At 39.5% G+C, this 144,179-nt stretch overlaps 2 protein-coding genes across 3 annotated transcripts; both read left to right on the plus strand.

The window, feature by feature from the left end:
* The first annotated feature begins 1,922 nt into the window (after positions 1-1,922).
* Positions 1,923-79,612, plus strand: TMEFF1 (transmembrane protein with EGF like and two follistatin like domains 1). 2 transcript variants are annotated; one of them, XM_054689622.1, is made up of 11 exons: positions 2,303-2,526; positions 27,622-27,731; positions 36,946-37,075; positions 41,214-41,240; positions 42,951-43,047; positions 57,322-57,470; positions 59,223-59,288; positions 66,800-66,923; positions 74,369-74,527; positions 78,497-78,611; positions 78,776-79,612. In XM_054689622.1, the coding sequence occupies exons 1-10, from the start codon at positions 2,337-2,339 to the stop codon at positions 78,579-78,581; spliced, it is 1,137 nt and encodes a 378-aa protein (XP_054545597.1). In that variant the 5' UTR covers positions 2,303-2,336; the 3' UTR covers positions 78,582-78,611; positions 78,776-79,612. The 2 variants fall into 2 exon arrangements, with proteins under 2 accessions (XP_037350770.1, XP_054545597.1); XM_037494873.2 differs by having other exon boundaries at positions 1,923-2,526; positions 78,497-79,612.
* A 508-nt stretch (positions 79,613-80,120) lies between these two features.
* On the plus strand, positions 80,121-89,254 carry CAVIN4 (caveolae associated protein 4). Its single transcript, XM_037494874.2, has 2 exons — positions 80,121-80,528; positions 87,548-89,254. The coding sequence occupies exons 1-2, from the start codon at positions 80,121-80,123 to the stop codon at positions 88,250-88,252; spliced, it is 1,113 nt and encodes a 370-aa protein (XP_037350771.1). The 3' UTR covers positions 88,253-89,254.
* The last annotated feature ends 54,925 nt before the right edge of the window (positions 89,255-144,179 follow it).

A 144,179-nucleotide genomic window follows, 5' to 3' on the forward strand; every position in this document is an offset into this window, starting at 1 on the left:
TAACTGTGCCTGTCAGAGATAATCACTATTAATATATTCCTGTATATTCTTCTTCACCTTTTTCTATGGATCTCTCACACATATGTCTTAGAAAAACAGGATTTTCTTTTAATAATTAAAAAATAGGATTTTCTTCTACGTACTCATTAATATCCTGACTTTTTCCAGTTAGTAAACACTAATGTAATCATCATCGTTAAAGCTGTGTAATACTCCATTGTACAACTGTATTACTAATTCCTATAGATGGACACTTAAGTTACATTTTACTCATACAAAGTTATAATGAACATTTCTGTGTGTTTGTTCTTTTTTTATTTTTTAAGATTTATTTATTTATGCATACAAGAGCTGGGGTACAGGCCAGAAATGTCAGGGGTGAGAGGACTCACCAGAAACAGAGTGGGGAACAAAACAGGCAGACTGACTGAAATGCATTCTGAGGGGAGCAGCGGGCGAGGCAGGGTAGGTCTGCTGTGCCATTTGGGTAGCTCCCTGGCCGGCTAGGGATCGAACTCGTGCTGCAGAGGCTTCAGATTGCTTCATAGTGCTGTGCTTAACCCCTTGCGCCATCAGGGAGTCCCTCTGTGTGTTTGTTCCTTAGGATAAATTCCAGTAAGTAGACTTGTTAAAGAGTAAGCACATTTTAAAAGTTTTTGATACTTATTCAAATTGCCTTTCCAAAATGCCTAAATTAATAGTGCTAGGTTTTGTCAATCTTCTAATACTTGTTCATGATCCAAAGGAAATAAAATCTTCTGGTTTTAATCTGTCATTACTAGTGGGCTTCAATCTTTTCAATTATTTATTTTAAGTATTTTATGTAACTAAGACATTAGCTTCCTATTTTTCTATTATGTCAACAACTTTTTCTTCTCTATTTGTATTGCTTCTTTATATTAAATAAAGAGGTATATTGTCTGTTACACACATTAAAGATATTTCCCCAAATGTGGCTTTGCTTGTGGTGACTCACACAGTTTTAAATTTTCATGAGTCAAATTGATCAGTTTTTCAATGAGACTTAAAAATTCCCTTTGAGGTGAGAGGCAGCATAATAAAAAGCAGAGGATTTTCAAACAGCCCCTAATCTGATTGCTGGCTGGGTCTCACCTAGCGTCTTGTGTAGCAAGAGCAGTGGGGTGAGAACTGGCACACGTAGGGCGGGGGGGGGGGGGGGGGATAGATCACTTCACCTTTCTGGGTCCCAACTTTCTCATCTGGAGAATGGGGAAGAGAATGAAAGCTCCTTCGCAGGGATGCCAAGAAGAATTGGAGAGAACGCACGTACAGACTCTCGCCCGGGTCTTTTGTGTAGCAAATCCTCCTGAAAGCTCAGCTACTATTAGTGGGGGAGCGCACTATACACATTTTAAAATAGTATTTTAAATTCAGCTGGTGTCTGTGGCTATGTGGCAGTGGGTGACAGCGAGGATCCTAGCAATGTAGCCATTCACCCTCATCTCCAAACACAGCACAGCTCTAGTCAGAACTTGGGTTTCAATTCTGGTCCCACTCATCTCTTGGCATATGACCTTGGACAAGTCACCTTCACCTCTCAGCGGCTCCGTTTGTTCACCTAGGGCAGACACATAATAGACCACCTGCTCTTTTCCCAGCCGGATTGTCAGGCGAAGGAAAAGCTTCCAAACGCTTACAAAGGGCGGCAAACACATCCGCTCGGGTGACGCCTCGGCTCTCCCCGGGCGCCCGCCGGTCCAGCGCGGCGGGACAGAGGGGTGGCCGCGACCCCCGCCCCCCGCCCCCGCCCCGCTGCAGGAACAATAGCTCCCCTGGAGGCGGCGCCGGCCGCGGGCGGGGGCGGAGCCGGCGGCGCGGGCGCTGGGGGTGTGCGCGGGGCGGGGTCGCCGCCACCCCTCCTGCCGGCGACTCTGTCACGCGCCCCTCACCGGGCGGGCCGGGGTCTTTGTGACGCGGTGGCGACGGCCGAGGACACAAAGGGAAGGCGAGGCGGCGAGTGAGGGGCCGGGCCTGCCCCCGCCCCGCGACCTCCGCCCGCGGCGCGCGCGCGCGCGCCCCCCGCCTCGGTCTCCCCCACGCGGGCTCGCCCCCTCGCGCGCCCCCTCGCGCGCCCCCTCGCGCGCCCGCGACCCTCGCACGCGCCCGGACCCTCCGCCTCCGTCCCGAGCGCGACTGGCCGGGGCCTGGCGGGCGCTGCCGGCGGGGCGGGGATGCTGAGGGGCTGCGCCCCGGCGCGGCGGCGCGGCTGCTAGGGAGGAGGAGGCGCCGAGGCCGCGGCGGGGCTCCCGGCGCGCGCGGCTGGATGCCCCAGGCCTGCGGCTCCCTGCTCTTCCCGCCGTCCAGGGGCGCTAGCGATGGGCGCCGCGGCCGCTGAGGCGCCGCTCAGGCTGCCTGCCGCGCCCCCGCTCGCCTTCTGCTGCTACACGTCGGTGCTTCTGCTCTTCGCCTTCTCGCTGCCCGGGAGCCGCGCGTCCAACCAGCCTCCGGGCGGCGGCGGCGGCGGGGACTGTCCCGGCGGCAAAGGCAAGAGCATCAACTGCTCAGGTAGGACCGGCCGGAGCCCGCCCCTGCGGCTCCTCCCTCCGCCGCCCCTGGCTCCCAGCCCCGCGGCGGGGTGGGGAAAGGCCCCGCGCGGGGGTCCGGGCTGCGCGGCCCGAGGGGGCGCGCGGGCGGAGGACGGGGCGCCGGCGTTGGGCTTGGGGAGTGGCCGAGCTCGCGCCGTGTGTGGCCGGTGGCCGGGCGCGAGCCGCCGGGCGCCGTGGGGGTGCCGAGGCCGGACCGGTGGGGTCGTGGGTGTGCACGCGGGAGCGCGTGTTTGTGTTGTGGAGGTTCGGGGGGCAGAGGGCAGTCACAGGCAGAGACACTCTCTCACTCCTTACCCTTCCCCCCGTCCCTCTCTGTCTCCCACTGTCTCTCCCTGTGGCTGGAGGTGGGGGCGACAAGGCTGAGGGCCCGCGACTGACCATGTGCTAGGGAGGTTCTTGGGGCGCTGGAGTCCAAGGGTCGTGTGGGCAAAGGGAACGGGTGGCCCGGAGGACGCACATCGGCCATGTGGAGTGGCTGGCTTGGGTGTGTGCAGATGCACGTATAGATCCTTTGGGTTCAGAGGTGGGCGCTGGGGCCTCGGAGTGACCCGGGGATCTGTGGATATGAATAGGGAAAATTGTGGGGGTCCAGGAAGTGACCTTACGTTTTTGTGTGTTGAGCGTGGGTGAAACCTGGGGCTCCGGGAGACACCTTAGGGTCTGCATTGACGGGAAAGGATCTGAAGATATTGGAGTGAGCCCCATCGTATCGACTCAGAGGGAGGGAGTTAGATAAGCATCCCTAGGTAGGGTTTGGGGGATCCAAAGGTAATGAGGTGTCAGGGAGTGCCTCGGTGTGGCCAGGTGTAACCCTGGCGTTGTTAAGGTGGTGCGGAAGAGGGAACTGGCTCCCGGGAATGATCCAGGGGGGTGTGTTTGTATGTTTTTCCTGAGGGCCTGGAGATTGGCAGCTTTGGGATCTAGGGAGTGACCTCTCCCCTCTCTCCAAGGCCGCGGGCGGCCACCCCCCCACCCCCCACATTGGAAACAAAGAGCTTGCTGGGCTGTAATGGATGAGACTGGGGAGGAGGGTATCTGGGCAGTCAAGTTCCCTCTTCCTTTCAGAAGGGGTCCCCGAGGAGCCCTGGGGCAAGGAGAGGCATCTAGGTCTCATTTAGGGGTTGGTGGGTCCTTCTGGAGCCAGCCTAGCAGATGCTAGTAATAAAAGCCACAGCCTTGCTAACTTGTCCTTTCATCAATTCTCAATTCTCCACTTGTCTTCTTTAAACCACGGGGGTGGAGAAGAGGAATGGGGGTGGGGGGAGAGACGAGGGGTCCAAGTACTTCAAGGCCACTGGGAATCCACTGGTTTTCTTGCTAGACAACCTTTGTATCTCGGGCCTTTTTCTGGGGAAGTGAGGAGAGAGCATGAGAGCCGCAGCCTACACTCTTACACTGCCTTGAATGAAGAAAACGCATTAGCCTGCTGTTTAGATTTGAAGGCCTAAATCTTTTAATAATTTCACAATGGTATATTTTATGATGGGGGGGGGTTGGGGTTGAGCACAGAGAACTGTGGCATATTCCCTAAAAGCTTTTCCATTTATGGAATAACTTTCACTTCCCCCCCCCCAAAGTTAAGTGGAATATGGGCTCATGCTTTAATAAATAATCACACTTAAGAAAAGACTGTACATTAGAATGTCTTTTTGTAACAAGCATTGGCTATCAAACTTGTATGTGACCATACCATGTCAAAGCATGTTATATGGGCTATTTTTGACATTCTTATTAAATTCATTCGTCTTCAGCAAAATATAGGGTGTGTTGATGGGTGTTTTGGTATATTACCAACCTGAAAATTCTGGGGTCAATTAAAAAGGTAAAGCATGTTAATTTGTTATCAAAAAATTGCAGTTCAGGGGCTACAGACTTAGATTCCAAAAGTGCCCCAAGGAGGGACTAAATAGGAGTTTTTTTCCTGGGAGGAAGTGAAAGATGAGTTGAGTAGTTAAAGAATAAATAAATAAATAAATCTTGAAAAAAAAGTGTTGAAAGTTTAAACTATTCTTTGTTATCCTCAGTTGGGTCCTGATATGTCCTCAATCATAGCCCACAGTAGCCCACAATCAGCAGTCCTGGTATCAGGGTGCTGTTCTCCTGTTGATTTCTCAAAACTGTGACTGAAACAACTTTGTCCAAAGGTCTTTGGCTTAGTTCAAACAAGATAGTAACCGTAAAGTGGCTTTTCTTCTAGGACATCACAGGCACCATTTAAATGACTCCTTTATGTCAGCTTTTCACAATATGCCTCTAAAGAACTCTTAAATGTATAATACAAGTTTTAAGAAAGGACAGAGAGACTGGTGCATGGTGTGGGAAGAGGTGTCTATTTTGGGGCTTATGGCCCTTGCTAAGCAGCTGTATAATTTGGAGCAAGTTACTTAATTTTTGTTAAAATTGGGATTATATAGCATATATTATACATACAAGAGCTGGCGTAAAGACCAGAGATATAGGGGGGTGAGAGAATTCACCAGAGACAGAGTGGGTAGCAGAACAGGCAGACTGACTGAAACACACTGTTGAGGGGAGCAGTAGGTAAGGCAGGAGAGGTCTGCTGCACCATGTGGGCAGCTCCCTGGCTGGGGATTGAACTCGTGCTGCAGTGGCTGTGGATAGCTTCATAGGTTATACAAGAACCAGGGTACAGGCCAGATGTATGGGAGGGTGAGAAGATTCAACAGAGTTGGAGTGGGGAACAGAACAGGCAGACTGACTGAATTACACTGCTGAGGGGAGCAGCAGGCGAGCCAGGAGAGGTCTGCTGCACCATGTGGGTTGCTCCGCGGCCAGCGGGGATCGAACTGGCACTGCAGAGGCTGTGGACAGCTTCACAGCGTGCTCAACCGCCTGTACCACCAGGGAGGCCCTTGTCTTAACTCCTTGTGCCACCAGGGAGGCCCGCAAGTCTTTTTTTAAATTATCCTCTTGTCTCAGCTCTCCAGTTACTTGGAACTTTATGCTTATTGCTTTGATTTTTTTTTTAAAGATTTATTTATTTATACAAGCCCTGGGGTTCAGGCCAGAGGCACGGGAGGGTGAGAGAATTCACCAGAAACAGAGCGGGGAGCAGAACAGGCAGAAGGACCGAAAACACTGCTGAGGGGAGCTGTGGTCAAGACAGAAGAGGTCTGCCTTGCCATGTGGGTAGCTCCCTGGCCAGCTACCGGCACTGCAGAGGCTGCAGACAACTTCACAGCACTGCGGACAACTTCACAGCGCTGCGCCCAACCTGCTGTGCCACCGGGAAGGACCTGCTTTGCTTTTTTTAAAAAAGATTTTATTTATGCATATAAGAGCTGGGGTACAGGCCAGAGATGCGGGGTGGGGGCGTGGGAGGAGAGAGGATTCATCAGAGACAGAGTGGGGAACAGAACAGGCAGACTGACTGAAATACACCGCTGAGGGCAGCAGCCGGTGAGACAGGAGAGGTCTGCTGTGCCTTGTGGGTTGCTCCCTGGCTGGCCGAGATCGAACTCGTGCTGCAGAGGCTGTGGATTGCTTCACAGTGCGGTCCTTAACCCCTTGCGCCACCAGGGAGGCCCATTATTGCTTTGATTTTATGTATTTTTTTAAATTTATTTTTCATTTATTTATGCAAGTGCTGGGTACAGTCAGAAGCACGGGAGGGTGAGAGAATTCACCAGAGCCAGAGTGGGGAGCAGAACAGGCAGACCGACAAACACACTGCTGAGGGGAGCAGCAGGCGTGGCAGGAGAGGTCTGCGAGCCATGTGGGACCCTCGCCCTGCGGACGGGTATCGGGTATCGAACCGGCGAACCAGCGCTGTAGAGGCTGCGGGCAGCTTCACAACCCAGCGCTCAAACGCTGTGCCGCAGGGGAGGCCCTGATTTTATGTATTTTTATTTGTACTTATTCTTTTAAAAATATTACCAGGAAAAGTTTGGGGGAAAAGTTTGGAAATACATGATTTATGTGAAGAAAGATAAACTTTGTACCCAGGAGAATTATCTTATTTGCAACACAAAGAATGTTAATGGGCCTTTATGGTTCTATACTGTTAGAGAAGAACAAATGAGGTTCAATATGTGAGTCATTTCTGTCTTAGGAAATGTGGTTAAAAAGGTAGAAAAATATACTGAGAGACCAATAAGTCACATTTAGTGATAGACTTATGGTGGAGAATTTCGTCTAGTTTTAAAAAATGTCATAATAGTTAGAAGTGGGTGTCCTCTGGATTGTGATGATGGTGATAAGGGTGGTATAAATAGATGATAAAACTTCAGATTAAGAAATGTGCCTTGTTAGTGGCAATTCACAATTCCTGGAGGATAGTTTTTCTAATTAGTATAGAATTTTGGTTGTGATACTTTTAGATCTCTTGTATGTAATTTGTGGATATTAATTGGTAAACTTTGGGTACCTGCTTAGTATAATCTAATTTAATAGATATTAAGAAAATGTAGATGAGAGGCCATCCTGCCTTTGGTGTCCTTATGTTCTAGCAAAAATGGTTTAACTTTTTCTTAAACAACACTGGGAATTTTTTTGAAGGTGTGTAATTAACTGCTTTTTATATTATTTATTTATTTATTTTTTAAATTTTTTATTTATATTCACATCATTGTGTATCAGTATCATCACTCTCCCAATTCCAGAGCATTTTTATCCCCAAAGGAAACCCCATGCTTATTAATAGATATTCTATTTTCCTTTCACTCCCCTAGCTCCTGGCACACCTACTAATTTGCTTTCTGTCTCTATGGATTTACCTATTTTGATAATTGCATGTAAAGTGGAATCATCTAATATGTTATCTTTTGTGATTGGCTTTTAATTAGCACAATGTTTTCAAGGTTCCTTGGAATTCATTCCTTTTTATGGCTGTGTAATATCCCATCCTGGATATACCACATTTTGTTTATCCATTGTTACCTAATGGACATTTGGCTAGTTTCCTCTTTTTGCCTGTTTTGACTGGTATGATTATTGCTGTTGTGAACTTTCCTGTGCATAATATGTGTGTGGACACATTTTCATTTTCTTACATTTATACTTTAGAGTTTGAATTTCTGGGTCATATGGTCACTCTATGTTTAACATTTTGAGGAACTGTCAAAATGGTTTCCAAATCAGCTGCATCATTTTACATTTTCACCAGCAATGTCTGAGGGCTCAATTTCTCCACATCCTGGCCAACACTTGTTACTGTCTTTTTATTATTATTATTATTATTATTATTATTATTATTACTATAACCAGTCATCATTTAAATTCACATTTTATCCCTCATTTCCCCTATATATGTGGTTTGTTTAATAGAATTTAATTTTTGATTCCTTTTAAGCTGGATTGGGAGATAATATCAAACCATTTACTCCTTTCCTCCTCCCCCCTTTTTTTCATTGTCAGAAACATTGCTTTAGCAGAACTATTTTCATTATTCCTACTATCATTTCATTATTAATGTCTCTCCTGGGAGTATAAAGCATTTACGAATTGGCATACTTCTCATGCACTTTGAAATTCTATGTTTAAATCTTTTTTTATTTTAATTTTTTTTAAAGGAGAGGATTCTCTTGTATGTGCCTTATGTATTTATTTATTTTTAAAGATTTATTTATATATTTATTTATTTATACAAGCACTGGGTACAGTCAGAAGTGCGGGAGGGTGAGAGAATTCACCAGAGCCAGAGCAGGGAGCAGAACAGGCAGACCGATGAAATAAACTGCTGAGGGGAGCAGCGGGTGTGGCAGGAGAGGTCTGTCACGCCATATGGGACCCTCGCGGGCAGCCGGGGATAGAACCGGCGCTGCAGAGCCTGAGGGCAGCTTCGCAGCCCAGTGCTCAACCACTGCGCCACCAGGGGAGGCCCTTTCTATGTTTAAATCTTAAAATTCCCTCCGTTTTTAGTTTATTAGATGATTTATTGTAGTCTTTTGATACTCTGAATCTATTTCTTTTTTACAAGTGTCATTAATTTTTCATGGCTCAGTTGTTTCACCATTTTTGAAAAGTCATTTCAGGTTCTGAAGTTCCTAACATATTCTTCTATCTTCAAAAACTTTGGCAGGTATTATGTTTTTAGTCATAGCTCCATTTCTCTTATTTTTGTGCAAATATTCTGAATTTTTTCCATGGTTTAAAAAAAGTCTCTTTTCTTTGTTATAAAAGCATTATTTCATGTACAATATTTGAGAATGTGGAAAAATATAAAGGAATCTATGATGAGTGCCACTCTCCTCTGTACTATCTTAATATTTATGCTGAAATTTTTGATTTTATACCTGTAAAATTTCGAACCTTTTCTTGATATTAGCGTTTGCTTTGACATTTTCTGTTTAACCTGGAGCCACTAAAGCTCACAGGGTAGACCTCCTTTTGGGATTTTCAAGTTCAGTTTATTTTGCATTGTTAGTAGCCTTCATCTGATATTTTTTTTCAAATGAATCTAAGTTGATATTTCTATATCAGTTCTGTTGTTTGCAGCCTAATTGATATAGATTCTCTATTACTCACAAGTCAACTCAGTCTTTCTTTGTGTGGTGTCCTGTATTCATTTTTCCTGTATCCCCCTTTATATGGTTTGAGATATTTTTTAGGTGGTGCAATTATGTTTACCATTACTGTTTTCTTTTTCAAGTTCAGACCATGAGTACTTTCTAATTACCATTAATTAAACCCAATTTTTATTTTTAATTAACTATTTTGCAACAATTTGATGTCTTTTGAATGTTTTGATTTTGGTGGGTTTCAACCAAAGAGAAGTATCCTTTATAGTTTCCAGTGCTCTTTTGTAAAGATTTCATTTATTCTTTGTAATTCTTTGAGGGATTATTATACCCATTTTTATTTCAGGAAACTGGAGTTTCTCAGATTTAGTGCTCTATTGATATCATGTGATTAGAACACCATGTTTAGACATTACTAGATTTTTGTGGCCTCCTTTTAAATTTCTTTTAAGATAGTTAATATCAGATTCTCCAGTGCCATCTTACAGGTTGTTTTGTAGATTTTTGTCTTTATGAGTGACTTTCCTGGGTTCTGGCTGCTTCCTACTCCAATTAGTGTGGAGGAATAGTGGTTAGAAAGAACCAGAAGAGTTATTCTCTTGTTTAGATTTACTGAATTTTAAAAGTTTTGTTAGAGGAAGTGTGTTGAACATACTTGTGAAAATCTGAGAATACATTGTAAACATATTGCAAAATATAATTTAGATTATAACAGTATAGTTTTATAATTTTTTTACTTTACAGTGACTCTTGGTCTTTCTATTATTAATATATATATTTCTACCACATTCTTCAATGGCTACATACTATTTCATTAATTATTTAATTCCCAACAGATGAACACTTATCTTCCATTTTGTTGTTATGATAAATGCTGATGTTAACAATTTTGTGCATTCATTTTTTGTGCCTACATTATCCTATCCTAATTTCTTAGAAATAGAATTGTCGGGTTAGAGGATAAAGACCATTATCATTTCCACATATTCTGTGTCATCATCCTGTGAGAACCTGTGTCAATTTTATTCTCACAGTTGGCTTCAGTGTTCATTTTCCACATCTTCTTCAGAATTGTTAATAAAAGATGGCTGACACTTTTCATGGCATTTATGATGTGTCATGCACTGTTCTGAGTGCTTTCCATATCTTTATTTAATCCTCCATCAACATTATGAGGTAGGTACTGTTATTGTCCCCTTTACAGATGAGGGAACAGAGTCACAGAGTGGTAAATTACTAAGCTCACATAGCTGATAAGTGACAGAGTCAGAATACTAATACATGCTGACTGGTTCTGTGATCTGCCTTTTAAACACCAAATCATAATGCTTGTTCTTTGTTTTTAGTTTCAATTAAAAAAATTGACATGCTTGTTTTATCTGATTTCTAAAATTGTTTTTATATTTATTGAAGTATAATTCATATAACAAAATTCATTTTAAAATATACATGTCATTGGTTTTTAATACATTCACTATGCTTTGCAACAATGACCATTATCTAATATCTAATTACAGAACATTTCCATCACTCCTAAAAGAATGTCCATCCCAGTTAACAGTCAACCCCATCACTCCTCTGTCTGTCATTCTCAACTAACCACATAGAGACCTCATGTCTCTATGGATTTATCTATTCTGGACATTTTATATAAATGAAATCATATCACGTGACCTTTTGAGGGTGGCTTCTTTCACTTAACATAATATTTTCAAAATTCTTACATGCTATAGCATGTGATTATCTGATTTTAAAAGTAATACAGGGCCTCTCTGGTGGCACAAGGGGTTAAGACACAACCTATGAAGCTGTCCACATCCACTGCAGCATGAGTTCGATCCCCCGGCCGGCCAGGGAGCTAACCACATGGCGCGGCAGACCTCTCCTGACTCACCCGCTGCTCCCCTCAGCAGTGTACTTCTGTCAGTTTGCCTGTTCTGTTCCCCACTCTGTCTCTGGTGAATCCTCTCACCCTCCACACCTCTGGCCTATACCCCAGCTCTTGTATGCATAAATAAATAAATCTTAAAAAAAAAAAAGTAATACAAGTTCATTGTTAATTCAGAAAAATACAGACTATGGAAGAAAGTTTAGATTTCACTAAGACAACAGTGATTCATATTTTGTTGTATAAACTTCACAGATTTTTAAATATGCATTAAAAATAGTTTGTGTTATATAGTTTTAAAAATCTGCCTTTTATGTATCATGTCAGAAAATGTGAAAATGTTTCATCATTATTTTTACAAACCATATTATAACAGATTCAGTCTAAGGATTTGTGAGAGGTAGATGCAGGTTTGCCAAGCTAGTTAGAAACAGCAGGAAAGGAGAGCCCATTTGCAGCTGGAGATCTGCAGTTAGGGCCAGGGCTAGAAAGACCCCAGGTTTCTGTAATACCCAGTGCAGGATAGGTCTTTTTTTCCTTTCTGCACCTGCAGTAGATTGTCCTTCCCATCACCTTGCCTGTAGCATCCTGACACACAGGCATTTAGAATTGAAGTAGGCAGCAGGGAATGATTGTAGGTATGGGGGTGGAGGATTGACAGGATCAAAGTGGTGTTTAACAAAGGGAAGTTTGGCAGTAGTATGCAGAATGGGATGAAAAATGTTGGAGTCAGATAATTGTGTGGCATATGTGAAATTTCTTTCGTTAAATATAGCTTAGAGAAGTTTTAGTCATCTGATGTTCATGCTATTTAATATTAATGTTAACTGCTTTTGGTTTTGTATCATGAAATATTTGAGTATGTATTTCCCTTCTACCTTTAGAGTGAAGATAATTAATGTAACATGGTTAATCAAACACGGCAATTTCTGATTCACCTCAATTGCTAGTACTGCAGATAACAGTTAAAAAATCTATTATTTGGTTTTAACCTGAGGTGTATTTTTAGTGATTTGTGTCCTTAAAAGGTATCCCTCAGTTTGGTTTGGGTAAAGAAAGGAAAGCAAATGTTTGTTGTATACCTACTTGTATATGCTGACTGCTTTGTTTCTCTATATTCCATATATAAGTAGAACCAATGGGTTATTTTCTTTCTCCTTCAGACTTAGCTCAACATTATCCTCTCCAGTTCCATCCATGTTGTTGCAAATGGCAAGAGTTCACTCTTTTCTTTTTAAATAGCTGAGTAGTATTCCGTTGTGTGCATATACCTACATTTTCCTGATGAGTACTCTTCTGTCCTTGAACTCTTAGGTTGTTTCCATAACTTGGCTTGTAAATAGGGCTGCAGTGATCAAAGAAGTGCATATATCCCTTCAAATTAGTGTTTTTGCATTCCTCAGGTCTATACCTAGGAGTGGAATTGTTGGATCCTATGGTAGATCTATTTTTAATATTTTGAGAAACCTTCATACTGTTTTTTGTAGGGGCTGGACCAGTATACAGTGCCACCAGCAGTATATTGAGGGTTCCTTTTTTTCTGCCAAAACAGGCTGCTTCTGGTCTTTTTGATATGGGCCATTGTAGGGGCAGGAATGACACAGGGCAGGTATTCTGATCCAGCAGACCGGGTAAAGGAGGAGTTCTCGAGCCCTCAGTGGCTTTTGCAGGCTTTTATTGGAATTTACTGGGTACATGGCAGCTAGGGGTGCTGGGAGGCTGACAGGCCTCCCAGGCCCCAGCAAATCTTCACTCTTTCTGGGCTCTCCAGCATTCTCTCTCCCTCTCTCTCTCGGCTTCTCTGCTTCTGCTGGCGTCCCCATGACGCCATCCTTAAAAGCCCAGTCTTAGCCCAGGTGAATCCCATCTACCTATGCCCACGCCCTACTCCAGGTGCCCGCCATCAGGAATGCATTCAGGACTGTAGGGTTCCATCATCTATTCTGATGGCAGGAGGGCAGAAAAGCCTGATATTTTTTTCCTTACCCTACAATCCACCCCAAGGTTTTCTGCCATACAGTCTATATGTTTCTCTTAGTCTTATGAACACTGCAGCCATGGCCCACAAAAGCAAATGAAATACATTACAATAAAACAATATAACAAAATACAACAGAACAAAATAAGTCCATGCAGGCACCAACCTAGTGGCAAAAGACAATTATTGGCACCAGCAGATGAGCCACCAAATCTGCTGCCGAAGGCATGCTCATGCGAGGGAGGGGAACCACTCACGGCATCTACTGTCAGACACCAGGAGCCGTCAGGCTTCCTGGCCTTCTCTGGCTGTGGCCTCAGCCACAAGCCACACACCACATCCAGGATGCACTCACTCTGGGACTGGCAATTCTATACTGTTGGGGGTAATCACCAGCCCTCAGGGTTTCTGTCTGCGGTCACTCCAACACTGGGCTTTCATAGCCACCAATGCGACATGCAGACTCCTGCATTCAGGCCAACCCACTGCACAAGCACATGGGTCGGGAAACTCCACAAGCGGCCTCTCTTGGGTCCCCTCTTCAGCTGTGGGCTCCACCCTAAACCATGTTCTCCACGCGTCCCCCAAGGACAGTTTCCTCAGATCCTCACCCTTACTCGACAACAAGCAGGGCATCACCCACGGGTGATTTTATGAGACTCACTGGCCTTCCTCAGCTTACTTAGTGCTTAACAGCCACTCAGGGCTTCCCAAACTTAGCACCAGTACTAGCTTTTGCCTTCTCAGTTGGCTCTTCTCCCTGCCTAGCTGCTGGGCATACACAGGCTGCTTTTGGCCATCAAGGCCCACTGGCCACCCCCAGATTCCCATCTCCTGGGGTGTACAAACAATAGCATCCTCCCCCAGGGTCCCAAAAACTTAACATGCCAAGGTTCCTCTGCCTTCTGGTGGGATTGTCAGTCTAAGTTCACCAGTCCAAGTCCATTAGGCCTCTCCCTGCATCAGCACTGGTGAGCTCCAAATAATGGTCTTATCTTCCCTGGTGATTCTTGCTGCCTCAGGGGTCTTTGGCTGGTCCTCTTGGGCATCTCCTCCTCCAGCTGAGGTCTCATCCCGCAGCTCCTGGACCTTGTCCATATCCTGTGCCGCCGTGATACATCCAGTGTTATCACAGGCAAACACAGTCTGCTACTGCTTAGTCCCTCCAGGTCTTCGGAGGGCTCCATACCCGTCTGCATGGATCATCTTGCCGACTTACGCCAATTGTAAGGGTCAGGAATGGCCACTGAGCAGGTTTTCTATGATCCCATGCAGACGAGGTAAAGGGGGAAAGAGTCCTCCAGCCTTCAGTGGCTTTTGCAGGCTTTTATTGGGATTTACCGGTACATGGCAGCTAGGGGTGCTGGGGGGCCCGGAGGCTGGCAGACCTCCTAGCCCCCAGCAAGTCTTCACTCTTTCTGGGCTCTCTGGCATCCTCTCTCCCTCTCTCTCTCAGCTTCTCTGCTTCTGCTGGTGTCCCCCTGACGCCATCCTTAAGAGCCCAGTCGAATCCCATCTACCTATGCCCACACCCTACTCCAGGTGCCCGCCATCAGGCATGCATTCAGGCCCGCAAGAATCCATCATCTATCCTGATGGTGAGAGGGCAGAAAAGCCTGATACTTTTACTTTACCCTACAGCCATTCTTCTAGGCATGTGATGGTATCTCACTGTAGACACAATATTTTCAATAGCTGCACAATATTCCAAGAATATACCACACCATTTCCTGCTGTGGGATATTTTAAATGTTTCCCCTGTTTTCAGTGTGGAGATAATGGAACTGTTGTTACAGACAGTTAATACACGGTCTGAAACTAGCTGGACTTGTTGGAAGTGAAAACAGGGGTCCTGCCATTGCAGTGCCTGTATTATTAACACGGCAGTTTTTCCCAAATACTTTTAACATTTAGAGAACGAATATAACCCTATCGAAAGTTTCTTCTAAGAACAAGGTAGAAAGTTTGAACATGTCCTGTGGTGAATCAGTAAAGAACCAAGTAGATTTCCACATGTTGAGAAGTACTTAGAGAGGCTTAATTTATAGGACTTTACGTAGTAGTGCTGTGAAGACGGGACACAGCGCTGACAAAACAGAATAGTTGACTTTATAAGGTTGGGAATACCAGGTTTGAATACTTAAGGTGGGGAGTGAGTGAGAAAGCTGAGAAGAAACAAGATGTGATGGCAAAATGGAATGGCTGAAGGGGCAACTTTTACATATGGTAGCAGTCCCCTTGGTGCCTTAAAGATTTTAGCAGTTAATCAAGAAAGTGTCTTGAAGTGAGACATCACAAAATGATTCTAACTTAAAAAATATATTTATTAAACAATAATTGAAAGGGGGCCCAGGATTTTCCTTTGAGAATAGTTGTAGTTTTCCTTTTCTTGAATGAACCATATCCATAATGTATGCGTTAATTACAAATTGCAGTTTCAATCTCTTTAAAAAGGAACTGGAAGACTTGTGGATGTAGCATATATAAAAAGGAACTGGAAGACTCGTGGATGTAACTTGTGGATGTAGAATTCTAAATTTTTATCTTGCTTGTACCTAATCCACAGCAGTTTTTAAAAGCAACTCACCTTAAGTCTTTTTGTAGCAGTTAATTTTTTTTTTCATAGAAACAATTTATTTTCACTTTTAGGAAATGTTGAGACCACATAATTGCAGTTAACAAATACAGTTGGCATACACTGGATAACATAAATAACTAACTCTGGAAGCACAAAAGCAACGCCCCTGATTGGAGCTAAAGTATCTGTGAGTGTTCTAGAGAGTGATCTGGGAACCCTGAGGAGTCATTATTCAGGGACACTGGTTGGTGTGTTTTAGAGAATAACACATTTTGGTTAATCTGGAGAGTTCAGTTCATGAAATGTTCTAAAAGTGCTGTGAACATGAACCAGGCAGTTGGAGAAGGAAAAAAGAATGAGTAAATAAAATGTGCTTAGAATGTTGGGTGGGGAATAATCAAGATTATTAATTTGGAAGGGAGGTCAGGAGGAATAGCTGCTGTAGAAAGGTCAAGAAAAGAATTGGAAGACTAAGAAAAAATATATGGACTCTTTATAATAATAAGTTGTGTTTACCTTGAAGAAAAGAGTTTTGATCACAAAAGGAAGAAAGCCAGGCTTTCTGTATAATTAAAAGAGGGGCCCCCACTCTGAGTCAGGACTTGACATAAGCTTGGAGGCAATGTTTTTAGGTCCCTAGATTGAAATGAAAAGTAGTTTGGTAATGCGCAGAGATCTTGGAAATTGATGGTTATTTGACTCATTTTCTTTTTCGGGATTGTTAGAGAATTAAACGCAAAACTTTTAGTTTCATCTTTTATAGTGGTTCTCCACTGGGGGTAATTTTACTCCCTGGGGCACATTTGGTGATCTCTGCAGACTTTGTTTTGGTTGTTAGAGCTTGGATGGTGCTACCAGCATCTACTGGGGTAGAGACCAGGGATGTGGCTAAATATCCTCCAGTGACTAGGATTGCCCCCCAGCAACAGAGCATGATCTCACTGAGAATGTCAGTTAATGCTGTTGTAACATTTGCAAAGTTTGTTTACCTTTGGCTCTTTATAAAGTGAGTTAGTGAATGCTTAAGGTCCCCCGACTGCCTTCTGTTTAATGGAAGGGCGATAGAAGTGTCATATCATTTTGGAGGCCAGTGGATATCAGTTTGAACTGTAGCCTCAATCTAGTTAGTGCTGCCGAAATTTGAGGTTTTGGCTGCTCAGGTTCATAGGTAAGTAGGGTTCCTTCCTGTAGAGTGTATAGTTTCCCTTCTTTGAAATGTTAATGAAAATGAGATAAGTTTTGGGCCTCCCTGGTGGCGCAGCGGTTGAGCGCTGGGTTGCGAAGCTGCCCGCAGCCTCTGCAGCGCCGGTTCGATCCCCGGCTGCTCCCCGGCCACCGGAGGAGGGTCCCGCATGGCGCGCAGACCTCTCCTGCCGCCCGCTGCTCCCCTCAGCAGTGTCCTTCGGTCCTTCTGCCTGCTCTGCTCCCCGCTCTGGCTCTGGTGAATTCTCTCACCCTCCCGCGCTTCTGACTGTACCCAGTGCTTGTATGAATAAATAAATAAATAAATCTTTAAAAAAAAAAAAAAAAAAAAGAAAATGAGATAAGTTTTACATTTAGAGATGGTGTATTTGCAACCAAAGCAAAACATTTTTGTTTTGAGCTACTCTTCTGAGTGCTTTTTTGAGTAAAATATTTCTTTTTGGAGAATTGATTTTTGAGGGCCTAGTAATGGCTCTTCCATTTTGCTGAATTTCATTTTGGGCTGAGGAAGGCAGGTGTGCAATCATCATCATCATTGACAGGTAGTAGAGTGCCCTCTTGATGCTGGGTACTGTACAGAATATTTGAAAAGAAATAGCATCCAGAAGGTAATCCAGAAATAGAATTCCTTCTGTACTGAATTTGAACTTGCAGTAGTCATTATTTGTAATGAGTTATTTGTAAATAATTACTTGTAATTATTTGTAAGGAGTCAGAACATCAGGAAGTCATGATGCTTTCGATAAACTAATTTTATACTGTGGACTACAATGTAGCATGATGTTATTTAAGACTAAAAAAAGACTTTTGCTTAGCAACCTTTATCTTTATTTTTTAATTTTATTTTTTAACCCCCTACCCCAGATATATTTGTTTTAATTTAAGTTATTTGCAATCATTATATCAGGATTGTGTCTAGCTACATGTATCAGTTACCTGACCAATAGTGGTTTAAATGAATGATAGGACTTGATGTATTTATTTCTCATAAGAGTAGGTCTTTAGGGATGAAATTAGCGTAGGTGTGGTGATTCCAAGGTTGTTGTCTCCTTCTGTATTCTTGCTCCCATCTTTCTGGTCTGTCATTTTCAGCTTGTGTGTTTTATCTTCATGCATGTAAGGTGGTTGCTTTCCATGCAGGAGAAGGAATGGGAGGATGAGGAGGAAACAGTGCTTATATTTGAACTATGGCACACAAACAAAGGAGACTGGGAAATGCAGATTATTTACCTGAGTACTTTGTGTCCCTGAACAAAATTGGGGCTCTGTTACTAAATAAGAAAGGGAAGAGAAATGCAAGGTAGGCAAGTAGCAGTGATTGCCGAAATAATAAAACCATTTAAAATGTACATACATGGGGGCTCCCCGGTGGCGCAGCGGTTGAGTGCTGGGTTGTGAAGCTGCCCGCAGCCTCTGCAGCGCCGGTTTGGTCCCGGCAGTGTACTTCAGTCCTTCTGCCTCCTCTGGCCCCCCCCCCCCCCCCCCCCCCCCCCCCCTCTGACTCTGGTGAATTCTCTCACCCTCCTGCGCTTCTGACTGTACAGAGTGCTTGTATAAATAAATAAATAAATAAATAAATAAATCTTTAAAAAAAATTTAAAATGTGTATACATGAACTTGTGACATTCATGAGCTTTTATTCTCATACAATATTGTTGGAATTTTTCTGTTCATGTGCTTATTTGTTGGGCGTTACTTTTGTTGATATACAGTAAGGAAGTAATCTCAGATTATTTACTAGGTTTAAGAAATATGAGTGAAGAAAATCCTTAAAATGAAAAAATTCTTGCCATTGACTTTTTTTCCCCTTGCAAGTGAGAAAATCAAATTCTTTACTTGATTTTAATGATGGTACATTGTAGTCTAAGACATCAGTATTCATAAGGAACACGACTTGGAAACCTCTGATAATAATATTTATGTGCTATTAAATTACTTGGTGTCTCAATATATTGGTTTCTGAGATGAAAATCTTTTAATATTATATGCCATGACCAATTAAAACATTATTTTAAAATGTCTTTTCTGTATTCTCTATGATCATATTGTTTTATTGTCAGAAAAAAAGTCTTACTAATTTTCAAAGTTCATGCAAGTTTTGCCTTCTTTGAAATTGTATTCAATGCTTCAAATCCATTTTTATCTCCTACTTCTTGAAACTCCTAGTTATCTGTACAACATAGTCTATAAAACACACATTTTCTTAATGATAGACTATATTGGATTCCTTATTCATTGTTCCATATGTTAGCAAGGTCATAAGCTCCCAATTATGTTTTTTCCTGTGTATCCTAAAGTCTTAGCATAGTATTAAGTACATAGTAGGTACTTCCTGATCAACTAAGCACATGTAACACATATGAAAATAGCATATATTTGATAGCAAAATAGGCATATAATAAAATATGACTAATAACCAGTGATTTCAGAATTTCATGACTTTTACCTATTAAATGTACAACCTATTACTTCCCCATAATGCCTTCCCCCATGCTTATTCTCAGAGTCTCCACAGGTTTTCATGTGGGTTCATTAAAGCATTCTGACCATTGCCACCTGGTATGTTTTTTTCTTCTTGCTGTGTGTACTGATCTTGACTTACAAAGTAAAAACTTTATTTTCAAAAATGATTTGTTTTGGAACCCTGTGTGAACTTTAAGGCTACAAATAAAAGAGAAATGCACTAAATGTTATTTCTCCAATTGTGCAGTTTTTTAAAAATTTCATTCCATTAGAATGTATATCTTTTTGCTAACTTGGTTAGGCCCATAGATGATCAATTAGGCCCATAGATATGCATTCTAATCCTCTTTTCCATAGCAATTTATTAATATTTCTTTGTATTCCTTGGGTTTTAGGACATATATTAAACAGTAATTGGAACTTCCTTGGCCAAGTTCCCAGTAGGAATGTAGGCATATAAGGAAAACCAAGACCAAACCAAATTCCACACTTAAAATTGAGCCTCACCAGCCCATGCAAAATGGTCAAGGGAGAAAAGAAAGAATGAGCCAATATTGGGAGATAAGAATCAAGAACATATCTGTTTCCCCACTCTGTCTCTGGTGAAGCCTCTCACCTTCCCTCGCATCTGGCCTGTACTCTGGTTCTTGCATAAATAAATAAATAAATAAATCTTAAAAAAAAATCAAGAACATAAAGCTTCCATATTGATGGCGATAGGAATTAAAAGATGGTGATCGGAGGGGGCGGAGCAACATGGCGGCGAGGAGACGCTGCGAGTAAGATCTCCCATTAAAAAAAGTGAATAGGGAGGAAAAGCGGCAGGTCCCAGTGAGAACTGGGACACGGAAGATAAACGGGTGACGCCAGCGAACTGCCCGAAGAAGAAACTGGCCATAAAAGAGGACTAGAAGGGAGGGAAGCGCAGAACCCTGCTCCCCTCCCCCGCCCACAGAGGCGGCACTCTCCGACCGGCAGAGAGGAGGAAACAACAAACCAAAACGGCCCACAAGAACAAACGACGCAGCAAGCGGGACCGTGAGTGGAAAGGAACTATTGCAGCCACCACACCCCGTGAACAGGAGCTGAGGCGAACCCTGCAGGATTCGCCGCGGCGGCGAGCGAACGGCTCCGGGCGCCATTAGAGAAGAACAAAGACCCCGGGAGACGCGCACACAGCCCGGGCTGCCAGTAAGCTTGCGCGGAGAGCAGTGCGCTTGGCGCGCTTGAAAAGCAAGTGCAGACCTGGATCGCGGCTGCCCAGGTCCCCGCGCCTGCGACCTAGGCTTGCGGGGAGACGACCTAGGCTTGCGGGGAGACGCGCGGAGGTCCTCACTGAGGTGAAGGTCCCTCCCTGAGTGAGCAGGAACCAGGCGCCCAGGCAGGGAGCGGGTGCAAAAGGCGCCATTCCCGCGCCACTGAACTGGGCTACAGCCCACATCCTGGAACTGAGGGCTTTGAACTGAGACCCGGGGCACGAAAATTTGGGGCGTGGTTTCTCCACGACGGTGGGGCACAAGGCAGACACAGCACCCAAAGCTGTTGAGGTGTACCCTACCATTCCCGCTCTGTTCTCTGTCCCACGGGGTGGGGGAGGCGAAAAACAGCCCCCCAAGGACAATAGGAGAGATCTCTGGCGCCACCTAGCGACCAGGAAAAAAAAGTCACTAACACCCTATAAAACAGGACATTTCTTAAGACTGCTTGAAAAGGGCAGAAGGTTTCTGGAGGACCCAGTGGCCAGCCGGGAAGTTATTCCACGCCAGGCCCCTTCCGACCAGCAGTCTGAGCCCACAGAGGGAGCAGGCACCCACGTCCGGGGCAGACCGGGTGCGCAGAAGAGTGTGCCTGAAACGGAGGCGCAGGGACTGCATCCCGCTTCGCCATTTGAGAACAGGGACATTTCTTCAGTAAAAACTGCCTAAAACCAGCAGAAAGCTCCCCCAGAAGACAGAGATGGCTCCTGGAAGAGCCAGAGGGGAGCGGAGAAGTTCACCCAAGATGTCAGTCAGTCCGAGCAACACAGTGTCCCAACGCATACGACAAATTAGAAAACAGACAGTAGGGAGTAGAAGAACCACACGCAACCTAAAAACTCCTCAGGAAAGAAGCACACCACAAAAAGAAAACCACTCCCCAGATTGCAACGACAGCAACTTGGAAGAACTTCTGAGCCTTCCAGAAAGAGAATTTAAAATTGCCATGATTAAAAAAGTGATAGATCAGAAGAAGGAAATTGAGTCCCTAAAGAGGGAAGTAAGAGAAATGCAGGAGATCAAAGAATTAATGGAGGAACTAAAGAACTCTGGGAAAAGCAATGAAAGCAGAATAGATGAAATGGAAGAACGAATAAGTAATCTTGAAGACACAGAAATAAAAAGAACCAAAACAGAAAAGGAAAGAGAAGTACGAAGGAAAAAGAATGAAGAAAGACTTCGGGAACTATCTGACTCCATGAGGAAAGGAAATATAAGAGTTATAGGAATTCCAGAAGGAGAGGAGAGAGATGTAGGAACAGAGAAAATATTCATGGATATAATTGAAGAGAACTTCCCAAATGAGAAGAAGGAGCTGAAAATTGATATACAAGAAGCAAGAAGAACACCAAACTTCCACGACGAAAGGAAAACACAGCAAGACACATAATAGTAAAGCTCCCAAGAATCCAGGAAAAGGAAAAAATAATGAAGCTGACAAGAGGGAAGAAACAGATAACATTCAAAGGAAAACCAATCAGGCTGACATCAGACTTCTCTGAAGAAACATTACGGGCAAGGAGAGAGTGGAGGGACATAGTCAACAGACTCCAAGAAAACAGATGCCAACCAAGAATACTCTATCCCGCAAAGCTCTCTTTCCTCCATGAAGAAAGAATATGGACCTTCCCAGACAAAGAGAAACTCCGGAATTTCATTGCGACTAAACCCCCACTCCAAAAATACTACAAGGAATCCTAAAGCCAGAACCTCAGAGGGACGAATAACAACGAAAGAAGACCAAAAAAAAAAAGTTATTAAAAGAATAAATAAATAAAATCAAAGAAAGACAAACATAATGGCAAATACAGATGCTAACATATCAATATTAACTCTAAATGTAAATGGACTAAACTCTTCAATAAAAAGACACAGAGTTGCAGCCTGGATTAAGAAACAAAACCCAACCTTTTGCTGTCTCCAGGAAACACATTTAGCTACAAAAGATAAAAATAGGCTCAAAGTCAAAGGATGGAAAACAATCCTACAAGCAAATGGGCCAAAAAAGAAAGCAGGAACAGCTATACTTATATCAGATAAAACAGACTTCAAACTCAAAAAAATAAAAAGAGACCCCAATGGTCACTACATTATGATTAAGGGACAATACTTCAAGAAGAAATAACACTCATTAACATATACTCACCAAACGAAAGAGCACCAAAATATATCAGACAACTGTTGTCCTCTCTGAAAACAGACATCAGAGAAAACACATATGTAGTGGGAGACTTCAACACACCACTATCAACAATGGATAGATCAACAAGACAAAAAATAAGTAAAGAAACTAAAGCTCTAAATAAGGACCTAGAGCATTTGGCTTAACAGACATCTATAGAACACTAAACCCAAAAAAAACGGAGTACACATTTTTCTCAAGCGCACACGGATCATTCTCCAGGATCGATCACATACTGGGGCACAAGACAAACATCAACAGATACACCAAGATTGAAATCATACCAACCATCTTTTCTGACCACGAAGGCATCAAACTAGAAATAAATCATAAAAAGAAGGCAAGGAACTATCCTACCTCATGGAGATTAAAAGCCACATTACTGGAAGACCACTGGACTAACGAGGAGATCAAAGAAGAAATTAAAAAATTCTTTGAATTGAATGACAAGGAGGACACCAATATCCTAAATGTATGGGATGCAGCAAAAGCAGTAATAAGAGGAAAATATATAGCAATAGAAGCTCACATCAAAAAACAAGAAAGAACTCAAAGAAACAACCTAATCTCGAAGCTCAAAGATCTAGAAAAAGAACAACAAAAAACCCCAGAACCAGTAGAAGAAAAGAAATAATAAAAACCAAAGCAGAAATAAATGAAATTGAAACTAAAAAAACAATCCAAAAGATCAATGAAACCAAGAGCTGGTTCTTTGAAAAAATAAATAAAATAGACAAACCCCTAGCCAGGCTCACAAAGGAAAAAAGGGAGAAAGCACAAATACACAGAATCATAAATGAAAGAGGAGAAATCACAACGGACACAGCAGAAATCAAAAGAATAATCAGTAACTACTATGAACAGTTATATGGAAACAAGTTCAACAATCTAGAGGAGATGGACAAATTCCTACAACTCTACAATCACCCAAAGCTAGATAAAGAAGAAATAGAACACCTAAACAGACCAATTACAAGCAGCGAAATTGAAATGGTAATTAAAAACCTCCCCAAAAACAAAAGCCCAGGACCTGATGGATTTACAAATGAATTCTACCAAACATTCAGAGATGAATTAGTGCCTATCCTTCACAAACTCTTCCAAAAATTGAGAAGGAAGGGACAATACCAAACACGTTCTATGAAGCCAATATTACACTAATACCAAAACCGAATAAGGACAACACAAAAAAGGAAAACTATAGGCCAATCTCCCTAATGAACACTGATGCAAAAATCCTCAATAAAATTTTAGCTATCAGAATCCAACAATGTATCCATAAGATAATTCACCACGACCAAGTTGGATTCATTCCAGGGGCACAAGGATGGTTTAACATCCGAAAATCAATCAACGTTATCCAACACATCAACAAAAAGAAATATAAAAACCATATGATAATATCAATAGATGCTGAGAAAGCTTTCGACAAAGTGCAACACCCATTCATGATAAAAGCCCTTGAAATTCTTGGGATACAAGGAACATACCTCAACATCATAAAGGCCATCTATGACAAGCCAACAGCCAGTATCATTCTCAATGGTGAAAAGCTGAAAGCAATTCCATTAAGATCTGGAACAAGACAAGGATGTCCACTCTCACCACTGCTTTTCAATATAATACTGGAAGTCCTAGCCAGAGCAATAAGACAAGAGAAAGACATCCAAGGAATCCAAATAGGAAAAGAAGAAGTCAAACTATCACTATTTGCAGATGATATGATAATATACATAGAGAACCCCAAAATCTCCACAGAAAAACTAATTCAACTCATCAATCAATTCAGTAAAGTGGCAGGATACAAAATCAACACGCAAAAGTCAGTAGCCTTCCTATACACAAACAATAAATCTGAAGAAGAAGAAATCAAAAAAACCACCCTTTTATTATCGAAACAAAAAAAATCAAATATTTGGGAATAAATCTAACAAAAGAGGTAAAGGACCTATACAAAGAAAAACTATAAAACACTGTTAAAAGAAATAGAAGAAGACACAAAGAAATGGAAAGACATCCCCTGCTCATGGATTGGAAGAATAAACATTATTAAAATGGCCATCCTACCAAAAGCAATATACAGATTCAATGCTATTCCAATCAAAATCTCAATGGCATTCTTCAAAGAAATAGAACAATTATTGATGAAATTCATATGGAATCACCAAAAACCCCGAATAGCCAAAGCTCTACTGAAAAAAAAAGAAGGAAATGGAGGCATCACACTCCCAGACTTCAAACTATACTACAAAGCCATAATCATCAAAACTGCATGGTATTGGAACAAGAACAGACATACAGACCAATGGAATCGAATAGAAAATCCAGAAATAAACCCACAGATTTATGGTCAACTAATCTTTGACAAAGGAGCAAAGACTATGCATTGGAGCAAAGAAAGTTTGTTCAATAAATGGTGCTGGGAAAACTGGGTCGCTACATGCAAAAGAATGAAGCTTGACCACTACCTCACACCATACACAAAAATCAACTCAAAATGGATTAAAGAACTAGACATAAGACCTGAAACCATAAAATACATAGAAGGAAATATAGGCGAAACACTACGGGATTTGCACATCAAAGACATCTTTACAGACACATCACCCAAAGCAGTGATAGTGAAGAGAAAGATAAACAGCTGGGACTACATCAAATTAAAGAGCTTCTGCACAGCAAAAGAGACAATAACAAAAACAAAGAGAAACCCACCAACTGGGAGAACATTTTTGCACCCAACACTAATGATAAAGGACTGATCACAAAAATCTGCAAAGAGCTGATGAGACTCAGCAACAACAAAGAAAATAATGCAGTCAAAAAATGGGCAGAAGAGCTAAAAAGAAACTTCTCTGAAGAGGAAATGCAAATGGCCAACAGACATATGAAAATATGTTCAACATCACTTGTCATCAGGGAAATGCAAATCAAAACTACCATGAGATACCATCTCACACCAGTGAGAATGGCACATATTAAAAAACTAGCAACAACAAATGTTGGCGAGGATGTGGAGAAAAAGGAACTCTTTTGCACTGTTGGTGGGAGTGCAAACTGGTCCAACCACTATGGAGAGCTGTGTGGAGATTTCTGGACCTACTAAACATAGAGCTTCCATATGATCCAGCAATTCCACTCCTAGGTATTTACCCAAAGGACACAGAAACATTAATTCAAAAGGCACCTGCACCCCTATGTTTATAGCAGCACTGTTTACAATAGCTAAGCTTTGGAAACAGCCCAAATGCCCAAAAATAGATGACTGGATCAAGAAGATGTGGTACATATATACCATGGAATATTACTCAGCATTCAAAAAAGATAAACACATGCAATTTGCAGCAACATGGATGGCACTGGAAGGGATCATGCTCAGCGAAATAAGCCAAAAAGAAAAAGAAAAATACCGGATGGTCTCACTCATAGCAGGAATCTAGAAAACTTAAATAAGGACCAGGAAAATGAATATAAGAAAGTGAAAATCAAAATCAACAAAAAACTATGAACCAGAGACACTTTTTGGGGGGGGGGCGGGAGGGGAAGGATTGAGGTCAGAATGGGGCGTTTGCAATTGTATGGGGGAATATAAAAATAAAATTTAATATTTAAAAAAAAAAAAAAAAAGATGGTGATCTGTGCATTGAGTGAGAACAGCAAGCAGTGAGAACTGCTGTTATATTAGTTTTTAAATTTCTGCTCATGTCTTTTTCTTATATGTGTGCTTAAAATTTAGGGTAATACCATTCTGTGCACTTGAGATCCATTTAAGGAAAAGAAAAAAATATTTTTGTAATCTATAAGTTATAAAAAACCCATGTTTACCCTAGTGCAGTGCTAGGTTCAGAGTGGTGACTGAAAATTACTGGGTATTTATGTGCGTGAATGTCAGCTGCTTGGATTGTCAGCTAAAGAGGAGACCCGAGACACAGTGTAGAGCAGTGAGAACAAATGGGGCAGAGTGAGGCAATGAAATGCCACCAGGACAGATGTCACTGATGTAGAACCTCCTGGACTCAATCTACTGAGTCTTACTTTGAAATCTAGAAATAGAAAGCACCCAGTGATGAAGGATTGCTGAAAAAGTGCTCCCTGAGGTACATTTCCCAGATCTCATCTTGCTCTCGAGCTGCAGGAGACCTTGCAGCTTCCAGACTCACGTGTTCACCACTCTGCAGGGTTGGTTTTTAAACAATCATTTGTTTTATTGTTTGTATAAGAGCATTTGTTGATCTCTCATTCCCAATAGAGAGGATATGAAAATTGCTTTGTAGTGATTTTTCACCCAATTCCATGTGATTGGCAGATTTACTTAGCACTAAACTTGAAGTAATTTATTAGATTTCTTAGAAAGCTTAATTTGATGTATATAGACCAATACTGACGGTCTTGGCGGGAACAAAATGACCACAGAATGCTAGTATTGTTGATTCACTCTAGTAGTTAATTCTAGTAGAAACTGAATCTCTTTAATTCTGTGCACATAAATGTTCCATATGTATCTATTGTATGAAATTCAAGTTCACTTTATAATTCTTTTGTAATTAAAATAATTTGTCTAGAGTGAATAATGATCACCTGAAATTCTGGATACCAAAAGAATTAAGATCCTTTTAGTTATTCATGTTATCCCCAAAAGTAACTTAATCACCAGAAAAATAATTTAAAATATTAAATAAGACCGAGATAAGACGATTATCTTAAACTCTTGGCAGGCCAAAATAGAAAAAAATCTCTGGATTTACCTTTGGGAATTAATGTGAGACCCTGAAATTTTGAGTTTTATTTTGGTTTGGGTTACTTTTAGGCATGTTATTATGCAACATTCTCTCTTGGGACTCATTAATATTTTGTGTCCTATAGAACTTTTTGTATATTACATCTTATTATATTTATGAATGAGGTGCTCAACAGATTTTAAAGATATTTTTCCTTTTATTTATATATACATGCATACAATGTTCATATTATGTTATGTACATTTGGGTGAACAAAGGCAAATAAATGAACCAACTTTTCCTTTTTTACAGAATTAAATGTGAGGGAGTCTGATGTAAGAGTTTGTGATGAATCATCATGTAAATATGGAGGCATCTGCAAAGAAGATGGAGATGGTTTGAAATGTGCATGTCAATTTCAGGTGAGGAAACCAAATCTACTGAAAAATGTGTACATTTTTCACATTTTATAATTCTACATTCTTTAAATTTAAAAGCTTAAATTACTTTCAACCCCACAGGGAAGTTGGGTTCACAGCCCACTAATTAATGCCTTTTCTTTTTTTTAAAGGCTGGTTTACTATAGAAAGGGAAAGGAAAGGACACTTGCACAGATATAAGTGGGCAGAAAGAGCTGCCCTATTGCCTTTTGATGAAACAATATTATTTGTGACTTCCATGCTTCTTCCCTTGATATAAGAGGACAGATTGGCAATAATAGATGCGAAATACTTGGAAAAAACGTGAAAGTCTATTTAAATGTGAGGTCTAATTGTCAGGTATAGGTACAGGTTGTAGTTGAGTCTTACTTAAAATGTTTGTATTCCTTCCCCCAACCCCTTTCCTTCTCTTTCTAGTCCATCTCCTTCCATTCCATTTTTCATTTGCTGTTGTTTGAGCTTTTTGAAAGAACATGACTGACTCGGTGCATCAGGGTAGGTTGGGGTTAGAGACAGACCAGATAGGAGGTGTGATTATCTTTGCTTTTCAAATGCTGTTTTAGTTGTGATTCTGTTGTCTAAAATTAAAAGAAAGGAAGTGAAATGTATTATATTAAATTCTTCCTTTTTCTTTTCTGTGTTTAAAATGTAATCTGACTTCAGAATATTTCTCACAATGAAGATCCCTGATCCAGAATTTGAGGTGAGACAAGAAAGAACCAGAACCTTTTGATTCATGATCTTGTTCTAATTGTACCCGCCATTTGGATTTTAAGGAGAGGAAAGGGTACAGAGATCAGGGATTAAAGCATGAGAGTCAATATTTCTAGTAATCCTAAAACTTCGGGTAAGTTTCTGTACGATCCACCTGAAAAGAAAAGGTGTATTTTCTACACTTTTCATGGTTTTTGTAATAGGAATCAAAATCAAAGAAAGCTTATATTAGAAACCTCTGGGAAAGCTATTACCTATTATAGCTTATTTATTTTCATGAAAAGAGTGGAGAGTTAAGTGTAAAAGAGGAAGAGTGTTGGTATTGTCCAGCTGCAGGGGTTCTTTATGTCCAGAAGTGACTTTATAGTTCACTATTAGTCACAATAGTCACCGTTGATGTAGCTTAGCCAACCTTATGCCCACTGCTACATTTACTTATGCAATAGTCTGGCCATGATGTTATTTCTGGCAGCCCTGCCCCCTCCATCTTAAACCATCTTAAAAACCATCTTTAAAGGAGTAGCAACTAAACTGGACTTCTTTCCTTAAAAGAAAGTGTTGGCGCATATAGTGTATACTAAGCCCCTCATAAATTTTTACTTTTTTAAAAAGATATTTTATTTATTTACGCATACAAGAGCTGGGGTGTAGGCCAGAGGTGCAGGGGATGAGAGGATTCACCAGAGACAGCGTGGGAAGCAGAACAGGTGGATCTACTGAAATACACTGTTAAGGGGAGCAGGGGGTGAGACAGGAGAGGTCTGCTGTGCCATGTGGGTCAGCTCCCTGGCCAGGACCGAACTCATGCTGCAGTGGCTGCTGATAGCTTCATATTGCTGAGACTTAGTAATCCCTTGTGCCACCCGGGAGGCCCTGATTCTCTTTTTATTAATTAAAAAGTATTTCTCTTTGGGGCCTCCAGGTGGCACAAGGGGCTAAACACCACACTATGAAGCAATCCACAGCCTCTGCTGTATGAGTTTGATCCTCCCGGCCAGGGAGCAACCCACATGGCACAGCAGACCTCTCCTGACTCGACCTCTGCTCCCCTCAGCAGTGTACTTCAGTTAGTCTGCCTGTTCTGTTCCCCATTCTGTCTCTGGTGAATCCTCTTACCCCCCGCATCTCTGGCCTGTACCCCAGCTCTTGCATTCATAAATAATCTTTAAAAGAAAAGTATTTCCCTTTGACTTCAAAAGATGCTAAAGAAATATCCCTTTTGACTTTTTTTAAACATACTATAACAGCTAGAATATCCTCTCATGATCTGCCTGAATCCCTTGCATTCTTAACTTGTGGCAAAGCAGGAAAGGAAAAATAAAGCTAGGAGTTGAGATCAGTAGACATTTATCCAGTGTTTGCTTTGTGCTAGGTGCTAGTCTAGAAGCTGAGGATATAAAGATGTTTAAAGACAAGTTTCTTGCCTTGTAGGAGCAAAGTGCCTCAGGGCTGACAGCATGATTTGATCCTGCTGCTGAGCAACCCTTCCTTTGACGACTCTGCCTTCTTATAAGCTTATAAATGTGTTCAGCTTAGACTTAGGTTCTTGCCAGTTGAGGAACAATGACCTCTTGTCCATTAAACCCTTCTCTGCTGGATGTTTTAGCAGTATCTTTCATTTAAGAAAACTTGCTTATGATTCAGCATGCTTTCATTGCTAATGTATGCTTTCTGGGACATAATTTAAACACGTTTTAACTGACAATATAGGATTTTAAATAAAGTCGAGTGTTTTTTTCAGTCTGTTAAAAAGAGCTTTTGTGTCTTTGCCACATCAACAAAGCTTTTATTAATTTTGTGCAAAGAAGAATGATCAATTTTGCATGTTTCCTTTAAAACTTACATTATATAAAGAGTCATGCCTTTAATCTTTATCCTGTTTTCTTCTCTTTGTTGTTCTTTCTGGAGTACTCTGGACTATGTGTCTTTCTTCCTCAATTTATCAATATCTGCTATCAAGAGGTCCCATAGCCTCTTATCAGTCCTTTATTAGATTAGGTTCTCCTGAAAAGCATAACCACTAGGATGCGGCGGTGGGGTGGGAGGGGTTGAGAGAGAGGAGAGAAAGATTATAAGGAATTGGCTGCTAAGTCCCATCATCTGTAGTCTTCAGACTAAAGGCCCAGAAAGCTGGTGGTGGTGTTGCAGTTCAAGTCTGGAGACCTGAGAATCAGGGGAGCTGATAGTGTATATCGTAGGCCAAGTCCAAAGGCCTGAGAGTCAGGAGAAGGCCCATGTCCCAGGACAACAGAGCAAATTCTCTCCATCTCTACCTTTTCTATTCAGACCCCTGATTCAAATGGTCATCTCGTGGAAATACCTTCACAGAAATAATGTTTAATCTGGCACCCTAGGGTGCAGTCAAGTTGACACATGAAATTGACCATCTTGTTACTATTTTCTTATTTACTGTATTCAGCAAGTTCACGACACACAGTAGGTATATAAGGGATGCAACTCCAGAGTTGTATACTACTGCACCTTTCTGAATACTTCAAGATATACTCTTCCAGCTGAAGGGGAAGAACAGGGGAGAGTTCTTTTCCCCAGCAAGGGTGACATTATAGAGGCGGCAGCCCTTAGGTTAAGAGTCAGTACCTAAGCCTGAAGCTACATGTTGTTAAAATTGCACACATTCCCTATAAGCCTCTCATTAGGGCTCGTAAGAGAGACCCCTGGAAGCAAACTGACCAAGGGATAGACTGCAGGCTTACTTCTCCTTTCTTAGGCTCACTCATTTATTTATTTTAAATATTTATTTATACAAGAACCGGGGTATAGGCCAGATGCGCGGGAGGGTGAGAAGAATCACCAGAGACAGAGCGGGGAAAAGAACAGGCAGACGGACAAAATACACTGCTGAGGGAAGCAGCAGGTGAGACAGGAGAGGTCTGCCACGCCATGTGGGACCCTTGCTGGCCGGCCGGGATCGAACCCGCGCTGCAGAGGCTGCAGATAGCTTCACAGTGTGGCACTCAGCTGCCTGCGCCACAAGGGAGGCCCCTGTTCAGTTGAATTTTAGTGATACTGTCCACACAGTATTTTAGTGATACTGTCCATACCTCTGGCTGTACCCCAGTTCTTGTATACATAAATAAATAAATAAATAAACAATAGCAACAATAGCTAGTGTTTAAGAATTTACCATGACCAGATAAAAAAAGGTAAAAGTGGGTTTTCTGTTTAATCCTCATTATAGTTTTAAGTAAGTACTATTAGAATTATCACTTTACAGGTGTGGACAGTAGCACCATGGACAGTTGACCTAGGCTTAAGCATTTGATTTCACAGCTCTAGCCCTAAGCACCAAACCATGCATGTGACAGGATTTTTATTTTTGAGTTAGACAGGACATAAAGTCGTAGGTCAGTGTTTACTAGATAGAAACTCTACAGTAAATGTTGGCTATTAGAGATTTTTAGCCCTATCAGACTTAATGCTCCTTTTTATAACTGATAATTTGCATTGTTTCTTTGCTATTCTTAAATGAAATTCATACATAATGTAACCTACATACGCACATAATTAAAGAAATCAATATAATGCATAATTGCAGTGTAAAGGAGAAATAAACAATTTATAGTAAAATAGTGTTTCTAAATGTAAATGTGCATGATTACACTAGAAGACAATACAGTAGTCAAATGCTTATCTCCTCTTAAAATGAATGTTGCTTTTAATAAAAGATTGGTAATTTCATACCAGAAGTACTTGAAACAAAAATGTATAGAATAATGGTGAATGCTAAAATAAAAACCATTTTTAAGATACATTATAACCAAGCAGGCTTATTTCTATATGGTAAGTCTTTTTATTTAAGATTTATTTTTCTTTGTTTATGCATACAAGAACTGGCGGATAGGCTAGAGGTGTAAGGGGGTGAGAGGATTCACCAGAGACAGAGTGGGGAGCCAATCTGTTGAACAGGCAAATCTACTGAAATACACTGCTGAAGGGAGCAGTGGGCAATACAGGAGAGGTCTGCTGCGCCATGTGGGTAGCTCCCTGGCCAGGAATTGAACTCTTGCCGCAGTGGTTAGTGATAGCTTGATAGTGCTGAGATATTAGCCCCTGTGCCACCAGGGAGGCCCCAGTATATAGTAAATCTTAATCACAGTTCCTAGATGAATGGATGAAGATACATCCAGGAATTATGTGGTATGTATAAGTGCGTGTTGTGTGGAATTGCCCTTTCTGTTGCTGTACATCTTGCATCCTTGGACTGTATCTGCTAAATAACTGTAATGTCGTCTGTCATTGAGATGATAAAAAATGCCTCCTTAGGGGCACCTACTGATAGTGGGCAGTATTGGCACCTTGAGAGTATGCATTAGAAAGTCATTAGGCATTTGTTGAGTGAAGAGTTGGGTTGAAAACTCATAGATTTAGTACTTGACATTTCAGAACTGTGGTGTTTGCTAATTATGCACTGTATAATTACAGACTAGTGCAGATATCACACGTCATTGTATACATTTTAAGGGAATGAGAATAAAGGAATGTAGTCTGTGAAAAATTTGAATGTAGAAAAAGACTTCCTAAAGTAAAAGTTTTACTTTAATTAAAGGTAATGTAAGAGTCTGCTGATAATTTATAGCAAAATTATAAAATATTTTATTAGAAATTGTTTCTGCCAGTCTTGACCTGGTATGGTAGCATGCCATACTTTTGCTTCATAGAGTAAATAGACCACCTTCAGTAAGTATAAATAATAAAAGTAAATCATATTCATTGCAGAAAAAAATTGAGAAATATAGCAGATTATAAACTTGGAAATAAAAACCTATAAAGACCAATAATAAGAAAAATTTATTGATGTTTTCTTCCAGGATTTACTGAATGAATATTTAATTTTTCTAAATAATGAGGTCTACATGTAATTAACTTTCTTACTGTATTTATTTTATATTATTTTAATATATGCATTCAGTTTTGTGGACTAGACAGTGCATTTAAAAATGATACAAAATTCTTAGGACTTACATATTTAGTATTAATCTCCTGCTTTTCACCTAACATTATCTTTTCCAGTATTATTTTAAAAGGTAATTCTCAATGCATTATTAATTCCTTGAACAGATATAACATACTTTAATTAAACCTTACCCTGTTGAGAAAGAAGGTGCAAATTGGAGGTACCATGTTACCTTACTTCAAACTTTACTATAAAGCAGCAGTACTAAAAACAATATGTTATTGGCAGAGAAATAAATAAACAGATTAATGGAATAGAATTGAAAGCTCAGAAATAAATCCACATCCACACACAGTTCCTAATCTATGATAAAGCAGCTATGACCGTACAATGGGGAAAAGGACAATCTCTTTAATAAATGATGCTAGAAAAATTGGAAAGCCACACATAAAAGAATGGCGTTGGATTATTCACTTACCCCGTACACAAAAACCCCAAATAGATTAAAGATTGAGACATAAGACCTAGAACAACAAAATATATGGAAGAAACATTGGTGATGTGTTCTGTGATGTCAGTGATAAAGATATTGGTGACTCAACCCCTATGGCAAGGTAGTTAAAAACAAAAATAAACAATTGGTATTTCCCCAGGTTAAAAAGCTTTCTCTACAGAGAAAGAAAATATAAACTATATAATATGTAAATGATAAGGGATTAATATCTAAGATATATAATAAAAACTCATACAATTCAACAATAAAGCAACTAAATAAGTGGGCAGTGGTATGAACAGACAGGTCATCAAAGAGGATATCCAGAAGGCCAAAAAAAATATGAAAAAATGTTCATTGTCACTTCTAATAAGAGAGATGCAGGTTAAAATGAGATACTATACCATTATATGCCTGTGAGAATGGCACATTAAAAAGACCTCCAACAACAAATGTTGGAGAGGATTTGGAAAAAAAGAAACCCTGTTACACTCTTGGTGGGAATACAAACTGGGGCACCCATTATGGAAGGCAATCTGGATTTAGCTTACAAAACTAAAAATGGAAATATTGCATGAACTGGTAATCCCATTCTTGGGCATTTACCCAAAGCATCTGGAACTACCAATACAAAATTCCTATGTCCCACAGTTCATAGAGGCATTGTATGTAGTAACTAGGACATGATGCAGCCTAAATGTCTATCGATGCATGATTAGGTCAAGAAGATGTGATGTATCCACACCATGGAAAATTACATAGCTGTAAGGAAGAATGAAATGCACCATTTTCAACAAGGTGGAGAGAATTTGATAGAATTATGTGTAGCAGAGTAAGTCAATGTTAAAATAAAATACTGCATTTACATAGACAGTTTGGTAACATAAAACACTTAAAAAAAAACAAACCAGTGAACTTTAATTAACATCCTGAGGTCTTTTGAGTTTGGAGAGACAAGGGGATATAAGGGATGCTGTTGGGAAAAAAATCATTGTAAAACTATGTATAAACCAAATAAGCCCTTGGATTGTAAAAAACAAAGAAAAAAAGTTTAAAAAAGTTCACCAAGAGTAAATTTGCTAGCATAACTCATCTGGGAGAGAAAAAAAAGAATTGATGCTGAGCTCTTTTGTTAGGGGGAAAGGATGTCCTGTGCAAACACCATACAGGCTTTGTGGATGCCACCCCCACTCCATCAAGACACTGGGAATTACAAATCCCATGATCCCCAAAGGGAGGTTGAGAGGACCTAAGGGCAGAGTTAAGCAGCCATTTTCTGGCACTTGTGTTTATAACCAGCCATGTTAGTGGGTTTCTCGCTCTCGGGGCTCGTGCTCTTGGCCAGGCAGGTTTGGTCTCGGAGGGTCATTTGGGATTCCAGGTCGGTGGAATGGGTAGAATGCATTTAAGAATTTATCTCCCTCTATTTCTCCCTGAGTTGTACATTTCCTCATTTCCCCTTCCCTTGTAAATAAACCTTTTGTTAACCTTTTGTGTGTGCCTGAAGTTTAAGTCTCCTTTAAGCATGTGGGTGAGGACCCACAGTGAGGCAACCCCTTTTATATCGGGGTTGCCCTGTAGCACTTTCATTTTAGCAATAGATACTAATTACTTCATGGAAATGTGAATTAATTGAAGAAGGAAAATCACATCCACCTCTTTTTTTTTTTAAAGATTTATTTATTTATTTATTTATTATTTATTTATTTTATTTTATTTATACAAGCACTGGGTACAGTCAGAAGCGCAGGAGGGTGAGAGAATTCACCAGAGCCAGACCAGGGAGCAGAGCAGGCAGAAGGACCGAAGCACACTGCTGAGGGGAGCAGCGGGCGGCAGGAGAGGTCACCATGTGGGACCCTCCTCCCATGGCCAGGGAGCAGCCGGGGATCAAACCGGTGCTGCAGAGGCTGCAGGCAGCTTCGCAACCCAGCACTCAACCGCTGCGCCTCTGGGGAGGCCCACATCCACCTCTTTTAATAAAGTTTCCTTTTCTACCTTGTTGAGTATTTGAATTATCCTTATGTTTTGGACACACATTATTTGTTTGAAATGACTGTAATAAATTTTTGCTACAGTAGTTCCCTTCAGCTCAATTCCTAAATGTATGATTCTGGATCAAAAGCTGCACTCCTCTTTTAGATCTCTTGAAATACATTGTTGAATTATGTTCTCAAAAGGTTGAATCAGTTTAGATTATCACAACAGGCAGAGTGGTATGTCCACCAAAGGAACTTTTTACTAGTTTGTTTAATAACCAGTTTTATAGGTTGAAAATAACATCTCATTTTAGCACACACCTGATCACTAGTGAAGTTCAGTATTTTTTAGAGATGAATTAGACATTGCAATTTTTCTGTAAATTTGTCTTTCATTCAATTTTCTATTCATTTGTATTATCTTTTTTTTAGTAACGATAACATCTTGTATCATTTTGTTAGAATATTTTCCTTCACATTTAAAACTTTATTTCTTTGTGGTATTTTTGACATATTGGAAGTTTAAAGTTTTTTAAACATACAAGTCCAATGTCATTTTTCAAATATATATCACATTTTTCCTTTATTTTTCAAGTTCAGTTCATATTTTACTTTTCCTAGAAGGCTTTTCTTGAATTCTCCAGTTTATACTAATGGGTATTAGGTATTAAACTTTTCTGTACTATTGACTGAGTATATGATTTAACTTTACTATATGTTATATCTGACTCTACATACAGAACAATTTATTTTGATAATAATAAAATGACATTGTGTCATGAAGGCTTTTTATACACAGAATTTCCTTTATATTACCTCAGTGGGTCCTAATAGCAAGCAAATGAAGTAGATAGGATAGGGATTTTCATTCTGGTTTTTATTGATAGTTATTGGATAGTTGATAGTTATTTTCATTATGAATGTGAAAAAAAGGATAAGAAAGTAGCATAATTCTTTTTTTAAAATCTAAATACAAGAGCAAACTGTTGTGTAGTAGAAGTATGTCATAATACTATGGCATGGCATTCATGAATATGAAATAAACTATTGATATTCATGGCTTGTTCTGAGAATTTATTTTTGTTTCTTTTGCAGTGCCATACAAATTACATTCCTGTCTGTGGATCAAATGGGGACACTTATCAAAATGAATGCTTTCTCAGAAGGGCTGCTTGTAAGCACCAGAAAGAGATAACAGTAGTAGCAAGAGGACCATGCTACTCTGGTAATGCACTATATTCTTCTGAATAAATGTTAGAAATGTACCTGTCATGTCTTCTAAAAGGAAGGTTCCTGTGAGAGGTGTATCTCCCAAACTGCTGCTTTGGTGGTGATTATACAGGGAGTGGGGAGCACTTTTTTGCCCTCATATTGTTGCTTTTTAACCCCTTGTGTCGCTATGGCACTCCTCATTTTTTTCTTTTTTTTAATATTTCATTTTATATAATTCTTTCATCATTTTTCATTTTTGCACAATGTAGGCATTTTCATTTTGGTGGCACTCCTCATTTTTAACATGTGATGCTTTTTTTGGTGGATGCTTTTTTTGATGTCTTTTGCCTTAATGTTTGGAATTATTAGATAGAATAAGATTTGGGATGGGAAATTGTATGGGTCCATTTTTTTTTTTTATGGGTGGAATTTGGGGGGAACAGGTAGGGAATATCCATAGAAACCTATTAATGGCATTCTAGTATGCGTCTCTTTTCAAACTCTTCTGTTTTTATATCTTTCTGTCAACACTGTCACCTACCTTCCCCAGTTGTTTATGTTTACTTCCTTCTCTTTTTTTTTTTTTAAGATTTATTTATTTTTATTTATACAAGCACTGGGTACAGTCAGAAGTGCGGGAGGGTGAGAGAATTCACCAGAGCCAGAGCTGGGAGCAGAGCAGGCAGAAGGACCGAAGTACACTGCTGAGGGGAGCAGTGGGTGGCAGGAGAGGTCTGCTGCACCACGTGGGTTGCTTCCTGGCTGGCCAGGCATTGAACTCATGCTGCAGTGGCTGTGGATAGCTTCATAGGTTGCGTCTTAACCCCTTGCGCCACTAGGGAGGCCCTCATTGTTCATTTTTGTACAATGTTTGCTTTCTCCTCTCAGGTTTGGTCCCCATGGAATTTCCACCACCTGTTCATCTGTGCATCACTACCGTAGTTCCTTGTGTTCTTCACGCCCTTGTTTTGATCTTTCTCCCTCCCCCTCCCCTGCAGAATGTTTCCGATTTATAGTTGCCTGTTCCTTCTCTTTCTTTCTGAATTGATAGTGATTGTGTTACTTAAAAATGTGGTTGGGGGCAGGGATGCAGGAGAGTTATTGTAATTAGAATAATTGTATGAAGGTTACTGGTAAAAGTGGAGACTTACACGCTCTGCTCTACTTCCTTTCTTTCTCTATTACGGTGCTTAAAATTTCTTGCTTTTACTAAAAGTGAAGATGTTAGGACCAAATACAAAGTTAGAGGGCACAGTTCCAAAAACTACTCTCACTCTCATACCAACTGTAAGTTTGGGAGATTTCCCAAGCCACTGTCAACTTTAATAATTCACTAAGATGACTAACAAAACTCCCTGAAAGCTAATATACCCATGGTTATGATTTATTGCAAGGGAAGGACACATATTAAAGTCAGCCATAGGAAGAGATGAATTGGAAGGAGCCTGGGAGGAGCCCAAATATGGAACTTATCTTTATTTTCGCCCTGTGGAGATGTGGACAGTGTTAACTCCTCCTGGCCAGCATGTGACAGCACACATGGAGCACTGCCAACCAGGGTGCTTGCCTGAGCTGGAGTCTTTCTTGCACCCCCACTTCATAAATATGATTGATTGGTTCATTGTCCACTTGATTGGTCTCAAATTCCAGATGCTCTACTGCTATTCAAAGCCTTCACTCTAATGACACGGGGTTCCTGGTGTGACTGCCCTCTATCATAAGACTGCTGAGTATGGCTGGACTCACCCTAAGATCTGATGTGGTTGGCACCCTCTCTAAATAGAGCACTTCTGTGAAGTATGACATTGATTAGTCCCAGAAGCTGAGGGCAAAGGTCAGACCTCTCTTTGGACAAGACAAAATCATTTTCCACGTAATAAATAATTAGATGGCTGATGAAATTATTTCTTAGGCAAATACACTGTCATTTGATGATGTTTCTGTATACATCTCTAAGTACACAGGCATGATTCAGAAACTAAAAAGGAATATGAAGTTCTTTACAATCCTACATTAATTTTGCATTATTTATGAGTAGTCTGTGTTTAAGACGTCAGCTGTTTTGAATAGGCAGTGAATGTGAAATATTAGGAGGCAGAATGGTGGATTAGAAAGGCCACTGCACTAGGATTAAAACACCTGGCTTTATAAAGTATTTATTTCCTATACGACCTTGAACAAGTCACTTAGCCTCTCTGAGCTTCAATTTCCTAAATTGTTAAATGTAAATCATCTCTAGGGGTTGTTAAATGAGGATTGAGTGAACTAAGCTATATTGATTTTTTTTTTTTGCATGTCATTTGATCTCATTTCCTTTTCTAGAAATATTCTCTTTTGCTTACCCGAAAACTCCTTTCTTAATGCTTTAAGATTGAGTTTAGAGTTTTTGTCCTTCCTGAAATCTTTCTTCTTCTGTGGTACCTCTTGGCAGAGATTGTTCACACTTTCTACATATCTCTATGTATAAATCATGCTGTATTTTATTTATCTGATAACCTGTCTCTTGCCAGATCAGTCATTTCTCAACCAGAAGGCACTTATGCCCTCTGCATGGGAAGTATGTCATAATCCCAGGCTGGGCTGCAGTTGTGTGCATGGGGGAAGGTGTGTGCACAGTGAAAAGATAATCTAAAGAAGAGTTCAGCCTCACCATCAGAGTAGTCATACAATTTATTTAAGAATTTTATTTAAAGGAAGGCATGAGATACACAGTAACTACAATTTTATGCATTGTGACTGTGTCTAATTTATCATTTTATTCCTAGTACTTACTCAGCTGCTTGGCACATTATAGACACCTAATGATATATATGGAATAGAAGCAAAAAGGAGTGTTTTTTGTAAGAAAAACTTTGTCATAATAATAATTTTATTTTGTGGGCTGTATTCTTTCTCTTTTTCTGATCTTTTGTGCTTTTATTATTCAGAGAAGATGTAACATTTTATGGTTCATTAATCAAAATTACATGCAATTTAAAACATTCCTATGAAGATTTTGCAATGGCTTCCACATAAAATTTATGTTTTTCCAGTTATTTCCTCTATTTCCTGCCATATCTGCGACTTTGGTTATGGTCTGCAGGAGCTTGAAGGGAAGGCAGCAGTATTGTTGTGATATCGTCGTCCAACTAGAGAACTGTTGAAAAAATGGGATTGGGTTCTTTGGGGTTCCTCTTCCCTGAGAGAGTGTCAAATTTTCACTTGCCTCTTTGCCTTTTTACTGTACCATATAAATGATAGCATCAATATGGTCAGCACTATATGTTGGTTCTTTAGCATTATAAAATGATTATCTTGCATTAGGTAGAATTTTTTCCTGACTTCTTGCCAGTAAATTTAAGGGAGACTGTTTATTTCATTAGCAATAAGTCTCCAACCTGTTCTGGCTACATGAGGTTAATTTCATCAGTAATATGAAAACCTTACCTTGAGTTTTTTTCCCCCCTCTAAGCCTTAGGGTTTGTCTTTTGGCTTTTGGCCTCTATCCACAGATTTCATTAAGAAGATTTTTGGTGCAAGACCCAAAGCTCTTTTCCTCCCTTGCAGATAAAGACAGCTTTTTCATTATTCCTCTCAAACCTCAACAAAATTAAAAATTTCTTCTTTTAAATGAGTTAATTAAAATGATTTCAATTTACCCATTTACTTTATAACATTTATTGGTCTTTACTCTCTTCAATGCTTCTGGGTATTCTGAATGTGTTACAAAGATGAGTGTTTATAGTTGATTTTGTGTGCAAGGAATTCATATTTGAAGAAAGGCACAAAATTGGTCTGTAAGAATGAACTGTTAGGAAAATAACTCTTAGACTCAGAAAAATAGGGTGGATATGAGAGGGGAAGGAGTGAGGGGGTGGGAGGGATGGGTATAAGGAGTGGGTCAGTTTGATAGTGTGATAGCACTAGGACTTCCTGGTGGGTGTGGCATGCTATAGACACACACAGTGGTATGAAGCTGTACTCCTGAAACATACATGATAGTGTAAACCAATAGTAAATCTATAAAATTTTATAAAAAAAAGAAAATGAATCGTTAGACATAAAAAATGAAAAAAGGGCTGAATGAATATCACTGATTTTTTATAAGAAATTTTGCTATTATGAAATTTCTAGGAAAAATGTTCATGTTCATCCTTTGTTTTTCTCCTTAGATAATGGCTCTGGATCTGGAGAAGGAGGTAAGTTTCTAGAGCCTCTTAAAGAATATGTGTTTTCTTTCATTTTTGAAAAACAGCTTTACTGAGATAAAAATTTAATACTGTGCAGCTTGCCTATTTAAAATGTACAGTTCAATGGCTCTTAGTGTATTCAGAATTGTGCATTTATCACCACAGTAAATTTTAGAACATTTTTGTACCCCAGAAAGAAAGTCTGCACCCCTCGCAATCACCCCAACCCCACCACCTTAGTCCTAGTCATTCTTTGTTTCATGTAGTTAATTTTTACTGAAGGTTTGTAACCAGAAGAAATTGAGCTTGCATCAGAGTACTTTTTCCTAAGAATTATTCCCACAAGTGATTTTAACTTGGCCTAGATTATTTGTCACTCTCTCCTACTCTTACAAATTTTGTTCATAAGGAATTTTCAATGTACAGGATTAAAAAATTCTAGAGTGAGTTGTGCATAGCAAAGAGGAGACTTACAGAATTACTTGTAGTAGTAACCAAAGTATAATACAAACCATTAAATTCTTCCCCTTTATGTTTTTGATTGTATTTTTATAAATGCTATATAGGTTATTTCTGCTGTTTAAAAAACCTAGTATTTGGTGATAGCATATGACAGACTTTACTTTTAACAGATTTGAGAATGACTAGTTTCTCTGAGAGTCTAATTAGGCTGTAATTAGTTAAGTATCCACTTTTTGCAAAATAATGTTTGGGGTGCTTTGGGGGATATACTAAAAGAAAACTTAACTCCAGTAAAGGTCACACTTAACACTTTCACTGTGGGTTTCAGTTGAAAATTGCAGCCATGATCCTTTCAACACGATCTAAAACCTTACTCTTAATGTTCACATTCATAAAATTCTGAAATTTCAGTTACGTAGAGAATGGAAGAATTGTCATGAGGAAGAATTTCAGGAATGACAGTTTCAGCCTAAAAAAACATTGAAACGGTGCAACAGTAGAATTTGGTTTACGTGAACATATATAAGCAGAAACTTCGTGACCATATGTGAAGGATCATCTTATAAATTCTAGATCTTAGAGCTTGAGAGGACTTTAAGAAATATATAGTTTAACTCTGGAGTTAGATGTTTTGTAGTTAGAAAGACAGGTGAGAAACTGATGTGATGATAGGTTCAGTCACTTACCTGCCTAACCAGCAATGCATAGGCAGGCTATTCAGTAGGGTGGTCACTGGGCTAAAGGCAGTCTTCATTTATTCTCTTTATGTATATTGTAATTATTTTAAAAGCTATTATTTATCAAAACTCATCTGTGTAATTTTTGAAGATAGGTTAAGGGATTATATTGCTAGCACCAATATTTGTTTTTCTTCACTTAGTACTGACAACATTTTAAAATCCAAGCAAAAACTAAACCAAAAGAAACCTTATGTATCTGTAGAAATGAAGCTACCAGAAGGGGAGGGTGGGATAGAAACCCCAGGAGGGGAGGGGGCCAATGAACTGTGGGTGCTTAGGTGGTGCTTGTCATGGTAACGTCCATTTTTAGAGGTATGGTGCCCCTTGAGTCATACGCAGTACTATAAAACCAATAAATTAAAATAAATTCCAAGCATTGGTAGACTTTGGAAGTGATTGTTTTCAAGAGCTTTAGGTACATTTCTCCAGAAATAGGATAATGGCTGCTAAAACATGAAGTATATCTGGAAAGGAGCCCTACTTTTTCTTGAAAATTTGATTTTTTCTTTTTAAACAGAGGAAGAAGGTTCAGGCACAGAAGTCCACAGAAAACATTCCAAGTGTGGACCTTGCAAATATAAAGCTGAGTGTGATGAAGATGCAGAAAATGTTGGGTGAGCTGATTGAGGGAAAGGGATAAATAAGTGGAAGTTAATCAACATTGTTATATTCTAGAAAGGCGTCATTTAATCTAGTTTTGTACAGTTTGTGTGATTTTCTATATTTTTTAAAATGCTAGTCTATAGACTTTTCTCTTAAGTTTATATAATGTTATAGCTTTTAAAGTCAATTTTCAGTTTAAGTGTTATATTTTAGGGCCCTTTTATAGTTTTACCTCTGCCTTTTTCCCATTGATTTTCTTTTGTTTGTTTTGCTCCAGTGCCAATTTTATTCATGAGAAATACCCTTATTCTATATTTTCTGCTGTATTTTCAATTAATACCTATACAAAAGTTTCATTTATTTCAGTGTATTAAGAGAAATTACAAACTTCCAAAATTTTAGAGATAAGTAAATATTATATAAGTAGAATTATTTCTAAAAATCTCAGTTCCATAGGCTTGACATATGTTTCATTTTCTCACTCACATTCACTGGGGAAGACTTTTTAAGTGGACACCATTTTCTGTCCAGTTTTCTCTTCTCTCCTTGTAAGAATTGGTTGTGTTTGGTAGAACAGTAGCAACATAGACTTCATCTACACAGTCATGTTTGCTTATTTCTTTCAGCAGTTTCCTGTTTACTTATTCCCTCTCAACCTTCTTCCATTTCCCTGTGTGCCTGCTTTTTGCATAGTTGATTCTAAAAGCTTTAATGCTGACTTAAGGACGTTGTAGCTCAAATGGATCTTCATTCCCTCAGTTTTCCCTTAGTGCATATTTTATTTATTTATTTATTTTTAAGATTTATTTTTATTTATTTATACATACAAGAACTGGGGTGTAGGCCCGCAGTACAGGGGAGTGAGAGGATTCACCAGAGACAGAGTGGGGAGCAGAAGAGTAGGATCTACTGAAATATACTGCTGAGGGGAGTAGCAGGAGACAAGAGAGGTCTGCTGCGCCATGTGGGTTATCTCCCTGCTTGGGATCGAACTCATGCTGCAGTGGTTGGTGATGGTTTGATAGCACTGAGACTTTAACGCTGTGCTACCAGGGAGGCCCCTTAGTACATATTTTAAAACACTCACTTTATAGAGATTTGTGCTTTCTTTTTTTTATTTTATAGACATTTATTTATTTATTTATTTATTTATTTATTTATTTATTTATTTATACAAGCACTGGGTACAGTCAGAAGCGCGGGAGGGTGAGAGAGTTCACCAGAGCCAGAGCAGGGAGCAGAACAGGCAGAAGGACCGAGTTAGACTGCTGAGGGGAGCAGCGGGTGGCAGGAGAGGTCTGCGCGCCATGTGGGACCCTTGACCGGTGGCCGGGGATCGAACCGGGGATCGAACCAGTGCCGCAGACGCTGCGGGCAGCTTCGCAACCCAGCACTCAACCGCTGCGCCACTGGGGAGGCCCTAGATTTGTGCTTTCTTATTCATACATATTTTCCAGTTTGATGTTTTATTCAGCCTCTTAATACATATTTGAGTCTTTCACTGAACAATAATGTGGTTTAATTGGTATTAATGCCCAAAGTGAATTTTACAAATCAAGATCATTACATTTTCAATATTATGGTTCCAAAAAAGCTATTTGGAAGTAAAATTAAATATCTGATAATTTACTTCAAAGTAGGTGAGAATTGGCAAAAGACCAGTACATTTCATGAAAAGTGAATTGAGCAAAACTTTAATTTATTCTGTGTCTGTCCATTGGTCATTTGGGTTAACATGTGCCAGTCCATTCAGAGTGATTTGATTTGGGAGAAGATATTTTCTAAAGCAGATATTGTCCATACTGTTTCTTTAAACCAGTATGGGTTTAGAGAAAATATACAGTGATGTTATGGTGTCTCTCTTCTCTTTGCACTGACAGGACCTGATGAAACACCATTGTGTATCTGTTTTTGCTCAGTTCTTTTCAGTGTTTTTTTCTTAGGACTGTTCTTTAATACTATTTAGAGTCAAAATACTGTTAGTGATTGACTGGCTTGATTTGTTTTTATTCCTTTGACAGAATTTCTGTTCAGCTCTGTTTTATACATTTTGTTATTTTTTAATCCCTAAATTGGAAAATAAAGAAATTCTCTGCTTAGAAGCAGAATAGATTCCATCTGGTCTCAGAGGTAGCCCTGACACCTATATGGTAAAATACACGTCTTTCTTTGAACACCTCCTCGGATGAGAGAACATTTTATTTGTTCTTTTTTTTTATCTTCCACATCTGAATGAAATCATGTACATTTGCCTTTCACTGTCTGATTTATTTCACTGATAATGTGGAGCCATTTCTGCATAATAATCAGAAGGTGGGGGTTAAGGGTGGGTTCCAGGCACATCCAGGAGTGCCTTTCCCCCACCTCCCACCCTTCCTTAGCAGTTCCATAGCTGAAAAGGAAGTTAAACCAAGCCAGTCAGCTATACCCACTATTTTAATTCCACTAGTCACTGCTTGATAAACTTTCCAACCTTGCGATAGCACTGTCTGAAAACCTTATTTGTGTAAGTAAGACAGCCCAGCCCCTTTTGCCTTTATAAGTACACTCCCTGCGAGCACCTTATTAGAGATTTTCCAACTTCTTCACCACAACTCCACATGAGAAATACATTTACAGAATGGACGAAACTCAATTTTATATATACATATGTAATACATATTAAGTAAAACAAAATCCTGTGAAATAATACTTGCCTTTATGAAATGCAGTCTATCCTTATTCTTTTCTAAAAAAATATTTGTAGAGATCCAATGAATTGACTTAATCACTAGAATTATGACCTACAATTTGAAAAATATTGCTCTGTATAATAACTGTAATAGGTATTATATTTCATGTTTTATTTTTGATATGGGTATTTATGTAAAAAATTATCTTCATTTTCAAATGTCTTTCCTCTCATTCAAAGTGCTATATAACCTATGTGATTTCCAAAGGGCAATTAAAATCTTTCTTTTGCTTTAAAGCTCTTTCTCTTTTTCTTGCAATAGTTTTAAAAAATTGGCATTTTGGGGAGGGGATAAGGTACCATGTAAGTTAATTTTCTGCTGATAAGAGAAGTACTAATTCTTTATCTAGCCGTTTAAATGGAAACTGATTTAAATATATCATCTTCTTAATCAGACTATATGGAACAATTTAACAATGTCTGTGTCCTCCATTATGTTCTCTTTGGTAGAAGGAGGACTTATTAAAAAAAAAAAAAAACACAAAGTGCCTTTCCTACCATTATTTATTTTTCTACTCTTACTTACTTCATAACTATAGATGACAGTTTTCGTTGTTTAATGTTGCCTTACTCTAGATATATAGAATATTAGGTCTTAAAACTATTTAGATGTAATAAATTTCTATGTGGCCCTTTAGATGATAATGGGGAAAATAATTGTATGCTTCCACCCCCCCCACCCTGATAACAGGAAATAAACACTGTTAAACATTCTTTTATACCAAGTATAATCAGAGTGTTAGCAAGGATGGGATCCTTTGTCCAGAAATATCTTCCTGTAGTTCCATACAGCTGCCAAAGCAGGTTTCCTTTGAGAGGTTTGTTTTTAAAATGCAAAACTCCATAGGCACATGACCTCATGCAGTTTTCTGAGCCCTCTTTTGTTCTTTGATACTTTAGCTCTGTCATTCCCTCCCTTGGTGTCCTCTCTACTTGTTTAATCTCCTGCTCTTCCTTCTGGCCTTAAATGAAGTGTGACTTGTCAGAGGTTAGCACTTCTTCCTGGAGGCCCTCTTTCCACCTTAGCTGTGAGGTAGGTGACCTTATTTTGTATTCCTGCCTGGTCCAGAAATACACACTACAGAATACTTAGTAAACTATTGGGGTCACTAGCAGATTGCAGGCTCCCTGAGGACAGGACTTTGTCTTGCTGATTTCCGCATTAAAATGCCTTCAGGTTGGATAATCTAAGATTTCTCTATAGGTTTTTGTTGAAATCAAGGCAACTCATACTAGGGTTTTATTAATCTCTTAGCGCTGCCACTGGGTCCTTGTGTGGATTTAATATGTATGAAAAAAGACTTGCATTACACTCAACTTGTTGTAGGCTTCATTAGGTGTTTGTTCAATCTAATAACTTCACATGTATTAGTTTTACCCAGTGTTTTTTTAACTGCTAAATACACTTAGAATAGTGAGAAGGAATGATACTTTCTATGTAGAATAAGGAGAAAGGAAAGGATAGATATTTTTTATTAATAATATCTTTCAGATGTACGTAGTGTTTGATTTCAAAGGGCTTTTGACAAAAGTTTATTTGATTCTGTCACCAGTGTTATGGGCATTCTTCCTATTTGAAAGACTTAGAATTGTGATTCGCCTAAATCACAGAAGTCATTGAATTTCTTTGTCTATGTATGTATGCATTAATGCTTTTGAAATTCACAATGTTAGAAATTCTTTACAGAATTACAGACTTTACAGAAAAACATCTATTTCCCACTCCTGTTACCCAGCTTTCTTTACTTGGAGGCAAACACTGTGCTAGTTCTTAAATTTCCTAGACATATTTCATGCATGTTTAAACAAATTTGTATATGTATATTTTTCTTTGCTTTTTAAAAACTATTGGTACCACACTATGCATACCGTGTGTTCTACACTTTATTTGAAATGTCTGCAAAGTGTACACTGCATTAAGAAGTGTTTAAAACATGCACATGCAGTTCAAAGAACACTGTACCTATGCATCTAATATCTAAGGAACAATAAAGAATATAGCCATCTTAATAGGACCCAGCATTGCTCCTGCCATGGATTGAAAGGAGTCTGTTCCCTGAGTTGCTCATTTGGTTCTGGCAGCAGGACATGGAGGGGAGAGCAGGACCTTCATCACATGTGGTCAGGGCAAGCCGAGGGCAGATCAGAATCTGGATCAGTCTTATCTGGGCATTCTGTCCTCTAGCTAAAAAAGAGGAGATGGTGGCCCTGGCATATTGGTAATGACAGCCATCAACATGACTGTCGTGTGAAAGTGTTTCAGTGTGGGCTGATTGCCCACTGAAGTGTATACAAGGTGGACTACAGCTTAGCTTCATTTTGGGATCTTCTTCATTGTTGTGTCTTTTCCACTGAGCAACACTCAGTTCTCTAATTATCCTATACCAGGTATGCTACAATTCACTTTGATTGTGACACTCTACTTGGAGCTAGCATGGACCCCCAAGTTCAAAGTTCATACACACAAGATTACCCTGTCCCCCGACACACGTTAATCCAACCCAGGGGCTTCCCTGGTGGTGCAAGGGGTTAAGACACAACCTAAAAAGCTAGCCACAGGGCCTCCCCTGGTAGTACAGAGATTGAGCACTGGGCTGCGAAGCTGCCCGCAGCCTCTGCAGCGCTAGTTCGATCCCCGGCCACCAGAGGAGGGTCCCACATGGCACCCAGACCTCTCCTGCTGCCTGCTGCTCCCCTTAGCTGTGTACTTCGGTCCTTCTGCCTGTTCTGTTCCCCGCTCTGACTCTGGTGAATTCTCTCGCCCTCCTGTGCTTCTGACTGTACCCAGTGTTTGTATAACTAAATAAATAAATAAATCTTTAAAAAGAAAAAAAAGAAGCTAACCACAGCCACTGCAACACGAGTTTGATTCCGGGCCAGGGAGCAACCCACATGGCACAGTAGACCTCTCCTGACTCACCAGCTGCTCCCCTCAGCAGTGTATTTCAGTCAGTCTGCCTGTTCTGTTCTCACTCTGTCTCTGGTGAATCGTCTCACCCCCCTGCACCTCTGGCCTATACCCCAGCTCTTGTATGCACAAAAGTAAATAAATCTTTAAAAAACAAACAAAAAAATCCCAGTTAATTTTAAAGCTCTTTATTAAAGGATCAGTAAATAGAAAGGTACTCCAGGCTGTACAAAATGTCAAAAATGAAACTTTTTTATAGGCAGAAAAGGGCAAGATAAGAATGAGCCCATTTCAGGCATGGGTAATCTGTGGGGAATGTTGTCTTTACCAACAAACCAGAGCCACCATGTCCTCTTTTTAGCCAGAGGACAGAATGCCCAGATAAGACTGATCCAGATTCTGATCTATACTCCGCTTGGCCTTGGCCTGACCATATGCCAAGGGCTTTCCTTTGGCAGAATATCTTGTTTTCCTTGGTGGAATAGAAAAGATTTCCTCATTGTTGCTGATCAGAAAATTTTGTACTGACTAATTAGTACTACATTCCTGGGGGAGGTCGAAACTGCAGGGGCATTGAAATTGCAATTAGGTTAAGTCTTAAGTCTTAGTAGAATTAGCACAAGCACCTCCATTTTGGGTTTGTGGTTTTGTCTCTTTGTCATTTTCTTTTGATCAGACACCAGCTGCAAATAAGGTCCACTGTGTTTTTTGCCTGACATACTTCTAATTTCAAAGTTTCCATAACCTCCCCTCAGGTTTGATAATTTGCTGAAATGACTCACAGAACTCAGCAAAGTGCTATACTTGCTGTTTATTATTGATATAAAGGATGCAAATGGTCAGCCAGATGAAGAGGGGACAGGGTGGGGTCTAGAAAGTGTTGAGCACAGGAGCTTCTGTTCTGTCCCCAAGGTGTCAGGTGCACTGCCTTCCCAGCATGTGGATGTGTTCACCCATCTGGAAGCTTCCCAAACACTTCTGTTTCGCTTTTTCCAATTGAGGTTTCATTATTGGTTAAATCATTAGTGATTGAGTTCCATCTCCAATACTTTTGTCTTCCCTGGAGATCAAATGGGCTGATGAGGGCTAGGGGAAGTGGGAGTTTAACTTGTTACCATGGTTGGTTTTTCTGGTGATAACTCCTGACCACTCTCCCACTTGTCCCCCCCAACGCCCCTTACCCAAGTCATTTCTTCATACAAAAGATTCCTGTCATTTAGTTCTAAGAAATCACTGAGAATGGGGGGCAGAAACCCCAAGGTACTTTTTATTATACCACAAGTACTCTAGAAATTTTTTATCTCCTATTAAGATTCTGGCAGATCTTTCACCTTTAAATTCTTGGTTTTACTCTCTTGTTTTATTATGTCTTTCAGTAATTTGTGAGAAAGAAAACACTATTTAAAAACATTGAGACCTTGTGTAAGGGAGTGTTTTTACTCTTTACCTAATATTTGATTTGTAAATTGGCAAGTCCACAATCTAAGTGGGAGATTGTCCCTCAGAATTGAAAGCATTGCTCCCTTGTCTTCTAGCTTCCAGAGTTGCTGTTGAACCCGGAGACCATGGTGGTTCCTGATCCTTTGTATGATTTGTTTTCTCTCACGTGAAGCATGTTTGTCTCTGATGTAATGAGATGTCACAGTATTATGTCCTTTCCTAGAAATCTATAGACTTCTGATTTGAGAAATATTCTTTAAACTCCTTAGTGGGGCCTCCCTGGTGGCACAGCAGTTGAGCGCTGGGTTGCGAAGCTGCCGGCAGCCTCTGCAGCGCTGGTTCGATCCCCAGCTGCCAGGCGAGGGTCCCACATGGCACGCAGACCTCTCCTGCCGCCGGCTGCTCCCCTCAGCAGTGTACTTCGTCGGTCTGTCTGTTCTGTTTCCCGCTCTGGCTCTGGTGAATTCTCTTACCCTCCCGCACTTCTGACTGTACCCAGTGCTTGTATGAATGAATAAAATAAATCTTTAAAAATAAATAAATAAATAAACTCCTTGGTGTTTTCCTTTTCCTTCTTTTCTGCTCCTGGTTCTTCTCGTATTTGGATGTTGGGCATCCTGAACTAGTCCTTTAATTTATCTTTTCTCACCTATTTTCCATTTAAAAAGTTTTTGCTCTACTTTCTAAGAGATTTCTTAAACTTTATCTGGTAGTCTTTTTGAGTTTTTCATTTGTGCTGTGATTTTAATTTCCAGAAACTTATTTTTGTTCTAATACTGCGTCATCTTCATCTTTTTTTTAATTTAAATATTTTATGTTATATAATTCTTACGTCTTTTTTCATCTTTACACAATGTATGCATTTTCATTTTGGTTATATTCCCCATACAATTGCGCCCCCCCCCCTCTTATTTTGACTCTAGTCCTTCCTTTCCCCGCCCTCCCCTCTTCCCCAGTGTGTCTCTGGTTTATAATTGCTTGTTGATTTTGATTTTTACTTTGTATTGATTATTCTTTTTCCTGGTCTCTTATTTAGGTTTTCTAAATTCCTGCTATGAGTGAGACCACTTCATCTTTTGAAAATAGCATCCTGTTGTTGTTTTGTGATTCCAAATTTTTTTTGGCTTTTTTTTTTGACTATCTTTTTTGTGCTTTGGTCAAATTTGGAAGTTAATATTTTAAAAAGTCATTCATTTCACCTTGATGGTATAAAATTATTTATTATAACCTTTTATCTTTAAACCATAGTCCCATTGGATCTGTAGTTTTTTTAATTCTTGATCTTTTTTCTCTTTCTTTGTTCATTTTCCTTGGTTGATTTGAAAGTCTTTTGAAATGAACAAATTTTCATTTCATTTATCTTCCATTGTAGCTTTATTTTCTATTTCTGATGAGATCTCTACCTCTAAATTTCCCCCTTTTTCCCCCCATTGACTTTATTCCATTATTCTTTTTTTTTTTTTTTATTATAGAGGCATGTTTTATTTATTTGTTTGTTTGTTTGTTTTGTTTATACATGCACTGGGTACAGTCAGAAGCACGGGAGGGTGAGAGAATTCACCAGAGCCAGAGCGGGGAGCAGAGCAGGCAGAAGGACTGAAGTAGACTGCTGAGGGGAGCAGCAGGCGGCAGGAGAGGTCTGCGCGCCATGTGGGACCCTCCTCTGGTGGCCGGGGAGCAGCCGGAGATTGAACCTGCGCCGCAGAGGCCGTGGGCACCTTCGCAACCGAGCGCTCAACCGCTGCGCCACCGGGGAGGCCCTATTCCAATATTCTTTTTCTAACTTCTTAAGTGGATGCTTAGTGATTTAATTTTTAGCCATTTGTTTAAAATTTGAGCATTCAAACCAAATAGATGTCTGAGGGACAAGTGTTTCCGGGAGAGGGGAAACCCCAAGACACCAGTGTCCCTGGTGTGTTTGAGAGAAGAGTGAGGCCAGTTTAATGAGATTTTTCATGATATGAGTGTGGAAAATAACTACTTACCTATTTACTGCCCATGCTAAACTCTCTATTTTATGTAACAATTATAATGAGTACAAAGAACTCTGTCCCAGCTACTCATTAGTTAACTTCCTTCATAATCATTTTCCCTGATTCATAACTTGTTGTCAGGATTAATGAGGCAAATGTGACTATACCCACGTAGAGGTGTACAGTAAATGGTTGATAAATGTTTCAAATTTGGCATATTTACTGAAGTGATTTCTTTCCACTTTAGTCGGCATTCTTGTGCTTTGGGCATTGTGCCCTCTGCCACTGTTGCTAGACTGAAAACACTTGTAATTGCTGTAATCTGTACTATCAGTGGCCTCTGGAGTGTAATATTTTCCTCCTCTGCTCATTGTTTCCCTGAGCTTGACTTTCCCTGAGATTGAGTGTCATTTTCCTTACTCATGTGCAATTGACAGCAGTAGTGATGGTTTGATCTCACCATCTTGCATGCAGTGGTACCACCCCCTGAGGAGCACCAGCTTTTTCATACACTTCGCCAGCGTGTGAAACACTTGTTTCTCCTTACTAGACTATGTGGTATCTTACCTTTGTTGCTGAGCCTTATTACTGGAATTGTTCTATAGTACTTTTCATCCTTTAGCTGCTATTTCTATTTTATTGCTATCCCAATTTTGCCCACTTTTAAGCCCTTAAACCCAGTATTGGCAAAGATTTCCTGTGAAGGGCCAGATGGTAAATACTTTACACTTTGCAGACCACATATGGTCTCTGTCACATATTCTTTTTTTCCCTCTGGCACCCCTTTAAAAACCGTTTGACTTCTTAGTAAATACTTATATTGGATTTTTAAATTTTTGATGCCTTGATTTGTAAATTGTGAAATAGAGACTCAATTGAAAAGTATATGAAAGCCTACACATTTGGTTTAATGCATAACATTGAAACAAACCTTTATGAATCTTACCTTGCAATCCAGAAATAGGATGTGACCAATACTTCAGAGCTGCCTCCATGTTCCACCCCAACTGCATCCCACCCACTTGCTACACTGAATTTTGTGGAAGTCATTCCCTTGCTTTTTATATAGTTTATACTCCATATGATAAGTACCTCAATAATGTATGATTTGGCACTTGATTGATTTTGAATTTGGCACCATACTGTTCGTACTTTCTTTTGCCCATTGTTATGTTTTTGAGATTCATTCAGGTTAATGCACATTGCTGTAGTTCATTCATTCTTGCTGCTTATTGAATTCAGTTGCTTGAACATAGCACATTTGTTTTCACTCCCAGTTACTGTTGATGGATATTTGGATTTTTTCTAGTCTTTGTCCTCATGAATAAACCTGCTGTGAACATTCTTACTTAGGTCTCCTGGTACATGTGTAAGAGATTTCAAGGACCTGGTAGTGAAAATGTTTGGGTGTGTGCAAGTCTGGCTTTTCATAGTAATGCCTGTTTTCCCAGTTGGTTGCATCAGTAAGTTCTCCCACTAGCAGAAGATGAGAATGTTCTTTGTTCCTCATCCTTGTCGACACTTGGTATTGTCCTTGTTCTCAATTTTTGCCTATTTAGTGAAGGTGATGGTATCTCCTTGTGGTCTAAATTTCCATTTTCCTTATTATTGGCCAAGTTGAACTTTTTCACGTGTATTGCTCTTGTATGATTCCTCTTTTATTCCTATTTCTATTTACTTCCTATTTCTTTGTCCTTCTTTCCCCTTTGAGTTATATATTTCTTTAATTGATATTTTTTAATGTATTCTGTATGCTGCTATTTGGACTATAGGGTTTGGGTTTTGTTTCTTTTTGCTTATATGTTGTCTTTATTCTCTTTTAGGGATGTTCTTTATTTCAAAGTTAAATTTATTGGTTTCATATATTATCTTCTGAGACTTTTGTAGTTTTGTCTTTAACTGGAAATTAAGGAAATCTCAAACATTTAGAAAAGGAGGGGAAAAAAAGTGGATCCCTCCCCATATATCTATCACCAAACTTCAATATTATAAAAAGTCCCAATTTTGTGTTATCTATTCTTCCCTCCCTACCTTTTTGGGAAGTATTTTGAAGCAAACCCCAGCTTCATATCAGTTCATTTTTACTTTTAATGTGCTTGATATAGGACTTGCAGAGAGAGGTATATTAAAATCAACTGTGGTGCATTTGGCTATTTCTCATTGTGGTTCTCATCAGTTTTGCTTCATAGATTCTGAGGTTATTTTAAAATGTTCGGAATCATCCTGTCTCTCTAGTAAAATTTATTATCATCATGAAGGAACTTGCTTTCCTTCTCATAATCCTTTTTGCCCTTAAGTCTCTCATGTCTGATATTAGAAATAGTTATACCAAGTTTCTTCCATTCTAAGTATGGTATGGAGACTTCAGGGCAATTTGTATGCTGTCATTATAATGTATTTTAATTTTCTGCTTAAAAAAAATTTAACTACATGAGCACTGCTGTTGTCTTATATATAGTCTGTATTTTGTTAGCATTTCCCATATATTTATACTTTTGTTCATCATTTGTGTTTATCTCTCAGAGCTTTTATATATAGGATCATTTTTCTACTGCCTTTATAATTTCTTTTGCTGACAGTAGGTGACAAGAAGTTTTTGCTTCTTTCAAATTACTTTCATTGTACCCTCATTCCTGAAAGATACTTCTCTTTATATAGAATTCTATTTTATCTCGGCACATTGCAGGTGTTATTTCACTCTTTTGGCTATAAATAAACAATATGGCTTCAGTGTTGCTTTTGAAGACACTTTTCTTTCTTATACTTGCTTCTTTGAAGGTAATCTTTTCTTTCTGGCTGCTTTTAAAATATTCTCTTTTTTGTTGTTATATAAAACTCAACTGTGAAATTTCATTTTTTGATTCATTTTTTAATACTTCTGTTTGGAATTTATCAGCCTTCTTCCTGGATATTTAGATTACTATCTTTGTTAGTTTTAGAAAATATGAAGAGAGGGCCTCCCTGGTGGTACAGGGGTTAAGCACCACACTATGAAGCAATCTGCAGCCTCTGCAGCATGAGTTTGATCCCCAGCCAGCCAGGGAGCAGCCCACATGGTGAAGCAGATCTCTCCTGTCTCTCCTGCTTCTCCACTCAGCAGTGTGTTTCAGTCAGTCCACCTGTTCTGTTCCCTACTCTGTCTCTGGTGAATCCTCTCAACACCCCCCCCCCCGCCTATACCCCAGCTCTTGTATGCATAAATAAATAAATCTTTAAAAAGGGAAAATATGAAGAGAAATTCATGAGAATATTATTCTTGAATCATTCCTTTAACTCCTCCTGGAACTCCATCAGATTTTTATTAGCTCTTCTGTTTTCCTTGTCTTAACCTTTTCTTCATTATGTTTTATATCTTTGATGCTCTCCTGTGGTCTGGATAATTTCTTCTGATCTGTTTTCCAGTTCACTAATCCATATTTACTTTATCTAATCTGCTGTTAAGTCTTCCCATTGAAATTTTTATTCCTAGTAATGAATCCTTTAAGTTCTGTTTGGTCCTTTTATAAATTGATTTACTCTGTTCATGGTGTTTTATTTCCTTTTTTGTTGTGGGTATATGAATGAGGATGTTAGAGAGAGAGAGAGAGAGAGAGAGAGAGAGAGAGTGTGTGTGTGTAGGGAGAAAGAGTGTGAGTGTTGCTTAGTTTTCTCAGAACTGTATTTTGGAAAATGCCTGAGGACTAGGATAATAGACTTGTTTTTTTTTTCCAGATGACATTCTATTTATTTCTGTCAATGGCCCCTTCCAGTCTTTGACACCTTAATATAAATTCTGGGCTTGAGAGTAGTATTTTAAGTTGTAATTACCCATGTGAGAACTGGCTTGTGGTTTTGAGGTCTTAGAGGATATGTTTTTCTTCCCTTTATTCAATGGCATAGCTTCCCCCTTCCTCCTTTTAAACAGTTTCTTTGGAAAATGACAGCTCATTTTTAGTTAACCTCATGCTGAAAGCTTAACTTTTTGAAGTACCAACTTTCCTAGGGTCTCCAGACTGCCTCAGTTTATTTAGGTCAGTGTTTTTTGTCTCTTTCTCCCAGAGACCTGTAAAGCCAAAAAAGTTGATAATTGAATTTGCCCAGGTAGCATATGTGTCTAAAATGAAGATCAGCTTCAGCAAACTCAGTTGACCATTTTCTGCACTTGTCTTCATTTAACTTTTATCCTGCAGCTTCCTTATTTTCTTGCCAGTGCATATATTTAAGATAATGTTTTAAAAAAAATTATTATATTTTATTGCTTTCAGCAGGTTTGTACGTCCAGGTTTCTAGTCCACCATGTTGCTGGAAACGAGAGTCTCTGTTTTTGTATTCTCAGCTAGAGTTTACTTTATTTAAAAAAAAAAAAGATTTATTTATTTATGCATACAAGAGCTGGGGTGTAGGTCAGAGGTACGGGGGCGGGGTGAGAGGATTCACTGGAGACAGAGTGGGGAGCAGAAAAAGAGGATCTACTGAAATATACTGCTGAGGGTAGCAGCGTGCAAGACAGGAGAAGTCTGCTGTGCCATGTGGGTTAGTTCCCTGGCCAGGGATCGAACTTGTGCTTCAATGATTGCCTTTAGCTTCATAGTGCTGAGACTTAACCCTTTGGGCTATCAGGGATGCCCCGCATTTACTTTTATTGAGTGACAGTGCCTTTGATTTCCTTGGCCTTGTCTCTAAGTTTCAGTATTCCATGGATGCTCAGTTATCAAAGTTGATAGGCTGCTCGAAACATCTTTGAGGGGTTACATTTTACATGTTTTTTTTTTTTAATCTGTTAGGTTTTTTATCTTCCTGTTGTGTAAGTGAGGTGGTTATTATTATTACCTCTTTTTACAGATCAGTAAACTAAGACTTAGAGGAATAATCTGGGTACAAAACTGGTTATTAGTTGTCAGTATTTAGATTCATGACGCCTCAATTTTGATTTCCTGTTACTATACTATGTTGCTTTTAATTTAATTTTGGCCATCTCCTGAGTACTGTATCTATCTAGATTTGAAAATTCTAGAGAAACCACTAGATTGATAATATCTGGATGAAATTATCCCCAAATTTTCACTTGGAAAAATTTGTTAGCTGAGTGTCTACTTTGCTCTAAACTTTTATCAATGAATTAAAATATTGGCTTCAATTGCAGAAAGCAAAAAAAATAAAAAACCCAACAAAAAAGGAATTGCTTCTTTCATTGTTGCAGCATTGTGAAATGCTTTTGTTGTAAAATATAGGTGATTTTTGTCTTTTTCCACAGGTGTGTATGTAATATAGATTGCAGCGGATACAGTTTTAATCCTGTGTGTGCTTCTGATGGGAGTTCATATAATAATCCGTGTTTTGTTCGAGAAGCATCTTGTATAAAGCAAGAACAAATTGATATAAGGCATCTTGGTCATTGCATAGGTAAAATCCATTCTATTTATCTAGAGATGTATCTTTAATATCTGTCTGTAATCTTATTTATATATTTTGGTAGTTTTCCAGATTTGTAAAATGAGAAATTTTTGTTGCTTTATTTTCTTTTATTACATTTTAGAACCTCTTTGTTCTGTTACTAATTTACATTTTTCATTTATTTATAGTCTTTTCAAGACACAAACCATATTTCTTGGTGGTTTGTTTACTACGCTAATCCTGTAATAATAGACTTGTAGATATATTTATAGTTTTTAAAGTTTTTCTCAAATTTGTAGCTTATAGCTGCTTAAGAATTAGCTTATTTTAATTATAGTGAAACTGTAAGTATTGCCATATACTTATTAATCTTTTTTTTCCTAGACCATTAGTTTACTTTGCTTTTACATAAATTCTCTCTAGTTCTTGCCCGTGCATATTATATGTACTTTGAGATTTTGATGTGAAGTTATAGAATGTAGGGACAAATTATTACCTTCAGTTAAAAATAGTTTTTGCCTTTCTTGCTTTTAGTCACATTTTAGAACCTATGATACCAACTAAGATTAGGTTTCCATTTCCATCCCTGACAGAAATATCCAGTAACTGAAGGCAGCGATTATAAACCTTTGCATAGTGACACCCATGTCGGCTAGGATAATGTATCATTTCCTGATAATACACAAGGGCTATCTTTCCTGCTTACGAGGTCCAACCACACTGCTCACATACTATCTCTTCCTTGTTTGGGCTTATTACAAGGATATGTTTATCTGAGCAAAGGGAAAAAACTCTTTGCGAAATATTCCACTGTTGATTGTGGTACTTCTGATTTAAGCTACCAGAGAATTCCCAAGAAACTCATCAGAGTATTTCCAGGTGGGGAGGAGTGGCACAGTAGAAGAAATCATGGTGATTGGCACCTCTTGTAGGTAGATGGTTACTTGGATTTAATCTTTAACAAGTGGTATGGCTTGTTTTTCTTACATAAGGTGGTATTTAGAGCCTAGGTAAAAGACTCCTGAGAGAAAGGAAACCTCTTCTGAGCAACTGGTGCATGGCTGAATGGTGCTACCCAGAAGTTTAAATTCAGAGCAATTGGCCAAGCTTGAGAATTTTGTTAACTGATATTTATGCAGATTTAGGATTCTTTGGAAGTAACTGGTGCGTAACTTTTATCTTGGTCCCCTCTATAAGATTTCTATCCACTTCTAACTATACATTCCCTTTCCTCCCCCACTAAATATTGGGAAGCCAAAGCTGTGCTTTCCAACAGATATTTACGGTTCACTTACTGTCTTCTCAGTCCAAGGACAGTTCACCAATCAGGGGTCATTTTTATGGTAGATTTTGTCCTACACACTGCTGAGGTTCCACATTTATCTTAATCTGATGTGTTTCCAGGAAAACAGTAGTAGAAGGTAAATCTTGAGACCATTGTACCTTGGAGAAAGAGTTAAGCCTTTTTCTTCAGAGTATGTGTTATTTCAGTTTGTATAGGGAAGACTTTTTAAGCAGATGACATTTGAGTTAGGGTCTAAATGAAACTAGACTGTTCATCGTGCAAAGCACATCTATATCTGGGATGCCTTGAGGCCTGAAATTGAAAAGGCACAGTAGATCAAGCGAGTGGTGAACATGTGAGCAAAACAAGTGGACAGAGAGTTGGCAAGAACCTGGAGCATTTGGAATATTGGGGAGCTTTGTGGTGTGATTTAAACATCCTATGTGTCTTAATTTTAAAACTGTTTTCTCTTATAGACCCAGATGACAACAGTTTGTTGGGGAAAAAAGATGATGGACTACAATATCGACCAGATGTTAAAGGTACTGAATCATGATTTTCCAAATTTTGGCCAACTATTGAAATATGGTAATCGTTCTCAGTAGTTCTGTTTCCACTATAACCAGCCTTCCAACTTTGCTCTTTGTAGCAATATACTGCAATAGCTAAGATGTGTCTCAGTTTAGTGTACTTTCAGATGTAATTTTTTAAATTGAAATTTTTATTGAGAGCATTGTAGATTCACATGCACTTGTAAGGAATTATGTAGAAAGATCCCTTGATGTATGCTTTTAAAATCTTTACTTCTCAGCAATCTATCATTAACATTTGCCCTTGGTGCCCAGGTCTTTGTGCCTTGTCTCCTTTATCTGGAACTTTTTACAGTTTCAGTCTAGCAGTCATTTCCTCTTGGGAAGTATTCCTTGACCCTTAAATCTAGATTAGGTACCTCTTTTATGTATACATAAAGGATATGTTGAGCATCTAATCTGCTCGAATTGAAATTTTTGCATATCTGTATCCTCCTCCCCTGTTGTGAGGGCAGGGCACTGTGTATTGTGTTCACTTTCATATCCTTCACTTAGCAGAATGTCTGGTGCATATGAAGGCAACCCCTAGTCTTGAAAGAATGGATACAAGTCAGAGAAGCTGTGGGATTTATTTATATAAAGTTTTACATGTAGTAAAGTTTAGAGCATAGATTGGATTCTGGGTGCCTTGTCCTCATGTCCAGTGCTTTTCCACTTCTTGTTTCATATCCATTATTGTATTTGATTCTTACAGCTGCTCTGAGGGTATGGACCGTTGGGAACATTGAGATTCAGTGGCATTATGTCTGAATAAATGAAGCAGGTTGAGATCTTTGGACAGCTAGTTTGGGGCTTAAAATTGCTCTATCACAAGTGAATCTTCTAGGCATTTGTTTGTTCATACTTCTGGATAATTTTTTTTAGATGTGTGATATGCCTTTTATGGCTAATTTCTTAAAAGGATGCTAAGTGAGAATAATAGTGCCAATAATAGTACCAATCTAACAGATGCATAAAAAATTAAAAAAAAGATAATATATGTCAAGTGCTTAGGACAGTGTCTGATACTCATAAATGGTAGCCATTATCATCATTGAATTCTCACTTGAATTATATCAAACCTGAATTAATTATAATCTTTGAACCCCTGAAATACCAGTTTCCTATGTTGATACAAAGACTATTTAAAATAGGAAATCTCCAGTGTTGTCGTGGATGATGTAATAGTACTTGACTGTGATAGGAAGGCTGTTTTCTAGTAAAACGTTCAGACTTATGCAGTGTGTATGCCTAAAATATTTGTCTGCTTTTGATAAGATACCAGGGATAACTTAGTGCCTACACCACTTTTGAGATGTTGAAAAATATTTACTCATAAGAAATAATCTATAATTCAAATGAAATTATTATAATCTTGATAATTTATTATGTGCCTGTTTTATAGTGGCTATTTTGCATGACTACTGGTGGATATAAGAGATCTAATACATGATAACTATCTTTAAAGAGCTTGTTATATGTTGATGGTAAGAAATGCATATAACCTATGTCTAACAAAGTAGAAGTTGGTAATTATTATGAATTTAAGGTTAAAAAGTTCAATGGGAATTCAGAAAAGAAGAGATTATTGTTTGATGGGTGGTAGTGAGGATTTTAGAAACTTATAGAAGAGATAGACTTCTATCTGAACCTGAAAAGATGATTAGGATTTCAACAGGGGTCACAGAACATGTAAGGTGAATGAAAGAGCAAGAACACAGTTGTGGATGCCAACATTGTGATAGAATGTGTTGGAGAATGGTAAGGGAGGGATCATTTTTTGGCTGGAAAGAGGTTAAAGTGAAATATAAGATTAAAAAATTTGGGACCAGATTGTATTGTGTCTTGAATGCTATGTTACCCTAGGGAATTCAAACTTTATTTTTAGGCAGTGGAGAATCATTAATTTGAAAAAGGGCAAAGCTACAGAATCAACCAGTTGGTTGAAACCTGGTGGGAACAGTGTGTTTACTTATATACATTGGATCAGAGGCAAAGAGATCTGTTAGGTAGACCCAAAAGGAAATGACATCTGCTTAGTTATGAGGGATAACAGTACAAGTTTGGATGCCTTGGGTGGGGGATTCTATTTATAGAGCTAGGGGTGTGGAGAAGGGGAAGGTGTTTGGGTGAAGATAAGGGAGGAATTGATGGTGGAGGTAATTAGTTTTATTTTTGAGTTTGAGTTGCTTGTGGAACCCATCCAAGCGACTTTGTTCAGCATAAATTTACAAGTCAGTTCTTGAATACAGAAGTGATAACTGAAGTTGTGAGAATGAGAGAGATTATAGAGCAGCATTGTCTAGGACAGTTAGCTACTGGTCACATGTGGCTATTTAAGTTAATTAAAATGAGAGGCTTCATTTCTTAATCATACTAGCATCATTCCAGGGCAGGTTCATATGCCTCTGTTCACTCGATTATAATTCTTATTTTGCCTTTTTAAAGGTATAATTTGGGTACACTGACATGCATAATTGTTAATTATCAGTTTTGACAAATGAATACATACCCCCCCTGTACACAAGTAACATTCCCATCTATCCAGTAGGTTCCTTCATTTTGTATGACATTTTAATGTGACTATTTTTGTTCAAAAATATTTTCATACAGCCTAAATTCTAACCATAACACTTCCCCCTCCTCTTTTAAATTAAAGTGATATTGCATTATGATATTATGTAAATTTCAGGTGTATGGCATTAAAAATCAGCATGTGCACATACCACATTATGTTCACCACCCAGAGTCTAATTCTATCCATAATACAGTTATTCTTTTCACTTGTCCCTTATATTCTATTACCTATAACACCTTGTTATTACCTAAACTTATCACTTCATTCTTGAGCTTCACCTCATCCCACCTCTCATCCCCTCTTTGACCTCACTTTCTCAGTGGTCTCTACTCCTGCTGGCTGAGGGTATCAGAGCTCCTGAGATATTGATATTGTCCTTCTCATCACATGGTGACTCATATATTTTTAATAGTTTGGTGAGGTCATTTAAAAATGGTCTTGATAAGTTCAACCTCATCAAAAGGTAAGGCTAGCACTCAGTCACTGGAGGAAGGCCTGGAGTGTGTGCTTTGGGGGCAGTAGTATCTTGACGTGGGCGGTCTGCTGCTGGATAGGTGTATGGCGGAGACCCAAAAAAGAGGAAGGTCCTTGGGAGCTGAGACTGGAGTGCTGGTCTGGAGGTGACAGTAGTGGGCATAGCAGGGGACAGTGAAGGACAGGGGATCTAGCAAAGTGGCCTTGGCATATCAGCAAGATGAAAGGAGTATCTAAGGGAATATCTGAGGGGAGGGATGCATTTAGTCACATGAGAAAGGTGTTTGCCCAGGCAAAGTGAATAGGCTAGAAAAGGAAAAGTTAGGGCTGGTATGGAGAACAGTAGGGTTTAGAAATAAGAGGGCCGAGTGTGTCTGGAGGGTAAGTAGGAGTTTATACCTGAATAGATAGTTCTTTGTTGGGGTCTACAGAGACTGGGGTTCTGGAAGGATGTATGGAGAGATATGTTAGTGATGAAGCTTGGGATGCATCGTAGCACAGGAGAACCAATAGTGTATTGAGGTTTTTTTAACTGTAGGGATTTGGAGAAATAATGAGCCCTAGAGTTACTGATACAGATTGATGCAGTGATTACTGCTGCTATATTGATGTAATTGTTATGGCCTCAGCTCCTTCCAGGTACATATCTTGGTGGTTCTTAGCAGCTTCTCACACTTTATTTGGGTTGTACGTTGATGGACCAGGACAGCCTGTGGAACATGCCTTTGCAGATAAGCCAGCTGGCTTTGGGTTTTCTTATAACATCATCACTTAGAACCATACTTTCCTTTGTATTTGAAAACACTGCCGCTGGTGGTGGGTTTGTTTCTGGATGCCTCTATGGGCGGAAGGAGCCAGTGGGTGACTAAGAATACTTTTTATATTGCACACACATAAACATTGTTAAGAGACTAGCAGTTGCAGCTGTTCATGGAGCCTGTCACTACTTGCCTGAGGACATTGTTTAAACAGGACTGTTCTATGCCCAGTTCTTGCTGTGTGAGGCTCTATCTCTGCCAGGGCTTCTGGCACTGTGCTTTATCATATCTTTAAAACATTTGATCTTTCCTTTTAGAAGTTAACTAATTTACCTTGCCTACAGAGCAGTGCTTGGACACTCCTTTTTTGTGTTTCCTACACATTCCCCAGGTAGCTTGGTGAAAGAATAGTATGTTGATTCAGAGCTTGCTTTCTGGAGTCAGAACTCTGAGCCTCAGTCATCACACCTGGAAAAGTAGATGTTACTGCCTAGTTCTGAATGTAAAATACTGTCACTGAATTCACTGTCGATGTGGTCATGGCCATCAGTCTTTCTTTTGTTTTCTAGTTTCATTGTTGGTATCTGTGTTCATCATTGGTGAACGTAACCTCGCATGTTTGAGAGTGACATCGTAAGATGTTTATCTGTTCAACAGTTAATGAGCAGCATTATATTCTGTGCCAGGGTCTTCACATATTTGTGTTATTCATCCTTGTCATAGCCCTGTTATTCTTATTTTGCAGATGAAAAAGCTGTGAGACTGTAAGAATTTGTGGCTCATGTAGAATAGCAGAGCAAGGACTAGAATTCAGACTTTCTGACCCTAAGCCCTGGTGTTCTTTTTCACATTTTCCAAAGAATGTTTTTCTTTTTATTTTACCCCCTCTGTTCCAGAATTCTGTTCTGCCTCTTTCCTTTCATTCTTGGCCTAATCTCCCTCAGAATATTTAAGCTATTCTTCAGCTATCATATTGGTGAACCTTCATATTTCTTCTCAAGTCTTGATCTTTTCTCTCCGTGCTAATTTCATATATTTAGTTGCTGTGGGAGAAGTTGCATTCCTCAAGTCACTTATGGCTTGCCTGCAAATGTTGAATAACATTTTTAGTTTGAAACCCTGTCAAGAAAAGTACGATGTCCTAAGTGTTAGGAGTTACACAGAAATGAGTAATACAGGCATCTAGAGTCTCAAGAAGCTCACAGTCTCATGGCAGAGACTGATTTTAAAAATTCACTTATAACATAGTCGTGAGTGTTGTAGTGGAGGAGTTGAGTGCTCACGATGAAGGAGCCCTTAGGAGGAGGGCTTGATTTCTTTTGCTATGACAGAGTATAGTTGGGAGCCAGAGGAGCCTTTTTTAAAAAAAAGATTTATTTTTATTTATGCATACAAGAACTGGGGTGCAGGCCAGAGGTGTTGGGAATGAGAGGATTCACCAGAGACAGAGTGGGGAGCAGAACAGGAGGATCCACAGAAATGCACTGCTGAGGGGATCAGTGGGGGAGACAGGAGAGATCTGCTGCGCTATGTGGGTTTCTCCCTGGCCGGGAATTGAACTTATGCCACAGTGGCTGGCGATAGCTTGATAGTGCTGAGACTTTAATCCCTGCGCCACCAGGGAGGTCCCAAAGGAGACCTTATAGGTCTTTTGGGACAGGATATGTTTTAATTATTTTTATGTTCCTCAGTACCTAGCAGTGCCTGATATGTGGATGGTGTTCAGTAGATGATAAATGAATAAGTCATATATTCTGCACTGTCCACCATGGTAACTGCTGGCACCTGTGGCTGACGAGCTCTGGAAATGTGGCCCCTCAGGACTGAGATGTGAGTGAAAAGTGCCTCCAGTGTGTGAAGACTTTTTTAAGAAAAAAGAGTAAAATATTAAAATATTCTTAAATTGTATATGGAAATAATATTTATTTGATAAATTGAGTCAATAAAATATATTAAAGTAATCTGTGTCTTTTTCTTAAAAATGTGGCTGCTAGAAAATACAGTAACACATATGTCTCATCCTTCTGTTGGTCAGTGTGGCTCTTCTTTAACTCCCTCAGAGAGAGGAAAACCACAAAGTTGGAAAGACAGCCTTAAAATTGAGATTTTGCAGGTTGAATTCCTTGACTTCTGCAATTCTCTTTTTAGGCATCAATTAGTTCAGTGTAAATACATTTTGAGGTAAAAGGGAATAACTTGTCTTGTTAGGGATACCATGACCTCTGTTTAAGTTCCTATCACTAAGTTTAATAATCACAAAGCTTTTTCGTATGTGAATTTTATCTCTAGAAAATCTGTGTTTTTGGTTCTCTGTTTTACATGTTTTCATACTTCCTCTTGTCTTACTTCTTGGCCTTTCCCTTTCACACACAGACACACACACACACACACCCCCTATTTCATTCCTTCTTAATTTGTTTGCATTAGCATTCTTCAAATTAACACCTTTATTTGTATTTTGTGGAGATAAGCCTTTGCTGTTACATGACGAGCTGTATAAATAACTGGTTGTTTTAATAGTCTTGTACATGCATTAATTGTCTCACATAATCCTCTCAAAACTACTTGAAGTACAGGTCCTATTGTGATCCTGAATTTGCAGTTATGAAATCTCAAGCTTAGAGAGGTAGTATACTCAAGGTCACACTATTAATAATGCTCAGGATCTGTAAGCTGGAACTGTAATATAGAAATGGGAGGAGGCCTGGGAATTTTTCATACAGTTGGATAGGCCTGTAAACATTGGAGGAGCTCTCAGTCTAAAGAGCTGAGAATTAATGTATTAGTGTATATGCCAGAAAAAGACATATAAAAATCTATTTCAAGTTATGTGGATGAGTGTGTATTTGAATTTATGAGAGTATATATGAATGAATATGATTGACTTTGAAGACTGTCTTTCCTTCTTTATTTCTGATAATGGAATTACTTACCACACTTGCATTTTCTTCACTTCAGCTCAGTTCAGTTCAAATCAATATACTCAAGTCTGAAAAGATGTTCATCAAACCATGTTTTGATTCTCTTTGGAGAGAGATCGTATGTGATTTAAAATTTTAAAAAAATTCTCTATTGTATGAAAAATTTTCACTATAGCATATATTAAGAAAAATTACATACCTAGAAAAATTATATAAGAAGAATTACAAAGCTATTTTCATTTGGGGAAAAAAAATCAGTATGCTTTATAGTTTTCATCCCCCAAAAAACCTTTCACTCTTAAATTTCAGAATGCCATAACATGCTCTCTGCCATTCCAGTGTTCTCTGGCCTCAATTTCATAGCCCCCAGGTGAATGATTAGAGTAAATCAGTTCTTCAAAAGCCAATGCCTTATATGCCATCTCTTTGTCACAGAGGTGAGCTTTCTTCTAGAAGTGGCATTTGTTTCTTTAGCAAAAATGTTTACTTTTCTTTGGCAGGTTTTTGAACAACAGTAGCTCATAGTGGTCACATCCTGCAAATCTTTTTATATGCTTTGAATTTAAGCAGTCTACTTGCTGTGTTTGTGGCACACTGGAACCTTGATTCTTATCCAACCCCCTATCTAATACATTTCCTTTCCAAATTACCCAGTAAGGGGTGAATTTATTTGCCGTCTCAGAACCTTGAAAAGTCCATATTTTTTCAATTTGCTTTTTTACTATTCAGTGACATGATTTATGTTCTTTTAAGATGCTAGTGATCAGGGAGAAGATGTTTATATGGGAAACCACATGCCTTGCCCTGAAAACCTCAATGGTTACTGCATCCATGGAAAATGTGAATTCATATATTCTACTCAGAAGGCTTCTTGTAGGTAAGTCATTAGCTCCAGAGGAGAGGTGAGAAATGTTTTCTATTAGTGGTTCATTGCTGTATAGAAGTTCATGAAATGTGGACTATTACCAGAAAGTAGTGTTTATTTGCAGTTGATTGAAAAATAAACTGGTAGCATCATTTGGAAAACATTGGGAAGTGATATGTGAAAACAAATATATTAGGATTTTGAGAGTACAGGCTTAACATTTTTAATATGTTATAGGGCCTCCCCTGGTGGCGCAGCGGTTGAGCGCTGGGCTGCGAAGCTGCCCGCAGCCTCTGCAGTGCCGGCTCAATCCCTGGCCGCTGGCGAGGGTCCCACATGGCGTGACATACCTCTCTTGTCTCGCCCGCTGCTCCCCTCAGCAGTGTATTTCGTTGGTCTGCCTGTTCTGTTCCCTGCTCTGGCTCTGGTGAATTCTTTTTTTTTTTTTTTTTTTTTTTTTTTTTAGGTGTACTCGAAAATTTCTTTTTTGCACTTTGTTTTTTTTTTTTTTAATAAATTTTATTGTTATATTCCCCATAAAATTGCAGCCCCCCCCATTCTGACCCCAATCCCTCCCCTCCCGCCCCCGCCCCCCTAAAAGTGTCTCTGGTTCATAGTTTTTTGTTGATTTTGATTTTCACTTTCTTATAGTTATTCATTTTCCTGGTCCCTTATTTAAGTTTTCTAGATTCCTGCTATGAGTGAGACCATCCGGTATTTTTCTTTTTCTTTTTGGCTTATTTCGCTGAGCATGATCCCTTCCAGCGCCATCCATGTTGCTGCAAATTGCATGTGTTTATCTTTTTTGAATGCTGAGTAATATTCCATGGTATATATGTACCACATCTTCTTGATCCAGTCAACTATTTTTGGGCATTTGGGTTGTTTCCAAAGCTTAGCTATTGTAAACAGTGCTGCTATAAACATAGGGGTGCAGGTGTTCTTTGGAATTGATGTTTCTGTGTCCTTTGGGTAAATACCTAGGAGTGGAATTGCTGGATCATATGGAAGCTCTATGTTTAGTAGGTCCAGAAATCTCCACACAGCTCACCACAGTGGTTGGACCAGTTTGCACTCCCACCAACAGTGCAGAAGAGTTCCTTTTTCTCCACACCCTCGCCAGCATTTGTTGTTGCTAGTTTTTTTAATATGTGCCATTCTCACTGGTGTAAGATGGTATCTCATGGTAGTTTTGATTTGCATTTCCCTGATGGCAAGTGATGTTGAACATTTTTTCATATGCCTGTTGGCCATTTGCATTTCCTCTTCAGAGAAGTTTCTTTTTAGCTCTTCTGCCCATTTTTTGACTGGATTATTTTCTTTGTTGTTGCTGAGTCTCATCAGCTCTTTGCAGATTTTTGTGATCAGTCCTTTATCATTAGTGTTGGGTGCAAAAATGTTCTCCCAGTTGGTGGGGTTTCTCTTTGTTTTTGTTATTGTCTCTTTTGCTGTGCAGAAGCTCTTTAATTTGATGTAGTCCCAGCTGTTTATCTTTGCCTTCACTATCACTGCTTTGGGTGATGTGTCTGTAAAGATGTCTTTGATGTGCAGATCACGTAGTGTTTCGCCTATATTTCCTTCTATATATTTTATGGTTTCAGGTCTTATGTCTAGTTCTTTAATCCATTTTGAGTTGATTTTTGTGTATGGTGTGAGGTAGTGGTCAAGCTTCATTCTTTTGCATGTAGCGACCCAGTTTTCCCAGCACCATTTATTGAACAAACTTTCTTTGCTCCAATGCATAGTCTTTGCTCCTTTGTCAAAGATTAGTTGACCATAAATCTGTGGATTTATTTCTGGATTTTCTATTCGATTCCATTGGTCTGTATGTCTGTTCTTGTTCCAATACCATGCAGTTTTGATGATTATGGCTTTGTAGTATAGTTTGAAGTCTGGGAGTGTAATGCCTCCATTCCCTTCTTTTTTTTTCAGGAGAGCTTTGGCTATTCGGGGTTTTTTGTGATTCCATATGAATTTCATCAATAATTGTTCTATTTCTTTGAAGAATGACATTGAAATTTTGATTGGAATAGCATTGAATCTGTATATTGCTTTTGGAAGGATGGCCATTTTAATAATGTTTATTCTTCCAATCCACGAGCAGGGGATGTCTCTCCATTTCTTTGTGTCTTCTTCTATTTCTTTTAACAGTGTTTTATAGTTTTCTTTGTATAGGTCCTTTGTCTCTTTTGTTAGATTTATTCCCAAATATTTGATTTTTTTGTTTCAATAACAAAAGGATGGTTTTTTTTATTTCTTCTTCTTCAGATTTATTGTTTGTGTATAGGAAGGCTACTGACTTTTGCATGTTGATTTTGTATCCTGCCACTTTACTGAACTGATTGATGAGTTGAATTAGCTTTTCTGTGGAGTTTTTGGGGTTCTCTATGTATAATATCATATCGTCTGCAAATAGTGATAGTTTGACTTCTTCTTTTCCTATTTGGATTCCTTGGATGTCTTTCTCTTGTCTTATTGCCCTGGCTAGGACTTCCAGTATTATATTGAAAAGCAGTGGTGAGAGTGGACATCCTTGTCTTGTTCCAGATCTTAATGGAATTGCTTTCAGCTTTTCTCTGGTGAATTCTTTCACCCTCCCGTGCTTCTGACTGTACCCAGTGCTTGTATAAATAAATAAATAAATCTTTAAAAAAATATATATATAATGTTATATATATTTTATTTTATTTTTTATGTTTTTTCCAAAGATTGATTTATTTATTCATACAAAAACTGGAGTACAGGACAGAGGTGTGGGGGGTGAGAGGATTCACCAGAGACAGAGTGGGGAGCAGAACAGGTGGATTGAGTGAAATACACTGCTGAGGGGAGCAGCGGGCAAGTCACCTTGCAGGTTGCTCCCTGGCCGAGGATCGAACTCATGCTGCAGTGGCTGCGGATGGCTTCGTAGGTTGCTTCTTAACCCCTTGTGCCACCAGGGAGGCCCATATATATTTTAATATAAAGATAAACATGCCATTTTCTAGGTACTGTTTTGGTCTGTCATGAAGTGATTGAATCTGTCACGAAGTGATTGAAGGACTAAAGTAGGTGTATTAAAAAAGAGAGGACATCTAGCTCAAATGAGATAAATCTTAAAATAGATTTCTAAAAATAAGGGGGTGGGGATATAGAACCAGGTGTGGAGTGAGAGGTGGAAATGGAACATGTGCAAATCATCAGCTGTCTGATTCAGAGAGGTATGTGACTTGTTCACATCAGCTGTTAGAAATTTAGAAATAGAGCTGAGACAAAACTCGATCTCATTTTCCAATACTCAACCTAATGATCTTAGTGCTTTTTGCTGTTCTGTGCCTGTGTGCATACAACACTGCTGTTTGGAGCTCATCCCCTGCTTTAGGTCGGTCTAGTTAGCTGAAACTTGTCCTTAGACAAGGCAGGGTTTTACATTGCTATCATTCTGCTCCCACTTCCCACCTGCAAGATTGCCAGGATCCCTTTTTCCTTTCTTAGTTGAAACATCAAAGCAAGGAGAAATACTGTTTTTTCCTTTTGTTCTGTCAGCTTGGAAGCCAGTGAAGCTTTCTCTGAAAGAAATAAAAGAAAGCTATTAGAAATGAGGTCTCTTGGTCCCTTCACTCTTTTAGCTCCCTTCTCCTGGTTCTTTCTTCTCCCTCTTCTTTTGCCTAAAACTCAAAGCAAAACAATGCAGAACACTATCAACCATTCATGGCAAAATCTTTGTTAAGGTTTAGGCTTTTGCCTCATTGAAAGTCCTTGTTTTTGAAGGAGCTAGGCTACCCGGGGCCTATCCTTAACATTTTAAAAATACAAGTATGTAAAAGAGAATGTACCAGTTTTAAAATAAAATCATACACTGGATTCCTCATTGATCCCACAGTGTATTCATGTCTTGATCAAAGTACTAAGGATGATAGGGAGGGATAGGAGAGGATGATGTCCTGGTGATGAAGTGGCACCAGGTCACTCTGCTGTGTTTTACTAATTGACGATAAGAGGGTTGACAGGTGTAGTGGTTAAGTCTTTGGGATGAGATACACCTGATTGGGCAATTATTGGTTATGCCCTTTAAAGGTTGCCTAAAATTTCTAAGACTTGTTTTCCTCATTTCTAAAATTATAAGAGTACCTGTCTGCCAGTGTTGTTAAAATTAAATAATGTATTTCAAGTACTTAGCACAGTGCATAGTTAATAATTCTCTATTGATATTTTTAGACTATTAGCTCTATTAGGTTCCAGACTCCGTTTTGTTAACACTGTCTTCCCAGGGCCTAACATAGGTCCTGTACCAATGACTAATTAGTAAATATTTTTTGAATGATGTGATGATTATCAACTTTTCCATCTTCTCCAGACCAGGGATATTTATTAATGCTAAAGAAACTTTCCGGCACACTTTAATACCTCAGAAGCAGTTGACCACCTTGTTTTGTTTATATTGTCTACAAGAATCAGGCCATAATGTCACATACATTTCCACTAGTAGGTGGGTGCAGTAAACAGTAAACTGGCAGGGAGGAAACACCTTTAACTTCCGTCCTCTTATTAGATCTTCTAGCATTCTCCTACCACTAATTTATTTATTGCTAACTGTACCAAATTTTACCTGGCACTGGGTCTCAAAATTATGATAGGGATCTAAGATCTTCCTTTCAGAAAACAAACATACAATCTAGTAGAAGAGACTGACAACAAACAAAATATAATGTAGATATACCCACAGTGATTTGAGACTTCACAAAGCATTTCACCCTGAAGGTAGAGAACCAAATGCTTGGATTTTCTTTAATCAGTGACTGAAGTAATAATCTAGGAGTTAAGATTCTAGAGCATAACCCAAAATCAGTTGCCGAAAATAATATCCAAGGATTGCCTGAACAGTACATGACCTATACATTTTGGTATTCTGATTTTAATCTTGGTATTAACTGTCAGAGAGATGCATATCTAGGACATTGTTAGCGTTCCTGTGGGACTTTTCTTATTTTACTGAGCTTTGACTCTTGGCCATTAGTCTACCATGTAAGACATTGCTTTAAAAATCCTATGAGATTTCATTATATTATTGAATTTATTGTACCTATATTGTTGAACATGTTCTCTATTTCAGAGGGTGCCCTTTTCAAATGAGGATCAATGAGATATAAAATTCCCCTGAATGTAATAACAATAGCAACTATAGTTCTTTTGAACAGCTGTTATTGTAATTTTATGGAGATTGTATTTTGTGTCAATGATCTTCTCACTTTCTTTTACGTTCTTTTTTTTTTTTTTTACCCAATGGTTTTTAATCTAGTCGTAGAGTTGTGCAGTCATGACCACAAACAGCTTTAGAACATTTTATTAGCCTAAGAGCCCTTTTGCTCTTATTCCTAAATCTTATCATTCTCCTCAGCTCTAGACAATTCCTAACCTATTTTCTGTCTCTATAAATTTTCTGTCGCTATAAATGTCTATCCTGGACATTTCATTGCAGTGGACTCATGTAATATGTGATCCTCTATGTCTAGATTCATTCACTTATAATACTGTTGTCAAGGTCTATGCATGTTATAGAATGTGTCAGTACTTTTTCTTTTATAACTGAATAATATTCCATTGAATGGATAACAGTCCACTTACAAGGTGATGAATATTTGAATTGTTTCCATTTTTTGCCTATTATGATTAATGTCACAAACAGTTGTTTGCCGGTTTTTGTATGGATGCATGTTTTAATTTTACCTGGATAAATGGTAAGTGTGCAGTTGCTGGGCCAAGTGGTAACTTTGTCTTTAAAATTTTGAGGACTTGAAGGCTGTCTTTCCAGAGTAATATTACTATTTTACATTCCCTAAGTATTTCCTGCATTTGCTATTATCTGAATTTTTGATTCTAGCTATCCTAATGAGTGTGAAGTGGTATCTTCTTGTGGTTTTGATATGCATTTCCATGATGATTAGTGATGTTGAGCATCTTTTCATGTGCTTGTTGGCCATTTGTATATCCTGTTTGTAGAAATGTCTATTCAGATCTTTTGCCCATTTTGTAATTGTTTTGTATCTTTTTGTTAGTGAGTTATAATCGTTCTTTATATATTCTAGAAATGTATAATTGGCAAATTTTTTCTCCTGTGGAATATCCTTTCACTTTCTTAAGTGCCAAGGATTTTTTTAGTTAGTCCAGTTTATCATTGTGGTTGTTGTTGCCTATGCTTTCAGTGTCAGCTCTAAGAAATCATTGTGTAATCTAAGGTCATGATCATCTGCTCCTTTCCCCCCGACTTTTACTCCTTTTATAGTTTTAGCTGTTACATTTAGATCTGTGATCCATTTTGAGTTAGTTTTGTGTATGTGGTCAGCAAGACTCCCAGCTTTGTTCTTTTATATGCGTATGTCCAGTTCTCTCAGCACCATTTGCTGAAGAGACTGTCATTTTTCATTGAATTGTCTAGGTGCCTTTATGAAAAAACTGTTCACCATAGATGTGTGGATTTATTTCTAGGCTCTCATTTCTATTCTGTGATCTATATATCTACCTTACTACTTTGTTTCTTGTCTGCTAAGAAGCTTACAGCCCAGTATGGAACCTGCTCCAGGTGTCTAGGGAGCAGCAGGATTGGTGGACTCACGTCACCCCTGGCTTCAGTGTTTCCCTGCTCCCAGGTTTCTTTGTTGTTGTTGTTATATGTGCTTTATTAAAACTTGTTTTTTTAACGAAGTGCGGGACTTTAATGAATCCAATATCTTTACACTACAGGTATTTTATTAGTCAGTTCCAGCTACAGACAGGGTGATTTGTACACTTCAGGAATGTGAATTTGCTGTTAAATATCTTACATGCTTCTCCCAGTCAAGTTATTATCAACTTATGTTGTTGCATTTTTATTTAATTTTAATTGGCATTCAGATAAATTCTAACATTAACACCTATTTGACTGCTTGGCTCTATTTGTGTCATTAATGACTTATTTTCATCTCCCCTCTGCATCGTGTCATTTTATCATGTACACTGAAAAGTGTTTTCAGTGTAATTTGGTGCTGTGTTCAAAGAACTGTAAATGTTTATATACATTAGTCAGTAATCCCATTTCCAAATATAAGGGAATGTAAGGAATAACACTAAGTATAGGAAACTGCACACTTACCAAGATGTTCACCACACCTAATTTATAATTGTGAAACTTAGGAAATAGCTGATACATTTTAGAACAAGGAATGTATAAGTTATAGTATGACCTCTAAGTAGACTATTATGTATTTATTTTTAAGTGAAAGTGGTAAAGATTATTTAACAATTTTAAAATTAATGGGATATCAAAATAGGTGAAAGGAACACTATGTGAAATGGAGCTGTCAAGTTTTTTCCTCGGATGGAGGGAGAACACCTCCTTTTTTGTTCTTTTTAAATATTATCATCCTATTGTATATTTTGAGTTAAAAACCTGTAATTACTGAGATTTATAATACTCATAGAAATTTTTTCCTCCCTTTCAGGTGTGAGTCTGGTTATACTGGACAGCAATGTGAAAAGACAGACTTTAGTATCCTCTATGTAGTGCCAAGTAGGCAGAAGCTCACTCATGTTCTTATTGCAGCTATTATTGGAGCTGTACAGATTGCCATTATAGTAGCAATTGTCATGTGCATAACAAGGTAAGTCATGACATAAGAAAATAACAGCTTTAAATTAGAGGGGATAGCTAATAAAGAAAATCCTTGAAGTATACTCAAAATAATAGGGGTTTTATGTCTATCCATCTATTAGGAAAAATAAACTCTAGGATCAACTCCCTGAGGTTTCCATGTGAGTCTGACCTTTCCCTCTCTTTAAAATTTGGGCAAGGGCTTATTCCTGAAGGTAGGGGTATGTTCTGGGCTACAAGCAGGAGGCGCATGAGAATAGTCAATGAATAAAGAAATTTAGGCATCTTAGCACTGTGTCCCATCTTTGAGCACTGTATTCCCAGACAGTAAGGATAACAATGTTTACAATGGTCTGCACCTGTTACAAAAGAGCCATTTTATAAGCCCTGGGAAATTCAGGGCAGAAATTTTATAAGCCCTGGGAAACTTCAGGATTTTACGTGCACTTAGAATGTATTTTAATCCATAATAAATATTAGGAAGGAAGGAGGAAATTAGAAGTTAAAGAAAACTGCTTTTCTTATTTTATCATTGTCTTAACATTGCTTCATTTGCTGGGTTATAGTAATAAGTAATAAACTTTAATGTTTTCTATCACCACTGAAACCATTTGTCATAAATTCAAGGGCATATTTGGAGTTGAACTGGCATAAACGGGGTGTTTTTTGAGTTTAATGGAAATATATGTTGTAGCTGAACTGGGACTGAGAAAATCAGAGCAAATCAAGTTCATATTGTCTTTATTCCTCTGTCTTCTGTCTACTGTCTTCCTGCTTGCTCTTTCTTATCTCCCCTAAGGCTAAGGTTTGATTCATAAGTGCCACAAACATCATCTCTATACTTCTTTGCTATATTCTAGACAGAGTATTGGCTCATATCACCTACAGATATTGGCAGGCCATGATGGGTTTATGGCTTTTCTATACAAGGTCTGGATAGAAGCCAGGCCTTCAGTTATCTTAGCCATCTGGAACTGAAATGAAAAGTGTAGAAATTATAAAAAATGTTCTCTGAGTGACATATTTTTCATAAAATTTAGGGGCTAACGTCAGTGGACTTTATTCCATAATACAGATGATCCACCCTTAGGCAATTCTACTGAATATAAAATTGGGCAGATTAAAGGGACATAATGTTATAAAAAGTCATGACAGCAGAAAAAGAGAAAACACATGTAACAGCAGGGCTGCCTATGGCCATTTAATGTAGGCTCAAAGGTAGGCAATTTGCCTATCAATGTTTGGAAGCCCCTGATTTGTATTCACTGCTCCCTGATTCCTAAATCATTCCTCTTTACACTGAACCCTGCAGAGGAGGGTCCAAGTTGTGTCATGCCAAGCATGACTATCATGTGGGAACAGGTTAACTTGATTTTTCTAGCAGTTCAGGGTTTTTGAGCATGGAACTTGGTATAAACCATTTTTTTAAAAGGATTTATTTATTTATGCATGCAAGAGCTGAGGTACAGGCCAGAGATATGCGGGGGGGGGGGGGTGAGAGGACTCACCAGAGACAGAGCTGGGAACAGAACAAGCAGACTGACTGAAACACACTGCTGAGGGGAGCAGCGGTGGAGACAGGAAAGGTCTGCTGTGCCATGTGGGTAGCTCCCTGGCCCACTGGGGATCGAATTCATGCTGCAGAGGCTGCAGATTGCTTCATAGTGCTGTGCTTAACCCCTTGAGCCACCAAGGAGGCCCGGTATAAACCATTTTAAAAAGCATTTATCTGGGCCTCCCCGGTGGCGCAGCGGTTGAGCGCTGGGTTGCGAAGCTGCCCGCAGCCTCTACAGCGCCGGTTCGCTCCCCGGCTGCTCCCCGGCCACTGGAGGAGGGTCCCACATGGCGCGCAGACCTCTCCTGCCGCCTGCTGCTCCCCTCAGCAGTGTACTTCAGTCCTTCTGCTTGTTCTGCTCCCCGCTCTGGCTCTGGTGAATTCTCTCACCCTCCCGCGCTTCTGACTGTACCCAGTGCTTGTATGTATGTATGTATCAATCAATCAATCAATAAATCTTTAAAAAAAATAAATAAAAAGCATTTATCTGAACATCAAATGCATAATTCATTAGAGGAGGGAAAATATGAGGTTGGGGCAGATCATTTAGGGCATTATCAGAGGAAAGCAGTAGTGGAGTAATCAGTGATTTGTTAAGTAAAGGAAATAAATAAGATAAAGATAAGGAATGGTTTTGAGACCTGGTGGTCTTTAAGAAGATCAAAGGCTGTTAGAGTCGGCAGGAAGCACTTTGAGTTCAACCCCTTCATTCTGGAGAAGTGAAGAAACTGAAACCCTGAGGTGGGAAATGCCTTTCCCAAGGTCATAGAGAGAAACCCTTTTATGAATCGTAATCCCTATTTTTGTCCAGCTCTGTGCTTCAGTTCTTTGTGCTATAATCCTCAATTACTAAATTAAATGACGTGGCAGGCAATTTTCTCTAGTATCCTCCAGTTTATACCTGAAGTTCATTTGCAACCTTCACAGACATGTAGACATCAGAGTCCAGGTTTAATTGTGTTTTCACGCGTCTTTATTGTTCACTGCCTCCCTTTCTAAAGGGTCATCTTGAATTTGCTACAGATTTCTTCTTGATACCTGTCTTTTATTGTGATATTTTCACCCCTTGTGTGTTGCTATGCTGTAGACTATTATAACTATGTATTTGGACTTATCTCCATAGAATTTTTCAGGAGTGGCTCTCCCACACAGTCATTGTGGGATAGCGGTTCACTTCCCATGGCCGCTGCTCCTTGGGATGAATCTTCCTTTAAAAGGATGTCACCACTAACCTGCTTATCAAGATTGCATGAGTAAAATTTTCCTCTTTCACACTTGGAATCTTTTTTACATTTTTGGACTTACATAACAAATTGTCAGGCACCTCAAACATCTTCCTGGCTGCCCCCCTCCCTTATTTTATAGATGAAAAACTATGGTTCCTTCAAGTGGCAACTTTTCCAATGTCATGATGAATTAGTAATAGTTAAAAAGGGTAGATGGGCCTTGAAAGTTTCATTGTTTATGAAATGGGGATGGTTCACAGTGTTTTCATGAGGATTAGTGAGATAAAATATGTGAAAACAACTAAAATAGAAGTTTTGTCCAGATTTTTAAGTCAAAACAAACTACTAGTGCTCTGTGAAATGGAATTAAAATGTGGAGCTTTAGAGTGGGGTATTCATTGTTATAAGACTTTCTTTTCATTAGGTTATAATATGCCTTACTGGCAGAGACTTTAGGGGATGGTTCAATGCTTAATTTTATGTTTTGCATAGAAGAAAGTGGAAGTTGCACAGCTAGTTATTAGCAAAGCCCAAACTCAAAATTCATGATTTCTCTAAGTCTCTTTCCTCCTCGTGCATAGTAAGAGCTTCTAAGTTTGCATTTTAGTGGGCAAGCATAAGAGCAGTTACGGTAGTGAGGTATATATACCTCCATGGAGAAATATGTGCTGAAATGAGAATGGGGTGAAGGATACTCCTTTTTTTTCAGCATGTCAGTTCTTTATTGGGTTCTGTGGTTTGCCCAAGCAGGATGTAGAATGACTTCTTTTTGAGTCTGATAAGCTTACTTCTTCCTGATTCATTTTGGGAGGGTGTTTTAATGCTCACAGAAATTATATAGTCCAAGATCCTTTCGACTGTCACTGGTTTATATGTTATGAATTGTGGAGGTTGGGGAGGTGCCAGGATAGAGGAAAATGGGGATTCTTCTAAGGGGTGCATATGCAGCAGGAAGACCCTGAGAAAGAGTTTTGCTGGTGTCAACAGCTGCATCTTACATCTAACCCTCGCCTCCCAGCTTTGCAGGGAAGATAACAGTCTGACATGTTGTTCCTCACCTTGTCCTGTATCAAATAGCATCCTGTTTCCCTTTCATGTGATGACATGCAGTATGGCTTTATGTGTGAGATGTGTATTACTTAGAAACTTGAAATATCCAAGCCAAATAATATTTTTCTTTCCTTTTTTTACTCAACAGAAAATGTCCTAAAAACAACAGAGGCCGACGACAGAAGCAAAACCTAGGTCATTTTACTTCAGATACGTCATCCAGAATGGTTTAGACGGATGACTTTTATATGTACACTGACCATGTGAGATACATTTATTATGTCTTTTTTTAAAGAATGGAAACGTTTATTTCAGAGGCCTTATTTTTGGACATTTTTAGTGTAGTACTGTTGGCTTGTATTTAGAATATTCAGCTACAACAGTTTTGGACTCTTTAGTAGTCTTTGTTTTATGTTTTTAAATACAGAAATTGATTTCACAAATTTGTACCACATGGTAACTATAAGACTTGTTCTTTACCCATGGAATGTAATATTTTTGCAAAGATGGACCACTTCACAAATGGTTATAAAGTCATACCCACTTCTTCCACAATGAACACAGCAAATGACTAAGCATGAACTAAAGGTAAAGATGTTTACAGATTACTTTTCTTACGAAAAAAATAAAAATCTAGAAGACACTGTGTTTAAATAGACACTTAAATGTTTTTGAATTTAGTAACTGATTTTTTAGACACTGCCTATCGCATGAATTGTAAAGCTGTGTGTGTTAGATATAAACTATTTATAAAATGTATGGACTGAAATTTGATTATTCCTCTCTGAAAAAAAGAATTCTGATAATTCAAAAAGTTTCTGGTAGCAGTGATGGATCAGATCACTGAAAGGTAGATTTAGATATTGTGGAAATAGTCTGTTTAACAAGCAGATTGGAATAAAGCCTATTCTCTAAGTTAACTACTTTAATACACATTCATTTTTAAAGAAAATATTTGTTTTAACATAAATAACAAATTGTATTAGTGTTTGTGAATAAAATGCAAAAATGATTGTTAATGATTGGTGCTCTTAAAGTGAACTAAAAATTGAGACCTCTATCCAAATTTGTCCTGTAGTAATAGCTATATTAATAGATTGTTGGTGTTTAAAGATCAGAAGTATGAATAGAATGTATTCAGCTGTTTAACATGTAGTTTAGATATTTAGAAGTATGCATGTAGAATTTAAGAATATCTTCAAAATTAAATATTAATTTTAATATTTGGTTTGAAAAAGCATGTTATAATATAATGTTTTCCCTATATGGCCTTGGCTTTGGTGTGTTTATTTACTTCGTTCTTTGATACTGACCTCTCGGTACATTTAATATGTTAAATTAATAGAAAAAGCAGATTCAGAACTCCTCTATGCTTCTGCCAATGCTGCTTGTAATTAATTACCTAAAGGCTTGCCTTTCATCCAACATTTGGAGTTTGGTCTTTTGTTCATTTGGCTTCTAGGGCTTAATATTAGTAACATGGTGGCTTTAGTGAAGTTTTTTCTTTTTAAAAAGCTTTCCTCTCCTCCCACACAATCTTATTTGAGTTCCTTAGTCAGTCAGCAAGCATGTTTGGAACAGTACCCAGTGCTTTGCAAGGGTTCATATTGCAGAACAGTCATGTATGGGTATTTATAGTTATAAATATTTGACTAGTCTCCAGGGGTGAGGTTTTCAACCCTTTAAACAACACCATTGCCCATTACCAAGCTAACCTTTTGCTCTGAGTGCCAGATTTGACTGTGGCAGAACATCTTTCATTGAGAAACAAAATGGAACATAATGGGTCTGCCTCAAATGCTGATAAAATCCACCAGAATCGCCTGTCGAATATTTCAGAAGATGAAGACCAAGATGCTGCTCTCACCATTGTGACTGTGCTGGACAAAGTGGCCGCCATCGTGGATAGCGTTCAGGCAAGCCAGAAGAGAATAGAGGAGAGACACAGACACATGGAAAATGCCATAAAATCCGTCCAGATTGACCTCTTGAAGTTTTCACAGTCACATAGTAATACTGGCTATGTCATTAACAAGTTGTTTGAGAAAACCCGAAAGGTCAGCGCTCATATTAGAGAGATGAAGGCCCGTGTGGAGAAGCAACAAGTCCAGGTTAAAAAAGTTGAAACCAAGCAAGAGGAAATACTGAAGAAAAACAAATTCCGTGTGGTCATATTCCAGGTAAGTTTATACTTGGGTTTAGTTTGATTGCTGCAATCCCTTGCATCCTTTAATTGCCAACAGGTCCTCTTCATTTCTATGTTTACGGATGTCATTATTCAGAGCTTCTCAACCATTTCATGTCACGTAAACTATGGATCATAGCTGAGGCTCTTTCTTGCCTTTAAAATTTGTTATTGATAAGGCTCTTTTGCCATAGTGCTCATGTTAGCATGATGCTGTTTTATAGACTGAAAATTTTAGAACTAGAAGAGACCTAAGAGTAATCTTCTCATTTTAAATACTTCTTTGTTAAAGAAATTGAGACCCATTAACTCCAAAATGTGGTTCCCCCCTTCTTATAGAGAGCCTGGAAAAGCCCTAAATAATAAAATGTAAGCTTCTGAAAATATAGTTAGACATTGGATATTAGTAATATGTAAGTCACAGTAATAAGAAAACTTTTTTAATGTTTAGGCAATTGCTCTTATTTTTCATATTGTTATAAATATACAGACGTGAGGCCTTTTATTTGATTACAGAGTTTTTTTACTCAGTGATTTAATATAACAATTTATGTTAGGGAATTGTGTTTGAACTTAAGTTCCTATATTGCTCTGCACCTAACACTCAAATTTTTTGAAATAGGAACATATCCATGGCAAATATATGATATCTGTAATCTGCTTTAAAACTCTTGCAATTAAACAAAAAAAAGTTGAAATCTCCTTCCATGGTAATAAACAGGAAAGTCACACTATCAAACAACTCCACAAAAGACAAAATAAATGAGTAGAATTCTACTATTAAATATTTGTAGCTAGTTACTAAAATATACTTAGAGATTAAAGGTAGGAAAAACAAACACTTTCATCTTTTGCTAGTAGGAGTATTAATTTGCACAAAAGTTTTGGAGGGCGGTTTTGGTAGTATATGTTAAGAATTCTAAAACTTCACACACCTTTCATTCCCCAAATTTGTCAATTGGTTCTAAGCATGAAATCAGGAATGTGTGCAGGGATTTCATTGTTATCACACTGTACTTTATAAATGGATGGTTGCCCATATGCACAGGGGGGAAAAAAATCTAGATCCATAGGTAAAAAAACCTAGAATGAAAGCGAAAGGAAATGAAACAGGGAACACAGGGATGTGGGTTCTCGCTCCCCACAACATTCTTTGCACATTAGTCAGTTCTCTGTAGCCTGGTATTGACTGATAAAGTTGCACTGGGATGGCAAAGTGGTATTTTGGATGTTTTTAATAGCCTGTTAGTCACTTAGGAAGAAGAATAGAGAAGGGAGTGAGAAGAGTTTTCTGTTTCCAAGGTAGACAGTTTGGACTATACCACCTGAAATCCTGTATGATTTCCCTGGAACACCCTTCTCCAGATTTGAAAGTTTGGGGGAAAAATTAGCATCTTATTCTCAGAGGCCAGTCTCAGAGCTAGTGTATGTAATGGGGATCTAGATTTGGTATTGGAAAATATAGTATCCCTCCTTCCATTCACTTTCCAAGGCCATTAGCAATAGTGAGTATATCTCACCCTCTACTTGCATGGGGCATTCTTGATATCCAGCATTTCTCTTGAGAACCTTTGTGCAGAGTGGATAGATATCATTCAAGATTTGGCTAGAGCCGAGAAGTTTCTGAAATGTTCTAATTAACTCTTGTCTATTGACATAGTATTTTTTTTTTAAGTTAGGATGTTTCTATATTCATATGTGTAATCCCCTGACACTTTTCTAGCTTTTCCCTTTTTTTGAGGTAACTAATAGAAGAGAATATGGGGCCTCCATGGTGGTATAAAGGGTTAAGTCTCAGCACTATCAAGCTATCGCCAGCCACTACAACATGAGTTCAATCCCCAGACAGGGAGCTAATCCACATGGTGAAACAGACCTCTCCTGTTTCTCCCACTGCTCCCCTCAGCAGTGTATTTCAGTAGATCCACCTGTTCTGCTCCCCACCCGGTCTCTGGTGAATCCTGTCACCCCTGCACCTCTGGCCTACACCCCAGTTCTAGTATGATAAATAAATAAAAATAGGGCCTCCCTGGTGGCGCAGGAGATTGAGTGCCGCACTGTGAAGCTGTCCACAGCCTCTGCAGCGAGGGTTCGATCCCAGCTGGCTGGCGAGAATGCCGCATAGTGCGGCAGATCCCTCCTGTCTCGCCTGCTGCTCCCCTCAGCAATGTATTTCGTCAGTCTGCCTGCTCTGTTCCCCACTCTGTCTCTGTGAATCCTCTTACCCTCCTGCGCATCTGGCCTGTACCCCAGTTCTTGTATAAATGAATAAATCTTTAAAAAAAAAAAGACAGCTATTCATTTAAAAAATAAATAAATAAAAATAAATCTTAAAAAAATAGAAGAGGGTGTGGAAAAGCAACTAAGAGAATCTAGTTTAGATCAGATATATTTCCTTATGGGATATAATGCTTTGAAGATAAATTATATCCTATAGTAGGATATAATTTCACAGATATAATTTCTGTGAAATTGTTTTTCAGAGTAAGCAGTGGTTTGTCAATAAACAGTTGCTATCTTTTAGAATGGGAGAGATTGTTGAAAAAAGATAAAGGCAAATACCAATGGATCAAATCCATTGGTGATGATTGATTAGCTGTTAGAATAATATTCACATGGTTGTTCTAAGCAGTTAAAATTCACTCTTATAATTCATTCTTGTAATTAGTGTCTAAATGGTTATGTTGAGATTGTCGCTTCTCCTAAAACTAATTTCAAGCAAGGAAATTCAGCCACAGTGTAATTTACTTCCATTTGTGTTTTTTTTTCTCAAAACATTTTCCAGGTTTTATCTTTTGATAGCAGTCATTATTGGTATTTTATCACCTGCAATTGTGTATGACTGAGCTTTCACCTAATCCTGGACATTGGACATTAAAAACAAATTATCTGCTATTTCTCATACAATTGTGGTTTCTCTTTGAACATATTTTCAACTTAATAACCCTCTCATCAAGAGTTTTACCATATTTTGTAACAATTTTGTTCTCTAATCACTTGCGTGTGGCTACCAAATGAGATACTTGGCTACTCCCTAATAGTGAGTCTCAGACTTCTATCTATTCAAGATTTCCCTGGTTACTTTGTCAGTCAAGGCCACTTTAAACCATACTATTACTCATTTTGTAACAGAAGATCATCTTTTTACCTGAACTTTACATGAAAAGATACATAATAGTTATATTTGGTATTCAGTTCAGCCCTGTAATACCTGCAATTATTATTATGGTGTGTTTACCATTAACTCATGGTATCGCTGACCCAGAGGAGTTGTGACAAATAGATCCACATAACAAGTTCATACCCCTGACTGTGTCTCTCTTTTGTTCTTAAGCCTGATTTTGTATGATTTGTTGTGCAATTGAAGAAGATTATGTGATCCTGAATTAAACTCTGTCTGTTTCTTCATAGCAGGATTGTGACGGTTTTCCTACTACCAAGCAGTGATTATTCTTTGGCTCCTTCCTTTTCTAATTGTACCTTCTCAGGCCATACCAACCCACTTGGTGTTGCTGAAGCAACTCCCTGGAGCAGGTGTCAGGAAAGGAACAATTATGCTCCTTCTAACTGATTCATCAGAGAGTTATGAGACACCCATCCTGCCTTTTTTTAGCTCCCACACTCTCCAATCATGTAGCCAACAAATTTAACTTTAAAGTATCCACAAAAATAAAATTTCAGGGATCCCTTCTTGACACTCAGGCTGATAGATTTTAGAATATATGTCAGTGTATTTCTTATATATTTATTACATTTTTTGGACTGACATGTGTAATCTGGATCTCAAGTAGGTGGAGCAGTTTCTTTCAGACATTTTAACTCCTGGGTTCAGTTGAAAATCTCATGAGCTTTAATGTTTTGCTTATGTAGTTTTGGAAATAACCTGTAGAGAGTTGGGTTGCTTTGGTGGCTGTATTTCTAGGCTGGTTCTTAAGGGCACCAGTATCTGCCATGTTCCCAAATGCATTTTCACTCTTATCCTTTTGATATATTTGGCATAGTTGGTCCCTTCCTCTCTTTTTGGAGCTTCTTTCCCCTTTGCCTCTGGGAATACCGTTCTTTCATGGATTTCCTTTTGCTTCATTGGCTGATATTTCTCCATCTTGGTTCTTCCTTATCTCTTTCTTCTTCTTATTTATCCAGGTCCAAAATTCACTTATCTATTAACATCAAGATCCAGACATTTCAGAAAATATGGCTTTTTCATAATTCATGTGACAGCAAGACCTAGACTTCACCTAAACTCAGGTGGCCAAACCTGACTTGAACTAGCACAAGGGTGTTTTGTACAAGTCTTCATCTCACCTTAGAAAGAATATTTATATTTTTTTGCCGCAAGAATATTTCTTCCCAGAATCTCACTGGAAATGTTTTATAATATATTACACATTCCCAAATCCAAAATATACAGAATTTTGAAGCTCTCTTGATCCCAAGGAGTTTTGAATAATGAAGTATAGACCATTTTCTCAGCATCTTGGTGATCTTTTTCATCTGGCCTCATGATTTTTCATTTCTGACTCCTAAATTTCTCTAGTCCAGTCTAGATCTTTCTCCTAAATTCCAGTCTTACACATGCAGCTACATACTCAGCATTTCTGCTTGGATGTCCAGATGCCTTCCTTTCCCCTCAGCGTTTTCCCTCTCACTTCCCTATCTGAGTTAATGGCAAATCTGTGCTTCAGTTGTTTATGCCTGTATTTTGGAGTCATCCTTGACACTCTCTAATAGATCACACCCAAATTGGACAACAAATCCTGTTGCCTCCTACCTAAGTGTATAGGGAATCAGACCACTTCTTCCCACCACCTCTGCCAACACCCTGGACCATCTCTGCCTTACGTCAGTGGTCTCACACCGCTCTTTCTGCTTCCTATCTTGCCCTCTCGCCTATTTTCAACAGTGTGATCCTTTTACAACATAGGTCAAATCATGTGACTATTCTCAAAACTTTTTTTTATTACTTTTTAATATTTTTTACATCCTTGTTCATTTTTAAACAATATTTGCTTCCCCCCACCCCTCAGGGGTAGTCCCCATAGAGTTTCCCTCACCAATGCACCTGTGCACCATCACCTCAGTCCCCTGTGCTCCTCCCTACCTCCCTCTGATCCCTCTCCCGCCTCCTCCCCTACAGGATGTCTCTGGTTTATAATTGTCTGTTTTTGCTTTGTTGTGTTTTCTCCTCAAAACTTTTCAAAGGCTTCCTGTAATACTCAGAATAGAGCCACTACCTTATGTGATGCGCCCTCCCCTCCTGCTCACTTACCTTCTCCTCTTGCTCCCTGATCACTCTGTCCTGCTACACTGCCCTCCTTGCTGTTTCTCCTCCTCTTCAGCTATATACATTGCTCTCAGGTTTACGCTAGGATGTCACCTTATTAGTGAGGCCTTTCTAAGTGTCCTCACCAGTCACTGTATATTTGCCTTTCCTGCTTTATTTTTCACCTTAGCTCTTACTGCCATCCAATATGCTATATATTTAAATCCTCATTTCTAAGAATAGAATCTCTTTATATTCTTCACAGGAGGTTCTCAATTCCTAGAACATTGACTGGTGTATGGTAGGTGCTTAGTAACTATTTGATGAAGGAAGGCATAAGCTCTTATTTCATCTAACAGTCATTTATTGAGTTATACCTACTATGTATAAGACATTCTAATAGATGGAGCCTAAAATAAATAAAACACATGTCTGCTTTCATGTACTCTATCATCTGGTGAAAGTCTCGGGGAGATATATGTCTGTATGATAAGACAGATAAGATATAAATATATGAGTAGAGTTGCAATCCAATTCAAACTGTGATAAATGTTCTAAATATAGATATGTACATGTCATTTTGGTGTAAATTAGAGACAGAATTTAGTCTCTTGGGGAAGTTGAAACATTTGAATTGATTCTTTAAAAAAAATTTTGTTCACAGAATTCAAGAGGTGAAGGGATATTTTCAGTGGCAAGAATCACATTTACAAAAGCAAGGAGGGATGAGATTTTTAAGTATGAGGAATTGGGGGTAGTTTTGTGTTGCTGGGCTGGAGAAATAGGAAAGTAAGTTTAGTTTAAACTGAAGAGCTTTCTAATCATACTAAAAAATTTGAACTCTAAGCTTTGAGTATATGAACTCAAAAGTTTTAAAGCAAGAAGGCTGTGATTAGAGCTATGCTTTAGAAATATTTCTTAGGGGATACCTAAGTGATTGCAGGTAGAGGTTTTGTACAAATTCAGGCCTGAGATGACTGGATTGGGAGGAAAGAATAAAAGGAGTCGTTAAATGGCATTTTTTTTTTTAGATTTTATTCATTTATACAAGAACTGGGGTACATGTCAGAAGTGCAGGAGAGTGAGAGAATGCACCAGAGACAGAGCAGGGAGCAGAACAGGCAGATGGACCAAAGACACTGCTGAGGGGAGCAGCAGGCAAGGCAGGAGAGGTCTGCCGCACCATGTGGGTTTCTCCCTGGCCTGCTGGGAATTGAACCCATGCTGCAGAGGCTGCGGACAGCTTCACAGTGCTCCGCTCAACCCGCTGCGCCACCAGTGAGGCCCTAAACGGCAGTATTAACAGTGATTGGTGATAAAAAGGATGGATGAAAAATAGAGGAAATATTTGAGATTCTATCTGGGTGGCACCTGGATAATAGGATAAGATGTAGCTGATGGTGATGGATGGGCCTTGAGTATGTCTGTGTTAAGTTTGAGATACCTGTGCTACATCTAGGTGGCCTGTTCATCATTTAGAAATGTTGCTTCTTAGGAGAAAGGGACAAGGCAAAGGTAAAATAGGTGTGTTTGCTTGCAATTAAACCTGAACGCATAGGAATAGATAAGGTTGCTCAGGATGAGCTTGGGAGATGAAGAAGAAAAAAGGGCCAGGGAGAGAGAAACCCTGAGAAACACCAGCATTTAAGGAGCAGGCAGAGGATAAACATTCCACGGGTGAGACTTAAAAGGCATGACCAGAAGGTAAAACAGCTGATTTCTAACATGCTTTTTCTTTTTCTTTCCTTCAGGAGAAGATTCAGTGTCCAACATCCCTATCTATTGTTAAAGATAAAAATCTAAGTGAGGATCAAGAAGAGGATGAAGATATCTTTGATCCTCCAATCGAACTGTCTTCGGATGAAGAATATTATGTTGAAGAAAGCAGATCTGACAAACTTAGAAAGTCAGGCAAGGAGCATATTGATAATATCAAAAAGGCATTTTCCAAGGAAAACATGCAGAAGACACGGCAGAATTTAGACAAGAAAGTGAACAGAATCAGAACTAGAATAGTGACCCCGGAGAGGAGGGAAAGACTAAGGCAGTCAGGGGAAAGGCTGAAACAGTCAGGGGAGAGGTTGAAACAGTCAGGGGAGAGGCTGAAACAGTCAGGGGAAAGATTTAAGAAATCTATTTCTAATGCAGCTCCCTCAAGGGAAGCTTTTAAGATTCGTAGCCTTCGGAAAGGTAAAGACCGAACTGTGACCGAAGGTCCAGAAGCAGTCAGGGAGATGGGCGTGGACATCCTTGCCAGGAGTGCGTCTCTGGGTCCCATCAGCGAGTTCTGTACTGATGAGCCCAGTGAAACAGACCACGAGGAGCCCAAAGCGGTGTGTCCTACGCAGGAAGGCGGGGACATCCCCACCCCAGAGCCTCTAAAAGTTACTTTTAAACCTCAGGTGAAAGTAGAGGATGACGAAACTCTTTTGGTAGATTTAAAGCCGTCATCATAAAGAGGAATTGAGTATAAGTATAGAGCTCTTTAATCATGCAGTTATTGTTTATATAGTATAGTCATTTACATTCATGTGCCATATAGGAAAACATAAGTGGGTTTGGCTATTTCACGTCTTATGTTTAAAATCATAAAGCTAATACAAATATTACGTACATTTCCTTGTAACTTGGCTTGGGAATATTTTTCCTCCTCTGGGCTTTAAAAGATTCTAATATCTTGTTCTCTAGTGTCAGTCTTATGGCACCTGTGGGTTTTTAAATCCTTTTCTCTTGTCCACCAGAAAATGTTTCTTAGTGAGGGCCAGTTAGATATTAGTTAGTCTGAAACAAATGACAGGCAGGTGTGTGGCCATCATGTGCAAGTGAATTCCCGGTTTGGTCTAGATTAATGTGGCCAAATGCAAAAGGGAATAGCTTCTGTGAGCTATATTGTTTTTATGTTCAAATCAATAGATTCATTAGCAAATTAGCAGTCATACCTCTTTTGGTGCTTTTGCATAAAAAAAAATCAAGTTCTGGACTTGAGCATTTAGTAGTGAAATGGAAAGGGTTTGCCTGTCCTGCCCAACTCGGATACTTATGAAGACCAAAGGAAACATCATACATTCTGGGGAGCAAGCAGCACATACGGAGACAACAATCCCCACTGATCCCACAAAAGCAGAATCGAAATAACCTGAAAAAACCTTGTGCACCAAATAGGAACTAGGTTGGACAGAAACTATTTTGGTCATCAGAAGCCTTTTCCCAGAACTAGGAATGAAAAATAAATGTTTGGGTGACATCTTTTCATCAAAGACTAAAATCAGACCTTTGGTTTGAGTTGGGTTTTAAAATGTTTCCTGGAAAATCCTTTTCTAATTTTCTTTTGATTTAGATCTATGGTGCATTATAGCATGAGCAGCATGAAGCATGAAAGTGCGCCTTTGTCTTCACGAGACCTTTTTCAAGTCAGAGTTGGTAAATTAGGGTTGGGAATGACCTCAGATATTTCTCTTTTTCAGAGTGAGCCCCTTAGGGCCCATTCGTTCAATACATTACTCATAGGAGTTCATCACATCTGCTTTGGGAAGAGGCCAGGTTGCACTTATCTGTTAAGCAGTTGAGAAGTAGACATTATTGCCAAAGAAAGAGAAATGGTCACATTGATTCTGCACTTCTGGTATGTTTGACTATTTGGGGTTGTATCAGGAAAAATGATGGCATTGTTGAATTTGAAGAGTTTGGACAACAATCAGCTTTCATAACAGTTTTGGATGGTCATGCGGTTAAATTTGTAATGTGTTACATGCACACAGACACAAAGATGCAAATTTGCACAAAGATGCAAATCAGCTTTAAAATATTTGACTTATTTAGGTATTTGAGTTTGGGAGTTTGGGTTCAGCATCATTTTCTCTGAACTTTTTTTTTTGAGCTTTTAGAAGACGAGGGTGTATGCAACATTGAACAATTTCAAAAATGTTACTAGAGATTAGAAAGAGCTTGGATGCCAAATCATCCATTTCTTTAAAGCTATAGTATGTTTGAATTTGAAAAAGACATTATTACAAAGTGAATGCACACAACAGGACATGGATTTTTACATAGTACCTCTTTTAGTAGGTATGTTTCTAGGTTAAGAAGGACGTAAAGAAGTATTATGTTTTTTCTTTTTTTTTTTTTTCACTATGCAGAATAAATACCAATTGGGCTGAAATATTATTGTCGAGGAATTTTTATGAAGTTCATTTGCTTACTGACTGATTTTCTAATGAGACTTGACGTATTATGAAACACTTCCCATACTGATGTATGTGAATTTTGAAGAGGAAAGAATTATAAGCTGGTCCACTCTTCATTATGATATGTACAACCCCAGCAACACTAAATTTCATGTTCTCAGAAGCTGATTATAGAACTTTCTTTAGAACCATGCTATTTCCCTCCATCTTGCTTCTATCTTTGACATTTCACTAACCACATTTGTGGTATCCCTCAGTTTCACATTCATAGTTTTTTCTCCTTTCACTTTATCTTTTTATCGATGTAAAGAAAACTTTTATAGTGGGATACAGAGTCATAGATCCCCATTTAATGCAAAAATATACTGGTGCCCATTATTTTAAAAGTCTCAGGTAACTAGAACAGATTATTCTTCAGTGTTTTTGAAATTATACATGTCAGATTTTAAAGAATTTATTAAATAAAATCAATAGCCAGGGGCCTCCCTGGTGGCACAGGGGTTAAAGTCTCAGTGTTAACAAGCTATTGCCAGCCACTGTTGCGTGAGTTTGATCCCTGGCCAGGGAGCTAACCCACATGGTGCAGCAGACCTCTCCTGTCTCGCCCTCTGCTCCCCTCAGCAGTGTATCTCAGCAGATCCACTTGTAATGCTCCCCACTCTGTCTCTGGTGAATCATCTCACCCCTGTACCTCTGGCCTACACCCCATTTTGTGTATGCATAAATAAAAATAAATATTTAAAAAAATCAATAGCCAAATGTCTCCCCTTTTCTTTGTACAAGGCAGAATGTTATAACCTCCATAATTGGCAAGTGCATGAGCCCACTCACAGGCTTTTGTACAGAATGGAAAGCATAGGTTAGGGAAGCACAGCCCTGTCACCTGTGCATGGTGATCAGGGGCTTTTCTCCGAGAGCTGGTGGTGGCCTGGTTCTGACTTCTAGGCTAGAGAAACAGGCCAAATGTAAAGAAGCTCTAAATGTTCAGTTTGCTGAGTGTATATTTTGTGTATATGTATTCCCTTGAACAAGTTTTCATAAATTAAATACAAGCCAAAATATTTTCATTTTGACTTCATTCTTTTCCTTCCATGTGCATTTAAAGGTTTGGTTTAGAACAATGCCCAAAGGTCATTGTCATTCTATCAGTTAAAAAACATGGTTCCTGTTATGTAAAATGCCCCAAAGTCATTATTAACTGTGCAACTTCATTCCATGAAGTTACTGGGTCATTTGAGTGGCCACCTTTCAATGACCACATTTACTTGGGATGTTTCCAAAAAGAGAAGAAATAAATTAACAAATTATGCATGGGATGTTCTTGGCTTTAGTTCGAAGCTATGGAGAAAATTTCAGAGGGAAGCATTCATGTTTGCCAATTTGAGAATGTTTTCTATAGCTTTTTTTTTATTTTATTTTTATATTCCCCATACAATTACAACCCCCTTATTTTGACCCCAATCCCTCCTTTCCCCGCCCCCTACTCCTCATAGAGTGTCTCTGGTTCATAGTTGTTTGTTTTCTATAGCTTTTAATTAAAATCTACTTTAAAAAATTATAGGTTGTGATTCCCAATTAAATTACTCTGGCATATTTGAGTCAAATCTAGGGGGAATGACCACTCATCCTCAATTCTATTTGAAGTGGGGGTAAGCTAGAACCTGGTCTATAGTGAATGAAAAATGAAAAATTTGTGTGTTCTTGGGACCATCTTTGAGGTATCAGATGTCTGAGGATGTGTATCTGTCCCTACTAGTTCAGAAACTTTCAGTCTATTTCATGAGAGCATGGGAGATGCAGGACAACCTCCATGACATCCAAGGGTCCCTCGGAAGATAGTGTGCAGTGGCAGCATATCTTCAGACTTTTAATTTATTGGGTATCTTTCTAAAATCACATCTGTTTGTCAAGGGACCTCCCAGACTGCTTTGCTACTTGATGTCTTTGCTCAAGCTGTTTGTATCCCTTTGATTCCGAGAGCTTTCAAGTTCAGTGATAATGTCAGTTTTCTCACTTTAGTTTTCCGTCATCACCTCCCACTCCCAAAGAAGGGCATGATTAATTACTCCATATATTCAATATGTATAGCTATATATTTATGTGAGATTCCTTGCGACTAGAACACCATCCTGTCTCTCCCACCACTACCTCCTCCCTCTACCCTGCCCCTTCCCATCCTATTCCCAGCCTTTATCTTGCGCTAGCAGTGTTCTGGGTGACAGTCAAGCAAAAATTCAGCAGCATGACTAGTGCTATATAAGAGCATAGAACTGTAGATATGGGAAGTGCTTAAGATGCTTATGTGGCATCTTGGCCATACATTTATCATACTTATTTACATTGTATTCTAGTTTATTCGTGTAATTATCTTCTAGATTGTGCTTCTCAAGGACAGAAACTGTGTTTTCCTCTTTGGGTCACCAGCACTTGGAGAATCGCCCATGTAGCAGGTATTCATTAGGTACTTGGGATTCAGAAATGAAAGAGAGTCCCTACACTTGAGGAACTTTTCCTCTGGTGGAGGGGATGGACATGTAACTCCCCATCATTGCACAGATTTGGGAAAGGGTGATATGGGAGCATAGAAGAAGAACATCTAACAGTCTGGGGAGGGGCTGATAAGGAAAGCTGGAGAAAATGATGCTCAAGTTGGCATTTGGAGACCAAAAGTCAGCTTAGTAGCAGAAATCAGGGTAAGATGCAGCTAGTAAGATTATATGAAGGTGTTTTGAGTTTTTACCCTAAAGGCCATAGACAATCATTGAGATTTTAAGCTGAGGAATGTGCTGTGATCGATGTTTTCGAAAGAATGCTCTATTAACACACCAGAGGCAGTAAGAACATTGGTAGGTCCCTTGCATTTTTCTAGGTAGAAAGAGCACCTGACTTGAAAGATTGATAGAGCTATGAGCCAGCTAAAGATGGATGTGAGTTATGATGGGGAACGGATGACAGTCAGGTTCCTGACTTGGGCAAGTGGCTATGCTGTTCACTAAGATTGGAATATGATATTCCATCTGTGGAGTCTAAGAGCATTCTCTTTATATTCCTTTCCATTGCTTGAGAAACAGGGAAATTATGCCTATACTGCCCAAGCTCACACACTAGATTGAAGTCTGCCTAGTCTAGCTGTTGTGGCTCTTACAAAAAAAAAAACAAAACCAAAAACCCACAAAAAACAAAACGTGATTTGAAGGGATTCTTGGCTCTAGTGAGCCCTCCTGATGGAGACAGGACTCCCAACTCCTTCAGAAATAGAATTGCCTCGGGCCTCCCCGGTGGCGCAGCGGTTGAGGGCTGGGTTGCGAGGCTGCCCGCGGCCTCTGCAGCACCGGTTCGGTCCCCGGCTGCTCCCCGGCCACCGGAGGAGGGTCCCACATGGCGCGCAGACCTCTCCTGCCGCCCACTGCTCCCCTCAGCAGTGTGCTTCGGTTCTGCTCCCTGCTCTGGCTCTGGTGAATTCTCTCGCCCTCCAGAGCTTCTGACTGTACCCAGTGCTTGTATAAACAAACAAACAAATACATAAATAAAGCATGCCTCTATTAAAAAAAAAATTAAAAAAAAAAGAAGTAGAGTTGCCTTTCAGGTCTAAGGCCATTGTGAGAGCTTCTCTCCCATCTATATCTTTGTTTTAGGACTGAGTTCTTGCCACTGTGCAGTGCAGAGGAAAGCTATTCTTAATTCTTAGAAAGGATTTTTTTCCCCTAATGTCAGTTGTTTGGCACCCGAGGATTCCAGCCAAGACTGTGTTGATATTGCATTTGACACTATATAAAACTGGTGCTAACCTGATACATTGGCGGAGGCCAATTGCCCAGGTTCATGTAGCTACTCATGACCGTGCCATGGTCCGTGCCAGCAAGAGCTTCAATCTCACCGTGGGTACTTTTGGTTTCAGATCTCATCCCTTGCTATCAGTCGTGTTAGATCTGAGTCATAACATCATAAATGTATTAGGGGTTCAAGATGGGGCTTGGTGTACCCCATTTCTCTTCTTCAGAGTTCTGGCTGATGGAAGAGTTCATATAAAGATCACCAGCAAAATGGAGAGCAAGGTGTCATCTTTATTACTGACTGGACAAATTCCATTATTTCCCCAAATGCAGAGTATCTGGTGGAATGGTGAATTTTGTTGGAGAATGTGGCTTAGCCCTAAGACAAGAAATAAGACCTCTTTTCTGCCTGGAGCCCTACATGCTCTGGTGTGGTAGTAGGGAGACCACGGCTTACAGAACAGAAAGCAAGTCCATTTATTGGCCAACAGTGCCCTGCCTCACATACTCTGCCAAGGGGAATAGTGGGAATGGAGTAACCCAGCTCAGGTGGGCAGGTAGCAAGGAGACAGAAAGGCTGGGACTTGTGGGTAAGAAAATCTACCACATCTGAATGGACGGTCCATTGTGAAATCACAAAGTGATTAAACACACAACCCAAGGAAGTAGCTGTTGCTGCTCAAGCCCTGCTTTAGACATACTGTCTTGTGGTGCTAATCTTCAGTGAGGACTAAGTGGAGGATAAGCATGTTGGATAGTACAGATCACAGTCCAAGGACAGGACTGGAGAGAGACACTTGTTAAATGAAGTACTGATACAAGAAATAGTGAGTTTGCATGAGAAAATTTAGGCAGTTTGTAAAAGAAGGAATGGAGAAAGATCTCCTTTGCAGGAAGAGGTGGCTTAAGAAATTGGCCGACGTCTAACTTCTAAATTTAAGCTGTTCTGAACAATTCTTGGACTCCCATTGTAAGAATTTTCTCCTGACCAGTCTGTGACTATTCTTACCTTTGAAAGTGCAAAAATTGTTTACCAATCACACATTGCCGTGTTTTCATACCTCGCTGATATAATTCACTTTAAGATAAGCAAAACATCAAACTTTGCCCTATGCTTAAACACCACAGTGGGCACCACAGTCTGGAGGGTGTGGTTCACCCTCTTGCTATGAGTTCATGTAGGTATTACTCCTGGATACAATTTGCTCACAGCATAACATGTAGCAGCCAAGTTATCCCAAATAATCTCAAGGGCTAATATTCATAATTTATCAGGGTCTCATTAGGCCTTTTATTTGAATAATTATTCTCAACAAATGTGGTTTTGTAGATATGTTATTTCAGGGCAATATAAAATCCATTGTAATGGGTTTGCTACTTTAATTGTATTAACACCTTTTCTTTTTTTTTTTTTTTTTTTGTGGGACCCTCGCTGGCGGCCGGGGAACGAACCAGTGCTGCAGAGGCGGCGGGCAGCCCCACAGCCCAGTGCTCAACCTCTGTGCCACCAGGGGAGGCCCTGTATTAACACCTTTTCAAGTGGCCACATTTACTTGGGATGTTTCCAAAAAGAAGAAATAGATTAACAAATTATGCATGGGATATGCTTTGCTTTAGTTGGAAGCAATGGAGAAGATTTTGGAGAGAAAAATAAATATTTGTCAGTTATAAAGAAATAGGACTAGTTTTTCTTCAACAGGAGAGAAAATCCAAATAAACCATAGGTTGTAGATCCATGAGGAAAGTACACTAAAACATTCTCTAACTGAAACACATCTTTCTCACATTAAAAAAAAAAAAAGCCATCAACATTACAGGCAAAAGTGTTGGAGAGAAAAATGTTTGAGATTTACTAATTATTCTCCCCATAGTCTTAAAAAAGTAATTTTTAAAATGGTAATCTTAAACATTTTTTTTTTCCTCTCCAGAATGACAGCATCTGTGAAGGTAGAGGGACTGGGAAGAGGCTGACTTATTCTTGGCTAGGATTCAAAGGAGCCTATAATTTACTCCTATGGTTTGATGGCTGTCTGCCATAGAGTGGGCTAGTTTTCTTGACTTTCTCTCAAAATCTTGTGCAGAAAGGATGATGATTACATTTCTTCCCAGGGGCATGTGGTGTAGGAATGGGGAGATGGACATGGAAATCATGAAACTTAATCATGAGCCTTCTAGGCAAAAAATAATTGCAAATTAAAGATCAAAGCCAGGAATGCCTTTAAATAGTACATGTTGAGAAGAGGAACTGGATGGGCTCACTTGTCCTTGAGGAGAATGCGAAAGAAAATGGATTTCAAATATAGAGGGAGGCGATCAAATTATCCACAAAGACTCCTACTCTGCAGAAACATCTCTTTCCATAGGGTTTAAGAATTGAGCAGCTATTAGGAGAAAGGGTAGTAAATGTGGTACCCAGAGATAAATGTGGGCATTATCTTTCTTCCATGGTTTTTCACAATGGACGACCACAATTGTCATATAGTTCTTGTAAAACCTTTTAATGATACTGTACATGCATTTCCTCCGAGATTCTATAAAACAAGGGACATACTGAGTTTCTCATCAATAAAATAGTGTCTTGTGGACCCATAATTCAGCGCCTTTATGTTAGGTATTTACTGAAAATGAATACTTTGAACTATGATGTCTCTGAATACTTTTTTTTTTTTTAGAGATTTATTTATTTTTATACAAGAGCTGGGGTACAGGCCAGAGGCGTGGGAGGATGAGAAGATTCACCAGAGACAGCGTGGGGAGCAGAACAGGCAGACTGAAATACACTGCTGAGGGGAGTAGCAGTTGAGTCAGGAGAGGTCTGCTGCGCCATGTGGGTAGCTCTCTGGCCGCCGGGGATCGAACCTGTGCTTCAGAGGCTGCAGACAGTTTCACAGCGCTGTGCTTAACCCACTGCGCCACTGGAGACATCCTCTGAATACTTTTGAATTGAAGTCATTTGTTTCTTATTGAGCACCTCCTGTAAGCCTGGTATAAATCAGAAAACAAGACGGAGCCCCTGACTCGGAGAGTTAACATCCCATAGAGAGACTAGTGGTAAGTATGTCATGCAGCGATTAGTGTTATGAGGAAAAATGGATCAGGGTAAGGGGGAGGGTCATTATGGGTGGGTGGTGCAGGCTGGATGCCATTTAGAGAAGGGTCCAGGAAGTTCTCTCTGATAAGGTGGCATTATGATAAGTTATCTCAGTATGTAATGAGAGCTGATCACACATTTTCTTTTCTGCAAGAAAATCTCAGGTGCGTTCAGGGGACAGTGGTTAAAGTGGGTGAATGGACTTTCGGTTTTTACTTTGAGATGGGAAACCGGAGGTTGAATGGAGGAGCAAGATCATCTATTGATTTAATTATTTATGCTCATTAAAAACTCAAATTACTATGTTCATACAAAAAGCTAACTACTCCTGTCTTAGTTCCCACTGCAAATGCTTTCCATTCCAAGCACAATTCTTAATAGCTCGAGCCCAGGAAATCCCATTGTAGCTCAAGGCTGACATCTAGTGGATATTTTCATAAAATACTATAAAACTGCAGTTTGGAACGTACCAGCTCTTGACTAGGAATCAAAGGTGAAAAGAAAATCACAAACAGGATGAAAAAACCATAATGTTACTCAGAGATTACAGTAGATCTACCATTTTCGTTGTCTCATATTCAGACAAATTTGCACTTCACTGGCATATATCAGGTAAAACTGGTGGATTTAACTGCCAGAAGTTTGGGGCATGAAAATTACGGGCTGAGAGAGGAACAGGTCAGAACCAGGTGGGTTCAACTGAGGAAGATTTCTTTGCTTCTAGGGGTGACACTTAAAAGGTAGCTTGTCTGTTGTGTCTAAGGGCATTTGTGTTCCAAACCTGGCCTTGAGTAAGGTTGGCACTGATGTATAAAAGGGTTCTAAACTCATGAATAAGCATGATGATGGGACTTTCAAGGCAATGTGGAGATAGTCAAGAGTCAGGTGAAGTTGGGTGTTTCCCAAAACTTACATGAGGTGTGTGTAGCAACCAGGAGTGTTAGCTTTATAATTAAGCACCCAGCTACATGCCTTAACTCTGTCATTTACTGAGTTCAAGAACTTGGACGAGTTGTACTTTCAGTTTCTAAACAGTATCCACTTTATAAAGTCACCCACTTCAAATTGCCCCAGCCAGGTAGATTATGTAAAGCACTTAACCTGCTAACATTTAGTAAGCATTGAGTAATATGTTATTGCTTAATGGAACCACAAGTGGCCATCAGAAGTAGAGAAAACACATGCCATCTATGGAGATGGGGAACGTAAGAGAAAGGTAATGTATAGAAATTGAAGCAGGTTTGTTGGAAAAGATACTCTTGGAGGTGCTAAGTCTCTGATGCCTGTGGGGTGGCCAAGAGTCCGAAGCTTAGAAGATCTGGGCTACAGGAACAGATTTGGGAGTCATGAGCATACCAAAACAATGTCATGAAGAGACTACCCAGGAATATGGCCGGTTCCAGAGTATGACCTGGCAACCGGCAGAGGTAGGCAGGATGAGGAAGACAAACTGGTAGCAGATAAAATGTGATTGGAGGTAGGAAAACCAGGAGTGTGAATGTTCTGACAACAGAGGGAGCTGCAGAGGGGTTGCAATCATTACAGGCAGAAGTGTCAGGTGCGGTAGAAAACGCAGAACAAAGCGTGTTAATTGCATGTAATGACAGCCACAGAATACTTCAGTGGCAGCAGTTTTAGTCGAGTGGTTAATAGCCAGATTCCAATGAAGCAGACGGGTTGGGACCGAAGAAGAGTGTGATGTGATAATCCTTTGCAGTATTCATGAGACAGGATGGGCAACAAAGTGGCTATGGCAGCAAGAAGCCGAGAGAACAGGAGGATATTTGTGGCTAAATGTTGGGGAAGACGGGCTGAGGAGAAAGTTGAGTTAGAAGAAGATCAAGTGAAGGTCACAGGGGTGACAACTGGTTAGAAGTTCTTGAGAAGGTGGAGGATGACAGCTCATAAGATGTATGTTGGAGAGGCAGAGTCAACCTACTATGGACAACAGAAGGAAAACGAGTAGACATGGAGGCAGGTAACAACAGGTACATTTTACATATTCTTTTTTTTTTTAAATTTATTCACTTATGCATACAAGAGCTAGGATACAGGCCAGAGATGCTGGTGTGTGTGTGTGTGTGTGTGTGTGTGTGTGTGTGTGTGTGTGTGTGAGAGAGAGAGAGAGAGAGAGAGAGAGAGAGAGAGAGAGGATTCACCAGAGACAGAGTGGGGAACAGAACAGGCAGACTGATGAAGTACACTGCTGAGGGGAGCAGTGGGCGAGACAGGAGAGGTCTGCCACACTGTGTGGGTTTCTCCCTGGCTGGCCAGGAATCGAACCCACGCTACAGAGGCTGCGGACAGCTTCACAGTGCAGCTTTCAACCCGCTGTGCCCGGGGAGGCCCCCTACTCTTTTTCTTGAAGTGTTAATTCGAAGCTTTGCCGGTGAGTCAAATGCAGTGTCTTTTTGTGGATTGAATTGAACTAGAACAAGCTGTAGTTAAAATGAAAGTGCAATGATAAATGAGTTTTCTCTGGGCCAAGTGGGTCTGTGGCAGGGAACTGGCATGGTGACCACTTGGAAAAGGACACTCCATAGGACCTTTACCAGAGGTGAGGACCCTTAGCAGGAGGGGGCTAGAACTGTAAGATGCAGAAGCTGACTAGGCTGTTGTCGAGGACTTGCTTCACAAGAAGAATCAACTCCTGGAGTTTTCCACACCTGGACGACACTATAGATCTCCAGGTGGAGGCAGCCAGCCATCTATTGCTACTCAACTGCAAGCTGAGTATTTCTTCTGAGGTTCCTTTGATAAGCTGAAGGCCCAGGCAGGCCTCTCATACCCAGCGCCTTTGACTGGATAATCAGCAGGGCTCACCAAGGGAATCCTCAGTCCAATCCAGCTCCTTCTACTCACTGTTTCAAATCTTCTTGATGGGCAGGATGTTGAATTCAAAATTTGTTTTAGCCAGGCCTGCTTTGCAAATGTGCCAGGATGGTCTGTTTCACTACCCTTTGATATATAGATTAATATCTCCAAAACAGGAAGAGTTTGGTTATGATGCTGCAGCATTATCAAAATCTACCTGTAAGAAACAACCAAAAGAGCTTGCTCAGCTCTATCTCAGAAGTCAAGGCTACCCCCAGATTTGTTCAAGTCTTAGTTCCATTAAACAAGCAGAGCTAAAGTCTAAGCAGAACTGTCTTCCTTTGGGCACTATTATATTGAGATCACTGACTCAAAGGAGGTACTAACAGAGGTAAACTGTTCTTAAGTTTATTTTATTTATTTTTAAAGATTTTTAAAAAATTATTTTTATATAAGAACCAGGGTGCAGGCCAGATGCATGGGAGGGTGAGAGGATTCACCAGAGACAGAGTAGGGAATAGAACAGGCAGACTGACGAAATATACCGCTGAGAGGAGCAGCGGACGAGACAGGAGAGGTCTGCCGCGCCATGTGGGATTCTCACCGGTGGGGATGGAACCGGTGCTGCAGAGGCTGCGGACAGCTTCACAGTGCTGTGCTCAACCGCCTGTGCCACCAGGGAGGCCTGGGAAACTGTTTTTACTCTGCTATCTCATACTTAACCTATAGTTTCTTCATTCACTGCAGGAAACAAAGTCCTTGAATCACTTTCAGACCCAAGAGTAATCTGTGTGTAATTAAAATCCTAGCCTAGTGTCATAATGATAATAACTTTCTATTATCCATTTGAAATCATATTTATACCTTCAATTCAGGCCTAGTTTTAAAAAAATCCAACCACATAGAATGGTTTATTAAAAAACAAACAAACAAACAAACAAAGGGCCTCCCAGGTGGCGCAGCAGTTGAGCGCTGGGACCTCTCCTGCCGCCCGCTGCTCCCCTCAGCAGTGTACTTCATCAGTCTGCCTGTTCTGCTCCCCACTCTGGCTCTGGTGAATTCTCTCACCCTCCTGCGCTTCTGACTGTACTCAGTGCTTGTATAAATAAATAAATAAATAAATAAATAAATAAATAAATAAATAAATAAATAAATATTTTAATTAATTAATTATTTAAAAAAAAACCTTGCCTGCCCCACTCCTCATCCCATTCTCAGTTCCACTCCCAGAAGGAGCCTTAGAAACTGTGTTCACGTAGTAAATTTTAGTTGTAAATTTAACTAAATTTAGTTGGCAAGTAGAAAATGTTAGTAAAGTTGAGTTGTTTGGTAGTAAATTTAAGCATTAAACTTTAGTTGAATTTAATTCAACCCTGATTTCTCATTTGGCACTCAAGCTCTACCACCTGGCGATGCACTACTTGGGAGAAATGAGAAGTGAGTTCTCCTTGGAGGCAGCCTGGGGTACTTTACTGGCTCCTCTGGATCCTGCTCCCCTGATGGTCTTGACACAAGAGGTAACCTGAAAGGGTCAGGTGTGAAACACTGGAAAGCCAGACTTGCTGAATGATTTTAGGGCCATTTATTTAAGAACTTTTTTTTAAACAGAAGTAATGGTTTGTCATAGTCATACTCATTTTTCTCTAGTAACTTTTTGGACTGTCTTGCAAGCTTGGCTTTCCTTGAAATCCTGGATGTGGTGGTGTCTGCAGGGGTTGGGTATAGCTTTGAATGCACATGAAGTGTCTGTTAAGCCTACCAAGTCTGGTTTTTGAGAGAAATACAACCCCTGTGCCTTTTTAAAATTTTTTTAAAAAAGATTTATTTATTTATGCATACAAGAACTGGGGGTGTAGGCCAGAGATATGGGGTGAGGGGTGAGAGGATTCACCAGACACAAAGTGGGAAGTAGAACAGGCAGATCTACTGAAATACAATGCTGAGGGGAGCAGCAGGTGAGACAGGAGAGATCTGCTCCGCCATGTGGGTAGCTCCCTCGCTGGGGATTGAACTCATGCTTCAGATAGCTTCATAGTGCTGTGCTTAATCCCTTGTGCCACCAGGGAGGCCCCTCCTGTGCCTTTTGTATAAAAAAATTAACTCAATGTAGTTGCTGCTGCCAATCTCTTGTCTTAGGACCTGTGATAGCTGACAGTTCTTGCTCGCTAAGCCATGCCTTCTCAGGCAGCTTTTCTATAAATCTGCTGAGCACAGGGACATAACACTTGCTATTTTATGTCCTTCCCATGGTCCATAGGGACTTTGTTAGTGTATTTTGTCTGGCATTTATAGGTTATTACCACTTTCTTCTCTCTCCTGGATCATTTATGTACCTCCTAACTGGTCTAGTTGCATCCACTCTTGATCCTCTTCTGTGTGCTTCTCCACAGAGAGGCTAATGTGTGTGGGATAGCCATGTATAGCCTCTTAACTTCAGATCCAGTGTGTGTCATCTACTCTGTGGGTCCTTGGAGTTTAGCTTTGCTGGCTGCGTGATGCCAAATGTTGTCAGTAGAGGGCAGTGGAGAGGCCCTGGAGGAGGAGGAGTTTTCTTTCTTATTTGGCGAGTGTTCTCCGCAGGCTCCTGCAGTGTGGCATGGCATTTCCAGCGCAGGTTTCTCCTGCACCCTGCTCCTCGGGCACTGTTGCCAGCAGCCCCCACAAGCTCCCTATAGTGTCTCTCTGGGTGACTCAGAGAGTCACCTCCTTTTGAATGATTGCCCCTGGCACCCTAGATGGGGGATTTTCAACTAGTTCCACCACTATGGTTCTCTCCTGACAAGTTCTGGGTCTCAGCTCTGGGAGGGATGGGGGGGCTCTTCCTTGGATAGTGGCTGCTCCTTGTGTCTGCTAGGCCTGTAGTTTGAATTCTGTTACAGGCCAGGCCCTGTGATGCCAATCTCCTGTTAAGTAGATAATAATACTTGCTATTAAACTTCCTCTGTTAAAATTGCGAGATAATTTCTGTCCCTGGATTGAATCCTGACCACACACTGTGATTTTTTTGAAATGTAAATATGATTTCATCACTCCTCCATGCTCAAAACCATCTTATGATTTTACATTGCTTATAGGATAAAGGGAACCCCTTTATTTTCCTGGTTTCTGTGGGGTCCTGACCATCCTATTTGGTTCCTCATTATCTCCCTGGCCTTATCGCCTACAAGAGTTCCTTCCCCTTGCTGTTCTTCCTGAGTTTTTATGGAATCTGAATCATCTTTTCTCACATTTTCACATAAGTCCCTACTAGCCTTTAGGCCTCAGTTTATTCATCTTCACTGGATCTTTCTCTGCCTTGCCTGCATAGGGGAGGATTTATTCTTCGCCTACCACATAAAGTTTCTTCAGACCATTTTCATGGCTGTAATTTTACCTAAGTCTGTGTCGTTTTGGGATGACTATATGTCTCCTCTCCTGCAGATTGTACACTCCTTGAGGGCAAGGACTATGGCTTTTTGGCTCTCTGTATAACCCCGGTTTCCAGCATTTGTTCAGAGTGCCTGTTAACAAAGTCAGTATTTCCTGTCCTGTCTTGTTCAGTCTCCTTTCCATATTCCTGTGTGCCACAAGATGGCAGGCTAAGACACTCTGCTGTGTGACTTCCTTTGAAAATAAAGTGTGCTTCAGGTTAAAATGCTTTTCTTTGAGCTGGAAGAGGCGCCTTTGAAATGAAATTGAGTCACATATTGCAGATTTCTTTGAAAATGTCCTCTGCGTGGTCTTCATGGACTCTGAGGAATAATCTGGAATACTAACAGGCAAGACAAAGGAGAGATTCTCCTCTGCTTGACTGAGGGTCTACTGTACTATTTAGAAAATAGTTTTGTTTTTTTTTTTCAGTATTTAAATTTTTATTCCATTTCATGAAAATCATTCACATTATCCAGAGCCAAAACTTTGGATAAAACTTCATCCATCCATGTAAACAGCTTCTAGATGGCCTTTCCTTGTCCTGCTTCCACAGAGCCCCTGGTTGCTTATTCAGAGTTCTCCTCAGATCTTTGGTTTCATTAAGATAAACAATGTACCCAGTTAAAACGCACTGGGTACAGTCAGAAGCGCCGGAGGGTGAGAGAATTCACCAGAGACAGAGCGGGGAACAGAACAGGCAGACCGAGGAAGGACACTGCTGAGGGGAGCAGCAGGCGGCAGGAGAGGTCTGTGCACTAGAAAATAGTTTTAAGGAGAACAGAAATACCCAGAATTCTGATTCATGGGAAACAGGTGTGGTGGTGGTTTTATTATTTTTATTACCTCTCTTCTAACACTTTGTTTTGCTCTAACTTTGCGATCTAATGGAAAGATCTAGAGCAAGAAGTGAGCAGACCCCTGCCCTGGGGCCAAATTTGGAAATTAATTTAATCAGGACCCTGGCCCATTTGTTGCCCCATCATCAATCAGTCTTTGTACAACTATGTATAGGTGTGCTCTGCCAAACCCCAAACCTTTACTAGCTCGTCCTTTAAGTTAAAGTGCAGGGGCAGCTACTCTAGAAGGATGTGCACTTGTTAGCAGCCTTAGTATCTCGTTAGCATTTAACTGACTTTTCATAAAAGAAGTGATTTGAGGGAAAGTTGTGGTTTCCTTGAGGCGTCTTAGAATTTGTACCCATATAAGTCAGAATTGTATTTCTTAATTTGTTACAGAAACACACATGTTATATGCTGAATCTGTTCTTTCTTAGTGGAAAATATAGGCATATATGATATAAATTCCTTGCAGTTCCTTAGCATAACAGGACTAGGAAGTCAAGATTATACTGATTACTTCATTTGCCAGTACCAACCAAAGGGCATGTAGCCACTCACCTTTCATTCAAGAAATATTCTTGGCGTGGATAGTGTGGTTGATTTACGAGTCTGTAGGCATTCAGACAGTGCTGAGTCAGAATCATGTGAATTGGTTTTTCAAATTTTATTTTTTGAAATTTTAAATAAATAAATACATTTTCTGTAGCTTCTCTCCTGACAGAACATTTTGGGTAAAGACAGTGGATATTCCCTAAGTATTTATATATTTATAAAACTGGGCAAATCAGCACTGAGCTATTTTATACAGACATTGGTAAGAGATGAGCTGGGTCATGAGATCACTCTGGGTAGGAAGGTGATTGCTGTGATGTGATAGGAAGGTCTGTTTTGGGGAAGGTCTGTAGAAAGGAGCTGCCAGAATGGAAATTTCCCAGCTTCTGGGAAGAGAATAAAGCATGTAGTCTGTCTGCCCTCCATTCAAAACTGTACTTTTTTTTTTTTTTGTGGAAAGTTTTTTAGGAAGGTAGGGGAAATCCTTTATATTCCAAGGTAATTCTAGAATAGGATCTTCTCATCTTCCTAAAGGAATTGAGCAGGGGGTGTGGGTAAAGGGGTGGGGATGGGGGATGCTGCCAGAGTCTTCTACTTACATCATGTCTTCCCAGAATCCTTTCCAGATTATTGTAGTTAAATTTATTTTTAATACATCATATGTCATTTTCAAAACATTCTTTTTTCCTATTTGCAACCTCTAGCCGAAATTATTTCCACAATTTATATTATGAGAATTCCAGTGTTTCGCTTCAGTTCTTTGCTATTGTAGCGTTTTTAATTTATGCTCCAGCAGGTTGGTTTCTTACCTTTTTCCGATGATGTAGGTGTGTGATATATTATTATAATGTATATATTATATATAGATTTATCTGTAGTCTTGTGTGAGAGACTATCTTCATATTGTTTCCATATCAAAAAGGTAAGAATAAAATTTTTGACTCATAATAGTTGTTCTTGAAAAAACATTATACTTCTAGCATTGGATACTTTAAAAAAATGTGAATCATGATTCTCATACAAATAAAAAATGAACATGTGTCAAAAATTTTGTTTAACTCATTAGTTAATTTCTCAGTAGTTAATGAGAAAACTACTAAGATGTTGCAGTTGATTTAAAGGAAATTCACAGAGCCACACATTATATAGGCAAATAAGGAATGCTGGCATGAATTTACAAGTAGATACAAAACAGGTCTATCCAAGAGGCAATAATCAATTGTATTTCCCCAGACACAACTAATTTGCATTTTTATGGACTAGAATAATTTACATTATTTCCCATTTCTGTAACTTAGAGTTGTTAAATAGCTCAAAGAAAATGAAAGGTTAATATAACAGCCTTGACAATGGTGAACGCATGACATTATACAGACCCAAAGAATGGGTCAGACCCAAAGAATGTACAACACAAGAGTGAACCCTGATGTAAACTATGAACTCTGGGTGATAATGATCTGACAATGTGGGTTTATTGATTGCAGCAAAGGCACCAGCATGGTGGGCATGTTGATAGTGGGGGGACTATAGATTAGTAGGGATAAGGGGTTTATGAGAACCCTTTATTTTCTGCTCAATTTTGCTCTGAATCTAAAACTGTCTTAAAATAAAATATATATTAAAAAAACCAATCCAAATAAACCAAACAACAAACCCAAATCAAGCTAAACCACTATATGTCTGTTTGTATGTTTGTAGATGTTTATGTGACTAGGAAAAAGATGTGCGAGAAAAACCCTCAGAGGATGAACTCTAGTTTCTCTGGTCCCATATGAGGATTTTCCTGGTGCTTTTCCATGTCAACAGTCATATTTCCTGCCTCATAGGACTTTTCTATTCACAGGTAATATATTTACATGAGCATGGGTCAAAAATGCTTCCAGAGGAATTTTTCTTTAACTTCATCTAGGCAAAATCTCACAATATTGAGGATTTTTAAAGAAGGAAAGTCCTCATGTGAAAAAGATACTTATGGATTTAAAAATTAAAGATATAAGTAATACATGTTCAACTCACAAAACCTAGAAACTAGGCAATTGCAAAGGAAAAAACCTATTGGTATATGTGTATTTTCCTTAAGTGCAGTGTGTGTGTGTACCTGGGTTTTGTTGTGCAGGATGGTATAGAATAGAATAGAGGTTAAAAGTGTGGATTTTACAACACGCAAAAGTCAGTAGCCTTCCTATACACAAACAATAAATCTGAAGAAGAAGAAATCAAAAAAACCATCCCTTTTTTTATTGAAACAAAAAAAATCAAATATTTGGGAATAAATCTAACAAAAGAGGTAAAGGACCTATACAAAGAAAACTATAAAACACTGTTAAAAGAAATAGAAGAAGACACAAAGAAATGGAAAGACATCCCCTGATCATGGATTGGAAGAATAAACATTATTAAAATGGCCATCCTTCCAAAAGCAATATACAGATTCAATGCTATTCCAATCAAAATTTCAATGTCATTCTTCAAAGAAATAGAACAATTATTGATGAAATTCATATGGAATCACAAAAAACCCGAATAGCCAAAGCTCTCCTGAAAAAAAAAGAAGGGAATGGAGGCATCACACTCCCAGACTTCAAACTATACTACAAAGCCATAATCATCAAAACTGCATGGTATTGGAACAAGAACAGACATACAGACCAATGGAATCGAATAGAAAATCCAGAAATAAACCCACAGATTTATGGTCAACTAATCTTTGACAAAGGAGCAAAGACTATGCATTGGAGCAAAGGAAGTTTGTTCAATAAATGGTGCTGGGAAAACTGGGTCGCTACATGCAAAAGAATGAAGCTTGATCACTACCTCACACCATACACAAAAATCAACTCAAAATGGATTAAAGAACTAGACATAAGACCTGAAACCATAAAATATATAGAAGGAAATATAGGCGAAACACTACGTGATTTGCACATCAAAGACATCTTTACAGACACATCACCCAAAGCAGCGATAGTGAAGGCGAAGATAAACAGCTGGGACTACATCAAATTAAAGAGCTTCTGCACAGCAAAAGAGACAATAACAAAAACAAAGAGAAACCCCACCAACTGGGAGAACATTTTTGCACCCAACACTAATGATAAAGGACTGATCACAAAAATCTGCAAAGAGCTGATGAGACTTAACAACAACAAAGAAAGAATCCAGTCAAAAATGGGCAGAAGAGCTAAAAGAAACTTCTCTGAAGAGGAAATGCAAATGGCCAACAGGCATATGAAAAAATGTTCAACATCACTTGTCATCAGGGAAATGCAAATCAAAACTACCATGAGATACCATCTTACACCAGTGAGAATGGCACATATTAAAAAAACTAGCAACAACAAATGTTGGCGAGGGTGTGGAGAAAAAGGAACTCTTCTGCACTGTTGGTGGGAGTGCAAACTGGTCCAACCACTGTGGAGAGCTGTGTGGAGATTTCTGGACCTACTAAACATAGAGCTTCCATATGATCCAGCAATTCCACTCCTAGGTATTTACCCAAAGGACACAGAAACATCAATTCCAAAGAACACCTGCACCCCTATGTTTATAGCAGCACTGTTTACAATAGCTAAGCTTTGGAAACAACCCAAATGCCCAAAAATAGATGACTGGATCAAGAAGATGTGGTACATATATACCATGGAATATTACTCAGCATTCAAAAAAGATAAACACATGCAATTTGCAGCAACATGGATGGCACTGGAAGGGATCATGCTCAGCGAAATAAGCCAAAAAGAAAAAGAAAAATACCGGATGGTCTCACTCATAGCAGGAATCTAGAAAACTTAAATAAGGGACCAGGAAAACGAGTAACTATAAGAAAGTGAAAATCAAAATCAACAAAAAACTACGAACCAGAGACACTTTTAGGGGGGCGGGGGTCGGAGGGGAGGGATTGGGTCAGAATGGGGGGACTGCAATTGTATGGGGAATATAAAAATAAAATTTATTATTAAAAAAAAAATAAATAAAAGTGTGGATTTTAGAATCAGATCATCTGGGATAGAATTCCAGTTCTTACTAATTGGATTGAGCAAATTACAGAATCTCTTTGTCCTTGAGTTTCTGCAATTATAAATAATAATGTCTACTTCTAGTTGGTTAGAGGATTAATGAGTATAGATAAAAAGCTTAGGATGACACATAGCTCAAGGTAAATGCTTTGAAAGTTTTAAGACTTTACCTGCTTACGTGTATTTACTAAGGTAAATACACTTACATGAATCGTCCACTTACTTAGTTGTCTAACCTCTAGGCATGACTTTTTCCTTTGAGGTCAAAATACTGAATCTGTGAATCCATCAGCTGAACACTGGAACTGTTACCAGTTCACCTCCCCACGTCCTTTCTGGGGTTTCAAAGAAATGGTTATCAGTTCCACAGTCATCTTGGTTGTCACTCAGCATTGACTGCTTCTCCAGGAACACAGGGCTCCTGGCTGGTGCTTGAACCTACATTGTGTGCTGGGACATTGTGTGCTGTGTCACCCGCCAGCTCCCTTGCTTTCTCAACTAGTCTCCTGAGGATGAAGTTGCCTAAGATCCCTTCCCAACTCAACTATGAGTATAGTTCACTCTCCTGATTTCCCAAATTTCACTTAAAGCAAGGCTTAGAATTTATTATACAAGTACTAAAGCCTTTGAGCCCACACAAAAAACATCCTCCAACCACTGAAATTTGGCTTCTGTCACCTTTTTCTCAGTTTTTAAGAACTTGCTAAAGAGACAGATATAATTAATCCCCTGTCCATACCGAGCTCCAACAGTTATGAATCTTCTGTCAATCACATTTCACTTATTTTATCTCTTTTCTATAATATTATATACAAATCCTAGCTCCACATTATAAATGCTCCAGTATACTTCTCTGATTGGCACTTTTAATTAATTTTGTTTTATCACCACCATGGCATGATCACAGCTAGCAGTATTATCTAATGTATTACATCTAACATATTAGATGATACAGTCCCCATATCATCTAACGTATTATCATGCTCAAGCACTGGTTTCCTCCAGGAAGGTAATCCCAGACATGGATAGTCACCCATTTGTGTTATCACTGGTAGTTCTTTAAAATTGCCTCAAACCCAGAGCCAGTGAATGTTGTGACCCTAGAGGAAATTTAGGATTAGGTTCCTTTGAGCCTCTGGTCATGACATTTTGTCTGATCAACTATATAACATTATTTTATATGTGCTTTTATTTATTTATTTAAAAAGATTTATTTATTTATACAAGAGCTGGGGTATAGGCCAGAGGTACAGGAGGGTGAGAGAATTCACCAGAGACAGAGCAGGAAGCAGAACAGGCAGACAGACCAAACACACTGCTGAGGGGAGCAGTGGGTGAGACAGGAGAGGTCTGCCTCACCATGTGGGTATCTCCCTCGCTGGCCAGGAATCGAACCTGCACTGCAGAGGCTGCGGACAGCTTCACAGCACTGTGCTCAACCCATTGCGCCACCAGGGAGACCCTGTGCTTATATTTAAAGACATTTACTATCATTGTTGATTTATGGAACTTGTATCTAGCAGCATATAACTCAAGCCTGAATGAAGCTTATCTAATCCATTCCTTTTCCCTGTGGGGTAAATCATAGCCTTCTTGCAGTTAGGAGCACTAGACATCATTTCAGCATCATATTTAGGGGTTCGTGTGAAATTACCAACAAAAAGCTCAAAAATGTGAAAAATGTGGCACTAAATAAATCATGAAAAAGACATTTCTTTACCATGTAGAGCTAAAACAAGAAAATGGAATGTCACCTTGTTGAACTTCAGCAGAGAATGTAGATATTATGCAACTAAAAATTTTCCCTGTTCTTTTCATGTCAGTGAATGGAAAGTGTCATGACTATTGACTTTGGGGCTATGGAGTAAATTTTATTTATTTATTTATTTATTCCTTTATTCATTTATTTGTGTGTGTGTGTGTGTGTATGTGTGTAGAACAGCTGGGTGTAGGCCAGAGGTACAGTGAGTGAGAGGATTCACCAGAAACAGAGTAGGGAGCAGACCAGGGGGATCTACTGAAATATACTGCTGAGAGGAGCAGTGGGTGAGACAGAAGAGGTCTGCAGTGCCACATGTGGGTTAGCTCTCTGGCCAGGGATCGAACTCAGGCTATAGCAGTGATAAGCTGAGACATAACCCCAAGGCCACTAGGGAGACTCTTCTGAATAAATTTTAGCATAAACATACAAATTTTCAAATAAGGAATCCACGAATAATGGCTATAACTCTGTGTGTGTATATGTATATATATATGTATATATATTAGCAATATATACTATATAAGTAAGCTTTACATATATTTATCTATTATATATAAACAACAAAATATAAAAATAGCACAATTGTTACTGTCTCCTACAGAATGTGTTGTAATTGGCAATATATCCTATGTATATCAGAAAACATTTCTTTTACAGAATATATTCCAAATGGTTTTCCCAGACCACTGTTAAATGTGTGCTGGGATATACAGATTCTGTGGAAATCAGTTTAGGAAAAGCTGATGTCAAGAAATCCTCTGCGACATCAGAAAAAAGTCACTGCCTCAGATTCTTAGTTATGCTTTGGACAAAAGCAGGTCACTTGTTACAAAACTGAACTCAATTTCCCTTTGCAGTTGTATATTTTGCCTGACTTTTGTCTCGTCAATTTTGTAAACTCTCACAGCTTGTTTTGCTGTATCTTGTTAAATGGAGCAACATTTGATCTTTATATTTATTCCTCAGGGAGGCTATTTACTATCAGTTTTGTAAACATAAGCAAAATTAGGGCTGCCCTCTCTTTTTTCACATATTACAGATTTTCCATGCAGCTTCCAGCTGGAAAGATGCAATGTAAACATTTAGTAACTATCTTGGTTCCTCTGCTTCTGTTTCAGTTCATTTTCCTGCAGGCCTTCTCCTGCCGTCCTCCTCAATGCCCCATCTCTCTACACATTTAACAGGAGTTTAATTTGACAAGAAGCCATGGGCTGCCCTCAATTCTAATAATTTCATAATCTCCCATCAGATGGCTCTTTTAGAAATATCAACAATCTCTAAACTGTCAACGATACAATATAAACAATGCTGCTTACATTGTTAACCATGGAAGTAATTTCTAGCCCCAACAAAACAGACCTCAGGGAAGTTTGTTGCGATGACATGTTTTCACTTGAGATCGCTGAAGACTCAACTACAGCTGGTGCCTGTCCACAGTCTGGCATTGGAACTTTCTCATTACCCAAGGTCTGAGCACTACCCATTACATCTGGAATGCTAACACATCATTTGCCAGTGGAGCTGTATCATGTCCAACTATATACAACTCCGGATAGTGAATATATATGATGTTCGCCTTTCAGAATTTATATTCTCTCCCTGCTCCCATATTTTTTCTTTAGCCTTTGAATTGGAAAAAAAAATCCAACTGCTCCAGTGAATAGCCTTATATGGTTTTTATGTGCTTTGTTTGATATTCTGTAATTATTGAAGTATCAAAACCAAGTGAGAATTGGAAGTTGTGCTATCCTGATTTTTTTTTTTTAAGAGGCATGTATTTTATTTATTTCTTTTTATTTCTTGTTTTATTTTGTTTTGTTTACACAAGCACTGGGTACAGTCAGAAGTGCGGGAGGGTGAGAGAATTCACCAGAGCCAGAGTGGAGAGCAGAGCAGGCAGAAGGACCGAAGCACACTGCTGAGGGGAACAGCGGGCAGCAGGAGAGGTCTGCGCGCCATGTGGGACCCTCCTCAGGTAGCCGGGGAGCAGCCGGGGATCGAACCGGCGCCGCAGCGGCCGCGGGCAGCTTCGCAACCCAGCGCTCAACCGCTGTGCCACCAGGGAGGCCCTGTGCTATCCTGATTTTGTTTTCTCATATCTTATACACTGCATCCCGATACTATGAAAAACAAATTGCGGATGCAAAAATTGAGATGCTAATAATGAGAAAACTCCTTGTCTAAAAACTCATAGGATAGACCAAAACTGCAATCATTTACAAATCAATTGCCTTAGTATTCTCATAAAAGGAGAATGAAAGAAAAGAAACTATCATTAGCAGGATTAAAAAGTAAACAACCAACAGCTTTAAAAAGAGTTCTTAAAAAAAAAATCAAATACTTGAGAATAAATCTAACAAAAGAGGTAAAGGACCTATACAAAGAAAACTATAAAACACTGTTAAAAGAAATAGAAGAAGACACAAAGAAATGGAAAGACATCCCCTGCTCATGGATTGGAAGAATAAGCATTATTAAAATGGCCATCCTACCAAAAGCAAAATACAGATTCAATGCTATTCCAATAAAAATTTCAATGTCATTCTTCAAAGATATAGAACAATTATTGATGAGATTCATATGGAATCACCCAAAACCCTGAATAGCCAAAGCTCTCCTGAAAAAAAAAGAAGGGAATGGAGGCATCACACTCCCAGACTTCAAACTATACTACAAAGCCATAATCATCAAAACTGCATGATATTGGAACAAGAACAGACACACAGACCAATGGAATCGAATAGAAAATCCAGAAATAAACCCACAGATTTATAGTCAACTAATCTTTGACAAAGGAGCAAAGAATATGCATTGGAGCAAAGAAAGTTTGTTCAATAAATAGTGCTGGGAAAACTGGGTCACTACATGCAAAAGAATGAAGCTTGACCACTACCTCACACCATACACAAAAATCAACTCAAAATGGATTAAAGAACTAGACATAAGACCTGAAACCATAAAATACATAGAAGGAAATATAGGCAAAACACTACATGATATGCACATCAAAGACATCTTTACATCACCCAAAGCAGTGATAGTGAAGGCAAAGATAAACAGCTGGGACTACATCAAATTAAAGAGCTTCTGCACAGCAAAAGAGACAATAACAAAAACAAAGAGAAACCCCACCCACTGGGAGAACATTTTTGCACACAACACTAATGATAAAGGACTGATCACAAAAATCTGCAAAGAGCTGATGAGACTCAACAACAACAAAGAAAATAATCCAGTCAAAAAATGGGCAGAAGAGCTAAAAAGAAACTTCTCTGAAGAGGAAATGCAAATGGCCAACAGGCATATGAAAAAATGTTCAACATCACTTGTAATCAGGGAAAGGCAAATCAAAACTACCATGAGGTACCATCTTACACCAGTGAGAATGGCACATATTAAAAAAACTAGCAACAACAAATGTTGGCGAGAATGTGGAGAAAAAGGAACTCTTCTGCACTGTTGGTGGGAGTGCAAACTGGTCCAACCACTATGGAGAGCTGTGTGGAGATTTCTGGACCTGCTAAACATAGAGCTTCCATATGATCCAGCAATTCCACTCCTAGGTATTTACCCAAAGGACACAGAAACATCAGTTCCAAAGAGCACCTGCACCCCTATGTTTATAGCAGCACTGTTTACAATAGCTAAGCTTTGGAAACAACCCAAATGCCCAAAAATAGATGACTGGATCAAGAAGATGTGGTACATATACACCATGGAATATTACTCAGCATTCAAAAAAGATAAACACATGCAATTTGCAGCAACATGGATGGCGCTGGAAGGGATCATGCTCAGCAAAATAAACCAGAAAGAGAAAGAAAAATACTGGATGGTCTCACTCATAGCAGGAATCTAGAAAACTTAAATAAGGGACCAGGAAAATGAATAACTATAAGAAAGTGAAAATCAAAATCAACAAACAACTATGAACCAGAGATACTCTAAGGGGGGTGGGGGACGTGGAGGGGAGGGATTGGGGTCAAAATAAGGGAGTTGCAATTGTATGGGGAATATAAAAATAAAATTTATTTAAAAAAATAAATAAAAAAAGGTAAAAAAATAAAAAGAGTTCTTGTAGATGAATATAAAAAACACAAATATCCTAGAGAAAAATGGGTGAAGGAAGGTTTGTCATGTGCAAATAGTTTTTAGGTTCCCAGAAAGGAAAGACAAGTTCATATTTTTCAGATGGGATTTTCTTTGGGACCCCTGGATCACCAAGACTGTGGAATTTGTACCAGTTTCCCTTACCTGTCCTAGTAAAAGATACTAAAAGGAGATTTTTTTTTTAAAGATTTATTTATACAAGCACTGGTTACAGTCAGAAGCGCAGGAGGGTGAGAGAATTCACCAGAGCGGGGAACAGGACAGACAGACTGACAAAATACACTGCTGAGGGGAGCAGCAGCAGGTGTGGCAGGAGAGGTCTGTCGCACCATGTGGGAACCTCGCCTGCCAGGAACCGAACCTGGTGCTACAGAGGCTGCAGGCAGCTTTGCAAACCAGCGTTCAACCACTGCACCACCAGGGGAGGCCCACTAAAAGGAGATTTGTGAAAGGACTAGTAAGTGTGACTTCCCTCCTATGAGATTAATATTTTATTGAAGGTCACATGGTTAAGAACTAGTAAAGCTTAAATACAATCCCAATCTTAGCTAATTACTCTGGTAAATTACTATCTCTGAAGAGGTATATTTAATGATGGAAGGAAATGCTTTTTTTCTTTCCTGTGATATGGAAAATGTCAGCTTGTATTTAATTTTTCTAGTTATATAATTCAGATTTTCTGATACTGTTGCTAAGTTCTATTTTTCTAGAAAGGAGTCATTTAAAGTTATCATTTCAAATGGATTGGCATAACATTCACCAACATTTTAATGTCTGTGGACACTGTAATTGATGTTTTCTTTTCTTGGTCTTGGCGTGGGTTTGATAATTTTATTAGAACTTTCAAGGAACCAATTTTTCCTTTGTTTTTTTCTTAAATGTTTTTTTTAAATTTTTTTTTACCTTGTCTTTATTTGCTATTTTCTGCTTTTTTGGGGTTTAATTTGACATGTTTCTCTTTCTAACTTAATATGAGTGCTAAGATAATTGATTTATATAAGCTTTTCTCATTTTTCTAATATGCACATTTAAGATCATAAGTGTCCTTCTAAGTATGATTCTTCATGTAAAAAATTGGATATATAGTTGACATTAAAATACTGTTTTAATTTTAAATATTCCTTGTGTTCATTATCTTTTTAACCCAAGAACTATATAGAAGGGTATTGGTTAATTGCTAAACATATGGGGATTTTTAAGTCATCTTTTTGGTATTATTAGCTTAATTGCACAGTAGTTAGTCAAGACATAACCTATATTATTTAAATCTTTTGATATTGTTGAAACAACTTTTGACTCAGATTTTGGACATTTGGGTAAATATTCATTGGCATTTGGAAAAAAGTATGCATTTGACATTGTGCTCTGTTTTAGACCTGTCCATTAGGTCATTTGTTAATCTTGTCAAGCACTATCTTTACTGGTGGTGTATTTTCTCTTCCCCCCACCTTTTCTATCAGTTACTAGCCAGGCTGTGGATTTTTCTATTTTTTCCCTGTTATTTCTGCCAATTTTTTGCTTTATATATTTTGGAGTCTTGTTCTTAGCATAATACAAATTTAGACTTTTGATCTACTCTATTAATTGATCTACTCAGTTTATAAATTGTCCCTCTTTATAACAAATAATGCTTCTTACCTTATAGTCTGCTTTGTCTGATAGTGAATACACAGGTTTTATAGTTGATATAGTATAGTAGGTATTGTAGTAGATAAACAGTTCTCTTTTGCTTAGTGTTTGCATGGCATATATAATTTTTTTTTTTTTTTAAAGATTTTATTTATTTATACAAGAACTGGGGTACAGGCCAGATGTGTGGGAGGGTGAGAGGATTCACCAGTAACAGACCGGGGAACAGAACAGGCAGACGACAGAAATACCCTGCTGAGGGGAGCAGCGGGGGCAACAGGAGAGGTCTGCCACGCCATGTGGGATTCTGGCCAGCCGGTGGGGATCGAACCCACGCTGCAGAGGCTGCGGACAGCTTCACAGTGCAGCGCTCAACCGCCTGCGCAACCAGGGAGGCCCTAATTTTCTATCTTTTTACACTCAACTTCATTTTTTTAATGGTGTATCTTTTCTATGTGAGAGTGAGTTTCTTTTATTCTGACAGTCTGACAACCTTTTAATTGTGTATTTGATTTACTCACATTCAATGTAGTATTGATATATTTGGGTTTAAACCTACCATCTCAATACTTACTTGTTCAACTAGCCTATGTTCTTTTTTTTCTCTCCATTCTTGGTCTTCCTTTTTTAATAGAATAGTTTTTATGCCATTATCCCTGTTCTTTTACAATTCTTTTAGAGAGTAATCTAAATTAAAAAGACTGGCATATTTATAGATCTCTTCTTCAAGCCAACAGGTACATAGTTAAAATATCAAAATAGTTAAAATGACTAATGAGGATTTATATGGTATCTTTCTACAGATTTTTTTCACATAGGGGAGGCATAGGAAAAGTTTAAGAATACTGTATTTGATATTGCCTGCCTTTAAAATGAAATACGTCTTTTAACCTGGACAGATTTTTTCCATCCTTTTTTATTTCAAATCCATTCACCAAATGTATTTCCTTTCCAGGAACAACTCCTGTGTGTCATTAATGATGATGGTATTGATCTTCAATAATATCTAGACTTGACTTATTTGAAATACTTTGATGATATCTCTATTATCACTTACAGGCTTTTGGAAAAGATAAACTATTAGCTGGTCATATTAATATCATCATGCTTAGGTATCTTAATTAAATTCATGACAAGGAATTTAATTTAAGAAGTTAAATTTTAATTGAAGATTGCCCTTAAAATCTTGGAAGGAGGCCTTAAAATTTTGGAAGGATTCCAAGATTTTTGGTAGGTAGTATTAAGTAGGTGGAAATAGGGTATAAAAATGGGTTTGTTCTCTGAAATAAAAAGTTTCCAACATTAGTGAACTGGAGAATTGTCTTTTCTGAAAATGGTACTAGTGATGTATAAAAAACATAGGGATAAACTAGGTCAGATTTTCACTTTATTAAAAAACATGGTGTAACTTTAAGTTTGCAGTGAATTTTGTTTTTGTGAAAGCTTCCAGGTAAGTATCCGTATAGAATGCCAACAGCTGTCATGAAGCCCTAGCCTCTCATTTTCTAGATGAGACTCAAGAGATTGTTTCAGGCATCAAGTTGGTGTGCAATTTCATGAAAACCCCCAAAACAATAGTTGGCTTAGAGCAAATGTTCTATTAATATTAATGCTTCCACCTTTTCCCTAGAAACCTCGTCTCCCCATTTGGGGGATGGACACGTGACAATTTGTTATGTTAATCATCTAATCTGTGATTAAAAAGCAACCCCCAAATCTCAATGGCAAACAACAAGGACTGTCTCTTTGTCTTCATACACCTCTGTGGATGGGCTGAGGACCCCGTGGCTGCAGGTTGCCTGGGTGGCAGCTGTGGTGGCAGCTGTGGTGGAGGCTCTTTTCCAAGAGTCTTCACTTTGGAATCCAAACAAAGGACCACACCCTCTAGGATTTGCAGTTCTTCAGGTAGGGATGAAAAAGCAAGAGCAGGCTTTGGAAACAAGTTCCTGCTCCAAGCTAACACAGTGTCAATTCTGCTGACAATCAGTGGTCAGTCAAGTCTATGGGGCATCTGACAATAGGCAAGGAGATAGATGTCCTCTCCCTGGCTTACATTAAAGGGGTGTAATTTTCTTGCAGGGTAGGAAACAAATATTGTTAACAATATTGTGACCTACCACATTATGGACAAATATATATTTTTTTTTAATAGAGGCATGTTATTTATTTATTTTGTTTGTTTGCTTGTTTGTTTATATGTGCACTGGGTACAGTCAGAAGCGCGGGAGGGTGAGAGAATTCACCAGAGCCAGAGCGGGGAGCAGAGCAGGCAGAAGGACCGAAGTACACTGCTGAGGGGAGCAGCGGGCGCCAGGAGAGGTCTGCGCGCCATGTGGGACCCTCCTCTGGTGGCCGGGGAGCAGCCGGGGATCGAACCGGCACTGCAGAGGCCGCGGGCAGCTTCGCAACCGAGCGCTCAACCGCTGCGCCACCGGGGAGGCCCTATGGACAAATATTTTAATGTAGCACTTTTACTTGACTTGCTGTATATTCTCAGTTTCAGCCCTTCAGAAATGCAAGGTATTGGCTCTTGCTACCTTTTCTATGCCAGAATTGAGTTTTAATTTTTTTATAGAAGAGACAATGGGGATCAGTTTTGGTAACTTGGGAAGGTTGTTTTCAAAGCCGCAACAGATTTTGAGAATTATCTGCAGCAATTGATTTGCCTTTGAATCAAACTGTTCCTAGTAAACTTGAGAATGTTTATTTTCTTTCAAAATGTGCTTGATGGAAAGGAGACATTATGAACAGGAGATTTGTCTTTTATCTTTTGAAAGAAGATTTGCAAGGCCTTAATCTTAATTCTCAGAGAAAGTTTAAACTTAAGCATTACTGGTGGTACACACAAGATGAAAGTCAGGGGAACAATGGGTACGTTTCCACAAAGTCTTTTAAAAATATTTTAAAGCCCAACTTAACAATCATCGGGGTATTAACTATCCTTCAAGAACTTTCTTCCAAATTTATTTTTTTATTATTTTTTAAAGATTTATTTATGTATACAAGAACTGGGATACAGGCCAGAGATGCAGGGGGTGAGAGTGTTATAGGGTAGCCCCGATATAAAACGGGTTGCCTGGCTGTGGGTCCTCACCCACGCGCTTAAAAGGGACTTATTAATACTCCACTACAGGCACACACAAAAGTTTAATAAAAGGTTTATTTACAAGGGAAAGGGAATTAAGGAAATGTACAACTCAGGGAGAAAATAGGGAAATAAAGTCTTTAATGCATCCTACCTGATCCGCCGACCTGGAAACCCAAAGGCACTCTCAGAGCTGGCCGGATGCTGTGAGCTGGTGGAGAGCCAAAATGGGGGATCCCCAAAGCCCACGTGTCTGGCTTTATACCAACCTGGCTGCTTAACCCCACCCTCAGGTCCCAGCCACCTTCCCTTTGGTGGTGATGGGATTTGGAGTTCCCAATGTCTTGATGACTTTGGTCTGGAGTGGGGGGTGGAGTCCACAAAGCCTGTATGGGATTAGCTTTAGGACATCCTTTCACCAGAAACAGAGTAGGGAACAGAAGAGGCAAATTGACTGAAGTTCACTGCTGAGGGGAGCAGCGGGCAAGACAGGAGAGGTCTGCTGTGCCATGTGGGTTGCTCCCTGGCCAGGGATCGAACTCGTGCTGCAGTGGCTGCAGTTAACTTCACAGGTTGAGTCATAACCCCATGTGCCACCAGGGAGGCCCGCAAATTTATTTTTAAGACGATTCTCTGTGTAAAGTGGAGGTAGGATGGGGGGAAAGAGAAGGGAACTAGTTATTTAGAGTCTACTATAGTTCTCCTAGCCTTCAAAAGTGCATTTAAACTTCACAACAATCCTTTAATGGATGAATGGGTGAAGACTGGAGTGACAGGGAAAAGGATCATCTTCCTCATGCTGGATAATTGGATAACCTCATTAGATGCTTACATTAAAGTTTCTCATGTATCTATTCTACATCCAGTTGTGAATGCATTCACAGTGTTTACAAAGAAACGGAGAGAGTTAAAAACAGAATCCAGGGCCTCCCCGGTGGCGCAGCGCTTGAGCGCTGGGTTGCGAAGCTGCCCGCAGCCTCTGCAGTGCCGGTTCGATCCCCGGCTGCTCCCCGGCCACCAGAGGAGGGTCCCACATGGCGCGCAGACCTCTCCTGCCGCCCGCTGCTCCTCTCAGCAGTGTACTTCGGTCCTTCTGCCTGCTCTGCTCCCCACTCTGGCTCTGGTGAATTCTCTCACCCTCCCGCGCTTCTGACTGTACCCAGTGCTTGTATAGACAAACAAATAAATAAAAAAAAAAAACAAAACATGCCTCTATTAAAAAAAAAACAAAAAAACAAAAAACAGAATCCAATGATATAAAAGATACTAGAGGAGAGGTCATCTTGCCAGGGGTACCCCAGCCATCCAGTGCCATTCACAGAGGAATCTTTTTAAAGTATATAATTTTAGGCATTTACATGTCAATATATTTAACAATATATTTTTCCCTTTTGTACACAGAATATTTCTATTCTACCCTTTGCTTTCACTTAATACATGCTAGTGATCATTACATGTAGATATATTGCTATGAACCCCCTCCTTCCACCCTCATGTCATCTTACTTTAAGGCAGATTGGATCCCACTTTGTAAAGTTATACCATAAACTACAAATTAACAGATGTTTCTTCTTTCTGGAACTATAACTTCATTTTTCTCTGCCCCCAGAACAGTGCCAATGTAGAAGACAACTACTAGGGGACCTCGGGAGGCTTGTCAGTTTGTAACTTACATGTATTTATTCTTGAGGCTAACTCCTGTTTCCCCACAGTAAGGAATAGCAACATCTTCAAAAATGCTGCTCGTGTTTACTTTGGGAGATCACCCTTGAGGGAAGGGTGACAAGACTGAGTCCTAGATCAAAGCAGAAAGGGTTGAGGAGGGAGGAGGGTCAAAATAAGGGGGGTGCAATTGTATGGGGACTATAACCAAGATGAAAATGCATACATTGTGCAAAAATGAAAAATGATGTAAGAAATATATTAAAAAAAAAAAGAAAGCAGAAAGGGGAAGGTCCCTTGGGAAACAGTCGGTGATAGCTCTAAAATGGCAAGGAGAGCAGGCCAAACTGTGGGGGCAAAATGGGCTCATAGACCTGAGGAGAGCAGAAGGGGTGATGATGACAAGAGGGGCAGCAGGAGTCTGTGTCGTTCCCGGAAATGCTCCACTATTCATTTCTCATCCGTCAAGAAGAGTCATACTGGTGAAAAGAGAATTTGTGATTTTGAATGTGAATGTCCATCTGTTTGGTGTGCTGTTAAATTGAGAACCACATCAAATTACAGGTATGAGATGGTAATCATGAGTGAATTAACTACATTCAGTGTGAGCTGTGACCTAATAATACATTTTCCTTTTCATAGAAAGGTGGTGCCAGTCCTCTGCTATCTCTTCCCACTGTCGTGATTTGTCCCCCGGTGACCCTAAACAGACTTCATAAGGAGTGTGACTTCATTAACACCTCATCTGGTGTTCTCCTGAGATTAATCAGCCTCAGGCAATCATTTGATAATTTAATAATGACACAATGCTTATTTCCATAATACTCAAGAGCATGGCTTAATGTTAAAAAAGAAAGTACAGACCCCAAATGGAGACATGCTGGGCCCCATCAAGACTTAATACCCAACTTAACTACAATTTTAGTCTCTCCTTAAAGTGGAGTTATTATTATTGTTTTATTTGAGGTAACATGGGTTTACAACACTGCATATAATTTAGGAATACAGGCTCACACCTCTTCAGATGTATATTACTACACACACCTACCACCAAGTCACCATAGTCCAGTGGGGTTCTTCTGCCTTTTTCTCCCCCTCCTTGCCCTGCCCCTTGGCCAAATTGGGGTTAATTCTCTTCACCCTGAACTTCTCTTTCTGGAAATTTGGAGGTTAGATAATCTGAAACTTCTTTGCTAGGAAATGCCTAGGAAACTAGGTAAAAAATAACATATCAATTTATTTTATTTATAAAATACGCTCTTTTTTTTAAATTTATTTATTTATACAAGCACTGGGTACAGTCAGAAGTGCGGGAGGGCGAGCAAATTCACCAGAGCCAGAGCGGGGAACAGAACAGGCAGACCAACGAAGTACACTGCTGAGGGGAGCAGCGGGCGGCAGGAGAGGTCTGTCGCGTCATGTGGGACCCTCGTTGGTGGCTGGGGATCGAACCGGCGCTGCAGAGGCTGTGGGCAGCTTCGCAACCCAGCGCTCAACCACTGTGCCACCGGGGAGGCCCTATAACATATCAATTTAAAGGATAAGTAAGCCCCAGAGAAGGAATCTCTAAAGAACAGGAAGCCAAGAACAGAGAAGTGGATGCTGAAAAATTAGTTTTCCTTTGAGTCAAGGTGTTACGATTTGGGAATAAGGACAAACTTGTGTTGAGGATGTGGGACACATGGAATCGCCTAATCAAAGGAGTGGGAGATATGTAATTTTTTTTAAATTAAGTTTATTTGGGCATAGTTGTAATTTGTATACATTTGTAAGAAATAACACAGATCCTGTGTCACCTTTACACCATTTCCCACAGCTGTAACATCTTGCAAATCACAACCAGGATAAGCACATCAGCATTCAAGATGCAGGACGGTTGCATCCCCACAAGGTCCTGTGACTGGAGAGCACAAGCTTTGCGGGGACTTTTCAGTTAGCGTTCATCATTGGTTCTGGGTTGTCAGCTTCTTGGTTTGCTACTCTGGGATTCGTGAGGCAGAAAGAGAAGCCAGGAGAAATAGCATCATGGTCTGCCTTCTCTCCACTTTTCAGAGTTGTCTTTGGTTTATTTTATATGTATGTCCAGGGATTTTAGTTGTACTGAATGGGAAGGCTAGAGGTAATGCCACCTCCCTCTTTCCAGAAGTGCGACTCATTGATACTGATTTCTGATGACCCCTGTGCCAAGTTCTCAGCGTAGCTTTGTACTTCACGTGGAATGTGGTTTTTGTTGTTGTAGTGCCTCAAAATTTCCTATTAGTTTTAAATTTTATACATAGGAAGAAGAAAGGATTGCAGAATTCCTTCTCAAGAGTCACCGTCAGATCTTAGTAACAACAAGTAAACATGTCCCTAAACTACTTTTTTTTCGGACTCTGAGGCGACCATGCTGGAAAATTGTTCTTGGGAAAATTATTAAAGTGACCAAATTTCACTGATGAAAAAATGAATATTGTTATTTTGCATTCTCTTCCACGTGTTATCACTAGAGGGCTGTTTATTATTTTTTGTGACGCAGCAGTCAAGGTATAATATAGGCAGTGGTGGGTAGGAGTTAGCTTGTACTGTATTGTAAAAGAGGATTGTTTTCAGAAATAGCACAAAATGATAAAGATAGCCATTATTAAAAATTAAATTATATAAATTTCAATAAATTGTATAAAAACCTAATGGTAACAGATATTCAAAATCCACTACTTCCTAATTATTTTACTATTGGCTAGCTACTTGAGATGATTTATTGCTTTTGTAAATGTCTGTGTGGTGGAAATACTGCAGAATGGTATCGATTGTGCATTTCTTCCCCACTACATGTTCACTGATGTTATGGTAGTGCTTGAAATCAGCCATGGTGTGAGTATTTACACCAGTGAAATTGGCAAATGTTACAAATCAGGACTTTCCCCTTGGGGAGCCTGTTGTTAAATATTTTTCAGAATATCACTGAGTATAATCCATTTCCCCAAATTTTATCTTTCCCTGAAGATAATTTTTCTTTTTGTCTAAAAACTCGCCTTGTCTCTGGAACTTGAATTTTCAGACCTAAATTACTTGCGTTTTGTATAATGTAATAGAAAGATAAGAGCAAGTATTTCTTCAACTGTCGCAGTCCTCAGTGGGAAACAGATATATGTTTCCTATTCTGCCTTTTGAAGAAGCCTGAACAATGGAGCTGATGCTGTGTTCAGATTAACTCTGTGAGCAGAAGTGGTGGGGGAAGGGAAAGACAAATGATTTGTTTTTTCAATCCAGCTGCTGTGGCCATTGTCTTTAATTACACTCCTGCTGGACTGATAAGGAACTGCCTTCTGCCAGCTGGGAGGAGCTGCCACGCCAGGAAACTCTAATATTTTTAGGGGATGTATTAGTGATGTCTAAGCAACATAGACATGAATTATTTTGATAATTGTGATTGGCTGTTTTTCTATTCTATCTAGAGCCCTAATTTCTTTAAAGCTAGTGACCCCCATTTGGAAGTTCACCTATTCCATTTATTGAGGCAGGGAGATTTTAGAAGTTGAACTCTAGATGCATTTTAAAAACATTTATATATATATATATATATATTCTAGATGCATTTTTGAGCTTTTCAATATACTCTTTATTCATATTTTTCAGTATTAAAATATGCCCATATTTGCTTGAAAACATGGAACTAATTAGCTATTTGGGTGCCCTTTCCTTTCCAGTTTGTCCAGAATTCTACTACTGGGAACTGGTGCTTCCAGTTCCCATATGTGAAACTGAAGATTTATACTGTAGAGACCACATGTCTTTTTTATTATTTGTTCATTTACTTTGGGGGAAAGATTTATTTATGCATACAAGAACTGGGGTACAGGCCAGAGGTACGGGGGTGAAAGGATTCACCAGACACAGAGTGGGGAACAGAATAGGCAGACTGACTGAAATACATGCTGAGGGGAGCAGCAGGCGAGTCAGGGGAGGTCTGCTGCGCCATGTGGGTATCTCCCTGGCCAGCCAGGGATCGAACTTGTGGTCCAGAGGCTGTGACAGCTTCGCAGTGCTGTGCTTAACTCCTTGCGCCACCAGGGAGGCCCATTAACTTTGGTAGGACAAAAAGTAGCAGAACTGCACATTTCAGTCTTTTATCCCTGTTATCCTCATCTCCTTTGTGGTAAGTGACCAAATGCCAAAGCAAAAAAAAAAACATTATAGAAAGATAGGATATATTACTGTAAACCCAAGTGCCAAACCACTATTACCTGGAGAAAAGGTACACCTGAAGCCCTTGCTATGAGCTGCAGGGTGGAAGTGCTGAAGGAATGAAAGTACCTGGTGATTTTGTTTATTCAAATTGTCTTCAATTTAGAATGTGATTGAAAAACTCTGCTCCCTGTAATAGCCTTCTGGAATAATCTATAGAAAATTGGATAGGAAGCAATTAAACATTTTATGTGGGGTTGTTAAATGTGTTGCAAAGGGGATGCCATAGCCTCCATGCTGCTGGTCAATGTGGGAGTTGTTTTAAATTCCCACTTAAGCAGATATATACTCTTCATGTCAAAGGGATGTTGAAACATGCAATGCAGCTGCCAGAGTTCAGCTGGCAGAGCGCTGGGGCTGGAGAACCAGGGAGGTTCAGCATCAAGCAGCTTGCACACAGCATTACCCAGAATCTTTGGGAGGGACGCAAAGTCAGATAGGTGGGGATTTAGGATGTGATAAACTCAGTCCTTAAAATGTGTGCTTAAGCAGAGATTGAAGTCATTATAAGAACCCTGAAATCAACATAAAACTTCCAAGGATCCCAGCAGGGGACATTAGGGGGATGGGAGCCATATATACTTAGACATTCAAAAGGGGGAGCAGAGACTACCCTCTAAGAAAGTCTGACCAGTCCCTAGCTATGCTGGTTAATTTAGGCTAGCCATTGGTTAAGAGTGTGGGCTCCAGACTCACAGCACCAAGCTTATATCCTGGGCCTGTCATGGAACAACTGTGACCTTGTGTTTCTCAAACTCATGTTATCTGTAAAACAAGAATAATAGCACATCTCATGTAAAGCTCTTAACGAAGTTTCTGAAGCCTAATAAATTCTCCATAAATGTTAATTGTATAAAGGCTAATGCAATATATTGTCATTAATTCCACAGTGAAATAAGACTTATATTACAATCTACTTGGTATTTTTTATGGCTTTTAGTATATTTGTATAGTTAGTGAAATATCTTGTTTTCATTACCCAATGAGGGTTGTGGAGTTGTGTTGCCCACGAATCCTTTCATACTTTTCATGGTGCTCCTACCCTAAGGATCCTTACACAATGTTGTTCGACATTGACACCTAGTTAACATGGACCTGACCTTGGACTGACGAGGATGAAAACTAGAATCTTGTAAGCCACCCCCTTACAGAATGCAGACTTAGCCTAGTTTACTGTTGTCTGCATTTGCTGCCAGTTAATTTAGTCTGTATCTTTTGTGTCATTCATGTGTGGTGAGGCAACATCTGAGGATACAGTCAGGATAGCACAGCAGAGCAGGCTACTGTTCTGTTTTACTCATGAATTCTTGCATTATTTGTAGATTGCTTGATTGGTAGTCATTTTTTTGCTGTTGTTCAAATAAAGTGGTTGAATATCAGTTACTGCACCAATCTCACGGTGCTTGTTTTCAAAGACTTCCTATCCAGTAGAGGAGAAAAAAAGCGTAACCAGGGAAAGCAAGCACAGAGCTCTTATTAAGAATAATGATAGTGGAGGTGTTTTCTAATAATGACTAGATGAGAACAGTTCACAGTTGTAATGGCAGATCTTGGGGAAAGTCACATGAATACAACAAATATTTATTGATCATCTACAATATGCCAGGCATTTTTCAAAGATCTGTACATATAGCCATGAAAAAGACAAGGCTCCTGTTGTGATAACTTTTGCATTTACCTGGGGAGAAACAATACGTGTGCAGGAAAATTATCAAATAGGGAGAAATGGCTATGCAGAGAATTAAAATGGGGCAATGTTTTGGGGGATAATGGGATGCCTATTTTCTATAGGGTAGTCTAGAAAGACTTGCTGAGTAGGTCAGGGAAGAGCATTTTAGACAGCAAATCTAGTAGAAATGTTCTAAAGCAAAAGGAGATTGTTGAGTTCAAAAGACGGTAGAAGACATGCCAGGTATGAAACAAGGCAAGAAAATCTTTGAAAGCTAGCATGAAAGTGTTGATTTTCATTCCGAGGGCAATGAGATGTCATTGATGGGTTTTCAGCAGGTGAAAGAAGCATGTCCCCTAAGTCTACTTTCTTTTTGAAGAACTTCCTCAGAAGTTTCTCCCAGTTACTTCTGCTTATATCTGGTTGGCCAGGCTAAGCGGCCTTTTCTAGCAGCATGAGAGGAATCTATTAGCCAGGAAGAGGGAAGAATGGACATTGGGTGGGCAGTTAGCACTGTTTGCTGCTGTCATATTTGATAATCAGAATTTTTATGCAGGAAAAAGCAGCAGGGGGTCTTTTATTCAAGATCATTTCTTCAAGGTGGTTGGGACTTTAAAAACTGACTTAACTGCTTTTAAAAGAACTTTTGATGATTGGTGTTCCGAAAGGGGTCTAGAAACCCTTGCAATGTTTGATTTATACACTCAAGAAGCTTTTTCCTTCTGTCTCAGAATTTCCTCTCAGATGTGATTTAATTCCATTTCTTTTTGTTCAATCTTCTGGAGAGATGGAGTAACACCATTCAGCATAAATCAATTATCTGAACCCTTGAAATAGTTTGAACTGGCAATCCTCCAATGAATTAGTGGAATTAAGGCAGTGGGAGGTGAAATATAGGTGTAATTCTGTTCAGGCATATTGAGGGAATTAGTGAAATACAAAATGAGGAAAAGTGCACTTTGCTTTATTGGGAAAGAACTGGTTGAACGGATCTTTACACAAATTGGGAGACATTATATATAGTCTTTATTGATGAAGATGGAAATTGAAGCACTTATAAAAATGAAAATATAATAAATACTTTAAAAGACTGTAGAAAGTTGATTGCAAAGCAAGAGACAATGGTTGGGCTGTGAAGTGTCACCCTCGAGGGAGGGAGAGAAGAGAGCATGTCACTTCAGTGAAGGCATTTCTCGCCTGAATTAACCAAAGTTGCCATGTGTCAGTTTATTCTGACAGTTGGTGTTTTTCTGGGTTGGTGGTTTTATCTCCTGTGTGTGCTCATTGGCAGGGTGAAGGCTGGTACTGGGCAACCATGATAAAAGAGAAACATTTTAAAATGTCATCTTTTGTTGAATTTTCCAAGTATGTCTTAAAAGGTGGTAACAAATGTTCTTTGAAATTCATGTTTTTCCCCATCATGATGTTATTTGTGGCCCATCTATCAGGCTAGAAAATCGCTGCTCTTATTTCTTACTACCAATGATCCATGCTTCAGTGTTATCAAATGTTTCCACAATCCTGGAAATGTCCCCTAGTAAGTATGTGGTACTCTTTCTCAGCCCCCAACACACAGGTGCACATAAGTTACAGAGTGCTGGTTCCATGGATCTTGAATGTAAACTCCCATGTTACACACACACACACACACACATCAATCAGGATGTTGTTGAGTGAGCCTCTGCCAGTTAAATAGTGGTCTTTGTTTTGAGACTTGCTCCTTAGTAGATCCTAATTAGAAGGTCAATAAATAATCAATGCTTTCCTTTTTGATGGATTACGTATCAGAAATGAAAATGCCACAGTATTTGGAAATGTAAAATGACTTTAATCTTTGGCATTCAATAGACTGATTTTCATCACTGATCATATTATCATGGCCCAGAGAAGGTGGTATTTTTGTTGGTGGTGAAGGATTTTGACAAGAAGGAAGGGGGAAAGAGCACTTCAAGCTCTGGGCTCACAGTGTGAGCATGATTAGAGGAACAGGAGATTGTATTGTATATAGAGCAAGTGACAAATGATGTGGTGAGGTGAGTGCAAAAGGTGTGGGTAATAATGAGGTGGAACATGAATTGGAGATACACATTGGAACCAGGTTGCAGAAGGCCTTGAATATCAGACTAAGGAATTGAATTATATTCACTACTCTAGAAGACTTTTGAAGAAGGAAATTATCTGGTCGTTGCAACAAGAAGAGAATCTATAAAGTAACAAAAATAATTTTTGGGTACAGAATCCTTATTTGTGTCACACTTCTAGAGTTTACATAGCATTTCCACCTACTTAAAAACATTTGATCCTGTTGAATGAAATAGACAAGCTGTATCTGGTTTTGGGAATTCAATAAATCACTCAAGTGACCTCTACTATTGAAGGGTGCTTATTAAAAAGTTATAGATTTGTTTTGTGTTATCTTCATAGGAAAGCAAGTTAAATTCAACTCCACAAAGTCTTTAAAAGTGAATAAGATGGAAAACACAATTAATTACTGCACAACATAGAGATCACAAAAAGTTATTTCTCAAAGACAACTATTCTTAAAAATTTGGTGTATTACTTTAAATTTTCTTTGGTACACATATTTGTCTGTCCATCCATTCACTTACTTATACAGCAAATATTTATTTATTTATTTAAAAAGATTTATTTATTTATTTATACAAGCACTGGGTACAGTCAGAAGCACGGGAGGGTGAGAGAATTCACCAGAGCCAGAACGGGGAACAGAACAGGCAGACTGACGAATTACACTGCTGAGGGGAGCAACGGGTGGCAGGAGAGGTCTGCGCGCCATGTGGGACCCTTGCCCAGGGGTGGGGGATCGAACCTATGCTGCAGAGGCTGTGGGCAGCTTTGCAGCCCAGCATTCAACCGCTGAGCCACCAGGGGAGGCCCTTATACAACAAATATTTAGAGATATTACCGTAGCTTAAATAGATACCAGGTAGATAAGATGAATGTGATTCCTGTTCTTAATGGGGCTTATGATTTTGTTTATTCTTTTTACAAAGTCATAATCACATTACATACCTATATTAATTTTTTAATCAACATTTTAAACTACCATTACATCACAGGCACTTATTATGCATTATAGATGTGCCATTTACATATTTTACTTTGTGAATATCACATTTTTTCTATAGGTAGACATTTAGATGGATCTCAAGGCTTTTACTATTATAAACAACTTTGCAATAAATAGTATACCTAATATTTTCCTATATTTTAGATTATTACCTTAGAAAAGATCTCTAAAAGAATTGCAGAAGCAAAGGGAATAAAGACTGCTAAACACTAATACTATCAAAAGCCTCACCACTGTAGGCTTGATTGTAGTTATTGCTTAATAAAAAGTGTGCACATTTATTCTCTAGACTGCAGTGTAAGAATAAGTCTATCTCATAGTAACCTTTGCCACACTGTTCATTATTGTGAAAAACTTAACTTGCCCTGTGTGTATAAAAGGGGAGTCAGACCCCTTAATCCTCATTAGAAAGGATTCTTCAATCACTATGGTTGTCAGAAAATGCAAGGGGTTATATTGTGGTTTTTTGAACTTCTTTTGCCTGAGGTGTGCAAGTCACGACTTTCTAATTATGTGGTTATTAATCTAAAATCACTCTCAAGTTTTGATTATTCCTAGGGCAATTTGATCCTCTTCTGTGGCAGTGAGCCAAGCTGATCAATAATGAAAATGTGCTGTGTCGTTGATGATGGAGAGAGGGTCATTTGAGAGGGAAACCTGGAGTATGTGTGAAAAAAAACTTTAAATAATCCATTTAAAGTTGGATATAATTAGAAACAATCAAGAGACTTTTAAGAGTTAGTGAAAAGCACCACAAAGAGAAACAGAAGTGTCTATAAAGGCAAAAAGGAAGGAAGCCAAATCTTCGTGCCTCTAGGAGACAGAACTGACCATTAGGGTTTCAGATACAGATATGCCACGAGTATTAATTGCTTTGTTAGAAGAGAAAAAGGCTAAAATATGTGAATGAGGCTGGGTCCTAGAGGTACTAATGGTGGCGGAAACAGTTGCCATGACAACGGCAAAAAAAGTCAACCAAAGGAATTACTAATACATATGAGTGTAAATGTGTCTGACATTGAATAATGTGAGCTGATTCCTTGGCAGATTCCAACACTATTTTTAACTTGGAAAAAAAAAAATGCTTCAGCATTTATCACATGCAGCTTTCATTTTGTAGATATTTTGCTAAGGAATAACTATTGAATAACTTTTCAATAGAGGTAAGCTTTGATTTTTAAAAATCACTTGTATTATAAGAATATTCTAGGAACATTAAAGGGATTTTTACAAGAAAACAAATTGCTTATCATCCTCTCTGTCAATACAACAGCTTGCCTTTTCCTTCTCTTCTCTACTTCCAACTGCATTTTCGCATGTCTATAATCATAGTACTCTGACAGTCTTGCATTTTGCTTTTATCATTTAAACTCATGTGTAAAGCATTGCCATATTTAAAAATCATCTTTGTAATTATCAGTGAAAAATTCTGCACAATAGTTCAACTGAATTGTTTCATTTACTCAATCATTTATTTACTAACTGGAAGGAATGTATGTATTATTCACAAATTGCGAATGCATAGAGTTCAGACTATTATAAAAGCTGGCTCTCGATGTTACATAGATTTGAACTTGCATTTGGGCTATGGTGCATTACAATACACAAATATCAGTAGCTGGAGGGTGGAGAGGGGTCAGTAATTCTTGATTATTAGGCAGTGCCAACAATTAATAGGATAGGGAAGAACGCTTTTCTCATTATGCCACATATTGCTTTATAATGCACATCTGCTCCCATTCCCCAGGCTCTGCTTCAGTCCTCCTGTGTTTTTCTGAAAGGCCATTTCTTACCCCAAATGAACCTGTCAATAATAATTATTATGGTAACAGTAAAAAGCCCAGCTAACATGATTGGAACATTCCCTCATAGTCTGCAATGAAGAAAAGTAACTGTATATCACAAGATGACAATTGCGTCTTGCATTCCTAGTAAATCGGGTGTCTTTTTCACTCTGTATTGGAAGGGACTGTGTTTGGCCTGCTTGAATGTTCTGTGCCATTCATCTTGTTTTGTGTACATAATGGTACTACTGCCTGGGAATGACTGTTAGTGTTTCAGGCTGTTAATAGAGCTGTTTGCTTCATCGAGGATGCCTTTTGAATGTCTGGCCATTCTATTATCAGCCTGCATGATTAACAAATTAAAGGGCAGCCCCATAAGTCACTCTGCATAGACACTGCTTGAATTTAGGAAATTCAATGCAAACTTAATGCCCCCCTGTTGGATTAATGTCAAATCGAAAGTAGAGGCAATTGTTATTAGAAGTGTGTGGATGACCATTTAATTACTGAAGAGTTGTGCTGATTCAAATCGACTAAGGGATGTTGATTTTGTGTAACTGTTTTTAAAAATACATGATGAAGAATTTTAAATGATCATTTTTACATTCTAAGAAGTTACTTGGCTAGACAGTAGAATAGAAGGATTTACTAGAGAGGAAAATAGAAGGAATAAGCAAGAAGGGTTGGGAGAATGTGATAAACAGGACAGTCAAGAAAGAAATAAGATGCACTAGCTGATCCCAATTCCCAGATAAACTCATTTAGGAAATTTTTTGGATAACTAGAGTTGTTAGTAAACCCACTTTGGTTTTTCTTTGATGTCCAAGATGCCTATGGCTCAACATTTAGGGATGAGACTAAACTTTTACCACTTAGCTTAGGACACTTTGGAATGAAAAAATTTGTTTCTTTTCCCCAAAATCAGAAAGAACCAGGCACATTTAGGACTTGATGGGCTTGGTGATGGGGTAGAGGAACTTAAGGAAGGGGATGGTTTTGAACTGGGTGATTGGATCCTCAAATGGGCTCATAACTGATCTGGGCACTCAAAGAGGAGAGGCAGTACTTTCAGGGCTAATGCCTTTTGCTTTACCTCATATTGAGGGGTTCCTTTTAAAGACGACTTCATTTTTCCACTTCAGTGATTTCTACTTTCCTAAGTAGTATGGACAGATTTTATGAGGGCCTTTCAATAAATTAAGTGGCTTCCATGGATGGTGTTATGTTACTGAGTAGGAATGTGGAAGGAAGAGACATTCCCAGAGAGATGAATGAGGCTGTCAGATGGTACGAATTGGGGGCTCCATCATGTTCTTTTCTCCTTGCTTGTTCCTTACAGTCCTGTGGCTACAGCTGCAATAGGAAATACCCACAAACAGGTTCTGTTGACTGGCAACAATTATGAACATTATCACTCACGGACCACAGAAGTTGTTCCCCATTTACAAAAGGTTGAACAATATTTTGCTGTTGAGATATGGCATAACAGAAAGAGCACGTGAATGGGGAACCCGAAAGGGGAGAAGTCGGCAGCAGTGGGATTTCTCTGTGTTAACAACCACGCAGGAAGAAAAGAAATCGCCATTCATCTTGGCTTTGAGAAAAGAACACAAATAAATTGCCTGGTAAGCTCTCAGGCAAGGCACTGGTCAGCAGACACACAAGCTGCTGGTGTTTTCTGACACTGAGCTCTGTTTGCCCCGTCAGTTCCACTGGAGGCACGACCATGACCGCAAATGAGAAAGGATGAGCTGATGGGAAGAGCTCTCCGGCCAAGCAGGCCATAATTCACGCTCCAGTGGTGCTCTGCCCAGAGGAGGGAGAATGCAACATTTATGAAAATGGCTCTTTCCCAGCTGCACATCATGCTTGTTACATGGAAGAAGACAAAAAAGCAGAAATCCTTCCTCAAGAGAGGCTGGTTTTGATTTTCTTTTTATCTTTAGGACTAGACCGTGAGTTTATTTTTTATTTTTTAAATTTTTTTAACTTAAAATTTTTTTTTATTTTTTACATCATTGTTCATTTTTAACAATAGTTGCTTCCCTTCACCCCCTCAGGTGTAGTCCCCATAGAGTTTCCTTCCCCAATGCACCTGTGCGCCATCACCTCAGTCCCCTCTGCTCCTCCCTCCCTCCCTCGCCCTCCTCAATCATTATTGCCTTATTTCAGATTTTGCTGAGATGTCAGGTGAGATTTCTTGCCTGTGAATGGGAAACAGGGCAAAACTTTTTTTTGAAGGAATAATTTGATATTTAAAAAGGGAAAGAATGCATTAAAGTGGCCATCATGTGTGTGCAAATCCAGAATTTAGTAGAATTTCTTTGCACCGTTGGGGAAATAAAATTAAAAACAATGTCTCCTCCCAACAGAAGAAACCCTCTACATAAAGGTAAAAAGAAAGATTTCCATTTTCAAAAAAGCATTATTCTAGAATGTCACAGATATCACAGGCCTCCTGCTAAGAGGAAACTTAGAACTCTCATCCTATTACATAGGTAAGTAGACACAATCTTTTCTATGTGATCTCAGGGTAAGTAATAACTAGTAATAACTCAGGTAAGAACTTGGGAGTGTTATAGGACAGGGAGAGGGGCAGCCCAAACCCCACAAACCTGCCTATTCTAAATGGGTTCTGCCATCCGCCGCATCAACACAAAACATATGAGACTTTAATGAAAAGGAACTTTAATAAAACTAGGAAACCATACAGGAAAGGCAAAGAGTCTAGTTTCTAAATGAAGCACCCAAAGTTACCCGTCCCCTCGTGGGTAAAAGTCCATCCATATGGGATTGGCCCAGAGCAAGGCCCCAAAGCCTGCCACAAGTCTAAAGCATCTTCCAGTGGGGACCCACAGCAAAGGGTCACAAACAACCAGACAAGCCCGGAAGGAAAAGAGCAAAATCAACATCAAGATAAAAGCTGCCATTGTCACCTCCCCACGGGTCTCACCCACATCTGTGTCACCCCGTCCACGACCAAAAGACAAGCGCAGTTTCTTCACGTGTCTCTAGGCTCCATGCGCCTCCTCCAAATCCCTTTGCTCCATCCTGCTTCCTTCCTCAGTCTCTTCTGCAGCTTCTTCTCTTGCTGCTCAGCTCCACCCTCCCTTGGGTGGGGCAGGGAACCTCCCCCTTTCCTGGGGACCACCCTGTTGCAGGAGCACCGTTTGTCACACAGAGTTCATTCTAATTTTACCTGGTAATTGAGATGTCTCTGTGTGTGCAAACTTGCTTTATTTAGAGGATAAATAAACTTCCCATATTTTTTAGATAGGAGGTGATTTTGCAAATGTGGGGTGAAATGTCCATCTGTTACAGGATAGCGTGAAGGGCATGCCAGGACCCTCAAACTTGCCTGCTCAAAATAGGTTCTGCTATCCACTGCATCAAGACAAAACATATTCTAGTAAGACCATTAAATGGAAAGGAAATCAGTGTACAATAGAGAGAAAAGAAAGAGAGAGAGTATAGTTTCCAAATCAAGTACCCAAAGTTACCCATCCCCTCCTGGGTAAATACCCAGCCAAACAGGGTTGGCCCAAAGCAGGACTGGTGAGGCCTGAAAGTTTGCCACAAGTCTGAGGCACTTTCTGGTGGGGAACTATTGAAAAGGGGTGAAGGGGCCAGGCAAGTCTGGAAGGAAAAGAGCAATATCAAAATCAAGATTAACTCTGCCATTGTTAACCTCCCCTCATGTCTCTCACCCACATATGCTTCAAGTCTCTTCTTCCGTGTCTCCCAAGTCCCTGGTATAAACCCAAGGGTGAGAAGCCAGCACAGCTTCTTCACCTGTCTCTCGGCTCCATGTGCCTCCTCCTGGCCTTCTTGTTCTCCTTCTTTGCTTCCTCTGCTTCTCCTCCCCCATCCTGCTCAGCTCCAGCCTTGCTCGGGTGGGGCAGGGAACCTGGAACCACTCCTTTCCCTGGGGGCCACCCTGTTACACTCCACACAGTGGCTCCAGATTCTGTGCTTAGGGCTCGGTGCCAGGACTGTGAAGGGGCACGAAGACCCTCTTCCAGTGTGTATTTAAGCCACTCCCCAAACCCGGTTCTCTAATTGCCTCTACATGGGCCACCTGCTCTTTTCTGAACCCAATTGCTGTATACAGGGTCAGAGCACGTTGGGGTGGATTTGGGGCCATGTGACTTAACGTCTGAAGGAAAAGAGGTCCTGTTAACAGTACAAGGGGAAGGAAAACAGGGCTGACAAAACAACAGTGAAGTGTTCCTAGTGTGTCTCCCTGTAGGGTGGGGAGAATCTGGGCTTTGTGACCCCAGTGTGTGGTACAGGCTCCGGGGCTCAGTCCATGTTTGCCAAGTGAATGGACTTGTATTCTTTCTTTGGACACATCTTTATTCTCTGAGCACATTGGCTTGATGGCAGTATAATTTGATATAGATCAGCATTGGGTATAATCAGAACAAAATGTTTGCACTGGAAAAGATTCCATGGCTTGAAAGTCAGTCACCCCAAAGGAAGTAGGCAGATTCAAATAAAAATTCCTTTGAATAACCCTAAAAGAGGCACTTGTTTAGAAAAGGTCTATTGTATAGGGAGTGCTATGACAATGTTAAATAAGTTAAAGCTGGGTAAGATGTGACTTTGGCTAGATTAAGCACACTATCTTTGTAATACTGTGTGTCTGAAGTATTAACACCCTAATTACAGTTATTTAGGAAGTCATCACTCCTGAGAAGCTTTCCTAGGGCCTCAGGCATCATGTAGGTAAATGACTTATCACACTGTTCCTGCTGCATCTCAAATGCCCCACCCAAGTACCCTGAGGGCAGAGGAGGGAGGTGTAGCCTGAACATCCTCCTCACAAGTGACAAATTTCTCTGCAATGTCACTCTGAACCCTGAAAAACAAAGCATGCACATTTTGTACTCTATCCCACCACATCCCCACATTTGTTGTAACACTATCATCTCTACTCTCCCACCGGAAGCATAAAATCAAAGAAATTCTCCCCAGATGACACTCAGGCAATTTAACATTCTGTTATTCTTCCTGCCACTACTAAGTAATTAGAGGCATTTTCTGAAATTCATGGTAATTTTATCCAAGGAGAGGGGCACAGGAGTTCACTAGAAAGAGTAGAATCCAACTTTGGTCAAACAATGAGGTCTGTTTTGCATAAGAATAGTGGCTTAATCAGCTCTGGCCCTGTGCTCAATTAAGTAAGACCTTTTTAAAAAATAATTTTAGCAAAACTCAAGCTTTCTGGTCTTTTCTGAGCTTATGTGGAACGAGCTCTGAGCTCGCAAATGAAGCGCTGCGTAAATGACACTTGCGCCCTCAGAAAACCACTTCACCTTGGTTTCCTCACCCATAAAATGAGAAACTTAAACTCAGTGATCTCTGAAATCAATTTCAGCAACCAAATCCTTGTTTTCAGTACAGGGAACAATGTTAACTGTTCATATGCACTGACCGTGCAAATACTTGGGGAAAACAACTGAAGGGAAAGATAATAAAGCTTTTTTACACCTTGAGCCTCTGAAGTTAAGCTTATTTTCTCTTCTCTTGAATAATGTGGCATGGGTATAATGCTTGGCATTGTTAACCAGAAAATCCTGATCTACAGCCAGGAACAGTTCTCAGCAACTTTTCCCAGTATATGGAGGACTTCTGAGATCCATGCAAGGCAGCGACATGTAACAAGCATCTTACGTAAGGGCAATCTTAGGTAAGATCTGTAAGCATCTCTCTCACTCGGCTTTTTCCTACACAAGCAATTAAGGAATGCCTGGGTTTCTGTTTGTTGACTCAACCTCTACTGTCTTTTTTCAAAGTTGCTTTGCAAAAAGATGCATTTGACTTCCTATTTATAATTATCCACCTAGTTTTCTTTACAATCATTTCCCATTAACTGTAAGATTGATGAGCTCTTAAGAAAGACTGATAAGGTTCAAGCCCTCCGGGTCCTTCTCCACTCTGCGAACTTACTAATCTTTAAGAATGCCCCGGCCTGCTCGAAGCACTATAGTGTCTTCCCATGCACTAGAAGAAAATCTGAACACTCTATCCTGCTTTACAAAGCTTTTACTGAGTTCTTTGAGCATCATCTTTTGAGAACTTGGAGTAGGACTGTGGTTGACTTTCTACCCTGTATGATGATTAAGTCCATCTGAGAAAGGAAGGGCCCAGGACAAGGACAGGACTCAAGGACAGAAACTTAGGGCAGCCCCGATATTGAACGGGTTGCCTGGCTGTGGGTCCTCACCCGCGCGCTTTACAAGGGACTTGTTAATACTCCACTACAGGCACACACAAAAGGTTAATAAAAGGTTTATTTACAAGGGAGGGCCTCCCCGGTGGCGCAGCGGTTGAGCGCTGGGTTGCGAAGCTGCCGGCGACCTCTGCAGCGCAGCGGTTCGATCCCCAGCTGCTCCCCAGCCACCGGAGGAGGGTCCCACATGGTGCGCAGACCTCTCCTGCCGCCCGCTGCTCCCCTCAGCAGTGTGCTTCGGTCCTTCTGCCTGCTCTGCTCCCCGCTCTGGCTCTGGTGGGTTCTCTCGCCCTCCCGCGCTTCTGACTGTACCCAGTGCACGTATAAACAGGGCAAACAAACAAACAAATAAATAAATAAATAAAAACATGCCTCTATTTACAAGGGAAAAGGAAATAAGGAAAATGTACAACTCAGGGAGAAAATAGGGAAATAAAGTCTTTAATGCGTCCTACCCGATCCGCCGACCTGGAAACCCAAAAAGCACTCTCCGAGCTGGCCGGACGCTGCGAGCTGGTGGAAAGTCAAAATGGGGAACCCCTCCAAAGCCCACGTGTCTGGCTTTATACCAACCTGGCTGCTTAACCCCACCCTCAGGTCCCAGCCACCTTCCCTTTGGTGGGGATGGGATTTGGAGTTCCCAGTGTCTTTGGCTTTGGCCTGGGGTGGGGGTGGAGTCCACAAAGCCTGTATGGAATTAGCTTTAGGACATCCTTTTCCCCCTAACAATTCTGCAGGCTGGTAAAACAAGAGGTCTAACGAAATTTGATGATTCTAGGCCTGGACACCTGTTGCCCTAAGTTTCTTTGGCCCATTGTTTTCATTACTAATTTTTTCCTAGCCTTTGTGTTCCTGAGCTATCTCTTTACAGCTTCTCAAGCTGGTTGTTGCAGAAGAAGAGAGTTACAGACCCTGAGGTCAGACTGGTTCATAGTGAAACTGTGGGCACACAGAACCCCTGAAATGTTCACCCATGAGACATTCATGAGCCCTGCACCAACACCAAACTGCAGCTGATTAGTGCTCACAACTAGCAACAATAAATGGTCTATATGTAACAGGGTGGTCCTCAGAAAAAGGGGAGGTTCCAAGTTCCCTGCCCCACTCAAGGAAGGGTGGAGCTGAGCAGGGAGGAGAAGAAGCTGGAAAGGAAACTGAGGAAGGAAGGAAGCCGAATGGAGAACAAGAAGGAGACCCAGAGAAGGCACATGGAGCAGAGAGACATGTGAAGAAGCTGCGCTAGCTTCTTGGTCCTGGACCGGTTGGAACAGACCTGGGTGAGAGACACGTGGGGAGGTTACCAATAGCAACTTTCATCTTGATTTTGATTTTGCTCTTTTCCTCCCAAACTTGTCTGACTGTTTCTGACCCTGTTCTATGGGTCCCCTGCTGGAAGGTACTTTAGACTTGTGGCAGGCTTTTCGGGCCTTGCTCTGGGCCAAATCCTGTTTGGGTGGACTTTTACTCACAAGAGGATGGGTAACTTCAGGTGCTTGATTTGGAAACTATATTTTTTGTCTTTTCTGTATTGCACACTAATTATATTATGTTGCGTTGTACAACACCACACTGATAAAGACATGGGAGTCGTGGAGCAGGCTGCACAAGGCAGGATGCTGATGAGAGCAAGATCCTGACTGTTTTTATTGATAGAATAAACACAGAGCATCAGCTATGTGCGTTAGGAGGACAAGGAGAAAAGGATGGTGAAACTCAGGAATGTCATCTAGGGCTTGGGGACATGAGTCTGCTGACCATGTTATAAGCTTGATGACCAAGTGTTGTCATCAAAACTAGACCCCAGACCCCTGGCCACAGTCCTAATCTTATCAACAAGGCATTCCATTGATCATCTTCTGAGGTCCCTTGTCATGCATCGGTCCTCGGCCCCCTTGGTGTTCCCAGTCATACCTCATGATGTCTGAGTCGGGAGTAAGTTTATGCATCCGTCCTCTGCCCCCCAGGCGTTCCCGGTCATAGCTCTTGATACATACCCTTCCCAGAGTGATCAAGCTTTCTGCTCTTGATTGATATGAAAGGCACCTTGTAAAGTTTGGCTCGTTTGACTGTGACTGGACAGTTCTGACCTTTGTATAGGAATGCAGAACTGCAGGTAACCATAATGGTGGCTGAGCAGGCCGCTTAAGTCTAGCAGCCACTTAAGTCTAGCAGACCCACAAATATTAAAGTTCCTTTCGATTAAAGGTCTATGTGTTTTGTCTTGATGTGGCAGATGGCAGAACACTATTTAGAGCAGACAGGTTTGGGGGTTCTGGGGTGCCCCTCTCCCTGCTCTGTAACAAATACTCAGACAGAGAAGTGGACTTTAGCCATGTACACACTCTATTTTCTCAATGACGTTTAATTCCTTTGTTTTCAAACCCCTAGTCCTAAAACCTGTAACACTCCTAGCCCGGGAATCTTGGGGGATTTGTCACATCCTGAGAGGTCTCCCTGGAGCCCTCTTTCCTTGTGCTTTCACTAATCAGTAAATGCTGACTCCTTGCCTTCCCTCCTCACCAGTGTATATGGAGTCCTCTTTTTAATCTTGACCAGAGAGTCTCACGAGCCCTTTCCAGGACTTAGGAGCAGGGCCCCACAGTCTATTCCCTCCTATTCCAGATGAGTAGAGCAGTGGACAGTGACTGGTCTGTTTCTGGCTCATGGCCTGTGTTGTTGGAGGGTAGGGTAGTGTGAGAGGCCTGGGTGCCCTCCCTTGTTTGGTGACAGATTCATTTTGTTCCCAAAGTAAAGATGGTTTAATGAAGCTACATTTTTCCCTCAAAGAGTCTATTATAAGTCTGGACAAGCAGAAGGAAATTCTAGATATAGGAAGAAAAACATACACACGTTTAACATAAAATTACTTGGGATGTCCTGTTAGGACAACCTTAGAGAAGACCAGTATTTAGAATGTATCACCAAAGTGAAGCTTGTGGCCAAGTAAATTGTATGTTTATAAAATGCCAGATGTAAAGACAGAATCAAAGAGCTATGCACATTGCCCAGAGATCTGCTAAGGACAAAAGTGCTTATGGTGGAGGACTATGGGTGCCTTGTTAGTGGGTGTGCTGAGGTGACATACATCTGAAGAGGTGGGATCCCATATTTCTGAATTATATGCAGTATTGTAAACCAATGTTATCTTAATAAAAAAGTGATAAAAATTTAATCAGTACCTAAAAAAAGGAACAAATTTGCTTTGCAGTTTAGCAGACACATTGTGAAGTGTGATTTCATGAATGCTGACTTCGGACTATGTATAATGTGGGGAGATCAACCCTATGGGGAAGTGGAAGGAAGTAGGTTTAAGGGAGGAGCAGGTTCTACCCTGATACATTTATAATTAAGGAGAGATGAAATATATGTGCATCATAAATCTTTGAAAAAAACTTCCCTAAAGAAGGGAAATCTAGAAATACCAGGGCAGTTACCACAGACTTAGAGTGTGTGCTGAGGGGTGAAGATAGATGGCGGGCTCCTGGGGAAAGATTCTCACTAGGGTGCATTTTGAGCTGAGACTTGAATGATTCGGATCATTGTAAAGTCATAGGAAAGTCATGGAAGAGGAGGTAATGGCTCGAGTAAAGATAGAAAGGTCCCGGGTAGACCCACATAGGAGAAAGTTCAGAAGGACAGAGCTGAGGGTCTATGTTGTCAAAGGAAGTTGAGCTTCCATAAACAACAGAATGTCCACATAAGGGTGAGCATTATGAAAACAAAGAGAGATACAAAAAATATACCGGTACTTAAAAATAAACAAGCCAACTGTTTTGGACTTTGAACATCTTGCAATATAATTTCTGGGAAAGATACTCTGAGTTGTTTTGCTGAATCATTCATTCCATCAGCATCTGTTGTGTTCTGTGTTCCAGGCCTCAGGTTAGGTGCTCCATCCTAAAATATGACATAAACATAAATCTTTTTTTGGAACGAGGGATGGATGGCACAAAAGATAAGCGAATATACGTACACTGTACTAGTGGTAGTAATACTTTCATTCTCAGAAAAATATGGTGCCTGGGTGAAAAAAGAAGGAAGATATTTTTAAAGAGCTTCTCTCCCTACTTCAGAATAGAAGGACAAACACCTGCTGAATTTGGCACTAAATGATTATTGCTTCCTAGCAGACACACACACAAACAACTGACTCAGCGATAATGGCTGATTTCAAAACCGACAGCAGTTTCTGGGCATAGGATTTCAGTTCTGAGTTCTTGTAACTCTGTGCTAATTCCTTCAATATTTTTAGTAACTTGGAGCTGCAAGTACAAGATGGCCAACAACAAGAACATAAGGGACACATTTTATGACTCCCAGAAACTAACTCGTATGCTTCAGTTATTGAAGAATCAAATCAAAATTTTTGAAGAGTATTCTTTCTCAGGTTCCACTTAATTAAGTTCTACTATTTCATCAAACGACTTTGGAAGAAGTAAAATGCATTTTTCGGGTCTGTTATTTAACCCATGAATGATCTTCATCATTTAATAGCATGAGCTGTTGGTTTACAACCTAGACCACATTCTGCTCTCTCAGCATCATTTTCTATTGAATTAATATTTTCTCTAAGGCAAGAACCTAGGGAATATATAAACACATGCACACAGATACTAGTGAATTAATTTATTTTTTTTCAAATTCCTTGATTCAAGTAGAAAATTATTAAAAAATAAAGATAATTACAACCAGCAGCGATGAATGTAAAGAACTGAGAGATGCCAGGTCTGCTCCGTCACCTTGAATGACACGCTCTGGATGATCATTCCTTCTGGTTAGAGGAGGTGTTTGACCTTATGACAAAACTCATCCTCTGAATTAACCTCAAACGAAAGCATGGGGTTTAACATTGTTACTGAGTGCTGGTTGCCAATTGTTTGCATCTGACCTGTGTAAGCTCTCAGGTCAGTGTGTCTGTGATCTGCGTGGAAGAGGTTCATGTGCAGGAGACGGGTGGGTAGGTCAATGTACACTTATATTTCACTCACCCACATAAGCCCCCTAATTGGGCCTAATGATAGAAAATTGCAATGTTTAAAATAGTATTCAGTTAGTAGATTCAGCCTCTGACACTGCTTTTTCCAGCTTTGAAAATCCCTATGAAGGGGCAAAAACAATCCTGTAATTATTATACTGCCTGAGAAGATGAAAGACATTTAGATACCACCTAAGAAAGAAAAAAGCTTATTGACAGAGAGTGGGTTAAGAAATACCTCCTCACCTTCCCTCTGGCACACCCATGCTTTATAAGAAACAGAGATCTTGTTTGAAGAAAAGTAAAGACAGAAAAATACTGTGATTTCTCCTACTCATCATCACCCTTGCCTTAGCGACCTGGGTCTGATCTTCCAGTATTCAAAATTGATATTTTAAGATGGCAAAAGTACAGCGTTTTACCTCCCTATCTCTTTATGCTCATTTACATGAAAGATTACTAGAAACAAAAGAGTTGATGAAGGGTAGGTGCTGGCAGGGGTTCATTGCTTGTTAGAGGGACACATGAACAGATGGATCTGGGTTCGAACTTTTGTTCAGAGAGATTTTGGGAAAGAGGCTTATTCTTTCTGAGACTCAGTTGCCTCATTTGTAGCATAGAAACAATATCTATCTTCTAGAGTTATTGTATGGATTTGAGATAGAAAATATCCGATACAGTGTTGACATACAGTAGACGTTCAGGGCATGGTAGTTGTTAACAATGATGACCATGTTGTGTAGGTCTTTCTTTTTTTTTGTATGTGTGTATATTTGTGCGTTTATTGTGATAAAATATATATAACATGAAATTTACCATATTAAGTGTGTAACAGTTCATTGGTTTTAAATACATTCAGATTATTATGCAGCCATAGTCACTATTCATCCACATCACTCTTTTCATGTTTGGGATATCAGATATATGATTTGCAAGTATTTTCTGTAGATTGTTTTTTTGCTTTTTTGATGGTTTCTTTTGTGGTGAAGAAATTTTTTAATTTGGTGTGGTCCTACTTGTTTATTTTTAACTTTATTTGTTTTAAATGTTGTATCAAAAATTCATTATTAAGAACTTTATTCCTATGTTTTCTTCTAGGAGTTTCATGATTTTCATATTTTACATTTAAGTCTTTAATCTATCTTGAGTTAATTTTTTTTTTCAATTTTTTTATTTTAACATTGTTCATTTTTTTACGTTTTTTTTAGACAATATTTGCTTCCCCCCACCCCCTCAGATTGAGTCCCCATAGAATTTCCTTCCCCAAGGCACCCATGCACCATCACCACAGTCCCCTGTGCTCCCCCCTCCCTCCCTCTGATCCCTCTCCCTCCTCCTCCCCTGCAGGATGTCTCTGGTTTATAATTGCCTATTTTTTCTTTGTCGTCTTTTTACTGTTATTATTTTTTTTTACACTGATGTTTTATTTGGTTCCCCTATATTCCTGTTGTAAGTGAAACCATCCGATATTTTT

Source organism: Talpa occidentalis, unplaced genomic scaffold (assembly GCF_014898055.3).
Source record: "Talpa occidentalis isolate TD23 unplaced genomic scaffold, MPIMG_talOcc4v2.1 talOcc4.7, whole genome shotgun sequence".
Taxonomy (NCBI): Eukaryota; Metazoa; Chordata; class Mammalia; order Eulipotyphla; family Talpidae; genus Talpa; species Talpa occidentalis.

Bases quoted from the DNA above. Each gene is read 5' to 3' on its own strand.
- CAVIN4 (XM_037494874.2), top strand. From the start codon at position 80,121: ATGGAACATAATGGGTCTGCCTCAAATGCTGATAAAATCCACCAGAAT. The intron at 80,529-87,547 runs GTAAGTTTATAC...TCTTTCCTTCAG, and splicing joins TCCGTGTGGTCATATTCCAG to GAGAAGATTCAGTGTCCAAC.
- TMEFF1 (XM_037494873.2), top strand. From the start codon at position 2,337: ATGGGCGCCGCGGCCGCTGAGGCGCCGCTCAGGCTGCCTGCCGCGCCC. The intron at 59,289-66,799 runs GTACTGAATCAT...TGTTCTTTTAAG, and splicing joins ATATCGACCAGATGTTAAAG to ATGCTAGTGATCAGGGAGAA. The intron at 74,528-78,496 runs GTAAGTCATGAC...TTTACTCAACAG, and splicing joins ATTGTCATGTGCATAACAAG to AAAATGTCCTAAAAACAACA.